The sequence below is a fragment of the Rhyacophila brunnea genome, unplaced genomic scaffold (genome assembly GCF_057557595.1).
Source record: "Rhyacophila brunnea isolate RB1 unplaced genomic scaffold, BYU_Rbru_1.0 scaffold_13, whole genome shotgun sequence".
Taxonomy (NCBI): domain Eukaryota; kingdom Metazoa; phylum Arthropoda; class Insecta; order Trichoptera; family Rhyacophilidae; genus Rhyacophila; species Rhyacophila brunnea.
In genome coordinates this window covers 15594087-15733042 of record NW_028232785.1, presented here as the reverse complement: position 1 = coordinate 15733042, position 138956 = coordinate 15594087, and the positions used below count along the sequence as shown (strand labels likewise).

The window sequence follows — 138956 nt, the reverse complement described above, 5'->3', positions numbered from 1 at the left end:
AGCAATTTCATCGTGCATGCTTCCGTCTATGGGCACCTGCTGTCCGAGATAGACGTAGCTGCTGACTTGCTCAAGTTGGGTGCTATTAATACAGATAATCGCAGGGTCCGAAAAACAGTTCCTCATCACTTTTGTCTTTGAGACGTTTATCTTTAGGCCGACCGTTTGACTGACATCCGCGTGTCTTTTTATGTAATTGTATTTTTAATTAAGTACTTAACTACTTATTTACACAAGATTTAAGAATGTAACATTCTAATTATTAAACATACATAATTTTGAAAACACTTCTGAGAAAATATTATTATAACCAATAGAAAAAATCTTTTTGAAAAGGCTAAGACACCCAGCAGGATTCGAATCTATATTTCTCGGGTTTCTTGCCCATGCACATAGACAACTATGCTATAGGCATCGTTTCACTGACAAAGTGTAGTGTGAAATATCTATGTCGAATCTTAACAGCCTACCTCCACACTACGCTACTGCTAGATAATCATATTACCCTGTATTTTTATTTAAGTAAGTTTTGTTAACACTTATTTTTTATATCATGTCGATAACGCATTGAATTTATAATTTGTCATGTTCATTATAATCTTTTCTTCCGCCCTGTCAGGATCCAGCATTGGGGCATAGGGCAAGCACAAGCTCGCGCCATTTCCTTCGGTCCATCGCCATCTCAGACCTGCAGCACGTAGGTCGCTTTTGTAGCACCGCTGCAGGGTGAGGTAGGGCCGGCCACAGCGACTAAGCCCTTGAAACTGTGCCACAAGGGTACGAAGTGTCGCACTCCTTGGCGGCATCCGGAACACGTGTCCCAGCCACGTAAAGCGTCTCTTCATGATAACCTCAATCACCGAAGGCTGCTGTGTCCGCTCACTAACTCGAGTGTTTGTAACGCGGTCCTACCAATGTGTCCATAAGATTCGATGGAGACATCGATTCTCAAAGCTCAAAATCTGAGACCTTTGAAGATTAGTAAGATGCCATGTCTCACAGCCATACAAGAGCACAAGTAGTACGCACGTGTTGAACAAACGACATTTTGGTCCTCACAGAATACAGCCTTGACCTTCACGCGACTCCAAATTGACTGAATGCAACCCGCCATACCCATGCAGATTCCAAGCACCACAATCATCGACAACTGTGGCACCTAAGTATTTGAACCTGGACACCAGCTCGACGGGTGAGAAACAGGCAAGCAATCTCGAGTGTGGAAGAATATAGAATAAAATATTTAAACACGAGTGTTAAAAATACACTTGTATTTCGTTCTGACAACTGCTCTCGTTTTATGCACTGACGCTCATTCAATATTGGTCTATTTGTAATTGCAACCACACACTATTGCACGTCTATAAACAATGTGTGGTCCATTTTCGTCGGGCACACACACATTCAAAACCCTGCGCCAAAATGGAGTAGCCTATCGGAATTATATTCTGTGCTGTCCTGAGGGTAATAATATTAAATTTTCTATATTATATAGACCATAGAGTGTCCCAAAATTAACGTAAGATCAAAAATTCACGCAAGATTTGAATTTTGCGCCATTTGTGCGGTAAAGTGTTGTCAACGAAAAAAGACAGCGTGATAGCTGACAGTTACAACAACTAGAGTTGGGTTTCGAGAATTTCCCGACGGGAATTCTCGAGAAATTTTCGAGATTGTTTTTCCCGAATCTCAAGAATTGACATTTTAACATTTCGGGAAATCGAAGATCTCGAGAATCTTTCCTCGGAATTCGGGATTTTTATTATTTTATTTTGTTTGTCTTCTTACATAAACAAAAAAAAATATATATTTTTTTGAATTTGTCTGTTTTTACACAGATTTTAGGATTTTTACAGGTTTTTTTTTTTTTAATTTCCCGATATCTTTTATATCGTATCGATATCCTTTCTGGAAATCCTTTCCGATTCCGAATTCCGATTCCTATCCGGATGCCGCCAGATAGTGCGACACTTCGTACCCTTGTGGCACAGCCTCAAGGGTTCCGTCGCCGTGGTCGATCCTCATTACACACAGCACTGAAACGCGTACCACTCGCTAATGGTGCCTGATAAGCTTGACACCAGGAAATAGTTCTGACCAAGAATAGGTCGGAAATCATCCCTCGTGAGTGCAGTCAAAAATATCTCAAAACCAGAAGTGACCTACAAGATTCAAGAGAGTGAAAAGCGAGTATGCCTTATATGAGGCTGTTAAGATCCGCCATAAATAGTGCCATGGCCCCCACAAGGGGGGGCACTAGCCTGGGGCCCGGGCTAAGGAGGGGCCCGGCGTGGCGAGTCGAACAGATATGTGAGATAAACACACATCACAAATTTGGTTTAATAGCAAAAAGAAGTCAGAAGAAAAAGAAGAAGATAATGTTATTATTTAAGATTATGTAGTTGCACGATATAATTTTTAATTGTGTATCGATACTCGACAACTTCAAATGGATGTATTAAAATCAATGACATTAATATGGACGAATCATCTGGAAAAGAAAATGACACTCACTTTATTGTCGGGTCTGCCGAATGGCATAATCTGTTCTAACGCCATTACAATAAAGGTGATATTGCTATAAATTCCTGATGCTTTTTGTTGAGTCTGCCGAATGGTTCGGTTCGAACGGGTTAGCTCAAATGAACATTGACATTAGAAACACTGCTCCAACGCCATTACAATAAAGGCCATATTGCTATAAATTCCCGATGCGTGATATCGCATAATGGAAATTGCGTGACGTCTACCTATACATATTGTGAATGCGCGAATTAACTTGCTAGCTACTGTATTGAGTGCGTCGTCCATTAATAATGTCATTGATTAAAATATACGAAAAACACTAAATATACACGTACACCATTTGGAAAACACTACTCTAGAGCGTCACACTGCCTTTATTCTTAGCGATAGGTAGGAGGGCGCCAAAGATCCTAGCCTGGGGGCAAGCCTCAGGATGTGGGGCCCATGAATAGTGCACACTACACTTTGTCAGTTATACGTATTTGTTTTTATTGAACCAAATGGGAAAGAAAAGGAAAAAAGATGGTATCGGTTAGTAATTCAAAATCAATTAAACCCTGCCTAAATCAAACCATATTAGTTTTTGTATATTTTTGGCGATAAGAGAAAATTGTGCACACTTTTTCATTCATACTATTTATTTGTTTTCATTGATTAATAATATTATATATCATTGCTGGTTCGTTTTTTTAAGTTCATTATGCCCTGCCTAAACCAGACTATAGTAGATAAAAAAAATATTATTCTGTCCATAAAATATTCAAAGTTATGTATGATTTAATTGCATAATTTTAGATATTTTGTAGATAGACCCCAATATTGTAAACACTGTATCAACAACAACTGCTTAAGTTAATACGATAATAAATTTTATTTATGAATCAAAATGATTGTTTTATATAATTCTTAATTACGTTTGTGGGCAAAAATAACATCAAAAACTTCTAATAAAAATGTTGCCAGACACGTACGTTTGTGATAAACGTGCTATTTTCCAATCGAAAGTAGCAAACAATGTCGGTTGTGCTGAATAATAATTGCTCATAATAATTAATTAGAATATTTTTCCAAGCACACAAGGGAACAGCCCATTCGCCTAATTAATTGGATCCTTGCGCTGGATCAGATATCAGCAGCGCTCGAAGATCATTACATTAATAATTATTTATATTATGTATTTAATAAAGTGGTTTTATTCTAGATGCCTTTATGGATACCTCGCATTTACTATCGAGATTTCTTACAGGACTTTGGCACGCAAACCACTCTACTTGATGCTAGTCAAATGAAAATTGTGCCGGCTGAAAAATATGCCTTATTGAAAACGATTCTTCTACCCGCATCGGGTATTGCTAATTTGAATTCGGCCCGGGCCTATGAAACCGCCTTGCAAAAACCCTGGAAAATTCTTTGTAGTGAAAGGTGGTGGTGATTCTGATGAATATTTTGTCGTATTCAGAACTGAGAACTGTGATTTATAGCCGAGTTCTTCCCGTGCTAAAAGATGTGTCGCATAGGACTGATATTCTGAGCATATACTACTTATCCTATCTTATATGACTACAGTCACTGGATCTGAAAGGCATGAATCATCATTACAAATGTCACCATTTAAAATTTTGATTATTTTTTTAAGTTAATTCAGAAATTAATCTCTTCCGGCCTCGTTTGTCATGGTTCCCGGAAGGTCTCGAATGTCCGCATCTGCCATCTGTAATAAAAAGTTCAGGTTGTGCCGCTCCTTGCTAAAGATTTGACAATCTGGGAGTAAATGTAGGACGTCCTGGTCGCTTCCGTCGTCGCATGAGAACACATTTGATTTGACCCTCTTATTTCATTTTTTCACTTTCGCTTTACAATATAGGTACTATATAAGTGAGTAGGGAATCCAATCCCGGGATCCCGAGCTATTTTCGATACCTATGAATCCCGGGATTGATAAACATAATCCCGGGATTTCGGGATTGATTTTTTTATCAATTTTTATGGAAAATATAACAGAAAAAATACTTTTAATACAAAATAACTACATTAGAAATAAACTGAGTTTGAATGAAGTTTGATGTGTAGGTTGCCGATTCATTTTATTTTTTACATAGATTATTAAAAATGAGAAAGATTGGTAAAAAAACAATGCTTCGCACTTTTAACAAAGTAATTCCACCATGATATCATACGTTTTACGGCAGTTTCATATTTGGCTGACTAATTAGATTTATGAAGCGGAAAGGCCATAAGTACACCATGATTATTTGCTTTACTATTTTAAATCTCGCTGATCTATTCATATGTCTTTACTATCAGAAATAGCAATCTCATATTAAATTCACATTATTATTTATATTACAATATTATTTACTCCATTAAACTTGTGTATTTCCAAGATTTAACGTATACAATATTAACAATAAATGTCTTAAATAGTATAAATTATACTAGATTTATTTTTGACCGATTTTATCAATGTTATTTGTAAATATAAAAATTTTATATTAACAATGGAAAAAAATCCCAATCCCGGGACCAGTCCCGGGATCCCGGGATTGTCAAATTGTAATCCCGAAATCCCGGGATCAGAATTTTGGCTCAGGATTGGATTCCCTATAAGTGAGGTATTATAAAATTAGTCTCCATATTTTCAGACAGGTTTGTAAACAACCTTTTATAGGACTGTTTTATGTAGTTTATATCTAGCGGCCGTTTTATAAAATAAGCATTTGCAAACTGCAAACCTGTGGCTACATTAATTGTGTGAAATTTTTCGCGCTTCCCAGTTTGGAAATCGCTGCAGTAGGTAGTGAGAGACAAAGAAGATTTAAATCATCAAAATTAGACATGCTTGAATTATGTCAAGAATTCAAAGGTTAAGGACAACCGCTGTAGGCGTTTATTCTATCAAATACCTACTAAATAAAATTTACGTTTTTTATGATAATATCAACTTGGAAGGTGTCCAAAATAAAAAAAAATCCAATTAAAAATATTCTGATAAATAAATTGATGAAAATGGTGAATAAGTAGACGAAAAGAAAATATTAAAATAGATTTAAAAAAATACTTACAGTATTATAAAATACACCTTATCACATTTCCGTTGATTTTATTGTTTCAAAATAACACGGATATCTCTAGAAGCAATTCCATAAACAAGGCTGTTATCTACACTCCGGTCGGCTAGAAGAACAGGCAAGCCAGGTTAAGGTTGAAGCTGAAAGTGAAGAGGCGACGTGGACCTGGCTCGGCCACGTGCTGCGTTTGCCAAAAGAGAACCTATCAAACCATAATTGATAAAAAATATTCTTCATTTATAAAATATCTAAAATTACAAATGGTATAATTTTATATATTTTATAGATAAACGAAAATTTTAGGTTATTATCTACTATGGTTTGGACTAGGCAGGGTTTAGGGGCAGGGATAACAAACACGTTTGACTGACAAAATTTAGTATGCACTATTTATGTCAAATCTTAACAGCCTACCTCCACCCTTCGCCACTGCCTCCAGGGAAGGCGAAGCAGAGCGTCTGCGCGCTGGAGGGAACAAGTGAAAGAGCTGACTGGGGGCACCATCCATTCAGCCCTGAGAGAAGCGGAAGATCGAGAAGGATGGAAAGTCTCGGTCGCTCAAAGGATGACGAAATTCAAATGTGGTCACGATCCTCAGCCACGAGTGTACGGCCAAGAAGATGATTAATAATGAACCATGTCTGTTTGCTCGGCGTAGTCACTGATATAAATTATTGTTAATGCTCGCTATCTATGATAATTATTCATGGTGTATTTTAGTATAATTGAAGCTAAAAATGAATGACAAAATAAAATTAAATGTGTCCAGCTTTCACTTTGAAAATAGAATTGGTGATGTTTCCTTTTACAATAGAAGTGGGAAGTAATATTCTTCTAACTAACTCGGGGCGTTAAATATTTGCGCCGTGACAATGTTGAAGGTTGGAAATCCATGGCATATTACCAAATATAATTTTATGAATCATTAGTCATATTAAAAATAATTATTGAACAGTATATTTGTGTTTTTTTGGCAAGTTAGAAACGTATGTATTATGTATCTAGTGTGTTTTGATTTTCGTATTTTTCTTGTTATCTTATCTGAAAGTGTTGGCGATAAAATCACAATAACTCATAATAACTAGGCGATACAGTTTTTCATATTAAAAACGTAAATGGATATCTTCATTATATTGTATTAGTAGATATTGTGTAATATTGTGTACACAGAACAGAGTAATATAGTATAATTGCGATAGGCTGTAACCCTCCAGAAGAAATCAACAAGAGAATCATGTCTGCGAATAAATCAGGGCTCGAAATGGACTGGAACGCACCGGAGCGCCGTTCCGGGTCGTAAAATCAGCAACATTGTCGTTCCATCTCATGGAAAAAATAATTTTACCATTTGAGCTAGAATGGCCATACTATAACAAAAAAATCACACACTTATTTTTTATAAAACACATAAAATTAGATAACTATGTTAATATTTTCATAAAATTACCGAGCGCTCCGGTTCGTAAAATTCTCCATTTCGAGTGCTGGAATAAATGCTACTTTGGCCTGTTACAACATTATTTTTAAGTCCCGCATACTATCTCGCCGAACTAAACGCACTCTTTACAAGACACTTGTAAAGCCAGTGCTCACCTACGCATCGGAAACATGGCCATTAACTCTGCGAAATGAACGAGCCCTGAACATATTTGAAAGAAAAATTCTCCGCCGTATATTATATGGACCGATCAGGTACGCCACCAATTGGAGGAAAAGATATAATGCTGAGCTCTACGGACTGTACGAAGATTGCAGCCCAGTTCAATCAATTAAGATTGGGAGACTGCGATGGCTAGGTCATGTGCACCGTATGAATGACAATGAACCGGCAAAGAGAGTGATGTCCAGCAATCCAATAGGGCGTAGAAAAAGAGGCAGGCCAAAGATTCGCTGGTTGGATGGAGCTGCCAGTGGCTGCCGTATTCTGGGGGTACCGAATTGGAAAGCGGCCAGACTGGATAGGGACAGGTGGAGGGAGATGTTGGAGGAGCCCAAGACCCACACCGGGTTGTCGCGCCCCTGATGATGATGATGAGGCTATACCCCCAATACACTACATTTTGCAGGATTTTGAATGTGTGAGTCTCCTACGAAAATGAACCACACATTATAGACGTGCAATATTGTGTGTTGTAACCTTCAAATACACCAATATTGAATGAGCGTCGGTGCATAAACCGAGAGCGGTTGTTTGAACGAAGGACAAGCGTATTCTTGACACGTGTTTAAGTTAATCCCATATTATTCCTCACTCGAGATCGGTTGCTTGTTACTCCACACCCGTAAGGTATTTCAATTTCCATTATGTCGTATTTATCTAATTGCAGGCAGTGTTTTGGTGTACCTATATTAAAAAATCAACAATAAAATGATCACAGAACTATGGGTAAGTACATATTTCGCATTATTAAGGGGGATTGTTCAGTAGGGTATAGAAAATAGTTTTCTTTCTTTTCTTATTATTAATAATTTCTTTGTTAAGCATCACAACAGGCCGCGAAGCCCAAATGAATGGCAACAGTGGCAAAACTTGTGGAATTTACATATTAGATAATGTAGGTAAATATATTTTAACCTCACCGAGGATCGAACCCGGAGCACCCTTATGGAAATCCAGCGCCTTACGCACTGCACCACGAGAGCTGATAAAATATGTTTAACTTAAAATCCTTTTTACTATTATCGAATCTTTAGTTTGGTACAGTCTTTTGTTGTACTTTAGAGACGTGGGCATTTAACAGATGGGGTCGACAGGACTCTAGCCTGGGGGGGGCGGCATGGTGGGTTGCCCAGTTAAGTAAGATAAACATAAGTGAAAAAGTGCTCCAATAATAAAAAAAGTCGCCTGCGGCGCTATTTCACGGACATCAAATTATAAAGCATTGATCGCGACCCTCTCTTCTAATAGGCAAGTAATATGTGACCTTTCACCATATTGGATAAGTAGACATTTTTATTAGTCAGAACAAACACTAAAAATAATTAGGTATAAAATAAAATTCTTCTCGCGACTTTTTTTTACTATTAGAGTAAATGTTTTGTAGTGTGTATCTCACTTAACTGGTCGACCCGGTACGCCGGGACCCTCTAAGGCCTCCTAAGGCCCTCAGGCTAGTTAGTTCTCCCCTTGTGAGGACTTTGGGTAGGTATATAAGGTATCCAACAAAAAAATTAGCAAACTAATATTTTCAGAAAATTATTGAGCGCTCCGGTTCATAAACTTTTCTATTTCGAGCTCTGATCAAACTACCTACATAAAAACATTTGAATTATATTTATTCGAAAGACTGGTGGGCATTGTGGACCAAACTTTGAAGTCAGCTGAAGTCATAAAACATAATATTATATAGTTAATAAAAAACACAATAATAATAATCACTTTAGGTTACATACTATTTATTTTAATTTATTTAGTAAAATCTGAATTGAATTTTATGTAGACGGCTGGTCATAAAGTTTCATAATAAATCTTAATACTTCTGAGAGATTCAATATAAATATGCCATCAGTTAGTAGGTGTATAATATACCGTAGTATCTACTTAAATTCATTAAGTGCCATACTTACTTACTAATAATTGGTAGCGACGTCCCCAGGCACAGTATCGCCCTTACGACGATACATCAGTGAAACGGCAAATAATTTTCAACTATAGGCGCGACGAAATTTTGGACTCGCTGGCAGTCTGAGAGCGAACGTCAAGGTGTGAATACGTCAATTTGTTTCGTGATGGCGACGGGGGTATTAATTCTTAAATCGTGTAAAGATGACTAAAAACATTACCCATTTACTTTAAAAAGAAAACATCTAAATGAATATTATTATTATTGTTACTAATAGAACAATAAACAGAACATTAAATGGACGCATGTTGGATTTATATGACATTATATTTCGGTCGGCATGCGTCATTTGCACCCGCGACCTGCATATAAATTAGAATGCCATCCTTATTCATTTTCAGTCTCAAATTGAATGCAACTTTGTTGGATACCAATCGATCCATATTATTTGGTTACAAGTAAATAATTGTACGTATTACATTTCACCGTAGCACAGTTCGCCGTGAGCTTTCTTATCGGAAAGAGATGACCGTATACTATACGGTCATCTCTGATTTTGGCAAAATTCATGAATTCAAGAATGAAAACCTAACCTAGCCTAACAAAAATCCAGTATATCGGGTATTTTCATTTTTTTTTATATATATCGGTTATTTTCAAAATTTGTTTGCCTTGGCTACCTGTAAACCGAAAAGAACCGTGTTTTATTTAGACATGAATTTTATCTAAGTACTATACGACCCAAATACGGTGGACGGTCAACCCATTCGCTGCGGACCTTTTAATTAATATTTAATTACCACATTTAAATAACATGCTAATTATAGCTAATGGCCACCTGATGGGGAACGTACCAGTTGCGTTGGACGCAGATTAGACCATAAATATTTCCGATACAACATTTCACAGTGAAATGTGTCACGGCGAACTGCATACGTACAAATTTCCGGACACGATATTATTTGCCATCATCCACTGAGGATTAGCGCATTTCCACGAAACACAGAGGCGTTTTTAGATATGCGTAGGTCTGAGACCCTGACAGGTTTGGAGGCCCTCCCTAAACAATTTTCCTGTACGATTAACCGCCATTGGGAATTACAATAATAGGATAAGTTAACAGGGTTTTGAATGTCTATTTGAATTATTTTTTAAACTTTTCGGCACTTTTCATCGAATCGACTGCATCGTCTTCTTCACGGAAAACCGTCACTGTTCAAAGGTTATATTATTATGTATTCGTTCTTTAGTTTTCCGCCCTTTTTAATGTACGGGTCCTAAGCAACGCATGCCCTGTCTATTCCCACGGGTCACGGGTCGTCACTGATAATAGGGAATAAACGCCATGGGTGAAAACTTATTGTGACATCCCCTAGCGGAGGTCGGCCACCATCAAGGCGATCTTATCTTTGTCGTCTGCTACCCGGAACAGTTCAGTGGAGCTGCACTCGTACCAATCACGGAGGTTCTTAAGCCACGAAATGCGGTGCCGTCCTCTGCTACACTTCCCATTGAAATTTCCTTGAATGACAAGTTGGGGAATGCTGTATTTTTGTCCTCTCATAATGTGGCCGAGGTTCTGTAGTTTCCTGGTTTTGATACTACGCAGAACTTCTCGGTCCTTCCCCATTCGATTGAGAACTTCAACATTTGTCACCCGGTCAGTCCAAGGAATTTTGAGGATGCGTCTATACAGCCAAATCTCGAAAGCTTCAAGTCTCCGTGACATCTCTTGGTTTAGCGTCTATACTTCCATACCATAAAAAAGAATTGATAGAACATAACAACGTACCATACGCAGTCTCAGACCTAGGTTAAGATCTCAATTGCTAAGGAGGCGTCTCATTTTGAGAAAGGCGTTCCTTGCGATCTCAATTCTAATTTTTATTTCCTGAGACTGGACCCATCTACCTAAATATTTATAATGGGTCACACGTTTGATTGGTTCGCTGTCAATGACTTTACATAACTCGTAAAACAAATTTTAAAAACTAGATTTTTTTCTAAGAATAATACCACACGATCCAGAAAAATACTGACATTTTATTATATCTGAAAATAGACGTTTTAGTGTCTTATGACGTAGGTATACTGCTGGATTCATTTTTTTGTTGTTATTTTAATAAAAATACTTTCATATTTTTATATTCAAACATTATCGTAAAAACCACTTTATTCGTCAGTAGACATAATATTATAACATCGACGAAATTAACCCCCCTTGGGGATTATGCCGAAACTGACTTCTGACCGTATTGTAACAAAAATACTCAACTGCAACATAGACAAAATATATTATTCATCATCATCATCATCAGCCTGAATCTATCCACCGCTGGATGAAGGCCTCTTCAAGCTGGTTCCACTTCTCTCGGTCCTGTGCATTGCGTTGCCACGTACTTCCGCAGAACTTTATCATTTAATCGATCCAGCGGCCTCTAGGTCTACCTTGCGGACGTTTTGTACTTCTCGGATACCACTGGATGACCAGATTTGTCCAACGATTGTCTCTTCTTGGAGCTAAGTGTCCAGCCCATCTCAATTTAAGGCTTTTAATAAACTCTATTACATCGCAAATCCTTGTCTGCTTCCTTGTCCACTCATTCCTCTTTTTGTCCTTTCGCGTTATGCCCAGCATGCACCTCTCCATACCACGTTGTGCTACTCCAAGTTTCTGGATCTCTCTTTTACTTAGGGTCCATTTTTCACACGCGTGATCACGGGAAGCACACACTGGTTGAACACTTTGCGCTATAGGCACAGTGGAAGGTCACTTTTGAAGACATTAAAGACATTTGCCAAAAGCACTCCAGCCTAGCTTTACTCTGCAAACAATTTCATCAAATATACATCCATATAATATAGCAGTGTTGCCAACGGTACTATAATTATAGTACAATACTTTAATAATTTTGATTCGGCCAAACATGTAAAATACTATAATTTTACGCCAAATATGCTAAAATACTATAATTTTAAGGGATTCAAGAAGAAAAATGTTCCTGTACTATATTTTTATCAGAAATACTATAATTTTTACGCCTTTGTACTATAATCAGAATAGAAAAAAAATGGCAACACTGATCTATAGACACTTGTTGTCCCAGATAGATGTAGCTTTTCACCTGTTCGAGCTGAGTGCCATTGATGAAGATCTCTTTTTGGCCCGCAAAGCAGTTTGAACATGATTTTCGTCTTTGTTACATTTATTTTCAAACCTACTTTGTTGGTTACTTCAGCGAGTTCCTGCATTCTGCTTTGGAGGTCTTATACCTATATTATTTATTAATATTATTCATATTATGGGTTATTTAAGCAGCTTTATAAATTATTGTCAAAAACTATCCATAATATTGTACCTAATCAGTGACGTCCCTAGATAAAATGCCGCCCCTAGGCAGCGTCAAAATGCCGCCTCATTTTTTTATACATTATTTTTATCATCCTTTCATGAGTCCAATATCTAAGAAATGGGTTGTATGGATACATTACTAACAAAATATCATACTAATTAATCGCAAATCTGCACGTGTCGTTTCTGGTCACCAAGGTCATCGAAAGGCAACGGAAGTAAACTAGATATCGCGAACCCGACAGAACCAGTGTGCTGAATTTTTTAATGGAAAGATATTTTCGTTATTACTAAGTTTAGGTAGCTATTTCTATATATACCAAATGATTTTATTCGATTTTCCGCCCTTCGAGTAACTGCCGCCCCCAAGCGGCGCTCAATCTGCCTACCCCCACGGGACGTCACGGTACTTAATTAACATTGTAACTGAATACTCTGCCAGTGAGCCATTTACAAAAAAAAGTCAAATCAGCGCAATTTATTCAATACTATCGTCACTTGCTTTTACCTGAGTATTATTTGTAGATAACCCTTACCAAGTGGACTGATCTATTTGAATTCTCTAAATCAATAAATTGTGTTATTACCTGTCTTGATCTTTAAAATGAACTGGTCATTTTGAAAACCCCATAACTGACACAAAATGGTAAAATGCTTTGATTGCGGATTATTGTTTATTGAGGGTAGACCAATGACATTATTAATGGACAACGCACTCAATACAGCTGCTAGCAAGTAAATTCGCGCATAGCGATATTCGCACATGGATAGGTAGACGTCACGCAATTTCCATTATGCGATATCACGCATCGGGAATTTATAGCAATATCACCTTTATTGTAATAGCGTTAGAACAGTGTTTCTAGTATCAATGTTCATTTGAGCGAACCCGTTCGAACTGAACCATTCGGCAGACCGACAAAAAGCATCGGGAATTTATAGCAATATCACCTTTATTGTAATGGCGTTAGAATAGATTATGCCATTCGGCAGACCCGACAAAAAAGTGAGTGTCATTTTTTTCCAGATGCTTCGTCCATATTAATGTCATTGGGGTAGACCTATCATTCTCTTCGAAAACAACTTAATTGTGAATATGAAACACGATTTTATTTCAAGCCAGTTCGAAAACAACATAAATGCAGTAGTTGTGTTGTTTTCGCACAGATTAGCCTTAGCTACCATACATCGACTGTAGGTATGCAAAATCTTTCACTTACGAATATTCCCGTGCATGATTTTTTTGCTTATCGCCAGCTATGGGTAAACTACACAACCTTCAGTCAAATAAGGCAGGATTTTATAGCTACTTCGAAAGACTAGCAAAAAGGGCCCAATGAAGTCTGCACATTTTTGAAGGACTGCATAGATCGATTTTTACCCTCGCAAATTAATGAACTGTACATTTTTTCAGACTGTGGTTCGATTTTTTCTTACTTTGCTCACACAATAAGATTTCAAAGTATTGTTTATGTTATACCAATGCGGGGTCACTCATTTCTTCCCTGTAATAGGGTTTTCGGTACTGCAAAACGCTTAATCCGGCGTCAAGGTAGTATCAATACTCCATATGGGGTCTAGGACGATTTGGCACCGGACAACTGGATTCGAAAATAAATATACGTTAGGTACTTATAGGTACTTAAAATATTCAATATTATTATTTATATTTAAATGATTATATTATGATTTAATAGTTGGTGAGAATGTAAATATGCAGACGCAAACAATGATTTAATCGTGCATATGTTTAAGTTCCAACGAAAAAAGAGTTTTTATTTTATATAAAGCCTTAGGCATGGTAACTCTCAATCTACGATAAAGAATACCATCGAGGGTATACTGACAGAACGCAATAACTCAGTTTTTGCTGTTTTTCTGTTTTAAATGCCAACATGTATACAATTTTACGCTTTACGTCCTGGTAAAACGCACAAAGGCATAGGATATAATGGTGAGAAAATAGAAACATTATTAAATCATATTGTTATTTTTTTATTCTGATAGAAAGCATGATAATGACCTAGTGCGTTCTGCGTATACAAAATACAGGAGTTGTAACATGTCGTATATTCTGTTTGCCATAAAGTTTAGCCTTTATAATGTAGAAAAAATGTTTTTAAATCATAAAAAAATCTACGTGGTAGAACGCTTTGAAAAAAAAATTTAAGTCCTTTTTGCGATTATCTCAGAACTTGTTTTAATGAGTTAATGCTTTCTGTCAGTATACCCTCGACATTATATTATTAAGAGTAAAATGAATTCAAACTACTAAGTAGTAGATAGAAACTGATTAAAATACCTCGTCTACGTTCTGTATACGTGTATACGACAGTGCGGCGTCCAATTATCCGGAGGTCAGTCGTCCCATTCCCTCTATATGAGTATTCTTCTCTCGTAGAAAGATCTAGTACTTACAACAAAAATTAAACGACTTAAAAAAACTTCGGCAGTATATTCCTGAAAAATATAATTATCCCTTTTTATGAAACAATTTCCCAGAGGAAAACCACAAAAACTGAAAATTGATGATTTTTTTTGGTAAACTTATTAATACTTAATTTGTATAATCTATATCAAATATTTTTTTTAAAAATTATATTGCAATGAAATTAATTAATTATAACGGTATTTCACGTGTTCATTTCGAAAATAACACAATCACAAGAAATTAAAACAGATTTTGCCATTAAATTAGCTAAAATTTCATATTTATTTAGGAACGTAAATGCTCCATATACAGGGCTCGAAATGGACCGGAATGCACCGGAGCGCCGTTCCTGTTCTTGAAATCGGTAAATTATCGCTCCGTCTCGTGGAATAAATAATTTGACCATCTGAGCTGGATAGGCCATATAATAGAAAATCTAACACACTTATTTTTATGAAAAAAAAACACATAAACTTTGATAACTTCACTATGTAAAAATCTTCAGAAAACTGTAGAGCGCTCCGGTTCGTAAATTTTTCCATTTCGGGCGATGTACATATATTATTCTATATCTTTCGAGGATTTTTTTTAATGTATGTAACTAAACAAAAAAAATACACAGTTTTTTATCTCTTCTGAAAAATTTGCTTTCTGACAGTTATGGGGTTTTCGAAATGACCAGTTCAAATATAAACCATTATCCGTCCAAGTTGTTGATTTTTGGATTCGTCAGTCACTGTCCATTATAGTAACATACATACTGCCAAAACTAAATTACAACATCAAAACCTATCAAAGTTGGTAACTAATTAAAACAGTGGTTTTAAAAATGTCAAATAATGTCTTAATAAAATACTGTCATAATAACCCACGACATTATAAGCCGACGCGGCAACCGCTCGGCCATCGTGAGCGTTTATCCTAAATACATTCTAATAAAACCAGTATACCTATTCTAAATGTTTTTCTATGTATATCAGTTTATATGACTAAGTTTAGTGTACACTATTTATGTCGGATCTGAACAGCCTACCTCCACCCTACGCCACTGCCATGCCTAAGGCTTTATATAAAATAAAAAACTCTTTTTTCGTTGGAACTTAAGCATAATATGCACGATTAAATCATTATTTACGTCTGCATATTTACATTCTCACCAACTATTGAATCATAATATAATCATTTAAATATAAATAATAATATTAAATATTTTTTTCAAAGTACCTATAAGTACCTAACGTCTATTTATTTTCGAATTCCGTGGGACTGAAAATCCTAATCACCCCTCCCCCTAACTCAAAAGTACTTTGATCAATATTAAAATATTTATGTACCTACCGAAAAGCCGTACTGTTTCAGTAAAAATGCAATACTTCTCTCATAATCACTTTGGAATTGGACTGACTAATCGTACCATTCACTGTTTTATCTTTAGTTAATGGCCATGAGTATAATGGTATATGTTGGTACATACATAATTTTCAAAATTCTCGTGATTTGAAATTATTGTGTGTAATAGAATATTGATACTTAACTGTTTGAATACGTGTCGGAGCGCCGATGTCAATCTTTATATTATGATATTGGATTTTGGCAGGTTGATGGTCACTCAGTCAACTTATTAGGTACACACTCTAGATCTAAGCACACATTGAAGAAATGGCATGACGTGTGTTTTTGACATTCTGTTACTCAGCGCTCGAAATGGAAAATTTTACAAACTGGATTGCTCAATAATTTACCAAAAATATTGACGTAGTAAAATATTGGTATTGGATTTATACACCTACATTGTAGGTATATAAACAAAATTTTTAATTTTTATCACGTTTATGTAAATTTTTTGACACTACAACAACGGGGCATAAGGTCCAATGACAATAGTGTAATGAAACAGTGCTGTGGTGGGGAGGTTATACTACAAGTGAAACAGTCACAAACACACAGAAAATCAGATAAATATGCTGTGACGGCACCGATGATCGAACCCGGAGCCCCCGGATGAATAACCAGCTGCTTATGGACTGGAGTACGAGGGCCACTTCACCATAACAACGAAACAGTGTTGTAATACTATAGTTTGTGATCGAGATTTCTCGTTTCTTGATAATTTGCGAATTCTCGAGAATCGATAATATTTTACCACGTTTTTCTTAGCTCGTATTCTTGTTTGTCCGGTGGTTGTTTATCCAGTACAAATATTGCAATCGATTTTTAACTAACTTCCCGACTAGCTAAACATTTGAAACTTTTAGAATATATCAGAACACGATGCCAGTGCATTCTTTTAATACCTTTAGCCATCTTTAAGTAGAATTGAATTCATTTTCAGTTAATTCTGTTTTGTATGAAAAGTTATTTCGGAAGAAATCCGTAATCCAATACACTATTATTGGTTGCTAAGGGGGTGGTCCTAGCAACTAAATTATTAATATATACGTGCGTTACTATGGAAATCAAAATGATATTTCAGTATTCTATATTTGTTTGTTTGTTGCAAAATAGCAAAAAAATGATTTGTTGACAGTTGCCTTATTTGTCCTAAATTATTAATATATAGAATTGTCAAGATTATAATATGATTCAACAGAAAATTTAAAAACGTGGTAAGTATAATATAAAAAGTTCTTTTTATCAGGTAATTATTTCAACTCAACAGCAATTAAATAATAAAAGAAATACGCATGTATTGCGAAAATCAAAAATCGAGCATGGAACCCGCGGTTGTCAAGCCAGTGCATTACGCATTGTAATACTAGATGATAATATGCCAATGCACTCAATCAATCTAGCGATATTTCGTTCTTCCAACACTCGTCTCTACTCTTCTTTTTCGATGGCGCTATAGCTATATATATAAGTCGAGCCCTGGCCTCCTCCACCGCCGTCCTCCAGCCGGAACGGTCCTTCGCACGTCTTTTCCAGTTCCTGATTTTTAGCAACTGGTTGGCATCTTTTGTAATGTTATCACCCCATCGTGTGCGTGGCTTTCCCACTGGCCTTTCCCCCCTGGGTTTCCTTCGAGGATCTTCTTCGGTATGCGTGACTCAGGCATGCGCTGGTCATGGCCTGTCCAGTTTAGCCTCTGGAGTTTTATGAAGGTGGAGAGTTTTGAATCTTGTATAAACGGTATAGTTCAATGTTGTACCTAATTCTCCACTCCCCACCATCATTCACGGGTCTCCACTCAGGATGTTTTAATTCAAAGAAAATAAATTAATTAAAAATGAAAATGTTGACAACGACTGGTTCGGTCGAAATATAAAAATACACAAGCGCCACACGTGTGGATTCACAAGATTCATTGGTCAATGACATTCGCTATAAATATAATATAATATTCTAAGTAAAACAAAATTTGTCGGAAGTCATAAAATGCGTAGGTATTCATATAATATTATAATTTTCTTTGAAGATTTCATGCGAAACCGAACAATTGTGTTTTGAATAAGCAGGTAGGTACCTATTAAACAAAATAATCTTGGAATTATACTGAATAATCTATTTAAAGCTTTTATTATGTAGATTATTTAAATTACTAGTTTGTTTATCCATCACAAAATTTACGTACACAGAACACAAATAATTACAAGACAAAAAGAACTATTTATAAACAACGTTTTTAAATTTTCTGTTGAATTATTATGCTCAATATGCTCAAACTTGTACTTGATATTATGAAGTAAATAAAAAACAAGCAAACAAAATAAATAGAATACTGAAATGTCATTTTGATTTCCATAGTAACGCAAGTATATATTAATAATTTAGCTGCTAGGACCACCCCCTTAGCAAACAATAATAGTCTTTTACTTTTTACGGATTTTTCTGAAATAAATTTCCATACAAAACAGAATTAATAGAAAGTGAATTCAATTCTGCTTAAAGATGGCTAACGGTATTAAAAGAATGCATTGGCATCGTGTTCTGATATAGGTATTCTAAAAAAGTTTCAAATGTCTAGCTAGTCGGGAAGTTAGTTAAAAATCGATTGCAAGATTTGTACTGGACAAACAACCACCGGACAAATAAGAATACGAGCTAAGAAAAACGTTGTAAAATGCCATTTTTTTAAATGAAAATAAGTGGGGTACCTTGGAACATTTTTAAAATTTTGAATTATTATACCGAGTGTGGTGCGGGGCGGTTGATTTCGAGGGGTCTATGTTTGTGTTGTCCAGTAGGCCATCGGGGCTTATCAAACTAATTTCTAATTGATTTTTTTTCAACAGGTAAATTTACCTGCTACTGCCACACATAACCGGACAATGTGACATCTTTTAGTATCTCTGCTTTGAGGTTTCTCCTTTCGCGCCGTTTTCGCTACACGTGACAAACTCTAACCGAAATTTTCGCGCCTTTTTTGATACCTCACTCCAAAATCAACTGAGGCGATTTACGATCTATCTCGTAACCATGGCAACCGCCTTGGCGTCAGTGATGTCATCCGCCGGCAGGAGGGGCTCAGTAGGTTTTGTGCAAGATAACAGCGTAGTCGTTTAACGATTAGTTCTGTTCGCGAGCTCGTCGAGTGCGAAGTCGTTTACCGCTAATAACGGGCAACCGGTGAGGCCTGTCCAAGTGCAAAGTGTTCCTCAAGCAGCTGCAGTTAATAAGGTGATTCATTTGGGTTTTTTTAAAAAGTAAAACCGGCGCTCGAAGTGGAAAATTAAATAAACCGGAATTGCGTCCTCCTAACTATCGCTAAGGGCAGTGTAATAATAATGACGAGTGTATAATATGTGAAGTAAAATAGCGTCAGTTGCGACTTTTTTACTATTAGATCAAATTTGGGTACCTACAAGTCGGTTATCCTGGATACAGCGGCAAACATATTTTGAAAATAGCCGATATACTGGATTATTTGTTAAGATAACCTAACCTAAACTAACAAATAATAATCCACTATATCGGCTTTTTTCAAAATGTGTTTGCCGCTGCATCCAGGATAAACGTACAGAAGCCAAATTTGTGACTACAGTATTCTCTCAGTAATCCGCCACCCCAAAAACCAGACAAGTGTCTGATTAGTGAAAGCGGCGGATTATAGTGCATACATACAAAATATAGTAAAAATTAAAACAGATAGGTATTTAGTAAAAATAGTTTTTTTTGAGAAATTTATACTGGCAAATAAGTTACGATTTTATTTATAATCAAAATCAAGTACCTACAGTCGAACTCGGTTATTACGATCTCGGACATAGCGAGATCTCGGATGTAATGAGGAAACATTCGTTGACATTTTGGTTTATGATTTTCTCTGAGCAACTTACATGTTATACCAAGCTAAAATACTGTTATTGGGATCGTTAAAAAATATTTTGACCCTAAGCAATAAAATCCGATCGGACAGGATGCCGCCGGGGTCGGATAACGTTTATGACACTAGTTAAGTGTCTAACTATCTACCTAATTGGTGTTTTCGCCAACAATAATAAAAAAGTATCCACGCATATGGATGAAAAATCCAAGGTTTGTGAAGTCCGTAGACCTACCAGCGTTCATTACAATAAACAACTTATTTTGCCATGCTTGTTTCGGGGATTTTTACGATGGTTTTCAGATTTTTTATTTTCGACTTTTTGTGTAATGTGACCGCTCATTTAAAAATACCTATTCTATGATATAACGAGTAACGCTTATAACGAGCAAATTCAGTCGGTCCCATCTTCCTCGTAATAACCAAGTTCGACTGTATTTACTAAATTATACATATTTATAAACTAAGTTTATAAACTAAATATTAAACAGTAAATCACTTGACACAAACAGTTGTTTTAGTGAAGCAGATATTCTTGAATGACTTAGAATTCCTGGCTTTCCTTATGACCAAAAGCTTCAGTTTGTGTGCTCCGGTAGCATTGGAGCACGGCATAATTGTGATGCGGTCCTTGAGCACTTTCCTCCCTGGTACATTACTTTCTTCGCGATGAACGTACGTCTTACGAAAGAGAAAGTTTCCAAAATAAACCCGAATAACTTTCCAATATAACCGAATTTGACAATTGAATACCTGAGAATTATAGAGCTTGGTTTTGTGCCTTCAACTAGTAAAAATATCGACGGATTATAGTAGTTATTGAATAATCGAGCGGCGGATTACTGATAGTGTACTGTATATCACTTAGCTAATCGACCCACCATCTCGGGTCCCCACGTTAGGGCCCTGTCAGTCTTCAACATAAATCCTTCACATTGAGGAATGCGTTAGCACCTGTAGCACACAAATATCGCGAATTAAAGTATTTTTTTGACCAATATTTTTATTCTATTTAACAGGATTAGAAACAAGGAATGGACCATCCAGCGTTCGCCAGTGCCGGTCAGAAAGAGGGGCTTGAGGAATGGAGAATAGAGGTAAGTCTTCCGTTGAATAATGTTTGGGAAACACTGCTACGATTTGTTTTGTTCACTATCAGTTCTTCAGATCTGCCTACTTTTTCTATAATAATTTTAATATCAGGGTTCGAAATTGATCGGACGTTCGTGAAATCCCCGAGATATCGCTCCGCTAAATATTGCGTTCCGGTTCGTGAATTATTTAAAAATAATGATTGAATTCATTTACTATAATATTCGGAATAGTCGGAATCATGTTAAAAATATAATATATTATGTCGTGTCGTAGATTTCTCCTGCGGCGCTGACAATATTTATGTTATTATCATTAATTTTGCATGCCATAAGTTTAAAGGCAGTAAAGTTATTCTATTAGATCGTCTGAGGTAGATATTATATAGGTACATAACGAAAAAATCTAACACATTTATTTTTATATAGAATTACCGGTTAGGTACATGTAAATTGTACGTAATACAAATTTTCACCGTAGCACAGTTCGCCGTAAGCTTTCTTATCGGAAGGAGCTGATGATCGTATACTATATGGTCTCCAATTTTATTAGATTCAATTTTCATAGTCGATTTTGGAAAAAATCATGAATAATTCAAGAATGAAAGCGTAACCTAACCTAACAAATAATCCAGCATAATATCGGCTATTTTCAAAATTTGTTTGCCGCTGGCTTCCTGTAAACCGACAAGAACCGTGTTTTATTTAGACATTTATTAATTTTATCTCAGTACTATCTATACGACCCAAAAAGGTTGGACGGTCTTTAGTATACGACCATTTTTCCGATACAACATTTCACACGCATGTACAAATTTCCAGACACGAAAATTGCTTGCGTAAACACTGTCGAACTCGGTTATTACGAGGAAGATAGGACTGACTGAATTTGCTCGTTATATCTTTATATAACATTTTTCGCGCCACATTCTATTAAGCATAGAACATAAAAAATCTGAAAACAATCGTAAAAATCCCCGAAACACGCATAGCATTCATAAACTACAAAAGAAGTTGTTTATTGTGATGAAATGCTGACTCGCCGGCGCTGGTAGGTACTGACTTCAAAAAGCTTGGATTTTTTACATGCAATTTCAACCATATGCGTGGATAGTTTTTCAATGTTGTCGGCGAAAATATCAATCAGGTACTTAGACACTTAACTAATGTCATAAACGTAATCCGCCTGGTCAGATTTTATTGCTCATGCATCAGTTACATTGAGCTACTTTACGAGCTGTTTGTTGGCGAATTTAAAAGTGGGCGATTCAGCTACTGCGATTGTGATGATGACACACAAAACTTTCCATTCGCTGAGAAGCCAACAAGCTAGAGACTATTTTGACAGAACGTAGTTCTTTTTTTACCGGGAGGTTGCTACTACGCTCTACTGCGCAGACGCAGTAGGCCCACACGCCGGCGTGTAGCGTTTAAAGTTGACCGGCTTTCAAATTTTCTCGGTAGATTGTTTACAATCTGCTTGTTAGCTTGTTTGATGATGACACTGGGCGACTTGGGCAGATTGTAAATTCGCCAACAAGCAGGTCAATGTACTTGACGCATTAGGGTCGAAAATTTTGTTTCTAAACGATCGACTCATTAACAATTTTGCTCGGTATACCCGAGAGGTAGTTATAAAAGTGAATAGATTTATGGAGAAAATCATAAACTAAAATGTCAACGAATGTTTCCTCATTATATCCGAGATCTCGCTATTTCCGTGGTCGTAATAACCAAGTTCGACTGTTATATGTTGATGTTTTTGGGAAATTATCAAGTGCTCTAGTTCGTAGAATTTTTCATATCGAGCACTGTAATACCTAATTAGTATACTGCCTGATTAATACGAGCGTATTCATGTTTTTTTATTTCGTTCTCCCGCATAAAAAACTTGTTTCTGTGTTAAATTGATTTCGCGACCTTGTAAAGTATGAAGATAATAACAACGGTTAGGTACTTTTCACTGAATACAATAGGTAGGTACTTACCTTGAATCTAGCTCGTATTTACATTATCATTCTTCTTCTTTTAATGCTGTTTTTTATTGAAGCCTGACAAAATTGGAGTACACCTTCCAACCAGTGACAGTTAACCGCATAGAGTTTGCAAGGTCAACATCTTTCTTTTCTTTTCTAAATCTTATCTAAGTTTATTGACTAGTCTCAAAACCTCCTAACTTTGTTTATGCAATAGGTAATTAAACTTTGTGTCATAATATTAAATATATTTTATAATAACTTATATTAGCGAGATCTCGGATATAACGAGGAAACATTCGTTGACATTTTAGTTTATGATTTTCTCCATACGTTTACTTACTTTTATAACGAGCTACTCATCGGGTAGGTACCTATACCGAGATAAAATATCGTCAATTTTTTTTTAAACTGAATGTGTCGATCGTTTAAAAACATTTCGACCCTAAGCAATAAAATCCGACCGGACAGGGTGCCGGTCTAAAAAGATAGTGATTAGGCGATGCGCGGATTGCAGGTCGCGGGTGCAAATGACGCGAACCGAACGAAATGTGATTTGTCATAATAATTCAACATGCAGCCTTTTTATGTTATGTTTATTATTATATTCGTAATAATAATAGTATATTCATTGACATCTTTTCTTTTTCAAGTACATGCGGAACGTTTTTAAGTCATCTTTACACGATTTAAGAATATATTCAGACGACTCCATCACAAAAGAAATTGACGTGCGAACAGGGGCCTTATGTTAGAACTTACGAGTTGTAGTCGCCCGGTGGACATGACGTCATATGACATCATTGTGACGTACTACCGGAGTGATAATAGCATTCGAGAAAATAACGCTAGTCAAAATAAATGCTGGCGTTATTCATTGTCCCCTTACACAAATAGGTGTTTCAGCGTAATAATATCTATGGTGAGCAGTGTGTGTTGGGCGGCTTGCCTCGAGCGTGTATTGGCAGACGTCACAATTACGTCATGTCGTCGGGTGACTTGATATCACTAGTTAGAACATAGGGCTGCAGGTCAACTATTCCTCTCCGAATGGCAACGCGCCTCAACGCGGCCGAAATTTCATTCCACATAGAGTTGAAAATTATTTGCTCTTTCACTTATGTACGCTCTTTACATATTTTTCCGATATTCAAAATTATAGTATTTTGGGCGTATGTCACGTTGTGGATACGTACCTATACGTAATTTGAGAGTAGGTAAATTCTCACCGATAGAAGAGGAGGCAAGAGCGATTCTCTTTCACACAAACCCCCACCCTGCGGCCGGAGCTGATACCTACTTGTACTTTGGCGGACAGGAGGGTTGTACCTTTATCGATCTCGTTCACTTTTACCCTGACTTCTCAACTGGATGGATCTTTCAACTTAACCTACTTTTTGTACATGGCCGGACGGACGCCGGCCACATAAAAATCAGTTTTTCTTTCACTTTATTGAACTTTTATTAACATTAATTTCTAAAATTCAGTGTCTACAATTTGAAGGGATGCAGAGCAGATGAGTACCCTATTATTTTTATTTATAATGTTTTTTTGTAGAATAGCATGTCTTCGCATAAAAAAGATCACCGAGTCTCCTTAATTTCAATTGTTATACTTGTCAAAATAAATTTAATGTTTTTTTTGCCTATAATAAACAACTATTGTTATCTCTAAATCTAGTGTTTTCTTTATTTACATGGTATTTAATTATGTACACACTTAGACAGCACTTGGCGCCCTTTTTATCAATTCAATTTTATCACACACTTATAAGTCTCTTTTATACGTAGTTCTCTTAGTCTATTTAAATTCCTTTTTTTATTATATTCTATAGATGCTAGTTCTCTGATAATCGCATACATTTGTCAGCGCGATCTCATGGCCCTGAATAATTCAATTATCCGATTTTACTATTTACGCTTAAATCTAATCATGCTCTACCTTTAACTTGCAATTTCTACAATTTATATTTTTATTCACACATTCTCTCCTCTATTTTATTCAATATTTATTATCAATTTTATATCGCATATTACACGTACTATACCTGTTTTATATCATACCTACATAGTACGCGAACCAAAATTATAGTACAAATACTATACTTATAGTACGGATGGCAACACTGTCGAGTATTGACGACGGATGACACGAATTGAAATGTTGAAAAAACTACAAAAAAAAAACTGTAGCAGTGATGACAACTATACTATAATTATAGTATTAGTGCTATAATGTACCGCGTACTATGTACGATATAAGTCTGAAAATACTACAATTTTGAATTTACAGGGGGAAAGTTAGCAATAGATGAAAAATGGGATCAAACATGTTTGGGAGAGCTAAAAAATCCCTCGTTAATTAGGTATTTTACACAGTGACGTCCCTATACAAAATGCCGCGCCTAGGCAGTGCTAAAATGCCACTCCATTTTTTAAACAGCATTTTTTGTCATTCTTTCATGACTCTAATATCTAAGAAATATGTTGTATGGATACATTACAAACAAAAAATATAAGTAGGTACCACTAAAACATACATAATTAAATTTAACCAAAAAATATAATATAAGTTAGACATTAGAGGTCTTGTTTGGTTGATATTTCTGACAAATTTGGTTTGTACCATTCAGCAATACACAGATTTATAATTTTCAGAGCATTTTTACTATGCTATTATGTACCTACAATGCGTAAAAAAAATAATTTTAGCTATTTCTATATACACCAAAATAATTCTCCTCGATTTGCCGCCCTTCGAGTAACTGCCGCCCCAAGCGATGCTCAATCTCGAGAGTGGAGAACTACAAGGTTCTAAGTGTTTGTCCTTGGAGAAACAAAAGTAACAATGAGGCAGCTTAGAATACTACTTCATTGTTGGGTTTGTTTTTTCAAGGACGAACACTTAGAACCTTGTAGTATTAGACTCGCGATCTGCCTACCCCCACGGGACGTCACTCCGTATGCGTGTGAAACAATATAATAATACGTTTTTTTGTTTCAGAATCTGGAACCGGTGCCAGTTTCAAAAGCAGAGTATGGAAAATTCTACACCGGAGATTCCTACATCATCTTGAATGTAAGTTATTACCTATTTACTATGACCAATTCTCTGAATGCTAATGTGACAATTTAGCGTGGTCGATTTGACATCGCCATTTTGGCGTGGTCGATTTTATTAACCATTCAAATCAAGCGTCAACACGATCGAGTTGGTAGCTGAATCGTTCCTTGTGATTGCTATTTAAAGATAACAATTGCTCACAAAGATTGTCAAATCTGGCTATTTCTACAAAGTTAAGTAATTAGACCTTATTTATATTTTTGACTTTTTAGACCGTGGGTGTGAAGAACCATTTTTTGCACAATCTTCACTTCTGGCTGGGTAAGGAGACATCCCAAGACGAGAGCTGTGCGGCTGCTCTTTTGGCTGTTGCTCTCGATGACCATTTGGGAGGTGGTCCCGTTCAGTACAGAGAGGTCCAAGGTCACGAATCGAAACTCTTCTTGGAATATTACAAATCCGGTGAGTACGTACTAGTCATGGGAACGAGTCACTCAGTAGTGACTCGGAGACTTTCGTTCAATTAGAGATAATACTTTGTTCTGACTGTTATTTTAAGTCTTTAGGTATTTGAGTCACAACATACTACTAGGCCTAATGACAATAGTGTAGTTAGTTAGTAATAATCAATGACATATTAAATGGACAACTCACTTCATATCGGCGCGCACGAGAAATTGTGCATGAAAGTCATTCACAGATGTATAGGTAGACGTCACGTGACCATATGACGTATCCATTTCCATTATGCGATACAAGCTTCGAGAATTTATAGTAATATAACCTTTATTGTAATGGCGTATTAGTGTCATTGCGTTAGAAACAGATTCTCCGTTACTTACGACTTCTCGGAGATTAGACGCAAGTGAGCCCAGCGCATCACAGGCGTCTGTCCAATGGTTTCTGTCATTCAATTGCATTGAATAAAGATTCATCAATATCTTAAAATGGCATTTTATCAATAATAAATGATACTAACACATAAAAAATGATATCCCATCTTTCTTGGAGTGTTTAGTAGATTTTTTTACAATTTTTAACTAGGCACATTGGCATTTTGGAACACAATAATAACGGCGGAGTCGAAACCTGACAGTCAGATTTTGTATGGGCAGACCCAGCGGTGTCGCCAGACCGCTTGCAAGCAGAATGTTCATTTGAGCGTAGGATACCGATATTAAAATATGAATTTCGCCATCCGGCAGACCCGACACAAAGTGATTGTCATTTTATTTTCCAGATGCTTCGTCCATATTAATGTCATTGGTAATAATACAAATAATGAAAATATCATAAATGCCCAGGCTTTGAGAAAAACATATAAGTAATGTATTGTGACCTCACATTGAATCGAATACACAGCCCCCTGAAAAAAAGCCAGCGCCTTATACCCTGGACTATCGCACCCTTTTTGGTATAATTTAGTTATGACCATTTCGAGGTGCCCTTTTAAATTTTCTGACGAATCGATTGCAACGTCAGCATCAAAGAAAATCGCTACTGCATACTATCGCCTCGTCGATGAAGAATTCTTGCTAGAATGGTAGAATTAAAATTGATGTAAGACTTCGAAAGATGCTATTATCGCCTACAGTAAAGCCAGTGAAGTCCCTAGATAATATGCCGCCACTAGGCAGCGCCAAAATGCCGCCTCATTTTTTATACTTACATCATCCTTTCGAGAGTCCAATATCTAAGAAATGTGTTGTATGGACACATTAGTAACAAAATATCAGACTAATTATTCGCAAATCTACACGTGTCATTTCTGATCACCAAGGACGCCGAAGGGTAACGGAAGTAAACTAGATATCTCAAACCCAACAAAACCAGTGAGTTGAATTTTTTAATGGAAAGATATTTTCGTTATTACTAAGTTTGGGTAGCTATTTCTATATATTTCCAATGATTTTCCTCGATTTGCCGCCCTTCGAGTAACTACCGCCCCCAAGCGATGCTTAATCTGACTACCCCCACGGGATGTCACTGGGTAAAGCGTCACTGTCACAATACAAGTGTTGGGCAGGACCTGAGTTCCCTGGGCAGCACGTATCTATTAATGCTACAGCTGGAAATTTAAAACATTCCGCATTGAGTTGAATGTGGCTTCAGCCATTTCTATTCAGATAACTGTCTTTGTGAATTTTGGCAATCCTTGTGATACGCACCCCTAACTGTTTGAAGCTGTATTAATCTTTAGGTATGATTTGAGGCAGTGGCGAGGGGTGGAGGTAGGCTGTTAAGATTCAACATGAATAGTAGACGTTAAACTTTATCAATCATACTTTTTTGTTTTCAGTGAACTAAGAATGCAATAATTTGAAAATGATACTGGTTAGTTTTTAAAATTTAATTAAACCATACCTCAACCAAACCATAATAGTTTACGTATGCTATATATCCGACAAAAATTGTGCACACTTTGTCAGTCATACTTATTTGTTTTCGTTGAGTTAAGAATACAAATTTCAGAAAGATAGTGTTGGTTAGTTTTTTAAAATTCATTAAGCCCTGCCTTAACTAAACCATAATGCATAGATAAAAAATATTCTTCTATCTATAATTAGGTATCTAAAATTATTTATGATTTAATAGCATAATTTTAGATATTTTATAGATAAATGATTATTTTTTGAATATTATCTACTATGGGCTTAGATTAGGCAGGGTTTAATTGAATTTTAAAAACTAACAAACACTATCATTGTAGTCTTATAATATTTTTAAACAAATAAGTACAACTGATAAAGTTTACTGTGCACTATTTATGTCAGATCTTAACAGCCTGCCTCCACCCTTCGCCACTAATGTGATGACACTTTTAAAATACCTTTTTTTTCACCGAAATTCCATCCAAGCAACATTTCTCGGCGATGAAGAAGGATTATAAATTATATAATAATAATCGTTGTTCTTGTATTTTTAGGAATCCGGTATTTAGACGGTGGACATGCGAGTGGATTCAACCACGTGACGACCAACGGTGGTGGACAGAAGTGCATGTTCCAGGTTAAGGGAAAGAAAAATGTTCGTGTCAAACAGGTATGGAAACAAAAATCAGTTTATTTAGTGATACATAGGGCCATCCAAAAAGAATTAATAATTTTCTTTCTATACCAAGAGACATTACGAAGATGGACACCATAAAGTGACTGGGTAGCATACTGATACCAGATGAAAGTCTCCCACAGGAGACTACCTCAAAGGGCGGACCGAACCATCAACTTTCCCAGAACACCACAGCCTACGTCCACTCTTCGCGGTTATCGCAACCCTCGGCCGAGCGAAGCCCGCCTCAACCGGAAATTCAAATTCGTTAGAATCCCGCCAAAACAGACGCGGCCTACCGACAGCGCCGCCACCGGTCAATTTGTCGGTAAAACAGGGAGGTTCGCGACCGAGAGCGGGATGACGCCGAATCTGACGGTTGAACACGCGCGAAAAGTCTTGTTCGATTGGCCGCCGGACAGCGAGCATCATCTCTGCTCGCCTCGGACGCGAAGCCAAGATACATATCCCGCCAAAAGGACCGCGTCGGCAGACTTCTTAAGCATCTCCAGGAAATAAAGGACCACATCGGCAGCACGCCAAGCCGCAAGCCCCGATCCTATCTCCCATCGGACAGCGAGCATCGCCTCGGATGCCAAGCATCAGCAGCTAGGACGCAAAGAAGCCACGCTTGCAGCCCGCCAATTACCGACCGACCGCCATGACAATAACATGTAACGACTTACAATAAACCAGCCTTGACCAAATACCCCGTGCGTTTCTGTCTCCCACCCCCGCTTTGACCTTGACGTTATCACGGCCTGCTATCTCTGCTTCACACGCGGAAGGCCGGTGATAATACGTTTATTGAGAAATTAATATAAAAAATGCACATGGTTTTTTGAAGTTAACCTTCTTTTGGAGCGTTTGGGAAATCAGATCAGAGTGTATTTTTGGCGTGTGACATGTAACACATAATTTATTTTTTCACATGAAAAAAAACACTCGGTTGGATTTGAACCACCGATTGTTCGGTTATCAGCCGAACGCACTAACTTTACGCCACAGTATGATACTGCAATCGTGACGATTATACAGTATAATATTATAGTTTAGAATTGTTCCGTTGCCTAGTCAGTGAATTTATTATTGTCGGCCATTTGCAATTCCTTACGTAAACAAACGATTAAACGTCAGACTGACAGTTGGTACTTAAAAAATAAAAACAACGAGAAACCATTATATAATTTAGTATTATAAGTTAAAGTGTATAGAAATAAACCAACGGCGTTCCAATAAGAGGTCCTTTTTTTTGAGTGTGTAATTTATTTTCAATGTGTATTTGATTTACTGTACAGACCCAAAAGATTTAGCGAATTTTTTGAATGGCCCCTCCGCACAGCATGGCTTTCAAAAGGGCCCAACGTTCGTTAAGCTATGTTATATGCCCGTATAACTGGTGTTGAGACGCATGTCCATAAATTTGTACATATCACAGTGCTTCATGAGATGCTGAATTGGAAATAGACGGCCATATAATATTGAGATTAAATTCATGTCTGAATAGAGAACAAAACTATGATTTCCTCTTTATATAACCCAATTTCCTTCGGTGATATGCATAATCTTGTTTCCTGTTGTAGGTTGCGCCAGATGTATCTTCAATGAATAACGGAGACTGCTTTATCTTGGACGTTGAAAACACAATCTACGTCTACGTTGGCCCCAAAGCCCAAGGTGCTGAAAAGATGAAGGCCATTTCAGCCGCCAATCAAATCAGGGACCAGGATCATGGTGGACGATCTAAGGTGGACATTATTGGTTAGTCAAAACATTAAAATTTTGTCAGTGTTTGTAAGGTAGACCGTGGTAGGTAACTCAAAAAAATCCTAAGACAGGACGAGGATTTATTTAGAAGTCTTCGCCACTGATAGACACTGTAGATGTGGAGAATGGAGCAACCCTGAAAATACCCAATAAAGTACTTTGTAAAAATAGTATACAGGTAAATTATAATCCAAATGGGTAAAAACTATGATAATATTGGTATTTTTTCAATATTGTTTATCTACTCAATACATACTGGTTTATTTCAGATGAATTCTCCAGCATGACGGACTATGAGGATTTCTTCACCGCTTTAGGATCTGGTTCTAAAGATACCGTTCCGGACGAGAGTTCTGGAGTAGACGACCGGGTAAGGAATAGCCCCATAATAGTATATTAAAATTCCCACTCATTTCCTCGTCAGAGACTTTGGTGAGCAATATGCATGTTTTATAACTTGGGATAGTTTCTGTGCCGCTATCCCTCAAGTAAATCCAGGTATATCTGGGGAATACAATGTTTGTTTTGATATTCCCATCCAGCATGTCTACATGATAAGACAGCGCGGACGACACAAACAGACATTAACAATCCTAATAATTATGAACATTAAACAATGTGCATTCGATAATAACTTGTGGATGGACTTAGTTATAGGTGCAGGCCAGGTGTTTATCGATATAGGTATGGGGCAAAATTCAACTTCAATTTATTTATTTTTTAACATATTGTGGACATTACAAATTATAAGTTTAAGGCGTTCACAACATGACATTTAGAAACAAAGAAATATAAAACAGTATTACATAAAAAATAGAGATAGATCAGTAGATAAATTAGATAGGTACAAGGAAGTACACCGGATGAGTTAAGCAGACCCTATTTTAAGAATTAGTAAAACAACGCTTACCTAAACTCATTCTCACGTAGGTGGAATATATCAACACCCGAAGCAATTTCGTTGAACATAGTTATCAAATGTATTAAAATGGGGAGTATCTCATTGGTGAGGGCTGGAGGTAGGCTGTTGATACACCCCTGTTACAGGCGGGCTTCTCCCGGTGTAAAATAATCATTTAGTAGCTTAAGTCGAAACGTAACCCTGACCTCTAGAAACGGCTTCATAAAACATCTAATCTGATTCCTTGCTCAACCACGTAAGTATTTCTTTTTAATTTAAAAAGTAAAAATGATGATGGATGAAAGAGATAATTTTAAGACTAAATATAAGGATTTAAATATAATAAATTTTGCCGCGCATTGTGCGTGAAATCCTCGCGCGCCGGCGCCAGGGTCAGGCTCGTGATTCGCCGAATCAAAGATCACGCGATAAAATTTGGCCAATCACGAGAGTCCTTTTTTTTGCTGGATGGCGTCGGTACGAGGAATTTAAAAAGAAAGAAAAAAGGATGTTAGTAAGCGTCCCCTTTCCGATAGGTACGGACCTGACGACTACAACTGTAAAAATCCCAAATATAATTTGTAAAACTAAAAATATAAACAATATCACGTTACGAGCACGAAGGACTGTGTTTTATTTACACTCCAACCGAATAATTTCTTTTTTTGTGAATCCGGGGTTCGATGGACACCTGAGCTAGCCGCTGGAACCCCGGGGATCTCACTGTTAAGATTCAACATAAATAGTGCACACTCCTCCTTCGCCACTGGAGTGTCTGGATATGGGGAATGTATGTGGAATAGTGTAGTGTTCGGCTGAGTAAATGCGATATAAGCAACCTGCAAGATTTTCTTAACCTCGTCTCCTTAACCATTTTTTTGTCTGTAATTAATAAAACTCTTCACGTTTAAGGCTTTCGAGAAGTCTGATGAAGAAGCTGTTTCGCTGTACAAGATTACCGATGCGTCTGGCAAAATGGAAACCATCAAAGTCGCTCAGAAGCCTTTCAAGCAAGACCAACTGGATGAAAATGTAAGAACCAATGCAATAAAACTTAGAATGATTTAAAATATATTTTTTTATATACATGTAATTAAGTGAGTCTGTTTAAGATAATATAAACGAACCTAAATGTGCTTGCTCTCACACAAGCGGAATATATCGATCTGAAGCAATTTTATTAAAAATTCATTTCATCATGTAAATGTCAAAATTGTGTTGTTATGTCAAACACAAGACATGACATACTACAGGCGGTGACACTTGGAAGCTCGAAGTTAATTCGGATATTTTCGTACTTTCTCGTACGATATGATCGTCCCTAAAAAATAGAAATTGTTCCTATTTGGTTGCGACTCCAGGGAATGACTCGAGAGTGACTTTTCACGATCGGTGGATATCGGTGCAGACAATTGGCCTGAGAATCTGCCAACGTCATTTGAGTTTATTAGTATTTTCCACTTAAAGCATGCGCAAAACTACCCTGTGGTAAAACCAGAATTAAAAACTTTAAGTGAAGTATAAACATGGTCCCCATATCCTGAAGCGGGCCCCCAGGCTAGGATGTTTGGCGGGCCCCCCTACCTATCGCTAAGGGTAAAGTCAGTGTGACGCGGTGCAGTAGCGTTATCCAAATGGTGTATTTTTGGCGATTTTTTATATTTTTAATATGTACGAGTACATCTATTTCAATGATGGAGTTGTCGAGTATCGGCACACGGTAAAAAACTGCATCGTACAACCAAATAGTTTTAAATGGTAATATTTGCTGACCGTATGATAATTATTCATTTTCTTTTCGTAATTTCCATGTGCTTTTCTCTTCCTGGCACTTTGCATTAAAATAAACTCATTAAACTCAGTCAGAGCTCACTTTGAGCATAGCAACCTAAGTTTTGGGCATCTTCTTCCAGGATACTCCCAGTCCAATTGTTTCAGATGCTTCACATCACCAATTGTAGGGTCCTGCGATATGTTCGATTAAGACTGAGTGTGGTGCGGGACGGGTTTCGGTGGAGGCCGCTTAACTTCAATATTAGAGCAAATTTGTGATCTGTGTTTATCTCACTTATGTGGTTGGCTCACCACGCCGGGCCCTTCATGAGTCGGGGCCCCCAGGTTAGAGCCCTGTCAGCCCCCCCTTGAGATAAGCACATAGGTACCACAAATTTAGTCTTATATTTAAAAAAATTCGCCTGTGGCGCCATTTGACTAATGGAATTTTATTTTATAATTATTTTTAGTGTTTTTCCAACTAATAAAAATGACTATTTATCCAATATGGCGTAGGGTCGCATGTTACATGGCCATCAAAAAATGGGGTGGCGATCAGTGCTTCATAATATGATGCGGAGAGCCGACAATTCATGTGGATTTATCAAAAATTGCTAAAAATACACAGAACACTCAACATGAAAACCTGGAGTTCTGAATATTCACTGAATATTTTAGCGATATGTTGGGGGGGCGCTGGGGCCCGCTTCAGGATGTGGAGGCCATCGCCATGAGTATAGACGTAGGTTTACGGATTCGGTCATCGTAGACGATCACGTAGTGGTGACTTGGAAAATGGCGCAAGACAAAGAGAAATGGCGTGACCCTGTGCTTGACCTATGCTCCGACGCTGGAAAGTGTTAGGGAGACATAAGATAATTTCTGATTCGTTCGTTACAGGACTGCTTCATTCTGGACACTACCACCGGAGGGATATACGCTTGGGTCGGAAAAAAATGCACCAAAAATGTAAGTGAATCTCTCAATCAAAATTAATTGTAAATGCATTGATAATACAGTCGAACTTGGTTATTACGAGGAAGATGGGACCAACTGAATTTGCTCGTTATAAGCATCACTCGTTATATCAGAGAATAAGTATTTTTAAATGAGCGGTCACATAACACAAAAATACACAATTAGAATTTTTCCCCGAAACAAGCATGGCATACATAAACTACAAAAGAAGTTGTTTATTGTAATGAACGCTGGTTGGTACCTTCTGACTTCACAAAGCTTGGATTTTTTACATGCAATTTCAACCATATGCGTGGATACTTTTTCAAAGTTGTCGGCAAAAACACCAATTAGGTACTTAGACACTTAACTAGTGTCGTAAACTCAATCCGATCCCGGCGGCATCGGTCTAGTTAATTGCCCGTTCGGATTTTATTGCTTAGGGTCGAAAATGTTGTTTTTAAACGATCGACACATTAACAGTTTTGCTCAGTGTACCCGAGAAGTAGCTCGTTATAAAAGTGAATAAATGTTTGGAGAAAATCATAAATTAAAATGTCAACGAATGTTTCCTCATTAGTGATTGTAATAATCAAGTTTCACTGTATTTGAATTAAAAAAAAAAATTTAAACTAGAAAAATTATCAGGTGGCAGTGCCACCTGTCAACAATCTTGGATGTGGCTTAGATTTGCAACATAAATTATTTTGATTAAAAGTTTTGCCGAGCACGCCATCGATGAACTTGTTAATTTGTCAATTGGCGATGCTTAGCTGATGGTTCTTCCTTATCTGTTATATTTTCTATGTTTTGATTAATAATCGTTGATAATGTATTAAGATAACATAATAGTTTCTTATCTCAGCGGCACTTTGTTGATTTTGTAACACAATATGTACTTCCATTTATCCACTCCAAACACAAATCCAACACCAAATCACTTGAAATTTGAATCGAGCATATTCTTATAGAAATTGACATTTTCAGAGATACATAATATATCATTTTCAAAATTCCTATCCGATATAATATACTTACTTGTTTATACATTATCGTCAATCTGTCATAATTTAATGTAGTATGGACCTAATATTAGGTTAAGCAAGTGGTTGACATCCATTTCTCGTAAAAAGTAAATCTGTTAATACAAACCTCCACACTGTGGAGGCCCATATTTATGATCTTATTGTCATTATCAGTGGCGATCGGTGAGTTATTTTACTGGGAGTTCACTTTTTTTTAAAGTACCTATTGAGATACCCGGGGTTCCAGCGGCTAGCTCAGGTGTCCATCGAACCCCGGATTCACAAAAAAAAAAAAGTTAAACGATTAGAGTGTAAATAAAACACGGCCTTTCGTGCTCGTAACGTGGTCTTCTTATATTTTCTTAATTTTTAGTTTTACAAATTATATTTGGGATTTTTACAGTTGTAGTCGTCAAGTCCGTAGGATTTGAAAACCAGACGCTCACTACTTTCTTTCTCTTTTTCAAATTTCGCGTACCCACGCCGTCCAGCAAAAAAGACTCTCGTGATTGGCCAAATTTTATCGTGTGATGCTTTTGATTTGACGAATCACGAGGACCACCCCGGTGCAGGCGCGTGGAAATTTGAACGTTGCCGGCAAGCGCGGCAAAATTTATTATATATGAATACTTATATTTAGTCTTAAAATTATCTCTCTCATCCATCATCATTGATACTTTTTTAAGTCAAATTAAATTTATCTTAATTACACCTCCGCCCAGTATATGATTTTCACACACCGGACGAAGGCCTTTACTTATGAATAAGAAAAAATAAAATTACGTAGTTGAGCAGGAATCAGATTAGATGTTTTATGAAGCCGTTTCTTGAGGTCAGGGTTACGTTTCGACTTATGACTACTAAATGATTATTTTACACCGGGAGAAGCCCGCCTGTAACAGGGGTGTATCACTATGTTATTGTTCATTTGTATTAGAAATCCATTCTTCTGTTTTTCATTGACACAAATTCATTCTTTTTTGGATACTGAGCATATAATATATGCTCAGTATCCAAAAAAGAATGACCCTAGAACTGAACTATATTAAGTGCCATATCCAAAATTTCTCAGTAGAGCCATTTTAAGTTTAATGAAATATATTTTTTCTTCTGTATTAAAGTTTTGGCAAAAGTTTTATAGTTATTATTTTTTTTTGAGAAGACATTTGATTATTTTATATACTTATCACAGTCTATGTGAATATTTCAGTGTTTTAACTTAGTTATATAGAAAATAAACACTTAATACTATTTAGCTTTAAGAAAAAAATATTATGTTACTTTTAGTACTGCTTCAAATAGTATTATGTGCTATTAACATTCAGTGAAGGGATATATTATGTTGACTAAAGTACCTACACTCAATATTGATTTAAAAATGTATATTTATTAATAATATTACAAAAATAATGTATGTTTTAATAATAATCTCGAATAGTGGGATTGCAAAACTGGAAATTTATTAATATGATCTCGAACATTTTGTTTAATAAATTCTGGTATTTTTGTTGATGGCGGTTGCTTTCCTCTTTCATCGTGTTCAACATTTCCTCCAACAGACTTTTTAGATAGTGCAGTAGTAATAAATGTTTGTGACATATTTAAGGTATTTAAAAAAAATACTTAGCACACTTTAATAGACTGACCATCTAATTCAAAGTAGTATTGACGTGTATGATTTCTTTTATTGACCCTTTTATCATTTGTTATTTTCTTCCTTTTTATCGGTACGGACTTTACATTTAACGCAACAAATTGCCGTTTGTGGTCAATGTTTTTTCACTTTTCCAAAATGCCTTGTGAATTTCATTTCTATGATGAGCTGAAAAATGTATGGAACATTTAAGGCGACATTCTGTCTTGCAGGGTGCAAGAACTTTTTGTGCTGGGATAGTTTGTGTTTTCGTCGTACGTTCCTCTCCTGCTGCTACTTTTTGTTTTCTAATGTTATTTTTCCAATTTAATGAATTTCTCTTTTTTTTTTTTCCCTTTCTCACATTCAGTTGTGCTTCGTCCACGATATTAGTCAAATTTTGATTATCTGTATCTGAAATTTCCGAAATTGATACATCTGATTCAGAACCATTCTCGCTTTGATGGTAATCAGGATCGTCAGCTATACAATCTTCATCGATATGTGTAGATGTTTCATGTACAATATTAATGTTATCGCATTGGAGAAGATCTGAAGTCTCGGAAGCGAGAGTGGGTTGTATTGTTTCAACCGATGTTTCCAACACTTCATAGTAAACGATGTTACCACTCTGACCAAATGCATACAGATTATCATCACACACAATATCACTATGGCTTATTTCTTGATAACCAGCCACAGTTTTGTCGACATAAATCAAGTCATCTAGGGGTGCATTTATTTGCCTTTCAATTGATGAACTCCCTGCATCTAAAACGAAAATGACCCATTATCAATCTTAAAAAATAAAAATATGAATACTGTATTTTTGTTTCACGGATCTTTTGTCAAATCAAATTAATGGATTTAATACTATGACATTCGGCTAATACAAAATTAAACAATACTATTTCCAAACTCGAATAATCGAGCTACACTATTATCTTAAATATCAGCCAGGTTTAACATATAATTTAATAACATTGTTTGATTTCATAAAACTGATTATAAATTCCTACCTTTCGTTTCTGAATCATTGTTTGACAATGCGGTACCTAGTAGTTCATCACAGTCATCAATAATATTATTGGTTTGTATTTTCACTAAGTCCAGAATACGTTTACTTCTCTCCGACATAATTGTAATTAACTCTTTTTATTTGGAATAAATTTTTCAATGCAAAACTGTTTCAAACATTCGCACAAAGGAGTTAATACAACAAAAATGTGCGGTCGTCTGTCAAGTGTCAAACATTGTTCGTACTAACTCCACAAGATAACACTGTCTTAATACTGTTTAATTGTATTGGTTGTTTTGACTGAGTGGACTTAATATCAATAAATAACAAAACACCCACAACTAAAGAGTACTAAAAGACTTTAGTATTCTTTGATTCCAAAATCAAGGTACACTTAATATTCTTTAAAACGCAATATCTCAGGAAATAATTGATACAGGAGTTAATACTGTTTACCATGGGAAAGAAGAGGCAAAATCATGAAGTTTAGTGCAATAAAGTGACTTTTGAAAATTTTGGAGTTAATACAGTTCGGTTCTAGGGTACAGAATTATATAATGCCTTCAATCTTGGTTGCGTGATGGTGTTTCTGCTAAAATACTTGATCCGTTTGAGTGTGGAAAAACATTTTTCACTTTCCACTGATGTCATCGGAATAGTGCAAATAATTAAGTTTAATAGTAAAACCGTTTTTGTAAATGTCTCAATAAGATTTTTTTCTATTATAATGTTAAATAATGCTGAGGCAATATCAGCATTATAAAAAATATCCAAGCTGTAATATGTAATTATTAATTAACAATATTAATAATATGAATCCGCTTTCGGGAGGTTTTACTGGGCGTCTTACGAGAGGCCTGAGCGGCTCGCGCAACTCAGACGTATAAACCGTGTGTGAAAATGTTCGTAGACAAAGTCTTTTTTTGGTTATACGTTTATACGGTTCGAGTATGGAACGCGCCTTGGCGACATTGAGTGGCGCTCGAAGAAGTATTGCTATCTCTCGCTATCACCTACAGACGAATATTATTGCTGTCGCACTCATTCTCATTACAAGGCATGATTGCTTGTGCGATCGAGGAACTCGCTCCCGAATAGCATTGCATTTGGCAAAGCGAAACCACACGGACGATGCTAGCGCGACGCGTGAATTATTGTATATTATATTTAAAATAGCCGGTTAAAAACACATACTTATTACAATTTGTTTTTGTATATGAATTAATGACTACGGTAATAGATCAGAACACTTTTAATAAATGAAATACTTATTTTAAAAAAAAAATCTTTTCGCATAAATTGAGTGGGTAGGTGTTCACCGCTCCAGCGTTCTCAAAGGCGCATCGCCACTGGTCATTATCATAAGGAAAGAATCTGATGATATACTGTTACTGCACTGTAAGCATCTGTCAAACTATTATGAGAGTATCATTTGTTTTCTTTCGCGACCTAATTAAAATAAACAATTTCTTTATTCATATATTTTTTAAATTCAGAATTTGTATTGACGAGTTTGCGTGAGTTAAGCGTTCTATTTAATATCACCCTGCCTCGCTCTGTTTTATCCAATTTCATGTTTTCTCTCATGCGTTACAGATAACAAAACATGGCCGTCTAGATACATAACAAACTGCATTAAGTCCATGCATATTTTATCAAATTGCCTAAAGTCCAACCGAAAATTTATCAAAGCTATTAAAGTGAGACATCCCTGTTGCAGACGGGCTTCTCCCGGTGTAAAATAGTCATTCAGTAGTTATAAGCCAAAATGTAACCCTAACCTCTAGAAACGGCTTCATAAAACATTTAATCTGATTCCTTGCTCAACTACATAAATATTTTTATTCATAGGTAAAGGCCTTCGTCCGGTGTGTGAAAATCACATACTGGGCGGAGGTGTAATTAAGATAAATTTTAAAAGTGTAAATGATGATGGATGAAAGAGATAATTTTAAGACTAAATATAATATCGTCTCTGTTCTGGCAGAACACACTAACTGGAGAATACTAGTTTTGAGTAATTTGACTTTGAAGTTGTTAAAATGTTTGAAATGGTCTATCATGTGAGTTTATTAAGTAATCGTAAAAAGGATGACTTTAAAATAAAGACTGTTTATTTATTAAGAAGATTCCAGACGGTAAAGTTTGAAATAAGGAACACTTTGGTATAACTAACTCAATATGTCATTTTTTCGTATTAGTGTCTTCTGCCAGAACAGTGACGATATATAAATAAGTATTCAAAGATTGTAAATTTTGCTGCGCATTGCGCAACGCTAAAATCTTCGCGCGCCGGCGCCAGAGTTGACCTCGTGATTCGCCGAATCCAAAGATCATCCGATCAGATTTGGCCAATCGCGAGAGCCGTTTCGTAAGTCGGCGTGGGTTCGGAGGAATTTCGAAAAAAGGGAACCCCGAGAAAAAAGTGAGTGAGCGTCTTTTGTTAAAAATAGACGGACAGACTGTAACTGTAAAAAAAAACTCAAGGGATAAACTTGTAAAACTAAAGATAAAAAAATATAATACCAAGTAACGCACAAGAAAGACCTGGTTTTATTTAAATTCTCAAATTTAAAATATCTTTTTTTTGTGAATCCGGGGTTCTATGACACCTGAGCTAGCCACTGGAACCCTGGATATCTCAAAAGTCCACCTATATTTTATCTAAGTAAACTACTTAAGTCCAAAATAAAAACATTTTTTATAAATGTTGCACCGAAGGAATAGCTTCAGGACTTTGATACACCCCTGTTACAGGCGGGCTTCTCCCGGTGTAAAATAATCATTTAGTAGCTATAAGTCGAAACGTAACCCTGACCTCTAGAAACGGCTTCATAAAACATCTAATCTGATTCCTTGCTCAACCACGTAAGTATTTTTTATTCATAGGTAAAGGCCTTCGTCCGGTGTGTGAAAATCGCATATTGGGCGGAGGTGTAATTAAGATAAATTTAATTTAATTTAAAAAGTAAAAATGATGATGGATGGAAGAGATAATTTTAAGACTAAATATAAGGATTCAAAAATAATAAATTTTGCCGCACTTGCCGGCTACGTCGAAATATCTGCGCGCCTGCGCCGAGGTGGTCCTCGTGATTCGTCAAATCAAAATCATGCGATAAAATTTGGCCAATCACGAGAGTCCTTTTTGTAGAATGGCGTGGGTACGCGAAGTTTGAAAAAGAGAAAAAAAGTTAGTAAGCGTCCCTTTTCCAATAGGATAGGACCTGCGACTATAATCATAAAAACCCAGATAAATTTGTGAAACTAAAAATCATAAGAAAATATAAGACCACGTCACGAACACGAAAGACAAAGTTTTATTTATACTCCAACCGTTTTAATTTCTTTTTTTTGTGAATCCGGGGTTCGATGGACACCTGAGCTAGCCGCTGGAACCCCGGGTATCTCAACTTCCTTGCAGCCATCGTGGGCATTAGATTCAATTATCTTACAATATCTCACATGTTGCAACCATTGTTATTACAAGATATGATAAAACTACATTTTTCTCAGTTTGACATTCATTGGACTTTACGATGTTTGATATCAGTCAACACAATTCAAGACACATATTATATTAAAGGTGACAATCAATTGATTAATAATTTATTTTAATAATATTTTGTCGTCTTGTTCTTACAGGAGAGGTCTGCGGTAATGTCGAAGGCTTTAGAATTCATGAAAACGAAGAACTACCCGTCATGGGTAAGAAAAACTCCATATTTTTTTGCAAGCCTTAAACCTTATGTAAGCCAAACAATTTTTACGCAATTTGTAGGGACTGACAGGGCTTTTAGCCTGGGAGCCCGGTGTGACGGATCGACCGGATAAATAAGATAAACACACATCACAGATTTGCTCTAATTGTAAAAAAAGTCTTCATGGATATTATCATTTTAAAATATGTGGTGTGCTGAATACCCTCAATTTCACGTCGGATACAATTTGGACAAATTACTATAAAGCATCACACTGCATTTAACTTTGGTGATAGATAGAGGACCCGCTTCAGGATGTGGGGGTCATGCATAGGAGTGACGTGTGACAAAGAGACTGACTAAAATTCATTAAGCCGGAAGGCAAACGAAGGCCTGGTCAGCATCGTACTAGATGAAGGGATTGTGTTGAATTGCTTTTTAATTCTTTGGGAGTCGAAAACATGAGAGAAGTGGCTTTAGACATAGTTGGTTGAAGTCAGATGGCAGAGGAGGCCAGGATCCCATATAATTATTGAAATATTATGAGAAAGAAGAAGAAAAAATACTTTAAAATTAATTCATGAGTCCACTCCACTGGTGTGAAAATAGACATTTTTCAATGTCATATTGTTTTGATATAGGTAGAAGAATAATATATACTATTTATTTATAACTATACAGCTAATATGTCCAGTGTGAGAGCGGGCAGGTTCAATGATTTTTATTACAACGTTTTTCTAAGGTCTTATTCTTATTTGTCCGGTACAAATCTTGCAATCGATTTTTAACTAACTTCCCGACTAGCTAGACATTTGAAACTTTTAGAATATATTAGAACACGATGCACATGCATTTTTTTAATACTTTTAGCCATCTTTAAGTAGAATTGAATTCATTTTTAGTTAATTCAGTTTTGTATGAAAAGTTATTTCGATACCATTATTGGTTGCAAGGGGGTCCTAGCAACTAAATTATTAAATAATCCTACGTGCGTTACTATGGAAATCAATATGAAATGACATTTCATTATTCAGTATTTCTATCAAGTACAAATTTTTTTGATCGTTTAAGCTAGTCAAGTCAAATTTATATGATTCAACAGAAAATTTAAAAACGTTCTATATAAAAAGTTCTTTTTATCTTGTAATTATTAAATACCAGCTAGTTACTAATTTGTTTTTTGACATTTGTTTGATCCAATCCATGTGCCCAATAATGGTTTGGGTGAATATGTAGATATATAACATTATCTACTTTCTATTTATCATCAATTGTTTTCGATCTTCTTAGCCAGTCAGTCCAGTGTGAGAGCAAACCTATAGAAGCAATATATCAGTATTGAATTACTATTATTTTCTATGCAGGTCCATGTCACCAAGGTGCCCCAGGGAGCTGAACCGGGGTGTTTCAAGCAGCACTTCTCAACGTGGGAGTCCTAGGGGTGACTAACACCAAAGTGATCGGATATCTACCAGCGGTAAAGATTTTTTTATTATTGTATGGTTTCTTCTTCTTCTTCTAACCTAGATTAATGGCCGTTTTTGAAGCTGTGATCGATCCGACATCTAGACATTAAATAGATTTTGTTTTTTCAACATGTATTTGAGTCAGTGCAAAGAGTCGATAGGTTTGATGAGTGGTTAACATTTATTCCTCGTAAAGACAGTTTGTTATCATAACCTTCACACTGTGGAGACTCAGATGCTCCATCGAGGAGTGATATTGGTAATTTACCATTCATTAATAATTAATATTCGTTGAAATTAACTTGAAATCAGAGGTTTGGAGCGGATCCTTTTTTGGGTTGCTCCACTCCGGGACCTAATACTTGCTCCACTTCTGCTCCAGGGTCTGTTCCGCTCCGGGTAGACAGATTTAATAGGTATTATATGTATACACATGTTAAAAACATAAAAATATAAGTAGTTTTGTTATAAGGTTTATTATTCATCCTTTTAATTATGAATTCTATTAAACAAAACTCCGACAGCAAATCGTCTTTCATTGTCTGCCTCTTCTGTCAAAAAAAGTGAGGTTATTTATCACTCGGCAGTGTTGTAGTATTTCAAATAATTCCAGCGTTGCAAAGTGTCAAATACATATAATATTTTCATTGGATTTTACGACGAAAATTTAACAAGAAAAAAAAAACATCCGGAGCAGTGGAGCACTACAAATTTTCGGTGCTTCGACTGCACTCCTGCTCCGGGTAAAACCCTATTGCTCCACTGCCTGTGCTCCTGCTCCGGGCTCCACTCCAACGCTATGCGTTAAATACTTTTTTCAGAAATTAAATAGGTAATATGCTGTTGGTTTTGTGATGTCACATGTTCTACAACCCCATCATTCCTCCATCACAAATCATCACATTATATCTCTACGATCAAATTAGAAGAAGTAATTCAATGTCTTTATTATTTTCAGACGAGGAAATGTATTCATCAGACACCAAAAGTGGCGAACGCTCGCTTGAAGAAGTCCGCAAAACCCAACTCATGCCCGACAGAGGGGCTCGTCGTCGTATGGGGATATTTAAACCCTGTATGGGGAACATCGAATATTTAAAAAAAATACCGCTTATAAGTTGTGTAATGACGAATAGCTTAAGACTGTATATTTTATTAATCCTCTATCAGACCAACAAGATTAGAAACATAATGATGTAATTGAAAATTTTATATTAATTTTATCAGCATGACGTGATTGTATCGATTCAATAAAAATGATATACTAATTCAAAAATCAAATAAGATTTTTATTGAACCTGCAAGTTATATTGTATTTTGTTTTTATATAAGAAAAACACAGAGAAACTATAATTTTTAAGGTCAAAGCTGATTGTAACTATTTTAACTAAGTATGGTATTGGAAAAAGTGACAATAAATATTACAATTATGTCATGGTGACAAACGCATCTATTCTATACACAAGACTGTTATCGGCGGTTACCGAGGATTGTTTATCATATTTTTATATTGAGGTAATATTTATTGTTACAATTAGTTAGCTGTCAAAACTGTCTATCTCGCTCTAAAAGTTAACACAGCCAAGGTGCTGTTAAAACATAGCACTTTTTGTAATAATTACAACTAACTTATCGTAACAATTATAATACCTCAATAGACAAATATGATAAACTACCCTCGATAGTCGCCGATAGCAGCCTTGTGTATAGAATAGATGTTCTGATTCTTATAATTTAGAGCAAGGCATTTGTATCCACTCTAGATATTAGTCTAACGCTGTGATTCCTAACCTTTGTTTGGCGGAACCCTTGAGACATTTTTTTTATAATCTTGCCGGACCCCTACTTGGTTGACACACATTGAGGTCCACATAGACAAATATTCGACCATGAGCAAACTCAAAATGCCGCTTTGTACTATTTTAGTCTCAAATGCAGTGATGTCCCGTGGGGATAGGCAGGTCATGCGTTGCATAGAGGCGGCGGATGACGGAATGGATACAAATATTACAACTTTTGAGAGGAGTGGCAGTCTTTCACGAAACAGGTGATGCGTTCGCTTCATTAGAAAGTATCGACATTTTAGTTTATAAAATAATTGAAGCATAAAAAATCCTGACAACATAGGTCAAAATTTTCCCAATGGTGCCTCCAAACCTGTCAGTGCCACAGACCTCTTCTTTTTCTTTCATACACGCACCTTAGTTGGAGCATATGGACACCACGCGTCACCTCCAAGAATCCCTGTCACTCGCCAGTCTTCTTGTATAATTTGTATTTACGTATGTAAAAAAATCCCTGTTTGACAGTAGATTTAGTGAAAATGCTCTAATTCTCTATAGATGGTTTTTATGTCAATTATAGGTAAGCCCTTCCTAAAAAAAATCAGACAATTTAAAACTAAGAATGAAAGGGGATGGTGTTCCGAGTGTGCTTAAGGGTGCTCGTATCCAAATTCATTACAGTGGCGAAGGGTGGAGGTAGTCTGTTAAGGTCCGCCATAAATAGTGCACACTAAACTTTGTCAGTCATACGCATTTGTTTTCATTGAAATAAGACTACAAGTTTATTAGTAGTTTTTAAAATTCAATTAAACTATGTGTAAACCAAGCCACAATAGATAATAGTCAAAAAATATTCGTTTATCTATAAAATAAATCTAAAATTATGTAATTAAAAATACTTAAAAAAAATACCGCTTATAAGTTGTGTAATGACGAATAGCTTAAGACTGTATATTTTATTAATCCTCTATCAGACCAACAAGATTAGAAACATAATGATGTAATTGAAAATTTTATATTAATTTTATCAGCATGACGTGATTGTATCGATTCAATAAAAATGATATACTAATTCAAAAATCAAATAAGATTTTTATTGAACCTGCAAGTTATATTGTATTTTGTTTTTATATAAGAAAAACACAGAGAAACTATAATTTTTAAGGTCAAAGCTGATTGTAACTATTTTAACTAAGTATGGTATTGGAAAAAGTGACAATAAATATTACAATTATGTCATGGTGACAAACGCATCTATTCTATACACAAGACTGTTATCGGCGGTTACCGAGGATTGTTTATCATATTTTTATATTGAGGTAATATTTATTGTTACAATTAGTTAGCTGTCAAAACTGTCTATCTCGCTCTAAAAGTTAACACAGCCAAGGTGCTGTTAAAACATAGCACTTTTTGTAATAATTACAACTAACTTATCGTAACAATTATAATACCTCAATAGACAAATATGATAAACTACCCTCGATAGTCGCCGATAGCAGCCTTGTGTATAGAATAGATGTTCTGATTCTTATAATTTAGAGCAAGGCATTTGTATCCACTCTAGATATTAGTCTAACGCTGTGATTCCTAACCTTTGTTTGGCGGAACCCTTGAGACATTTTTTTTATAATCTTGCCGGACCCCTACTTGGTTGACACACATTGAGGTCCACATAGACAAATATTCGACCATGAGCAAACTCAAAATGCCGCTTTGTACTATTTTAGTCTCAAATGCAGTGATGTCCCGTGGGGATAGGCAGGTCATGCGTTGCATAGAGGCGGCGGATGACGGAATGGATACAAATATTACAACTTTTGAGAGGAGTGGCAGTCTTTCACGAAACAGGTGATGCGTTCGCTTCATTAGAAAGTATCGACATTTTAGTTTATAAAATAATTGAAGCATAAAAAATCCTGACAACATAGGTCAAAATTTTCCCAATGGTGCCTCCAAACCTGTCAGTGCCACAGACCTCTTCTTTTTCTTTCATACACGCACCTTAGTTGGAGCATATGGACACCACGCGTCACCTCCAAGAATCCCTGTCACTCGCCAGTCTTCTTGTATAATTTGTATTTACGTATGTAAAAAAATCCCTGTTTGACAGTAGATTTAGTGAAAATGCTCTAATTCTCTATAGATGGTTTTTATGTCAATTATAGGTAAGCCCTTCCTAAAAAAAATCAGACAATTTAAAACTAAGAATGAAAGGGGATGGTGTTCCGAGTGTGCTTAAGGGTGCTCGTATCCAAATTCATTACAGTGGCGAAGGGTGGAGGTAGTCTGTTAAGGTCCGCCATAAATAGTGCACACTAAACTTTGTCAGTCATACGCATTTGTTTTCATTGAAATAAGACTACAAGTTTATTAGTAGTTTTTAAAATTCAATTAAACTATGTGTAAACCAAGCCACAATAGATAATAGTCAAAAAATATTCGTTTATCTATAAAATAAATCTAAAATTATGTAATTAAAAATACTTATTTTTTATCCATTATAATTTGGTTAGGCAGGGCTTAATAGATTTTTAAAAATCAACCTACAATATGTATAATGTGTATTCTTAATCCAATTAAAACAAATAAGTATGAATGAATAAGTATGCACAATTCTTTCAAAATATATCAAAACTATAATGGTTTGTAATTAACTATTTCTTTTATTCAAACGAATAATTCACAAGATTTAAGAATATATCATTCTGATTATTGAACATTATATAATTTTAGAAAAACACTAACTGAGAGAGTATATCACAACCAATAATAACCAATAGCTTAAATATTGTCGTCATTAGTATGTCTTCCGTAGCATAATGGTTGAATGCGACGAGTTTGGGGCGTTTACCCGTTGGCAGGGCTCGAAATAGACCGGAACGCACCGGAGCGCCGTTCCTGCTCGTGAAATTCTAAAAGATACCGTTCCGGCTCGTGGCTTCTTTGAAAATTGCGTTCCGTTTCATGTTATTGAGATAATATTGCATGTAAGTATGTAGTTTTTAAAGAACTGATTCGTGTCTATGTTATTTTTTAGTGAATAGTCCTGCAAAGTTTATAATCTAGGCTGTTTGGACTTCAGATGTGTTTACAAAAAGGGCTAAAGGGGCTACAGGTCCAGAACCTTAAATAAGTGGGTCTCCGGAACCTGAAAAAATCACAAAAGAACCTTGCAGCGAAGAAATACACAAATGTACGAGCTTCTAGAATTTTGAAGATAAGAGCCCAATTCTAAGAAAATTGCCGAAAAATAAGTAGGTACCCATTTTAAAAAAAACTACATTTTAATGTTGTATTGGGGGGAGGGGGTAATGTGTATTAGCGCAGAGCCCCTTCAGGTATAAATGAAACCCGGATTATTAGGCATGTCGACCTTATGATATCCGAAAAATATTTAACATAATTTGATATTTTTGCATGATTATTCAGCGCTCCGGTTCGTAAGATTTTCTATTTCGAGCACTGCCCGTTGGAGATGCCGGGTTCGATTCCTGACCGGTTGGCTTACTTTTTTCAAAAAAGTTTTTTCTATTGGTTGTGATATACTCTCTCAGTTAGTGTTTTTCTATAATTATATAATGTTCAATAATCAGAATGATATATTCTTAAATCTTGTGAATTATTCGTTTGAATAAAAGAAATAGTTAATTAAAAATTATTAGCAAGTACAAGAAGTTGCTTAAAAAATATTGGAGAAATTCCTAGACGTCGGTTAGTAATCATTTGTAATAGTAAAATAGCTACCTACTTTGATTTAATAAACAAAAATCGATTGCCGAAGTAACATGATTTCGAAGAGCGCTGAGTGGTAGGTATTTAATAGCCAATAGCTTAAATATTGTCGTCATTAGTATGTCTTCCGTAGCATAATGGTTGAATGCGACGAGTTTGGGGCGTTTACCCGTTGGAGATGCCGGGTTCGATTCCTGACCGGTTGGCTTACTTTTTTCAAAAAAGTTTTTTCTATTGGTTGTGATATACTCTCTCAGTTAGTGTTTTTCTAAAATTATATAATGTTCTATAATGGTTTGGTTTAGGCAGGGTTTAATTGATTTTTAAAAACTTAAACAATCTGTTGTAGTTCAATAAAAACATATGACTAACAAAGTTTAATGTGCGCTATTTATGGTGAATCTTAACAACCTACCTCCACCCTTCGGGTCTCACGTACAAACTCATCTCGATTGCGACGTGTCGAATTTGTCAATATGATTTTGTTGTCATTGACAAAATCCAATAATAAGTAACTAAAGGGAATGGGACGATTTGGCACCGCGAACTGGCCTCCGCCGATTGGCCTCCGGTAATTGGCCGCCGGTACAATCGGACGCCGGCCCAATTGGACGCCGACCCAATTCGACGCCGACCCAATTGGCCTCCGGGAGGATTGGACGCCGCACAGTTGAATTAAATGGGCAAAGGAATAGACGTACGTTACGATTTGTTGGAGTAAATAAGCAAGTCAGTTTAATATGCTTCTATCTTCTCAGTAGTTGTACCTTATATATTTCGCGCTTGACACATTTTTGATATAGATTGAGAATAAATATTATGCCTTATGATGTTTATTAAAAGAAAATAATTCTTCCCTCGCTAAAACTTAAAGATGTGCATAATCAATTAATTTATTGTCTATACATGGGTACTTATTTATATTTACAACAAAAATTAAAAATAATTTAAGATGTTAGAATAAAAATTACATTATATTTCAGCGTTTTATCGACTTAATATTATAATAAAGCTTAAACATGTATATTATTATGCATAAATGCGTATTTTAAGATAGTAAAAAATTACACACAAAATATTAAGTAAGTTATCTGCTAAGTATAAATGTTTCAGTAGTTTGATTGATAAACTACTTAGGTACTGGGTGCCGGACGAAATCCCGAAAAAAAAAATACAAACATCAATAATTGCGCAATTTTTGCAAGAGACACAAAAACCCATTTTTTGTGGAAATATAAAAAAAATGTAAAATACAAACATCAATAATTGCGCAATCGTGAATTGCGTAATTTCATACTATCTTAAAATACGCATTTATGTATAATAATATATACATGTTTAAGCTTTATTGTAATATTAAGTCGATAAAACGCTGAAATATAATGTAATTTTCATTCTAACATCTAACATTATTTTTAATATTTGTTGTAAATATAAATAAGTACCCATGTATAGAGACAATAAATTAATTGATTATGCACATCTTTAAGTTTTAACGAGGGAAAAATTATTTTCTTTTAATAAACATCATAAGGCATAATATTTATTCTCAATCTATACTAAAAATGTGTCAAGCGCGAAATGTATAAGGTACGACTACTGAGAAGATAGAAGCATATTAAACTGACTTGCTTATTTACTCCAACAAATCGTAACGTATGTCTATTCCTTTGCGCATTTAATTCAACTGTACGGCGTCCAATCCTCCCGGAGGCCAATTGGGTCGGCGTCGAATTGGGTCGGCGTCCAATTGGGCCGGCGTCCGATTGTACCGGCGGCCAATTACCGGAGGCCAATCGGCGGAGGCCAGTTCGCGGTGCCAAATCGTCCTAGATCCGTAACTAAATGTACAGCCGCACCACGCATGATTGCAATCATTTAGTTTGAATAAAAAAACAGTGGGTGTTGCATGCAACAAATGAATTCACCTGACATACGGCGCACGTATAATCCCAGAATGACGTATGTCATCATAAATGTTATTTTTTTTACTGAGCTTTGTAAAACACTGAATAAAAGTACAAAGTTAATTTATGTAATTTCTTAATAATTCTCGAACTAAAATGCAATTTTAAAATTTTCTCCATGATACGGAGCGATAGTCTTGAGGATTTTAGAACCGGAGCTGTGCTCCAGTCATTCCGAGCCCTGATTTTATGTCTTCAGGATTAGTAGGTATAGGAAATAGAATAAAACAAACTAATACTATTAATATTTAATGAAAAAAGAGAAGTAATGTACAAAGTTTATACATTTTTGTATTTTTAATAATTATATTATATATGTAAAATGGAATACATAATTTGCATCCTAATGTGGATATATCGTCTCTGTTCTGGCAGAACACACTAACTGGAGAATACTAGTTTGAAGTAATTTGACTTTGAAGTTGTTAAAATGTTTGAAATGGTCTATCATGTGAGTTAATTGAGTAATCGTAAAAAGGATGACTTTAAAATAAAGACTGTTTATTTATTAAGAAGGTTTCCAGACGGTAATGTTTGAAATAAGGAACATTTTGGTATAACTAACTCAATATGTCATTTTTTCGAATTGGTGTCTTCTGCCAGAACAGTGACGATATTATATAGTAATGAAGTTATTGTTGTTTAATAGCGCCTGTACACGTGCATGGATTTACTGGCAGCTAGCAGCATGCACTATTATATTTTAAAATATCGTGACAATAACTGTTTACACATAAAAATACTGACTGTCTCTCCAATCAACTTCAAGAGTAAGCGAGACACAATGCTGTCATTTTATGGTACTATTTGACAGGTAGTGAAAATCGGTTAACTTCAAAATGAGTATAGTTTGTTTGCCGGGAGGTTCGCCACTATTGTTCTACTGGGCAGGCGCAGATCGAAAAAATTCCTACTGTTGCATAAAAATTCAGAAGCTTCCATACTTTTTTGATTCATCCATGCATGCTTGCAACTGCAGGATAATACATGTTTACCCGTACATTTTCTTCTTATGGCTGCGATAACACTTCGATGACCCAGTATTAAACAGTGACAACTCAAAAAACGTAGTTTTGAGATAATCATGTTTTAATATTTTGAATATTTTACAATACACAAGATTTGACAAGTTTTAAAAGGATACATGTCAGAATTTATCTATTCTAAATTGAAACGCATGGTCAATAGCTAGTTTGGTACTGTTCGGTTATCAGGAATACAGTGGAAAACAAATTTTGAAAATAGCCGATAAACTGGATTATTTGTTAGTTTGGGTTAGTTTAGGGTAGGTTAGGTTGGGTTAGGTTAGGTTAGGTTTGGTAAGGTTAACCTAACAAATAATCCAGTTTATCGGCTATTTTCAAAATGTGTTTTCCGCTGTATTCCTGATAACCGAACAGTACCGCCAGTTTTAAATGGAAACAATTCGAAATCGATCTGTACAAAACTGGTTTTGTTTGAAAGTTTGTAAAATGTCATATTGTGGGTTTTTTGGATCTCAAGGTATCTAAATTATTTTTATCATATTATGTCTGTACAAAAAGTAGTGTACTAAATTCTAGAGTATTTTGATACCAATATCGCAAAATGTCGAATTTTTGACTTGTTACCGTTCAATACTGGGTCATCGACTTACTGTCAACGGTAAATTCGTGCACGTGTAAACAGGGTATTAAGCTATCAAAGATGGTTCTACAAATGAATACGTGTATTAATTAAGGCTCTAAGTACCAAAAAGTAGTATTGCCTGTAGATACAAAATACCGAGTCATTGCAGTAAAATTTCATGAAGCACACCTTTTAAAAAATGTGATTTTACAGTGTGAAGCAATCACGGCAGCTTCTATAATTTTAGGTATTAGGAACTCGCAAGTGTCAATACACCATCGTCAGCCATTTTATATTGAATGAAGTTGACCACTGTAGTGCTATTTACACCATTATAAATAAAACAGGCCAACGGACTTACAACGTCGACAGGTTTAAATATTTTGCTGTATTTTTTTGACTTGCTTGAGGCACTTAGACCATATCTGAAGTTATTGGCGTTAGTATGTAGAACACTTTTCTATAAAAATGTCAGTTTTTTTGTTTTTGGTACTTAGAGCCTTAATTAATACACGTACTTATTCAAATGATGACTTTTGTCACCATAAATCTTATGAATTATTCGTTGAATGAAAACGATTGTTTATTAAATATAAAGAGTATGTAATAAAGCAAATAATATAAGTAATTATCAATGTAGGTACTTTATTATACAATTTAAATAATATAATATAAACATGAACTGATATAAACTAGAGTGGTGATACTTGGAAGAAATCGATGATGAATCTTCTTCCAAAGCGATATCAAATTTTCGGTTAGATGTAACGGCATCTTTGTGTGGAAGAAAGGACCAACAAGCTGCATAATAATAATTATGAGTTTGTATGAACATAAGCGTCGGCCTATAGCGTCGTGGGTCCCACGTTCAAATCCTGGGTCTGGCAAGTACACATATTGTTTTTCAATTTGTGTATGAGTCAGAGTATGGACCTAATAGGTTGAGCAAGTGGCTGACAGCCATTTCTCGTAAAAACAAAATCTGTTAATACAAACCTCCACTCTGTGAAGGCCCATATGCTCTTATTATGATCACACATGGTCGGACATTAGTGCAGTATTCCCAGTGGCTATTTTTTGCTTCACTTTTAACATTTTTGGCAGAAACGGTATTTACGTAACAGGCCGTCCCCACATGATGTCACACTCAAGGAGGGTAGGGAGGTGAGAGAAAATGTGACAACATAAATTAAACAAAAAATCACAATATTGGATATCGGGGATTTAAGGATAAATGTAAAAAAAAAAATTTACGAGCATTCATAAGTGAAACCGTAAATAATGTTCAACAAGAGGTGGGACGAAATTTCGCACTCGTCCCCAATCGGAGAGCGGTAGTCGAGGTGTGACCACGTCAATTTGTTTTGTGATGGTGTCGGAGGAATATATTCTTATATAGTCTAAAGATGACTAAAAAACGTTACGCACATACTCGAAAAAGAAAACATGTCAATAAATATATTATTATTATTACTAATATAACAATAAACGTAACATTAAATGGAGGCATGTTGAATTTTTATGTCAAATTATGTTTTGTTCGGCACGCGTCATTTGCACAATCCGCGTGTTGCGTAGTCACGATCTGTAGACCATGCTTCAGCTGAGCCTTAGTCACGTAATATAGGCAGGGGGTAAGAAGGTTATGAAATGAAATGTGACAATGGGGGGCGGGGGGGGGGGGGGGCTGGGACGTTAAAATAGCCAAAATTGTATGACGTCATATGTGGACGCTAAACAAATAAAGTGATTTGACAATGACAATGACTCGATAGACAGTGTATAATTTTTGGCCTTATTTTAACTACAGCTTAATAAAAATTGGCGACAGCCAGAAATTGAACTAAAACGTAACGTAATTCTTTGGATTAAATCTATAACAGTTCAGAAAGTGGTTTGAAGAATATTTTATTTTCTTAATTGTGCCTTATGGGAGAAGCCACTTTCTTCATAAAGACATCGTTATATTATTAGAATCAATACAGTGGATCATTCTACTTCATTCTACTTCCTAATCGGCTTAGGATTAACGGTTTTATCGTTGTTCCTACGGTGGCAGTGACATATCTTATCAGGATCTGCCGTATACTCTCTCTCCCAAGCGTCCATCTTAGATTCGATTGACATATCTTCACTGGATCCTCTCTGATAATCCTCGCGACTATTATCTCTCTTACTGCGATTTCCGTGTTCACTACTTGTACTGCTGACTTCTCCTTTCTTATTAACGGCAACTGCGACAGCTTTCCCACAACCGCTTGTAACTGCGTCAGTTTTTGGTTTGTCGTTTCCGTTACTTGAACTCTTCGAAGCGCTCGTTGATTTTTTACCATTATTATTGCTTACCGCTGAACTTTCTGCTTTACCATTTCCAGTAGTATATGTATACGTCTGGGGATTCCCTGAACCGTCATCGTTTGAACTAGAATAACTTGTACTGCCGTCACTATCTGTGCTGCTGCTCCACGAAACACTGTTTCCATCACTTGGAAAATTCCTTGGTGTACACGGAGTTGGTTTATTTGGTGGTTTCTTACCAGTTGTCGATGGGTTATTCCCTTTATTGCTGATGGTGTGACTGATTTTTCCATCATTGTTCACAGCAGTGGCGCTAGCCTTTCCGTTTCCTGTCGTCTGAGCATCAGTTTTAGGATCATCATCACCATTACTGGAACTAGCAGAGAAACTAGTTGAATCTTTACCATTATCATTACTTTCGGCAAAGCTGCTAGCTTTACCATTACCAGTTGTATAAGTAAAGGTCTTTGGTTCTCCTTTACCGTCACTTACACTACTGGAAAAACTAGTTTCTCCTTTATTGTTTGTAGAACTACTCCAAGAATTGCTTTTACTGTCTCCAGTGGACGTAGAACTGCTTGTAGAACCAGGTTTCTTACAGCCACCGGATGATGACGAAGCACCGGCATTTCCGCCGTTAGACGACGACGACGACCAACTGTTGGAGCCTTTGTTACCGTTGTTCGACCAACTGTTGGAGCCTCCGGGGTTCGACCAGCTGTAGGCGGGTCCTTTTATCGGCTTGTTCAAGAACTCTGTATGGCATCCTGTCGCATCGCACCATGTTCTGATGTTGCCGGCAACGGATCCGACGGGTGGTCCCATTGGGTTTCCGTACTGCAAAAAAATATTGAACATTGTAGTTAGAATATATTTTTTATGAGGATATCGTCGGACCCTGAGCCTTGCAAAAAATACACATGTTGTTTTTGAACGTGTGTTTGGATTCAGAGTATGGACCTAATAGGTTGCAGTGCGTAAAACGCTGACCTTTTATCCGGGAGCTCCGGGTTCGATTTTCAGTGAGGACACAATATATTTATTGTATAATTCAATTCAATTTATTTTTGAACATATTGTGGACATTACAAATTATAAGTTTAAGACGTTCACAACATTACAAGAAAGAAAAAAGTAGATAATATAAGCGATAAAAATGAAAATATAAAAAGAAAACATAATATAAACATACAAAAGCAGTGAAAATCCAATTATACATTTATAGAAGTTCAAAGAAGTCCCTACACTGAGTTTGCTAAGGAGACCCTATTTTAAGAATTTATAAAATAGTATTCACCTAAACTAACCCTCACGCAAGTGGAATATATCAACATCTAAAGCAATTTAGTTGAACATAGTTATCGCCCTCCCAATTTGCATTACCAGTGGCAGGTTGGTTCTGCGCCTTGGGAGAATAAACAACTGATGCACTCTATTTCTAAGATAATTATCAGGGACACACAGGTCATCACTGGCCAGAATGGCAGAGTTCTCTTTTATACTTCATATAAGTCGATGATGTCAGTCAAACGGTCGGCCTAAAGATAAACGTCTCAAAGACAAAAGTGATGAGGAACTGTTTTTCGGACCCTGCGATTATCTGTATTTCTGGCACCCAACTCGAGCAAGTCAGCAGCTACGTCTATCTTGGACAGCAGGTGTCCATAGACGGAAGCATGCACGATGAAATTGCTCGAAGAACAAAGCTGGGATGGAGTGCTTTTGGACGTCTGAATAGTATCTTCAAGAGTGACCTACCATTGTGTCTTAAGCGTAGGGTGTTCGACCAATGTGTTCTACCCGTGCTCACGTATGGCTTGGACGTGGACCCTCAACACGAGAGATGTCCAAAGGCTAAGAGTCGCACAGCGAGGCATGGCGAGGTGTATGTTGGGCATCACGCGAAAGGACCGTAAGAGAAACGAATGGGTTAGGAATCAGACAGGAGTACGCGATGTAATAGACGTTGCCAAAAAGCTGAAATGGAGATGGGCTGGGCACATTGCTCGCCGAAAGGACGGCCGCTGGACAAATGCCGTCATCCAGTGGTACCCAAGGGGCACAAAACGGCCACAGGGTCGCCCTACAAGCCGCTGCATTGGCGAACTGGTAAAGTTCGGCGGAAATACGTGGCAGCGAACGACACAGGATCGAGAGAGTTGGAAGAAGCTTGGGGAGGCTTTCATCCAGCAGTGGATTGACCCCGGCTGATGATGAATGAATAAGTCGACAAAAATACGTAGCTAAATAAGGATCTCTTCTAAATTGCAGACTGCAGTATGTAAGCATACCTGTGAGAAAGTTAGTTGGATAAAGCCAAGGGTAGTATCCTTACAACCTCAAGTAAATATTGCCACCCTGACATGCTACGGACCCCTCAACTCCCTTCCAGCTTAGCAACCACAATGTTTAGTAATTATATATTTTTTAAATTACACAGAAATACATAATGACGTAAACATATTTTTAATTATTTGTCATCGAGGCCATGATCAAATTTTACAGGTAGGTAAGTAACTACGTATATTGGAAACAGCTGTAAAAATAATGACTACTATAACTTGTGCAATAGAATAAACATTTGCACATAATAATTTATTATTGTTTGCAAACAGAAAATGAAGTTTGTTTACAATTCAAGTCAGTTGAACAAATTATCATAATCGGCCAAGTCACCCAAAGGCTTGTTTTTGTATATTAATTTATATTCAACTACTGTGTTTTTAAACTATCATCAGGTTAATTAGTAAATTTATTCTAGGTTAAAGATGATTGTCATTGCTAAAAACTCAGATTGACTTAATTAAACAGATGGAGTGTTACTATACAGAAATATTATGACGCAGTTTGTCAAAGAAAATTAAGCCAATTACGAGAATCATATCAATTCCGACCATGTCCAATCCTAATATGATCATATTATGGGCCTCTAAAGAGTAGAGGTTTTTATTAACAGATTTTGTTTTTGCTAGAAATGGATGTCAGCCACTTGTTCAACCTATTAGGTCCATACCCTGACTCATACACAAATTGAAAAACAATATGTGTTATAGTCCAACGCTTAAGCTGCGCGGCCACCGGGGGGAGGTCAATTATTGCACAGTTAATAGGTACTAAAAACAGGGTCTAGGACGATTCGGCGCCGAGACAACTGGGCGCCACGCATTCGAATGAAATTCGAAAATAAATAGACGTTCCTGAATTTAATGTTTTTATTATAATAATATTAATTGGTGAGAATTTAAATATGCACACGTAAATAATGATTTAATTGTGCATGTGTTTAAGTTCCATGAGTTCTTTTATTTTTGTATAAAGCCTCAGGCATGATAATTCTCAATCCGCAATAAAAAATATTATGTTAATAGCAAAATGAATTAAAACTACTAAGTAGTAGATAAATTACAATCCTCGTCTACTTTCTGTATAAAATCGTAACGAATGTCTATATTTTATTTCTTTTGATAGTGCGGCGCCAAATTGTCCTGGCGCCCAGTTGTCCCATTCCCTAAAAACAATAGCTTTTGAAAAAAAAGGTCTGAAGTTGGGTTTAAAAATATTAAAAATATCAACTTTTGAGCTTTGAGCATATCTTGGTAGAGTGGCCGCCACCTAACATTGCCATTTGGAATAGATTTTTTTGAATTAAAAAGTGGGTAAACCAATCAAGTGCCTGGCTTTTACTAATACAATTATACGGTTGCGTATACACACAAATCCTTGTCACTGTGTACAATGTCAAGGTTATCTGGAGGATACTCTACACTGGTGCGACCGCGTCATAAACATTCGAGTTCGTGAGCGGACACGTCTGGTTGTTGAAGTAGTCACGAAGAGGCGTTTACGTGGCTTGGACGTGTATTGCTGTGGTCAATGCTCCCTTACTCTGTAGCGGTGCTACAAAAGTGATCTATGCGCTACAGGTTTGAAGCGAGAGATGTAGCCATGGGACCGAGGGAAGTTGCGTGAGCATGTGCTAGCTCTACGTTTCAATACTGGAGCGGAACAGGGTGAAGTAAGTTATTGACCTACTGCAAATAAATGACGTAACGTATTCTTCTCGACCATTCTCTATTACTAATAGCGGAGAAATGGCGCGCGACCAAATGGCCTGCGCCGAAGTGGCTTACGCTGAAACAGCTACCGTTCGTCACAAAACGGCCGGTGCCATATTGGCATTCATTAATTTATTTGAAATATAATATACTAAGCCAATAAGATCATTAATCAATAAATAATAAAATATCTTCAATGTGCAGGTATACCTGTTTATTGTTATGCGGATTGTGAACCCAGGCGTTTCGAAATGGGCACTCCTCATCAACCATGGGTCCCTGGATTAATGATTCTTCTTGAGTCTGATATTGGCATGCAATCTTCAGGAAAAAGATCCAGATATAGTTCTTTGAATGAATTGACAATTATGATGAAATTGATCCGGACATTTTGGCGCAAACCGTTTTGCTGCAGCCATTTTGACACAAGCCACTTTGCCGCCGCCGTTTGCCTGCCGGATTCTTTATTATTTTATTACATTTTGACGAAACGGCGAGATGGAAAAATTCTTCTCAAATATATTTTTAGATATTGAATATTGTTTTTCCCATTTTTTTACAGAAATAAATATTAATAATAAGAATATATAAATAAAATTCTTTAAATATTTTTCATCAACTTACACCGGGAGATTAAACGCGATATTGGACCCGTACTTTTACAGATTTTTGGGCAATAAAATTACTTAATCTGACAACTCAGTTGATCTAATCCGAACACATAATAAATAACCATGTCCGATCATAAAAAGATCATTATATGGACATCCACAAGGTGAGGGTTGTATAAACAGATTTTTGTTTATACAAGAGATAGATGTTAGCCACTTGTTCAACCTATTATGTTGATTCTCTGACTTCAAGCACACATTGAAAATTAATAATATGCGTATTTGTAAGACCCAGGATTCTGATCTGGGACCTGGGACCCACGGCACTATAAGCCGACGTGTTAGCCGCAACCTAACCAACCTTTGCCAAAATCAGCTATGAAAATTGAATTAATGTTCATATTGAATCTAATCAAATTGGAGACTATGTAGTATAATATGGTCATCTCTTTCCGATCGAAAGCTCACGTTAAACTGTGCCACGGTAAAATGTTTTACGAACAATTTACATGTAACCCGATACTCACACATTCAAAACCCTGCATCAAAATGAAGTGTATTGGGATAAAGCCTATCGGAATTATATTTATTAATCTGTCCATATTGAATCTAATAAAATTAGAGGTTAGAGAGCAGGAAGAGATTATACGGTCATCTCTTTCTGAAAAGAAAGCTCCCAGCGAACTGTGCCACGGTGCAATTTACATGTAACCATCCACGCACGGTGGCCGCGCGGCTTAAGGCGATAACTTCAGTGAAACGGCAAATAATTTTCAACTATAGGCGCGCCGAAATTTTGGACTCGCTGGCAGTTTGAGAGCGAACGTTGAGGTGTCAATACATAATTTTGCTTCGTGATGGCGACAGGGGTATTAATTCTTAAATCGTGTAAAGATGACTAAAAACGTTACCCATTTACTTTAAAAAGAAAACATGTCAATGAATATATTATTATTAATACTAATAGAACAATAAACAGAACATTAACTGGACGCATGTTGGATTTATATGACAAATTATATTTCGTTCGGCATGTGTCATTTGCACCCGCGACCCGCAATCCGTGCATCGCCTAGCCACGATCTTTTTAGACCGTGTCTCAACTGAGGTAGGTATAGCCTTTTAAGCGTTGGACTATCACGCCGTGGGTCCCAGGTTCGAATCCTGGGTCTGGCAAGTATACATATTGTTTTTCAATTTGTGTCTGACAGGGTATGGACCTAATAGGTTAAGCAAGTGGCTGACATCCATTTCTCGTAAAAAAAAAAAACTGTTAATAGAAACCTCCACTCTGTGAAGGCCCATATGATCCTATTAGGATCGGACATGGTCGAAATATATAAATCAAGACAAATATAATGTGATAGGTGTCTAGAGGAATTTGGCATCGTTGATCTTACGCATGGCCCCCACAAGGGGGGGCTGACAGGGCTCTAGCCTGTGGGCCCGGCGTGGCAAGTCGACCAGTTAAATGAGAAAAACACCAAAAATTTGCTCTAATAATAAAAAAGTCGCCTGCGGCGCTATTTTCCTGAATAATTATTAACATTTAAAAACATGTGACTGTGGGATATAATTTGATGTGATATTTTGATTGATGTAATTAAATGATAATTCACGCGTAGAATTTTGTTATATTATAATTATTTTGTGTGTTTTCTGGCGAATATAATATGGCGAAGGGTTCCATGTTACTTGGGTACCTACCACAAAATGAGGTCGCTATCAGTGCTTCATAAATATGCTGAGTGCGAAAACTCAATAAGTCAACTGTATTTATTTAAAAATCGGTAAAAATACACGGTATACCCTTAACCCTAGGGTTCCGTGGATACCATTTGGGGAACACTGCTGAAAAAAATCACACTGCCCTTAACTTTAGCGATAGGGAGGGGGGCCGAAATAGATCCTAGCCTGGGGGCCCGCTTTAGGATTCAATTCAATTCAATTCATTTATTTTACATATTGTGGACATTACAAATTATAAGTTTAAGACGTTCACAACATAACATTTAGAAACAACGAAATATTATTAAAACAATATTAGGTACATAACAAAAGAGATAGATCAGTATTAAGTTATTCTACAGTATAAATGTGTAAATACAAAAAAATTATATGGGTACTACACCGGATGAGTTATGCAGATCCTATTTTAATAATTTATAAAATAACGTCCACCTATACTCATCCTCACGTAGATGGAATATATCAACATCCGAAGCGATTTGGTTAAACAGAGTTATTGCCCTCCCAATCGGCATCACCAATGGCAGGTTAGTTCTGCTCCTCGGGAGAACAAACAACTGATGCTCCCGATTTCTAAGATAGTTATCAGGGACATGTGGGGGCCATGATATTACGTCACGCGGCGGTGATAGTCACGTGATCAACGGTGTTAACATGGAAGGGGAAGTTTTGAGGGATGGTAGTTTGTAGCATTTCAGTATGAAGTTGTACTTACTGTTATAAATATTTGGCATATAATGAATGCTATCATGCACCACTTCATCATTTTAGTCTTCGTTAGTTTTTAGTTAATTATGTACAGGAAATTCTGGAAAAAAAACAAACATAATATATTCTATTAAAGTCAATTAAAGTTTCATATAGCTTATTTTGAGGACCTTCCGAAAACTTATTTTTCTGACGGTTTAAAAAAAATTGAGAAACGTCTAACCAAGTGTATTGAGCTCCAAGGAGATTATGTTGAGAAATAAAAAAAAAAATACAAAAATAAAAACTGTTTTAATGCTTTTTTCTAAGGAATTATTGACCCACCCTCGTACTTACCTTGGATCTCTTGTAACTCGACATAATGATATTAAAGAAGAAATCAACAAGAGAATCATGTCTGCGAATAAATGCTACTTTGGCCTGTTAAGACATTTTAAGTCCCGCATACTATCTCGCCGAACTAAAAGCCAGTGCTCACCTACGCATCGGAAACCTAGACATTAACTCTGCGAAAAGAACGAGCCCTGAACATCTTTGAAAGAAAAATTCTCCGCCGTATAAATGAACTGATCAGGGACGGCACCAATTGGAAGAGAAGATAATATAATGCTGAGCTCTACGGGCTGTACGAAGATTGCAGCGCAGTTCAATCAATTAAGACTGGGAGACTGCGATGGCTAGGTCATGTGCACCGTATGAATGAAAATGAACCGGCAAAGAGAGTGATGTCCAGCAATCCAATAGGGCATAGAAGAAGAGGCAGGCCAAAGATTCGCTGGTTGTATGGAGCTGCCAGTGACTGCCGTATTCTGGGGGTACCGAATTGGAAAGCGGCCACACTGGATAGGGACAGGTGGAGAGAGCTGTTGGAGGAGGCCAGGACCCACACCGGGTTGTCGCGCCCCTGATGATGATGATGATGAAAGTCAATTAAATGTTTAAATTAAAATTAAAGTCAAGTCAATTAAAGTCAAAGTCAGCTAGATACGACGTCATGATTTTTTCAGTTATGTTTACTGTCGAAATAAAATTTACCCAGTCGCATTTTCAATACGTGGATATCAGAGAAACTGATAGCTTTGGGGGCATCATTCCTTAATAAAATATTGCCTATGCCAGTGATAGCGAACCTATGGCACGCGAACGTTTTATTTTGAAGAAAAAAAACCTTTAAATTCATTAAATAATATTTATAAAAATATGTAAATACACATAGATATAGTAAAGATGTACATGTATATAATATTGAAACATGTTGACGACATAGCAATGCGTGTTTTTCAGTTTTATTAATAAAAATATTCAATCAATAAAGTTAATGAAATGTATTGGCTGTCATTTAAATATATTATCTTCTGCTTATTTTTTTTTTGCCTCAAAAATAATTGCTAAAAATGAAACTTTCTTGTGCTTATCTAATTAATATTTTTTGTATTTACACTTTTCTACTGTTTAATTACTTAATACTGATCTATCTCTTTTTTTTAAAACGTAATATTGTTTTAATAATATTTATTTGTTTCTAAATGTCATGTTGTGAACGTCTTAAATTAATAATTTCTAATGTTCACTACGTCTTGTAAAAATAAATTAAATTTGAATATGATATGAAAGAAGCGTTGTTAAAATACCTACACCCACAATCTCTTCAGATGAAAATTTAATCATTTGAAAAAAATATTCAAAGAATAAAAGATTTGCTTTCGGCTAGAAACATGGTGAAAGATAAAATCTCAAGCATTCAATTGTAATTTTTAAACATTTTAATAGAATTCTTAAAAACTATATTTTTTTTCTAATATCCTATATTTCCCCACGAAAAACTGCTCAGCACGTCAGACAGTCGAAAGGTATTATTTGCGAAATTTTGGCACGCGTCCGCAAAAAGGTTCGCAACCCCTGGCCTATGCGATAGTACATAGGCACCATGGTAAACATACCAAGATTTTTCTAGGTTTGCGTTGATTGATTTTTTCCACTGTGGTACCTACTTTGTGAGGATGCAAACACGTCACATGCTTCATAAAAAATCACATCTGAATGAATGTAATGCATTTCATTGACATGTCAATAAGGAACAGTAAAACTTAAAGTGAAATTTTTATACACTCAGGTTTTACATAAAAAAAATGGTTGTTAGGAAGGGCCTGCTAAGGGATTATTTTATTAGCCACGTATTTGAGGGTTGGATGACCAGACTCGAAAAGACAAGCAAATTAAAAACTGATAGGGTATGACATATTATTACTTATATCAATGTCAATTATACAGCGAAGTCCCTAGACAAAATGCCGCCCCTAAGCAGCGCCAAAATGCCACCCCATTGTTATACAGTATTCTTTTAACATCCTTTCATGACTCCAATATCTAAGAAATTTGTTGTGTGGATTACTCACAAAATATATACCACAAAATCTAATTTAAATGCCATCTCTACTTCAATAGACAATATTGCGAGTCTACGGTTCAGATACATATAAAAATACACCTGACAATTATTTTCAGAACTCACTGGCAAAAATATTTAAATAAATTAATTAGGTAAGTGGGTATGTATGTACCTACCTATAATTCAAATATAATTCGAAAATCTGCACGTGTCATTGCTGGTTAAAGGATGTGAGGTTCAATGACAACGGAAGTAAACTAGACATCGCGAATCCGACAAAAAATACAGTCCTGTTAAACCTTTTATGTTAATTAATTATTAATACATTTTGTTTCCAAACAGTGAGCTGATTTTTTAATGGAAATTTCCGTTATTACCTACTAAGTTTAGGTACCTATTCCCAGTGACGTCTCTAGATAAAATGCCGCCCCTAGGCTACGCCAAAATGCCGCCTCATTTTTTTTCATTCTTGCATGAGTCCAATATCTAAGAAATGTGTTGTAAAGATTAAAGATACATTACTAACAAAATATCACACTAATTATTCGCAAATCTGCACGTGTCGTTTCTGGTCACCAAAGACGTCGAAGGGCAACGGAAGTAAACTAGATATCGCGAACCCGACAAAATCAGTGAGCTATTTTTTTTAATGGAAAGAAAAACGTTATTTTAAGTTTAGGTAGCTATTTATATATACCTATTCCTAATGATTTTCTTCAATTTGCCGTCCTTCGAGTAACTGCCGCCCCCAAGCGACGCTCAATCTACCTACGCCCACGGGACGTCACTGCAATAATTGGAATAAGTATTATTATTGATGATAGGCAATAATTAATTATTATTTATATATTATATTTATATATACTTCGTCTTTCTGTTTAAGAGCGTACATAAGTGAAACGGCAAATAATTTTCAACTAAAGGTGCGACGAAATTTCGGTGTGAAGGTGATATGTGTGATCACGTCAATTTGTTTTGAGATGGCGTCGGGGGAATTAATTCTTAAATCGTATAAGATAACTAAAAAACGTTACCCATTTACTTGAAAAAGAAAACATTTCAATGACTATATTATTATTATTACAAATAGAACAATAAACATAACACTAAATGGACGCATGTTGAATTTTTATGACAAATTATGTTTTGTTCTGCACGCGTCGTTTGCACATTCTTCGCGTCGCGCAGTACGATCAGTGACGTCCCGTGGGGGTAGGCAGATTGAGCGTCGCTTGGGGGCGGCAGTTACTAGAAGGGCGGCAAATCGAGAAGAATCATTTGGTATATATATATATATATATAGAAATAGCTACCTATATATATGTATATTATCTTTCCATTAAAAAAAATCAGCTCACTAGTTGGAAACAAAATGTATTAATTACCACAAAATGTATTAATTACCACAAAATGTATTAATTACCACAAAATGTATTAATTACCACAAAATGTATTAATTACCACAAAATGTATTAATTAACACAAAATGTTTAAAGCGATACATCAGTGAAACGGCAAATAATTTTCAACTGTAGGCGCGACGAAATTTTGGACTCGCTGGCATTCGGAGAACGAACGTTGAGGTGTGAATACGTCAATTTGTTTCGTGATGGCGACGGGGGTGTTAATTCTTAAATCGTGTAAAGATGACTAAAAACGTTTACCGTTTACGTTTAAGTAAAACCCATTTACTTGAAAAAGAAAACATGTCAATGAATATATTATAATTGTTACTAATAGAACAATAAACAGAACATTAAATTGATGCATGTTGGATTTATATGACAAGGTTCGCGATGTCTAGTTTAGTCTGTTTATTTAGATTTTATTAGATCCGTCATTATATCGATTTAGTTATACATAAACCTTTGCGATCTCAGACTAAAAATATCATTATAATTAATGTTGCCAAGTTTTGTGAAGAAGAAAAGCGACACGGATCTCCCTTAATTCCTCAAGATGGAGTAAATTAATGTATCGCAAAAATTACGTAATTTAAAAAGCCACTAAGTATATCACCAGCGTCAAAAAATCCCCACTTTTGGGTGGAAAAATATTATTTACTTATAAATTATTTTATTTTATGTTTTAGTGGTAGGTACCTATATATTTTGATGGTAACGTATCCATACAATACCTTTCTTAGATATTGGAGTCATGAAAGGATGATAAAAAAATGTTGTAAGCATAGACTATAAGTATAAAAATGGGGTGGTATTTTGGCGTTGCCTAGGGGCGGCATTTTGTCTGGGGACGTCACTGGTCACGATCGTTTTAGACCGTGCCCCAGCTGAAGTAAAGCCTTAAGATTTTTCACTCAGTATGTAATGACGTGATGATGATTATTGGTACAATAATATGTCAAATGTTAGCACGTGGCGCCTTCACTCAATGGACAACTCTTATATTGGAGGATCTATATCAGTCTAACTAAGATAGGCCTGAACAAAAACGATGCATAAGTGCGAGTGAGAAAGTATTCGGCACCCTTATAATCTCTGCGACACGCGCTAGAGTAATGCGTCAATTACATTGAGCTTCTTTACATTTATAATCCTCCTGTAAAGTCGCCCAGTGTAATCATCGAACAAGCTAACAATTCGATGATTACACTGGGCGACTTTACAGGCAGATTATAAATTCGCCAACAAACAGCTCGTAAAGAAGCTCAATGTAATTGACGCTTAAAATAAAAGGTTTACAGATATGTTAGATGATTTGCTGTGGTGTCGCCGCCAAATCTTAGTTTGTTGCTTAACTATGCGTCAATAACCTGCGAGCGCGTGTTACTAAAATTGCTATTTTTTGTGTTAAACATAAAGTCAGTGGTAAATATTTTTAGTTAATTAAGTAGAAAAGATGGTTCTGTGTGTTGTATTAAAATGTGGTAGCCGTACTGATAAGCAAGAAGATGGTATTACGTTTCATAGGTAGTTGATACATGTTCGTGATAATTTATTTGAATATTATTATATATTTTAATGTCAGTGACCCAGTGTTTATTTAAAATAACTTAAATTATGGATATCTTTACTTAATGGTTGCATTTTGAACGCTTAAAAATACTATATAACGTAAAAAAATAGACAATTATATTTTGATTCTGAGCACTAGCGAAATGGTCTATGGTCTCAAACATTTGTGTACGAATGCGTTCGCTCGCCCACCAAACCAAACGCACGGCACGCAGCTTCATTTAGCAATGCAACGGGTGGCGTCTAGAGGTATCTATAGTCTAACTAAGATCTATATTGATTTCTTCATATTAAATCTAAATATTCACTAGTCTTAAAGAAATTAAAGACAGTCCAATATTTCTTTTGACTTGCCTTATATTTTTGATTCACTTTCTTCCAGGGAGAACTTCAAAAAACCACAAATTAAAATAAATTATAATATCGTATGTTATTATAATTTTGTTTATTGAATTGATTATAGCGGTATGTCCCGCGAAATTTCACAAAAAATCCAAATCTATGCAATTGTTTTTTCTTTGTCTTCTGCCAGATATTAAAAAAATGTATTTTTTCTAATGCGTTTGAAGCACAACTGAAAATACAAAACAGTTGTCGCCATATTTATAAAGATGTTTTGAAATAATACTGCAATAACTATTCAAACATGCACATTTATAATTTAAAAAAAAAATGATAATTTATTTTAACTAGTGATGTTATTTGAATTACCTATCCAACTAGTGGTTCGCAGTTTAATTTTATTGATCTGGAGCATCTTGTATCAATTCCTTTAAGGCAATACCTCAGTTGAGGCATGGTCTAAAAAGATCATAGCTAGGCGATGCGCGGATTGCGGGTCGCGGGTGCAAATGACGCATGCCGAACGAAATATAATTTGTCATATAAATCCAACATGCGTCCATTTAATTATTTAATTTTTTGCGAACATTAAATGGACGCATGTTGGATTTATATGACAAATTATATTTCGTTCGGCATGCGTCATTTGCACCCGTGACCCGCAATCCGCGCATCGCCTAGCCACGATCTTTTTAGACCATGCCTCAACTGAGGTATAGCCTTAACACGTGTTTAATTTTATCCCAGATTTCTCCACACCCAAGGTTCTTTTTGATTTTGTGTTGGTTCCTGAAGTACCTACAATTTATTTTTCAGAAAAAGGGCTTAAAGTTATGTAGGTAATTATTTTTATTGATTTTTGATCCAAGTCCAAGAGTCCAAGAGTCCAATACTGACACCGTTCTGATAGCCAATCGATCGGGCCCACGTTTTTTTTGAAGACTTATTTTCATTCAAATTTTCTCGAGTGAGTCAACATTGCAATATGTTTAATAATAAAATTCATAATATTCATTTTGATGAAGTATTGTTTTACCATATTTATTCAGTGCAATTACTTTCAACACATTAAAAGTATAATTATTTGACTATTTACATTGTCAAATGGATAATGAATTATATTATTATGCATACGTCATACTATAACATTAATATCAAGACAGCTAACTGAGCTAACTACTAACTAAAAAAATAGGTACAAATTATTTTGGTACATCGGATATTACTTCTTCTTCTTCATTAGGGCTTCACGGGGATCGTGACCTCGATGATTTGGCTGTCAAACAGTCTTTTCAGCGTATTGGCTTATCTCGCCATTCTGCGACACGCAAGGCCTGTGGTCACCAAAAATGGCACTCATAAATAATTGGTGCAACTATCTAGGGACAGTGACGACCCGTGGGGGTAGGCAGATTCAGTGTCGCTTGGGGGCGGAAACTTAGTAATAACGAAAATATCTTTACATCAACAAAATCAGCTCACTGGTTTTATCGGGTTCGCGATATCTAGTTTACTTCCGTTACCTTTTGACGTACTTGGTGATCAGAAACGACACGTGCAGATTTGCGAATAATTAGTCTGATATTTTATTAGTAATGTATCCATACAATACATTTCTTAGATATTGGACTCATGAAAGGATGATAAAAATACTGTATGAAAAATGAGGCGGCTTTTTGGTGCTGCTTAGGGAATCCAATTGTTGCTTTAATACTCTGATGTGGCATGTCTAAGAGGAAAGACAGTGCGGATGACACAAACGGACACTACCGAATTCTTTCGTGTATAAAGATAAAGTGAAGATCGCTCTGACGGTGGTGGTTCACACCCGTTAGGGAATGTCGTTATAAGAATAAGCTAGGTAGGTACACACAGGCAGTGGCGCACCCAGGATTTAATATTGGGGGGGGGGGGGCAAGGAGGAGAATGTAAATTAGTCCCATAGGCTCTTTTTCTTCTTCACAGCCTAATTTCTCGTTTATCGGTCATTTGTCTATTGCACTAGGTGTACCTACACCATGGTCCCCACATCCTGAAACAGGCCCTCAGGCTAGAATATTTGGCGGGCCCCCTACCTACCGCTAAGATTAAAGGCAGTGTGAAACACTACATTAACGTTCTTCAAATTGTGTTTCAGTTCAAATTAAGGGTACTTATACAGCGAATTATTGGCGATTATTAATACATCTACATTAATAATGGAGCTGTCGAGTATCGACACATAATAATCAAAAAATATATAGCACAATTATATAAGTAATTGAAAATGTCCATGGCCATGAAGGATAATACTATTAAAGCTAGTTTATGATGTGTGTTTATCTCACTTTTCTGGTCAACCCGACACGCCGGGCCCCTCACAGCCTGGGCCCGCAGGCTAGAGCTCTGTCAGCCCTCCCCAGCCATGACCTACACCACTCCGGAATTCGGGTGGACATCGAGAATTTTTTGACAGTTCCATTAGGGATTGTGTTTCTAAAAAAACCTGACATTAGTGTTTCGAAATTTTTGTGTTAGAAATTAAAATCTAAGAAATTTTTCTAAAAAGGGTGCTGGAGAATTATTACAAATTATTTTTTTGCCGTGTTTTTATTTGTCTAAGCCCAAAGGTATAGTTTATTGGCTTTCAATTTCAATGTTTAAAATCATTCTGATAGTTTTCATTTTTGGGGGGTACCAGGGCCACTTGCCCCTCCCCTGGGTGCGCCACTGCTGACACAGGCGCATACGATTTTTTCGGGTGATTGATGAACATTGAAGTTAATCCCTCCAAACCAAAACCCGCCACGCACCACACTCGGTCTTAATCAACCGTATCACGTGCCTATACACTGGCATGTTAAGCATCTAGTTCAGTTTTAGGCTGGGAATGCCCTAGGGGAAGATACCCAAGATTAAGGTTGCTACGCTCAAAGTGAGCTCTAACTGAGTTTAAAGAAGTTACGTTCTAATGCAAAGTGCCGAGGAGAGAAGAGCACAAGGAAATTATAAAAATTAAAATGATTCTAGTGTATATATAACAAATAATTACAAGATAAAAAGAACTTTTATATACAACGTTTTTAAATTTTCTATTGAATTATTATGCTCAATATGCTCAAACTTGTACTTGATATGAAGTAAATAAAAAACAAACGATCAAACAAAAATATAGAATACTGAAATGTCATTTTGATTTCCATAGTAACGAACGTATATATTAATACTTTCGATGCTAGGACCACCCCCTTAGGAACCAATAATAGTCTTTTACTTTTTACGGATTATTCTGAAATAACTTTCCATACAAAACACAATTCACTGAAAATGAATTCAATTCTGCTTAAAGATGGCTAAAAGTATTAAAAGAATGGCATTGGCATCGTGTTCTGATATATTTTAAAAGTTTCAAATGTCTAACTAGTCGGGAAGTTAGTTAAAAATCGATTGCAAGATTTGTACCGGACAAACAAGAATATGAGCTAATAAAAACGTTGTAATACAATGAAGCTAATCATACGGACAGCAAAATTGTGTGAAGAGATCTTCACGCCCGTAAGTAAATGATTGATGAACAGCGCGATTTAGAATATTGCTGACAAATGATGTTGGACTGCTGAAGGAGAAGAATAGGTGACTGGCGTACATGAAGCCGTCGCTGGCTGAGGCGCCAATGTGACCTTTGCGGAAAAGAGTTCACCAGCCGAACATACAGGTAAATTTTGATATTTGAAAAATAAGCATATTAGTATGATTTAGTCTAACTTGTAGCTGGCGTCAAATTATCAGACCATCGAAAGCCAGTTTCGGCCTATTTCACAAATGATGGTCAATTTATTTATTTATATATTTATTCTAGTAGGCGTAGGTAAAACAAAAAATGAACAAACTTTAATATTTTCGTTTTAATATTAGTTCGTAAAAAATAAATTTCGAGAGTGCTCACTTTGAAATATTTGTTGTTAAAGTCAGATTAAAGGAACTTCTTTGATTTAAGATATCTGGAGGAAAGTAGTCTTAAAGAATACATACGATTTTTTGAAGAGAGTTAATCATCAGAGAGGGTGACGATGGGAACCTTAATCATCTGCAAACACAACTGGAAAATTTACTATGCCGTTTGCATTTTTATTCAGAACCGTAGTCGATTGATTAAAATAATATGTACTTAATAATTATTTTTTCAAGCTTATAATTATTATGTCCAGAGCAAACCGAAGCGGCAAAGTAAAGCAACGCGCCATTTTGTGAGTGAGAGCAAAACAGAAATCGAGTCGCATAGAATCATAAGTGATAACTCACATTTTGAAATTTTGTTATTTTTTAGTTAAATTTATACTGAGTGACAATAAAGGCATTAATCTAAATAAAGATAATTAAGTACAAGATAAAAAGAACTATGTGTATACTTACAACGTTGTTAAATTTTCTGTTGAATCATATAAACTTGACTAGCTTAAACGACCAAAAAAAAATTGTAAGTACTTGATAGAAATTTTTAAAGTTAAAGAATTTTTAGCAATTTTTTAACGCATCGAATTATGGAGTTGTCGAGTATCATTCAACACGTCACAATAACCATATAATATAAAAACTCCGAAGTAAAATATTTTCACAGGCGACTTTTTACTATTAGAGCAAATTTAAAATGTGTGTTGATCTCATTTATATGGTCGACCTATCACGCCGGGCCCCCCAAGAGCCCGGGCCTTGAGGCTAGAGCCCTGTCAGCCCCCCCCCTTGTGGGGGCCACGCTGTTTTGACTTTATGTCGAATGGTTCAGAAACTTTAGAACTATTTAAAAAGATTAGTTGTAGGTATTCATTTAAAGTTTTGCAATGCAAAAATGATTCACGTGAGCCCGCGATTTTTTGAGTTTCACTATCCACTTAGCCGGCTCTCACATCTAAACTCACCTTGTCTGCAACGTGTCGAACACGTCGTTGTTATTCACAAAACACACGTTGCCAAATGAATCTCCGCAGATTGGTCGAATGAGACTATCTAGTTTGAAAAAAAACATCTAGTGCTGCTATCAACAAATCGCATACTCCTCGGGCTGCGAGTCGAGGAGCCAGAATGCATGCGAATACCTACGAATTGGTCTTTCCTATACCGGCTCGCCGATCGCCGCATCCAAATTTCTATACGTTTCGAGACGTTACGTGCGACTGTCGCTAGGTAGATGTGCGCGGTCTTTATATGCAACATCGGATCAACGTTCCAAGGTTTAATTTATGAGCTGTGTGGCAGAGGAGGCGAGTTTAGATGTGAGAGCTGGCTTAAAGCTTGCCTCGTCAATTCGCTCTGAACATAATTCAACGTCAATAACCGTCAGTAAAAATATTATTGTCAAGTCTATCTTTAGAAATTTCTATGAATCTATTAAACAGCAAGAATTAATCTTATGGTTCTCAGAAAAATATACGAGATAATAAATATTATTCATTTATATATTTAAATTTATTAATTAAAAACAATTCTTAGTTAATCTATTACACTGATACAGTAATGTGCAACATTTTTTGGTGAAACAAATGCCAAGAATACCTGTTAGATTTCAAAATCAGCCAAATCCATAATAGATGAATAGGAGAAAAACAGCTTTTTGTTTTATCAAATACATAGTCACAAGGGTAAAAATTTATATTATTTCGAGTATAGAATATTTATAATTAATAAATTCCACATTTTGATAATGCAGAAATATTAGAAAGCAGTATTTCTTCAGCAATTTACAAAAAAGTCAAAAATATCTAAAGGTGGACTTGGCTGATTTTGAAATGTAACGACACAATTAATATTTTAAACGACTCCTGCAAACAATAAAAATTGGTACCCACCACAGAACAGATTAATAAATAGAATTCAGATAGGTTATACCCCCAATACACTACATTTTGACGCAGAGTTTTGAGGTTACAAATTCTGCGTAAAATATTTCACCGTGAGCTTTCTATAGGAAAGAGATGACCGTATACTATACGGTCTTCAATGTTATTGGATACAGTATGAACATTAATACAATTTTCATAGCTGATTTTAGCAAAATTCATGAATTTAAGAATGAAATAAAACCAAATAATCCGGTATAATCAGCTATTTTTACGAGTACATCGTTTTTCTTAGCTCGTATTCTTATTTGTCCGGTACAAATCTTGCAATCGATGTTTGACTAACTTCCCGACTAGCTAGACATTTGAAACTTTTAGAATATATCAGAACACGATGCCAATGCATTTTTTAATACATTTAGCCATCAATAAGTCGAATTGAATTCATTTACAGTTAATTCTGTTTTGTATGAAAAGTTATTTCGACACCATTATTGGTTGCTAGGGGTCTGGGGTCCTAGCAACTAAATTATTAATATATACGTGCGTTACTATGGAAATCAATATCACATTTCAGTATTATTTCTATCAAGTACAAATTCTTTTGATCGTTTAAGCTAGTCAAGTCAAGTCAAGTTTATATGATTCAACAGTAAATTTAAAAACGTTTATATAAAAAGTTCTTTTTATCTTGTAATTATTCAAAATTTGTTTGTAAACCGACAAGAACCGTGTTTTATTTAGACATGAATTTTATGTCAGTACTATAATACGACCCAAAGACCCATATATTTTTTTCCGATACAACATTTCACGGTGAAGTGTGACACCGCGAACTGCATGAGTACAAATTTCCAGACACAGGGTTTTGAATTATTTATTTATTCCTAATTATAGACGTTAAATAAAAAGACATAGGTGCTTGCCTAATATAATTATAGCAAATTTAATATTACCCTCACAAACACAGAACAGATTAATAAATATAAATCCGATAGGCTACTACATTTTCACACGGGGTTTTGTTGTATGTGTCAAACGAAAATTAAACAAACATTATAGACGTGCAATAGTGTGTGTTGCAACCTTCAACTACACCAATATTGAATGAGCCTCAGTGCATAGCAGTTGTCAGAATGAAGGACAAGTAATGACGTATTTTTGACACGTGTTTAAGTTTATCGCATATTCTTCCACACTCGAGATATGTTGCCTGTTACTCCATGCCCGTTAGGTATTACATTTCCCATTAATGGCTCAAATAGACTCTATGACGATCGGTCATATAAATGCCGAAAAACCCGTTTCTTATGTTGGCGTCCTGTGTCACAGGGTGTAAATCCGATGTCATAGCTGTCATACAATATGTATCTATATGTCGGAATGGCATAGATATGATCATAGACACTAAAACGCTCTTGGCACATATGTGCCCAATCGTCATATATAGTCTATTTCAGGGGGGGAGCAAACTGCGGCCCGCGGACCGCATGTGGCCCGCCGGGTATTTTTTTGCGGCTCGCCATCATTAATTGTACTTCTGATTACGAATAACTTTTTTATATATATTTTTTTAAAATGTTGACAATAGATTAAAATTTGAAGAATTTGTTGTTTCGTAAATGTATTATCTCAGTACGTCTTTTTTTCGTCTCGTCTCACACTATGTAACCACTATTTTCTACGTTGAACATCGTGACACACTTAAATACTTTTAACTCCGCGTTGCAAGGAAAAAAAATATATGCCCATGATTATGGTAAGAAGTTTGAATGGATTTCAATTAAAACTCAAGTTATTCCTTCGACAAATATCGAATAACAACGTGGATCACTCTCCAACTTTGAAGTTGCTGAATATACCAGAATATAAATTTGAAGAATATGGTAAAATTATTAAAGCTCTGAATGACGATTTTTCACAAAGATTTGGTGACTTCCGAAGAATTGAGACAAGTTTAGCAATAGTACGCGATCCATTTTCAATAGATATTGATAGTGTACCGACAGAGCTACATTTTGAGATTATCTGCAGTGTAACACTGATTTAAGAGAATTGCATCGTCGTGAAGAAATCTCCAAATTTTACAATGCCCCTAATTCAGACAAATTCTACCAACTTAAAGATTATGCAAGCAAAATGTTCGTTATTTTCGGATCAACCTATATGTGAACAAACATTTTCGATCATGAACCTCAATACAAATTCTTTACGATCAAATTTCTCCGATGCCCATTTATAAGCTGACAGATATAACACCTGAATTTTAAAAAAAGTACAACAGTTTCATTCTTCTCATTAATTTTTTTGTAATGTTTATTTTTCGTGATAATAAAAAATAGTGTATAAAATGGTATTTTACTTGCGGCCCACCGCTCATTTTCAATTCTTGAATTTGGCCCTCCATCCAAAAAGTTTTCTCCCCCCCTGGTCTATTTGAAACTTTTTCTAAACTAACCAATACCATCTGTAAATTGTAGTTTTAGTTCAATAAAAATAAATACGTATAAGTCGTATGACTAACAAAGTTTAATATGCACTATTTATGGCGGATCTTAACAGCCTACCACCACCCTTCGCTACTGATGCCAAGTCACCTGTAGCTAACTTAATCAATTTCATACATTTGGGTCTGTCTCTATAGAAGGATTTTAAACATAGATATTTGATATAAACCAGTTATGCTTGTCCAATTTTGTGCTTCTTTTCATGTTTTTTCAAATCTCTTATTGTCCTACAAGCGTAGTCGCATTCACGACATCTGAACGGTTTCTCACCAGTGTGAGTCCTGTTATGGAGTCTCAAGCTCGACGTTCTGTTGCATTTGTAATCGCAAACATCACATTCGTAAGGATTTTTACCGGTATGAATAATTTCATGCCTGTTTAACGTATTAACTCTAGCACATGTGTAGTCACATACAGAACATTTGAAAGGCTTGTCACCTGAGTGCTTCATTTTATGTTCTTTCAAATGAGAAGCCGTATCAGATTTATGTTCACACTCATCACACTGGAAATCTTTCTTGACATCCGTGTAAGTGTGTATTCTCAATTCATGCTGACGTAAATATATCTTCGTTTTACACGTAAAATCGCATACATCACATTTAAACGGCTTAATATCAATGTGTTTAATTTCATGTGCCTTTAAGTAATCCAGCCGTTTGCATTTATAGTCGCATTTACTGCACTGAAGCGGCTTTTCTTCCGTATGTGTAATTTTATGTGATTTCAACGCACTAGAATAACTACATTTATAATCGCATTCATCACATTCGAACGCTTTAACGCCAGAATGAGCAACTTTATGCATCTTCAAACTGCTCGCTACGATGCATTTATAATCACACTGATCGCATTCGAATGGTTTTATCCCAGCATGCTTCATTTGGTGTCTTATCAGATATCGTTCAGTACTGCATTTGTATTGGCACAAGTCACATTCGAATGGTTTCGAATGAGTGATTTTGTGATTATTTAGGACGCCTAGCGTATAACAAACATAGTCGCATTTATCGCATTTAAATGATTTCACTTTAGCATGTTTACGTTGGTGTCTTATCAAGTATTGTGCAGTGCTACATTTGTATTGGCACACGTTACATTCGAATGGTTTCGAATGAATGATTTTGTGATTTTTTAGCAAGCCTGGCGTGGGACATTCATAATCGCACGCATCACATTTGAAAAGATTTCCTCTAATGTTGTGTTGATTAAGAAGATGTAGCCTGAAATACTTTAGTATTAGACATTCAAAACCACACAATTTACACTTAAATGCTTTAACCAACTTATTAGATTTTTTAATGTTATTAATCGTTGGTGTTTCAAGATCTGTAACGTCATTTTTGTTTACAATTTTAATAGCATTATTTGGCAATGCTTCTTTTGTTTCCTCTGTAAAATTTAAATAATTGCAATCAATCTCGGTATTATCCATTTTAATTAATTCACTTTTGATTTCTAACTCATCGATTGTAATTTCATCATTCGTTGCATATGTCTCGTGTGCTTGTGATGAATTCGACTTATCAACATCTAAAACATCTTTACTGCAATGTCCCATGTCTTCATACATTGCTTTTGTACAGGATATTATCTGAAAAAAAAAAATAAAAACATAATAAATGCATTTGGCTCTTAGAGTAATAATATAAAGAGAGTGGGTATTGTTCGGCAAAATAAAGCCGTGTTTTTTGCGTATAACGCACAGTAGAACCTCAATTTTATTATTATTAACTTAACTATGAAACGTTATACCATCATGTTGCTTCTCAGTACGACTACCTAACAAATTTAAACACAACACAGTTAAGGCTATACTCCAGTTGAGGCATGGTCTAAAAAGATCATGCCTAGGCGATGCGCGGATTGTGCAAATGACGCGAGCCGAACGAAATATAATCTGTCATAAAAATTCAACTCGCGTCCATTTAATGTTATGTTCTTGTTATATTAGTAATAATAATAGTATATTCATTGTCATGTTTTCTTTTTCAACCAATGGGTAACGTTTTTTAGTCATCTTTACTCGATTTAAGAATATATTCTTCCGACGCCATGACAAAACAAATCGACGTGCGGACACCTCGACTATCTGTCTCCGATTGGCGACCAGTGAGAAATTTTGACGCACCTACAGTTGAAAATTATTTGCCGTTTCACTGAAGTACACTCTTAACACTTTGAAAACAATACTACCCCTGACAGGACATCAACCCGTATCCATTTGATTCGCGCCAATCCACTTTACAAAATAAGCCACGGGCGTCCTATGTAATTACGACGATATAAACCAGTAGTTTTTACATGATATTGAAATGTTTATCAGATCGAGTTAATTTTGGTTAGGTATCGGCTTTTGTGTTTTAGTTTTTCTTATAGCACTAATCCGTTATCTAACTGTCGTTTCATCACACTATTATGCCAATCAATGCAATGACGTCCCGTGGGGGTAGGCAGATTGAGCGTCGTTTTGGGGCGGCAGTTACTCGAAGGGCGGCAAATCGAGGAAAATTATTAGGAATTTATAGAAAAAGCTACCTAAACTTAGTAATAACGAAAATAGGTACTGTTCGGTTAAAGCGGATACAGCGGAAAACGCATTTTGAAAATAGCCGATAAACTGGATTATTTGTTAGTTTGGGTTAGTTTAGGTTGGGTTAGGTTAGGTTAGGTTTGGTTAGGTTAGGTTTGGTTAGGTTAACCTAACAAATAATCCAGTTTATCGGCTATTTTCAAAATGCGTTTTCCGCTGTATCCGCTTTAACCGAACAGTACCCGAAAATATCTTTCCTTTTAAAAAATTGACTCACTGGTTTTGTCGGGTTTGAGATATTTAGTTTACCTTCTTTGCCCTTCGACGTCCTTGGTGACCAGAAACGATGCGTGCAAATTTACGAATAATTAGTCTGATATTTTGTTAGTAATGATACATACAAAATATTTCTGAGATATTGGACTCATAACAGAATGATAAAAATAATGTATAAAAAAATGAGGCGACATTTTAGCGCTACGTAGGGACGGCATTTTATCTAGGGACGTCATTGAGTCAATGCAACCGGTATCGTAAACGCCGTTTTCAATTAATTAATCTATGCTCTGTACTTAGTCACAATAATAATTATTCATAATATAATTACCTTGACTTAACACCGTGTCAGTGACCTTACCACCTTCAGTCAATCTTATACTATGTTAAATGTAAAGCCTAGTACCCACGCACGTTCTTGCTCGATCGAGCATGTTGACTTGGAGGGTCTAGGACAATTTGGTGCCGGACAACTAGACGCCACGCAATTTGAAAATAAATAGATGTTAGGAACTTATAGGTACTTTTAAAACATATATTTAATACTTATTATTATTTATATTTGAATTATTATATTATGATTTAGTTGGTGAGAATTTAAATGTGCACACATAAATAATGATTTCATCATGCATATGTTTAAGTTCCAACGGAAAAGGAGTTTTTTATTTTTATATAAAGCCTTAGGCATGATAATTTTTAATCTGCAATATAAAAAACATTATGTTAAGAGTAAAATGAATTAAAACTACTAAATAGTAGATAGAAACTGATTAAAATTCCTCGTCTACGTTCTGTACATATATTTACGACATTGCGGCGTCCAATTGTCCTAGCGTCCAGTTGTCCCATTCCCGACTTGGAAGCATGCTCGTCGTTGCGTCCACACAGTCGAGCAACTCGACATAAGAACGTTTTGAGGCCACCGTCGTACCGCCACGACTTCGACCACGAGTGAGAGCGAGGCCACACTAGCCTTGCTGGTGCGTCTTCACTCCCTCACTCAAATTCCATTGCGAAAGAATTACCGATCGTCAATCTTTTTCAGATAGTGCAACTTGTTTGATGTCGAAAAAAATCCCATCGAGCCAGATGGTACACACGTTGAGACATGTTGGAATCAGCGTAAAACCATCGAGCATGAACGTGCGTGTGTACTTACTATAACCTTGCCATCTTGTATACAACCAGCGTCATCTTTAGATTAATAACTTGAGTCGGCTTTGATATAACACTAAATCAGCGCCATCTTTAGATTAATAAAGGCTGAGCATATCTTTTTGCACAAGCAACGAGTGGTCCACTGTTTAGCTGTCAAAATAAGATCCCAGATTGCGTGATATATTGATTCGCCCTTTCTCGTTTCAAATTAAATTATAAAAAAAATCTCAAATCAAATATATTATGAACTATCAGTGTTAAGTATTTATAAATAATATACATTCCTGTTATTCATCAGCTGTCAAAGTCAGACTAGTCCAATGATACTCAACCTTTTTTTTCTTCGGGCCAAATACATATATTTGTAAAGTAACGCGGGCCGCATCTGGTGTGACGAAAAATATCATGAAACCCCCACTTTTTTACAAACATTTTTGAGATTTTAAAAGTTATGCGTGTTTTGAAAATTAATCGTGCGCAATAGCAACACTCTTATAACAGATCTTATGTGGACCATAATGACAATCCTTTTCGGGCGTCACTATCTGTGCGTCAAAGTCGAAACGAATCTCAAGATATACGAAATTCCTTATAATAAATGTGTGTTCGGGCCGCACATAAAAGCTTACAGGGCCGCAGGTTGAGTATCGCTGGACTAGTCCTTTACACAAAAACCGGTGGTAATATCGATTTCTATAAAATATGTAGCATTGATCTATGCATTACATTATTGTAGAAGGTGTGTTAATGCTAGTGTATTATTTATCATGTAACTCATCTATTCAAATCAAATCATTCCCTGTGTGAACACGACAGACGCGTCGGTATGTGCACTTTATAGAACAATGACTGGTAATGACAGGTCATCCATAGACAACAACGGGAGGGGCGGAAAAAGTAGGACCAGTCGTTGTGAATGTATCGGCTTTCTACTTCAGCCGGCAATGAATCAGAATAAAACCATCGAGCAAGAACGTGCGTGTGTACTTACTATACCCTTGCCATTTTATATACAACCAGCGTCATCTTTACATCAATAACTTGAGTCGGCTTTGATACAACACTAAATACCATGCATTCAGTAAATAGAATAGAATTTGAAATATTTTAGGGAAAGATTTTTGTCATACAGTAAAAAATCATAAAAAAACATATGGCAATGTGGATTTGGTCTTGATGTGCGTTTCTGAAAATAAGTTAAGGTGATACATCAGTGAAACGGCAAATAATTTTCAACTGTGGGCGCGACGAAATTTTGGACTCGCTCGCATTCTGAGAGAGAAGGTCGAGCTGGAAACACGTCACATTGTTTCGTGATGGCGACGGACGTATTAATTCTTAAATCGTGTAAAGATGATCAAAAAAGTTACCCATTTACTTTAAAAAGAAAACATGTCAATGAATATATTATTATTGTTACTAACAGAACAATAACAGAACATAAAATGGACGTATGTTGGATTTATATAACAAATTATATTTCGAGTGGCATGCGTCATTTGCACCCGCGACCCGCAATCCGCGCATCGCCTAGCCACGATATTTTTAGACCGTGCCTCAACTGAGGTACAACCTTAATAAAATAGAGGATTCAAACATTTAAACGTCAATGACATTGAGTTACGTTACGAGATGATTGCTGCCGAATTTACAATCAGCCTGTAAAGTCGCCCAGTGTCATCATCGAACAAGCTAACAAGCAGATTGTAAACAATCTACCGAGAAAAGTTGAAAGCCGATCAACTTTACACGCTACACGCCGGCGTGTGGGCCTACTGCGTCTGCGCAGTAGATACTCCCGATAAAAATACGAACTACGTTCTGTCAAAATAGTCTTTAGCTTGTTGGCTTCTCAGCGAATGGAAAGTTTTGTGTGTCATTATCACAATCGCAGTAGGTAGCTGAATCGCCCGCTTTTAAATTCGCCAACAAACAGCTTGTAAAGTAGCTCAATGTCATTGACGCATTAAATTCAAGAAACAGTAAACATTTATTTACCCCATTGTGTTCTGTATCGTCGACAACTTCTTGTTTCACTGTTATGTCGTGAATTGGAGATTGTGAACGTTTTATTGACGCATCTGACGGCTGCAGTCCATCTGGGTTGGATACGTTGTCATCTGGTTCAAGTTTTATGTCCATCTTCCGTGATTGTTGTACAAACTAGAAACGGAGACGTAAAGTGACGTTTTCAAAAGTGACGTCATAGACAAAGACAAGATAATATGGATGATAGCTCTGTCCATAGACAAAAGAGTCTCAATTGCTGTCACGTAGCAAGTATTCTGTTTTATTGACGATTACAATAAAAAAATAGTTACCGATTGAATTGAATTAGAAACGAGAAGTTAAATATTGAAACAATATGTACCCACCTAGTGTTCTTGAATATGGGTCAATTATCTGGTGTCCTCATGAGGTTTCCTACAAGCAGTGACGTTCCTAGATAAAATGCCGCCCATAGGCAGAGCCAAAATGCCGCCTCATTTTTTATACATTATTTTTATCATCCTTTCTTGAGTCCAACATCTAAGAAATGTGTTGTATGGATACATTACTAACAAAATATCAGACTAATTATTCGCAAATCTGCCCGTGTTGTTTCTGGTCACCACAGACGTTGCAGAGCAAAAGAAGTAAACTAGATATCGCGAACCCGACAAAACTAGTGATCTGATTTTTTTTAATGGAAAGATATTTTTGTTATTACTAAGTTTAGATAGCTATTTCTAAATATTCCAAATGATTTCTTCGATTTGCCGCCCTTCGAGTAACTGCCGTCTCCAAGCATCGCTCAATCTGCCTACCCCTACGGGACGTCACTGCCTACAACGTTATTATAAAGTGCGCCCAGAAGAAATTACTTCAATGTCTTTATTTTAAGACACAAATAAAATAACTGTTAGGTAGGTAGGTACCTACTTTCCTTTTGATAATAATTACTACTTTTTTTGTTGGTGCCATTTTTCAGTATTTTTCATCGGAAGTACCTCTAGGACGTACTATGCTGTCTCAGAAATTAATCAATATAGTATTTTGGCCACCAATTCTCAAATTCAAACCAGATTACTACATCTATTTCTGTGTTTTTAAACTATTTTGATAAAATGTCTTCGTTTTTAATTGGCATTTTGTACACGTCTTAAATATATGATTTCTAAAGTTTACCGCAGTACCTATTTAAAATAAATTTAAATTAAGTAATTCACAAGGTACCTACCTATTTTAAATATATCTTATATTGTATTCTTTCACTAAATGATGTCATTGGGTTTAATTATTAAAGTAGTGTAGTGAAAGAGTAGTTTAAAATCAGTAAAATAAACTGGTCAGGGACAACCAAGTTATGAGAAAATCACATAAATGTATTGTGACGTCACTGCGGTCGAACCCGGAAACTCCGGATGTAAGTTCAGCGCATTACGCATTGCACTACGAGGCCGTTGTAATCATTAGACCTTTGGTTACCATCAAATAGATGCAAGAAAAGTACCTACTCGACGTGATTTCGTTCTAAGGGAGTGGTGTGATTGAAAAAAAAATATAAGTTTCCATGCGTAACCACAAGTTGTTTATTAATTATGAACAGTTTTTACAGTCTTACATGAAGTTTATAGAAGTTATACTTCTTTTGTAGCGTTTGGGTAATCAGATCATTGTGTATTTTTGTCGTGTGACATGTAACACATAATTTATTTTTTCACACGAAAAAAAAAACGCACTCGATTGGATTCGAATCACCGATTGTTCGGCTATCAGCCGAACGCACTACTTTTACGCCACAGTATGATACTGCAATCGTGACGATTATACAGTATAATATTATAGTTAAGTATTGTTCCGTTGCCTAGGCAGCGAATTTATTATTGTCGGCCATTTGCAATTCCTTACGTAAACAAAAGATTAAACGTCAGACTGACAGTTGGTACTTTAAAAATAAAAACGACGAGAAACCATTATATAATTTAGTAATATAAGTTAAAGTGTATAGAAATAAACTAAGGGCGTTCCAATAAGCGGTCCTTTTTCTTGAGCGTGTAATTTTACCAGACAATTAAGAGCTAGTCAAAGAATCTAGTTTATCACAAGTTTTGTTTTTGTTTTGTTACGCCAAATAAGTATAACTTCTAACGCGCGTACATAAGTACACACACCGATTTTTAATTTTTTACATATTATTATGTCACCTATTCATAAACTTAAATTATAACAGACGGGGATAAAGTAATCTTACCCATATACATAATAGCGGGGTTTACATTAGTAACAACACCTACCCCCTCTCACAACATTATATATTAAACAGGTGTTTGCTTCAACCCTATCAGACGCCGATGAGTAATTTTCTGGATGTGATAATTGAGGCGTCTAATTACAAAAAGCAAAAAGTCTACAATTCAATATTTTCTGGAAACAACGTTTTTATGTTTCAAGCTTAGATTATTCGTTTTAACGTGAGATTATTTTTTCCGTTGTATTCTATGTCGAAATTAGAACCAAAATGGCAATTTGTTTCAGCCGATAAACTCTTAAATGTAATAAATATAGGCAAAATGAAATTGGACATAGCGTTACTTGTACCTAATTTTTAATTTATGCCGCATAAGGCACATATTTCCATGGCACTGTCATGAGTTTACCAGATGCTACAGCATGAGATACGCCCTTTTCAATATTGAACGTTCCCTTATTGGTCGACTTAAACACGCGCGAAATCAACCAAGCTTTAAATAATATGAAACACGGACTTGGCGCTTTTTGTAATAAATGAGACTTAAAATATTTTTTTTCGTAGGGTTATGTCGCGTTTTTGGAATTTATAGATAAATACATATTGTGTAAAATTATACAAAGAATACGTGCGTATTTTTTTCTCGATTTTGACCAAATGTGGACTTATCGCTTTTTGGAATTAGACCCTCAATTACTAATTGCAAATGGCGGGATATTTGAGTTTTTAAAAAAATAACTAATGTCTGAAACAATCACGATAATACTGATGCATTTCTTTACGACTCTCGGAGTCGCATAATATGACGTATGATAATATGTGGCATTATATTGTGGAAAAGTATGTACAAGTAAAACAAATTAAAGAGAAGGAAAAAGGTTTTTATATAAATTGAAATAAAGCAAACACATTTTTAAAGAACTACTGCATCTGTAAAATTACGTGCTTAACCTATTTATAGAATACGCTAATCTATAATATATGGTAGATATTACAATTGTATTAATGAATCATATTATATTAATGAAATGGACCACACATCAATTTGCAAGGCACACTATTTTGCAATTTTCTGCATATAATAAAAATGAATTCACCATTTTTTAAATTGATGTTTATTAATATTATTTGCTATTAAAGGATTGACACGATATCATTATCATCATCATCAACTGGAGTCGATTTACTGGTGGATGAAGGCATACTATAGCTCCCTCTACAATTCTAGGTAACTAGTGCTCTATGTAAAACACTATATATTATGAAGGGATTTGGCAATCAGTTGTCCACTCGTCAAGCGATATGTCCAGTGAATTATAATTTAATCTGCTTGGCGACCTCTATCACATCACGTACTCTTGTTTAGATCCATATGATAATGTCGCAGAATTTTTATGTATTTTATTTAATATGACAATCAACAAGATCGATCATAAAATAATAATATAATATTCCGAATTAGAAACAAGAATAGGTGATGGTCCCAACAACAGGCGAACACAGAAAGCATAATTCAATCAAACAATAATTAATACAGTTTTGATAATTATTACATTTCAAGAGAAAAACAAATAGGTATTTAATACTTCTAAGACAATGAAGAGTAAATTATTCTAAAACCATTAAAAAATATAAATGAAGAAAATAGAGAGAATTTTGGAGCAACTTAATTTAAGAGGCAAGAAAACAAAACAGCTTTCGATCACTATGATGATTCAGAATTCTGCAAAGTAGAGCCACCGAACAATAGTAACCTAAATTAGCTCTATATGTTAGAATGTGTGAAAGTGAAAAGATGTGAGGTGATTATTTACAATAGGTATGTTAAATTTAACGCTTGATAGTAATTGTAGGCATTATGAATCATAAAAATATTGTCAGAAAAGGTACGTCATATTTCAAAAGATTACATTTTAAAATGTTATTTGGGTATAAAGGAAGTTAGGAACGTTATACCTCCCAAACATGTCATATAATGCCATTCGTAATATTTTGATTTCTCTTACATTAAGAGAATATGTGTCACATGCATGCACTGGGGGCACACATTAGATTAACACTTTACTCTTGACAAAATTTAAGTCTTTTTTAAAGTTACTATACAAGCGATTTATTATCTCATATTCAGTATTTGCGGTTCACACATTCCGAAAACCTGATGAAGATCATCGACTTGCTAGTTCTATTTACAAGAAGCGTCTGTCTTATACAATTAAAGGCCTTGTGACTATCTGCGTGTTTAAGTCTATACATCGCATTTAAATGATTTTTTCCATTATGTCTAATCTCATGTAATTTTAAATGTTGTAATCGTGTGCATGTGTATGAACATATATCGCATTAAAACGGTTTGCCGTCAATGTGCGTCTTTATATGTGATATAAAACTATGCCGATACGGGTATGAGAGCGAACATATATCGCATTTATATGGTTTTGCTCCAATATGTGTCATTTTGTGTGTTTTCATGTTTTGTGACTGTATGCATGTATAAGAACATATATTGCATTTATATGGCTTTTCACCAGTATGTGTCATTTCGTGGCTTTTCAGACTTTGTGCCTGTGCGCATGTATAAGAGCATAATTTGCATTTATAAGGTTTTTCTCCAGTATGTGTCCTTTTGTGTGATTTAAGGCTTTGTGACTGTGTGCATGTATAAGAACATACATTGCATTTATATGATTTTTCACCAGTATGTGTCATTTTGTGTGTTTTCAAATGTTGTGATTGTATGCATGTATAAGAACACACATTGCATTTATATGGTTTTTCACTAGTATGTGACATTTTGTGTCTTTTCAGGTTATGTGCCAGCCCGGATGTATACGAACACACATTGCATTTATATGGTGTTTCACTAGTATGTGACATTTTGTGTGTTTTCAGGTTATGTGCCAGCCCGGATGTATACGAACATACATTGCATTTATATGGTTTTTCACCAGTATGCGACATTTTGTGTCTTTTAAGTTTAGAAAAATATTTGTACGTAGAAGAACAAAACTCGCACTTAAATAGTCTATTGCTGGTGTCTCTTTTTTTATATATTCTAACACTATTCAAATGAGAACGGACATGCGTTTCACTATTTACAATAATATTATCATTGTGAATAGTTTTATGTCTTCTTAAAATACTAGAGGATTCTAAGATTGCATTACAGATGCTGCATATAAAATTTCGCGGAAAATGCATCACTTTTCTCAACACCAATGCAGCCACCTTCTGAGTATTGGCTGTGGAGTTTTCCTCTTTTATATTTTGTTCATCTATAGTTATTTCTGAATACTCTATCACGCACTCTCGGTCTCTATCAGCTTTGGGTTGTCGGCTACCATCCGTATTGGGACGCTCAGTAAAACATCGTTGGGTAGATATCTACAATGAGAAAAGATCTATATATTATAATATGTATATACCAAAGAGAATGAAGACTATAGAGAGAACAAGCCATTATTTACGTACGAAGCAGTAGGTCACCGCCATCTTTAGATTTAAACCCTCAGCATAACTTTTTGCACAAGCAACGAGTGGTACACTTTTCAGCTGTCAAAATCAGATCCCAGATTGGTTGAAATATTGATTCGCCCTTTCTCGTTTCAAATTAAATTATAAAAAAATCTCACATCAAATATAACTATCAGTGTTATTAATATATAATATACATTCCTGTTATTCATCAGCTATCAAAGTCAGACTAGTCCTTCACACAAAAACCAGTGGTAGTATCGATTTCCAAAAAATATGTACCATTGATCTATGCATTACACTTTTTGTGGGTGTGTTAATGCTAGTGTATTATTTATCATTTAACTCATATATCCAAATCAAACCATTCCCAATGTGAACACGACAGACGCGTCAGAATGAGCACTCTATAGAACAATGACAGGTCATCCATCGACAACAACGGGAAGAATGGAAAAAATAGGACCAGTCGTTGTGAATGTATCGGCTTTCTACTTGAATCGGCAATGAGTTGGTACGAAACGGAGAAAAGACAGTTGGAATTACTGGAACCAGTGGCGGCCGGAAATTTTTAGGATGTAATTTTTGAGGGTGCCAATGAAGCTTACTATGTTGAAAAATGAAATCAATTCCTTGTTCGTTTTATTTGACAAAACTTTATTTATAGCTTTATTAAACTGTCTTATTGATATTATTACAACATTTTTATTAGCCAGTATTTTTATTTGTCCGGTAGTTGTTTATCCAGTACAAATCTTGTAATCGATTTTTAACTAATTTCCCGACTAGCTAGACGTTTGAAACTTTTAGAATATATCAGTACACGATGTCAATGCATTCTTTTAATACTTTTAGTCATCTTTAAATAAAATTGAATTCATTTTCAGTTGATTCTGTTTTGTATAAAAAGTTATTTCGACACCATTATTGGTTGCTAGAGGTCTGGGGTCCTAGCAACTAAATTATTAATATATACGTGTGTTACTATGGAAATCAATTACATTTCAGTATTCTATATTTGTTTTTTATTTACTTCATATGAAGTACAAGTTTGAGCATATTTAGCTAATAATTAAACATGCTACGAGTTATTTAAGTGTTTCTTGATTTAGTTTTAAAAGACGATTTTTTCTCTTATAGTAGAAAAACGCCTCCCACTTTTAACGGAAACCATCCTTATCGTATATACAAATTATCTTTAACAATTTTGTAGACTGTATGAATAATGATCATTATTCTTATAAAACTGCATTTTGTGAACTGATCACTAGAATTCATGAATTAATATTTTTTATATTATAAATCACCGACATCATTTCGCGTTTAGTCAACACACATGATAATGAAATATTAATCTTCCAGAAATGCCATAGGCAGCAAATTTGTTTTTTTTTCTACCATGCCATCTTCCCTCCGAGTAAACTGATTTAAATTGTATGTATACATAGGTCAAAATATCTTAACACACCTCCATACCTACTGACATTTTATTATATTTCTTACTCATTTTCAAATTAGAAAATAATCAATTTTCTTGTTTTTTGTTTTATGGGCATTTTACATACGAGATCGCTAAATCTGATACTAAACATAATTGGAAGCGTGAAGAGTAATCTATAACACACCAATAAATCAAATCTGTAATTGCTCTGTATTCAGACCAGCGGCGGCTTCTATAATACCATGCATGTGTGCTGCACTCCTTTTTTCTAAACATCACTCAATGTGCAACAATGCTATTCATATGTACCAAAAGCATGAACCTACACTGAACAGTCATCGAAAATTATATAATATCGATCTTAGTTGGCCATTCATATTACATTGTGTAATAACAGTTCAACCCGATACGTGAAACACAAAAACAAGTCATAAACACACAAAATTTTATGGCTGTTTCGGACACAGAATGCGTTCACAAAATTCGATACTATATTTTCATAAAATATTATTTACTTACAGTACAATTCAGTATGGTTTCTGTGGCTGCGATCTATAGTCGGCTTTTTTAGGTGTTTTGTCACGTTATTTCTATAATTTTGTTCATAAAAATAAATTTTGAATGAACGATTCTAAATAATACATATACTTATTGTTTAATCAGTGATACCAAGAAGGAAGTGTAGGTGATTTAAAATGATAAATTTTGAATAAAAGATTCATAATATACATATCTATAATTATTGTTTAATCAGTGAAGTGAATGTGTTTTAAAATGATGTCGGTAAACGTAGACTTTTTTATCAAAAATAATAAGAATTCCTTCGAAGAAAGAGTCAGAATAAAAAAAGGATGGTCCGATGACATCTGTGGAAAGTGAAAGGTGTTTTTCAACCCTTTAAAGAACTAAATCGCCTTTAAGAAATACCATGAATCAGTACAGATTTAACTGTCTATCTGTGTTAAGCATCGAGAAAAAACTTTTACAAACAGTTCCAGACTTTAATGACGAGTGATTGAGGCGTTTGCTAAACAGAAACAACGCCAAATTGATATTCTTTTTAAATAAGGTAAGAAAGTTTTTAGTGCACCCCCAATGAAAGCAATTTTGGAAACCACCGGCCGCCACTGATTCAGACCAATATGACGTTATTACAATATTCAGCGACTTACGCGTGGCGAAATGATAAGCGCGGTTTAAGTTTTATTATTGGCTTTAGTTTATACTGAGCTTGGGTTCATTTCAAGTAAACTAAATATATTCCAAAAAAGTAGTTGTAAATTATGGATTGATGCAGTCGGGCGGTTGGGCTGGTTTTCATCTCAATAATCTGAACTGTGTGCGAAGCATTTTTTTGCAGAAGATTACATTAGAGGTGCACAAGTAACCCGGCTGAAAGAGTTCACATGTAAACACGATAAATAACTATTTTTGTTTTTGTAATTAACTGTATAATTATTTTTTTAACATATCTGTGTTTTGTATTTAACATTTTTATATAATTTTATATATTATGAACAATGCGTAAAAACGAGACCATATTTTTTTTATTCCATTTGTAAACATGGAAGTTTTGTTATTAACTGATTTGTGTTTAATTTTTCAAAATATGTAATTTTTGTATTGCTATTAAAAATAAAATACTTCCATTTGCATTATTCTTTCTTACCATTAATCATAATAAAGTTTTTATTGCGGGAACTTTTCATAATGAAAATACGTTTTTCATAAATTGATTGCAAGCTAAGTAGGAATTGATAAAAAATAACCTCAGTGGGACGTTTATATGTCCGAGTACGGCCTATTTGCGACAAAGTGTACCTCATTTCATTACGTTGGCACTTTGGCCTACAAAACGTGTTTCGGTCTGACATTAATTTGTGGGCAGCGTCCAATCTCTTTGGGTCATATCACATATTAACATTGCTGATTTCTCCCAACCTATAAAACTTAGACATACCATATTATTTGATATCTTGTAGATAATCATAGAGAGTATTCTGAAGATAAGTATACATAACTCAATTTGCCAAAAAAAACCAAACTTATCGTGTTTTGCCATCTTACTATAGAATTACATACAAACTACTAGGTATTATAGTTAATAAAATACATTTATTATTATTACACCCTTCTTAATTCAGTGGTGAATTATAACCGAAGATGTTTAAAGACATTATTTTATAGAAATGGAGCCTAAATGTATGAAATTTAAGCAATAAACTATTGATTGAGTAAGCTACATGTGTCTGTCATGCAGATTTATTAAATAGAATTTTACACGTCATCTGACAATGACATCCTACTATTATTTCAAATTCACATAATTAATAAATTTATTACATGCATGTTTCCATTTGCAGGTATTGCCAAAATAAGCCTCAACTTCTGAAATTCATAGCATTGGCTAGTATATTCTTCTTTTTCTTCTTTCGACCATGTCCGATCCTAAAAGGATTATATGGGCCTCCACAGAGTGGATGTTTGTATTAACAAATTTTGTTTATACGAGAAATGGATTTCAACTACTTGCTCAACCTATTGGGTCCATACTCTGACTCATACACAAATTTGAAAACAATATGTGCACTTGCCAGACCCAGGATTCGAACCTGGGACCCACAGCGCTATAGTCCGACGCTTAAGCCGCGCGGCCATCGCGGCTAGTATAATATAATTAATTATATTCGAGTTCAAATCGACATTTCACGCAAATCGCATATTGCCGTATGAACATAATTATTAAGATGGATAATCACATACAAAAACCGAGAATTTCGTATGTAGGTTATATCCCGTTTACACGTGTATTGTTTTACTTCTGACAGTAGCTAGGTACATATTATTTTGACCAAAACAAGAAAATGCACGTGTCAACACGTATTGTCGTGCAAGATTGCATCGTATGTATCAAAAAAGTTCAGAAGCTTCTGAATTTTCACTCAATAATTGGTACTTGCATGGCAGTACACATGCGCAGTAGAACGATAGTCGCGAACCTGCCGGAATGCCCATTATTTACGAACCTGTCAAATAGCACCATACGATAACAATGTGGCGTCTCGCTATCGCTTGAAGAATGAGATTGGAGAGTATACAGTGTTGTTATCGCGATAGTTTAAAATACACACTATTGATACAAGTAAATCCATCCACGCGTACAGGAGCTATTATGTAAACAGTCATCAAGTCAGAACGCGAAACATTTCTGTTTGTTTTCGGTGCTGCCAATAAAAGAAGAAAAGAATGAACATATTATTACCAATACAACCTCGATTCACATAACGTATTGCCTTCAAAATTCCTAATATGGAAAGCGCATAATATTCATTCTATCCTGGAGTCCAAATTCTTTTGTTATGTTATAACGATTATGTCATATTTATTGAAAAACACTCACTTCAACACTCTGACCGGCTTCATCACAATGTTTGTCGGAAGAATCTATGGCGTCAGAGCTGTTTGATCGCTTTATCGGAACGTCAAGCCAGACGGGACTTCGCGGCCGTCCTTCGATATTATATTCATCGTCTTCTGGTTCTTGCTTTATATCCATTTTTCGATTTAAATTAAATCGTACTGTAACGTACAGCAGAACAACGTGTCCAACATGTGCAAATATCTTCAATGCAAGTTGCCATAGACCAGTGTTGCCCTCTTTCTGTCATGGAATTCTAGCTCCAGCGGCAGCTAAATTGATAGCTTAGAGGCCAAAGCATTCACCCGTATTTTTTCTAATATGTATGTTGCTGAGGTTTGTCGAAATTCTGTTATTTCTATAATAAAGAATCTAACATCATTCTTAAAACATTATATATAATAAATATATATTCAATATAAAATAAAAAAAATATATAATATAAGCCCGTTGCCTTTTAAGCGTCAATTACATTGAGCTGCTTTACGAGCTGTTTGTTGGCGAATTTAAAAGCGAGCGATTCAGCTACTGCGATTTGATGATTACACACAAAACTTTCCATTCGCTGAGATGCCACAAGCCAGCGACTATTTTGACAGAACGAAGTTCGTTTTTTTACCGGGAGGTTGCTACTGCGCTCTACTGCGCAGACGCAGTAGGCCCACACGCCGGCGTGTAGCGTGTAAAGTCACCGGCTTTCAACTTTTCTCGGTAGAGTGTTTACAACCTGCTTGTTAGCTTGTTCGATGATTACACTGGGCGACTTTACAGGCAGATTATAAATTCGCCAACAAACAACTCGTAAAGAAGCTCAATGTAATTGACGCTTTACAAACAGATTGTTTCAAAATTTTCAATCGACTTTTATAAAAGGAGATTCTTTGTTTTGATTTAAGAAAAAATATCGAACTAATCTAAAAAGGAACAACCTGCAAAAGAATACTGTATTCTTCAAAAATACACCAATACACAATCTTTCGTAATATCTGTGATCGCCTCAATTTTCGGTAACAGACCTATAGGTACCTATAAATTAAAATAGGTAGGGACCTACCTATGTAGGTTGTAGGTAGGTACTAAATTTAATCAGGAAACCATGCCACACAGTATTAAGGAAAAAATGCATCAGTGGAAATGATGCAGAGGGATAACGCAATTTGTGTATAGAGTTGAATGAACATAACGAGTGACTTAATATTATTTTAAGAAGTTGCTTTTGTTTTCTATTGATAACAATTATTTATAGTTAGCTAGCCGATGCCAAGCCCCTGGCAAATAATTTCAAAAGAGATCCGAGTAGCCTAGAAAGGTAGATAATTATTGTTGGTGTCGAAAGAAGAAGAACGCGAGGGCGTAGGTATTTTTTCCAGTAGGAGATTAAATTGAATCCGAATAGATTTTTTTATAATATATTAATAAGAGAGGCATAAACAATTTTCACAACTACTAATATTTTTATTACTTGCAACACCATAACCGTATCGAATCGAACATGTCCACGCTGTGCACGATCTGTCACAAGGATTGACGTCTCAGTATCAAAATCATTGAGGGCTTGAGCAGACAGGGAGCGGTCGACGTTCTGCGTTCAACTGACCGTTAGCGTTCAATACGAGTTCCGACATCAGACAGGTGGCGGTCAACTATATGCGTTCCATTCGTATACAAACGTAGCAAAATGTCGTTTGACAGCTCCTCTTCTGAAGACGAAACATTGCTTTTGTGGAGCTTACTGGTGTCTCAAAAAAAACGAAAGAACTGGGTGCATCCGATAAATAGAAAATTTACAAGAATGGATGTTAAAAGGGAACCAGAAGAAATAAAGTTCGCTGCAGAATCCGTAAGGCCTTTATTTCCATGTAACATTTTGCTTATTATATTGTGAACAAAAGGTATTCCTTTAAAACCATTAGGTGACGTTGTTTATCATTAAAATTAGGTAGGTACCTATGTAGATAGGCACCCCGAAGGCGTAATGCCAAAGTGTATTTAAGCTTCAATGACATTGAACTACTTTACAAGCTGTTTGTTGGCGAATTTAAAAGCGGGCGATTCAGCTACTGCGATTGTGATAATGACACACAAAACTTTTCATTCGTTGAGAAGCCACAAACCAGCGACTATTTTGACAGAACGTAGTTCGTTTTTTTATCGGGAGGTCGCTACTACGCTCTAATGCGCAGACGCAGTAGGCCCACACGCCGGCGTGTAGCGTGGAAAGTTGACAGGCTTTCAACTTTTCTCGGTATATTGTTTATAATCTGCTTGTTAGCTTGTTCGACGATGACACACTGGGTGACTTTACAGGCAGATTGTTAATTCGCCAACAAGCAGCTCGTAAAGTAGCTCAATGTCATTGACGCATTACCTATCAGAGGAATTTTAAGACAACAATAATTAATTACACGTTGTTGTGTTATTGATATTATCAGTTTTTTATGTCAGTTATCGAGATTTTTACATTATAAACTATGGGTAAGAGTTGTTACATTTAACCTATTCCAAAATATTATGTGTGAGTAAAATTTGAAGAAGTGAAGAATCTAGCCATCCATTGGTAGCCAAGACTTAGGAAATCTTCAAATCGTAATACTGTTGAAATGCGTGGCAAAGAAACGCACAGATAGGAGAAGAGCGGAATCAAAATGGAGAGGCTTTCATTCAGCAGTACCTACATAGATATAAACAGACTCATAATAATTAACTCGAATATTATTTTCTGCCTTTTCTAGGAAGGTTCGATGGCTTTGAAGCCCATCAAAACTGAATTCGCCAACTTTAAAGCGAACCCAGATGACGGCAATACTGAAGATGTAGTTTCCAATGTAAGTTATGGAGAATCTTATTTAGAAAAAAATCCTAATTTGGGGAACGACAGAACATCTCAGGTGATTATATCGATACCATAGATCAATAGGGGAACAACTCAAAATTTAAAGGTTTTGAGTTAAGAATGCCATTCGACGTAGAAAAATCTTCTCTAATTCAAACTCTAAAAAATTCAGCAAAAATTTCTTCAATGTGTCATAAAATCGAATAACCCTATCTGAGAAGAATCAGTAATTCTATTATATAATCAAATTTATTGGTTAATTCTTTATTAAATTGTACAATTTCATTGTGCATTGATGAATTCCACTAAATTAAATATAAAAAACATACACTTTCATCAAAATCAAGGCTCTAAAATTAAAACGAGAATTTCTGCAAAAAAAAAACAAACGCCATTATCTTGAAACGAGGTTTTTTGAATTGTTCCCCTATTGAACTATGGTATCGATATATTGTTAATATAAGCAATATGTTCTGTTTGTATATCCTGAAGACTTGCATAAATGGAAGCACGGTAATTCAATTATATTACTTACATTAATCATCATCATCAGTGACATAATGTGGGACTTAGCTGACTCCAGGAAATGTGTTTGCGTGTTGAAATGTGTGTCTCCTTTTTCACCGACTGAAGAATGTTGTATAAATGTATAGCATTGTATTTTTTTCTTACAAAAAAGCATGGCAAAATGTTAACAATTTTAATAACGTTTATGTTAATAAACAAAGATTTGATGACTTAAAATACCTATTCACTGTTTTTGGAATTAATTTATCATTCCAGTCAAATTGCCTGATAAAGTCTTCGTAAAGAAAAAGACAAAGTAGTAGATAAAGTAGCTGGTTGAGCTTTTTAAGTGGACTGTAATTATTTTGTAGGGAGATGAGGTGGTCGGATCTAGAGGTGGGGGCGATGGAAAAGAATGCCAGACACTGATCCTTGTGATGATGTATGATGGCTCCGTGGTCTGGTTTCAATTTTCACTCGCGCGGTATTGTTCCCCGGTTCACCCGGTTCGTACACTCACGCACTTTGTGACACAGTTTTATGGATTATATGTGAGAGTGTATGAATGATGACGATAGATTCTGAATGAGTCTGTATCTATTGAGTCAATTTCGACGTTGACATTCGACGCGGATGATACGGCTGGCGTGTCCCCGTTAAGCGGCCGATCGATCCAATTAGCATGTTATTTAAATGCGGTAATTAAAAATTAATTAAAAGGTACGCAGCGATTGTGTTAAGAAAAGTTATGGAAAGCTATTAGAAGCCCACTCACGCCTGCTATCGAGATGCAACTGAATGTTCTTTGTAACATCATCTCTCATCCCCCCTAATTGCTTATGGTTTTTCTGGTGACAATAACACTGGGGATTAGGAGGTGGGTAAGCAGATAAGGAGTGGAATAGAAACATAAATTGCCCAACCAGTAGCTGTGAACAATTTTGATGAGATTGTATCACCTTGTGGAAAGCCTTTGCCGATGGGAAAATATAAACAACTAGAAAATGTACATTTATTTCTGTTTGAACAATGCTTGATAATTTGAAATTTGTAGGATGTTTCCCGGGACACGAAATACGTAAAAACTGAAGTTGACATCGAATGGACCAAGTCCAATGAAGATGTTACTGAAAGTAAACAGCAGATAAAATGCGAACAAGATGATAATGTTCCACAATGTTCTTATTCCGAAGATCGACATACAGCTGCTCAGGTAATTGCTGTTTCCCAAATTGAGCTCTGTTTTGACCTTCAATCACTCACCAAAAACAGTTCCCTGACTTCTCCTCCGACATTATCTATTCCAGCCAAGTCTTGGTCTTCCCTTCTCCCTTTTGAATCTATCTAATATCTTCGAAATGCGGAAGTTGGCCAACCATCGCAGGTAGTCTGTATATCGGAGCCCGATATTTTTTTTTATATCTATGTAGAGCAGTTGCGAAAGGTGGAGGTAGGCCGTTAATATCCGCCATAAATAATGCACATTAAACTTTGTTAGTCATACGTATTTCTTTTTATTCAACTAAGCTTCAATTTAAATACAGATGGTGTTAGTTAGTTCTTAAAAATCAATTAAAATCTTCCTAAAGCAAACCATAATAGTTTTGGTATATTTTGGGTGTTACCTACGACAAAATTGAGCACAGTTTTTCATTCATACTTATTTGTTTACGTTGGATTAAGAAAATATAACACACTAACTATTATTTGGAATAATATATTGTTGGTTCATTTTTTTTTTAAATTTATTTAGCCCCGTCTTAGTCAAACTATAAGATATTCTTCTATCTATAAATTATCAAAGTTATGTATGATTTAATTGCATTATAGATAGACGAGTATTTTTTGACTATTATCTATTATGGCTTGGTTTTCGCAGGGTTTAATTGATTTTCAAAAACTATCCAACACCATCTGTAAATTAGTCTTATTTCAATAAAAACAAATACGAATGACTGACAAAGTTTAATGTGCACTATTTATAATGAATTTTGATAGCCTACTTCCACTCTTCGCTACAGATGTAGAGTCATGCTATTATAGATTACACAATTCGTCATTACGCCCTACTCCAATCATATCAGTTGTAATATAAGAAACTAACTTTTGTGCGATTCTTTTTCTTAGGGTCTTCATGTTGATTATTTTTCTCCATGACTAAGGTCCGATTCACTGTGGGTCAGTGAAAATAAAAAAAAACAAACCAGTGGCATTACTTAGGTATATCTTTCTGTCCATATGGGCCTATATAGACCGAACTTTGCTCTAATCAAAATATAAATAAAGTTTATATTTTTATACGCAATAGTTAGGTACTGAATGACACAAGATTTAAGAACTTTACATTATTTATTTCAGAAAATATGTAATTTCGAAAAACTTCAAGCACACAGATTTGTATTCAGACATGAGCAGCTCATGTAATGTTTTTTCCTACATTTTATGAAGGTTTAAGAGACTCTCTCTTCTCTCATTACTGAGGATTGTGATCGCTGAAATTTCATGCACTGCCAAACATGGTTCCCACATCCTGAAGCGGGCCCCTAGGCTAAGATGTTTGGCGCCCCCCCTACCTATCGCTAAGGATAAAGGTATTTTTACTATTAGAGAGAATTTGTGATGTGTATTTATATCACTTATCTGGTAGACTCGTCACGCCGGGCCCTTCCTGAGTCCGGGCCCCCAGGCTAAAGCCCAGTCAGGCTCCCTTTGTGGGGGCCATGCTGCCAATAACTCTCCATCTAGAGCGAGCCTGCGTTAATCTTGTTTATTCGACCATTTTTAATTCAATCGCTTTATTTATCTAATTACATAGCTAAAACATAATATAAACATACAAAATTAGTATAATAGTTATGGTTTTGCTTCCGAGCCTTGTCAGTTTGACTTAGTAGAATTTTCGACTCGCTTATGTGGCGAATTGCAGGATGCCGATCACATAATCTGAGAGCGTCTCCATATGTTAGTTTATGTTTAGCATATGTTAAGAGTCTGACCCTCAATTGGCCCGATCGTTCATTGCGAGGGAAAATTTCTCAGCTTTCAAAAAGTTTGCACCATTTTCTGACGAGCGAGAAGGTCTCTAATAATTGAAGATTGACAGTACCTAATATATTCTATCAAAATAGGAATCATGGACACTCTAGTGTACGCCAACAGCGTCTTAAGTTTGTTACGCCACGGTATTTGCCTGCATAACACGTGTGTGCGGGTGATGAAGTGAAACAATCAAATTAGGTAATGTATTGTGACCTCACCGGAAATTAAACGTGGAAGTCAGTTCAGTGCCTTATCCACTGGATTGTCGCTTCACAAAACTATTCGCTTTTAATTAGTTGCCTATTAAGACAACAAATAGTAATTTTGTTGTAGTAATCTGTTTTCATTATTTTTTACAGTCTTTCGCTGACTCAAAAGATGGTTGGATGACAGACTCAGCTGCTGACATTGACAGAAACACAACAATTGAACAATCGCCTGCGATACTAACCATAACCAATTCTAAAGAAGCAACAGTTCAACGTTGGCCAATACCTATCGACAATAAAATTAGCCAAATTGATTTAAAGAAGAATTATTGTCTTACAAAAGAAGTTAATATTGTTTTAAAAAGAATCGTATTTTTTAAAACGAATTTCGTCTGCAATATTTGCTATGAAGTCTTTGAAAATTTGGAAATATTAAAAGACCACAAGGACAAAACTATTCACAAGAAACTAAAACGATTCCAGTGCGGTCTTTGCCCTTTAAAATTCGCGAAGCCAAGTGACCTTAAGAGGCATCAAATGACGCACAACGGCATAAAACCATACACATGCGATATATGCTCTCACAAATCTGCCAAACAAGACAACCTCAAACGGCATTACCTGACACACAGCGGAGAAAAACGTTTCATATGTGATATATGCTCACAAAAATGCATGACATTAGATAACTTAAAACAACACAAAATGATTCATACAGGCGAAAAACCCTATGAATGTGATTTGTGTGAATATAAAAGTATTAAGTCAAGCAGTCTTAAGCGACACAAATTAATACATACGGGGAAAAAACCGCATAGATGTGATATATGTTTAATTGAGTTTAGGTCGTTAAGTAATTTAAACTATCATAAGATAATTCATACAGGTGTAAAACAATTCAAATGTGATCTGTGCCCTCTTGAATTCGTGTTGAGTAGTTATCTGAAGCAGCATAAGAAAATTCACAGTGGCGACTATCGTCACCTGTGTGGTTTATGTGAATATAGAGCTACCAGACCAGGTCATCTTAGGCAGCATATGATATTGAATCACAGTCAAGAATGTGTGCAGATGGAAACCTTGGGTAATGAATCGAAAGAATCATAGACAAAAAATATTTATAGTATAATTATCAGTGGCAAAGGCTCCATAGTAGACGTAGACGATTATTTGAAGCCTACCTTCTAAGAAATAATTACAAGATAAAAATAACTTTTTATATACTTACAACGTTTTTAAATTTTCTGTTGAACCATATAAACTTGACTTGACTAGCTTAAACGATCAAAAAATTTGTGCTTAACATGTCATATTGATTTCCATAGTAACGCATGTATTAATAATTATGTTGCTAGAACCCCAGACCCCTAAAAATCAATAATGATGTCGAAATAACTTTTCATACAAAACAGAATTAACTCTAAATGAATTTAATTCTACTTAAAGATGGCTAAAAGTATTAAAAAAAATGCATTAACATCGTGTTCTGATATATTCTAAAAGTTTCAAATGTCTAGCTAGTTGGAAGGTTAGTTAAAAATCGATTGCAAGATTTGTACCGGACAAATAATAATACGAGTTAAGAAAAACGTTGTAAAATAGATAGGAAGTATTTAAATTTAATAAAAAAATGTGCGGGAACCAATTGAATATATCGTCAGAATAATATTTAATATTAAAATTATACAAAAATGAGAGCCATCTATCGTCAGCATTAATGTGGAATGAATAAATAGTAAGTGAAAAATCAGCGCCTCTAGCGAGTATTGAATTAATATCGATTCACTTGAGCATAATTTACTGAGCCTTACTGTATGGCTGGGTCTTACATATATATATATATATAGGCTTACAACTCAAAGCTTATATATTTAGTGTCGAGGACTGTCGCTTTGGTGCTTTATTCAAATAATAATTAATATGTAATGCAATTATTAAAAAAAAATAATTTCTATTTGTTCAATCACGTCATATAAAGATGACTGAATTTGACGATGGACATGATCCTCAGCCACGAGGGAACGGCCAAAAAGAAGAAAACATTATTTATGTACAATTTACAATCGCATATTTCATTTTTATGTTGATTTTCTCAATTTGGTTATGTATGTACCTAATAAAATTAGATTATTTTATTTCATAGTTTAGGATATTTAGACAGTAAAAATGTATAAAAGTTATAATCTTTTTTGTTACCTATAAATATTTGAAACCTCTGTACACCTGTAGCTGCGCATCGTGAATCTCAAAACATCCCTAGTTTATTTAAGTAATACCTACATAGCATTAAGTTGAACCTACAATGTAAACTATATCATGTATATAGGTACCCTTTGTCAAAATCATGTTTGAACACGTACGCCAGCAAAGTCACCTTTAGTTTCTCGACTTCCAGACAAAGTGACATTTTTTGATTCAGTCGCAAGCCTGCAATATTTTTTTTATCAAATCGCTTAATTCGCGAGTTCTTGTTACATTGTAATACGGAACAAATCAAATTGCACGTTTGTAAGCGAATTCTTTCGGAAGAAAGAGAGACAAATGACCGCTACACAAGCACGTTCAAGAAAGCACTGACCTCATCCCTATCTTAACGCCTTTCCATTGTATTCAAACAATATAAAACGGAGGTACTTTTACCTACCAAAATACATTCAATTCAAATCTCTTGCAACGCAATAAAGTCCGTCGAGCCGTTATTTATCTCAGCCACGATCTTCGTAATCAGTAACATTAAATACTAGTCGTCCTGTAAATTTGTAATCAATTTTAATAGTAGCGAGTAAAAAATTGGGGAGTATATTTCACACGCCAACCTGTTTATTCATCGGAGTCAAGCGACCATACCTCTCCTCACACACTCTCCCAGCAATACACCTGCTAAACAGTATTTATACTGCGGATTAAAAATGCCAAGAGAAAGTAGCACATATACATCACAATTTGTAGGCATTGAACCACATAAAATAATAAAAAAACATTACCTACTTTGAAATGTGCAATACATAAAATATTATTTAATTCGCTGCCTCCAGGATGAGTAAACAATAGCCAGCATTGTTTAAATATGAAATAAAATCTAATAATGGAATAGCCGGAACAAGAACACTTCAAAGTTTTCCCGATTCTGTGTTCACAATATTTAAATTGGAGTTCCGGTTGTTCAGGGTTCAGGTTGGCAGTTTTATTAAAACACAGAATACAATACTATACTTTTATTGAAGATTTAATATACAAGTAGGTACTATAGTGTAAAGCATTTTTTTCAGTGTATTATTATAACCTAACCTAACCTAACCTAACTTAAACCATCATAAACAAAAATCAATAAAGTGATTGGGATTCTAACACACATTAATTATTTGTCTCCGATACATAGAGGCGAGTACTTTGACTTTTAAGCTACTGACGTAGATAATTTTCGATGACACATTTCCGAACACATGATTTTGAAACATTCTAAGCCAGGGGTTCACAAACCTTTTCGTCAAAGGGACAATTTTGAAATCAAAAATATTTGGCGGGCCGGGCCTTGTAAACTTATATTTTTAACTAAACGTACATTCTGTATACCAGATATAAACTCCAAAAATCGTGAAATGGAGTAATTATTGTTATATTGTTACTTCATTACTTATCCTGCATACGTGGTAAACAGCTGTAACTCATATTACTGTTATTATAAAAGTTTAAAACTAAAAATGTCATTGTAACTCCATAACTATTAGAGGTAAACAATAGCAAGAAAACATACAATTCTTTTGATGAAACTTATAACCGAACTAAAGCGGTAAACAAACAAAAAGGTTTTGATAAATAGATAAATTTTATCATTTTCCATTCACGAATGCCACAAGTTGAAAGTTCCAAAAATCACAAATTCGTCTCTCCTGTGAAGTTGTCATTTTGGATTTACCGTAGTTTACCTCTGGTATTCAGCATTGTTATTATGTAATAATACCCGGAAGAATAGAGAGGAATGATGGAACTCACATGTATGCCGGTAGTGGAATCTTCTTCAGTATTATTTTTGATTGGGGTGTGTGTGACATCACGGGGTTTAATTACTTATATAAAACACATCTTTTTGATTTAACAATTTCCCTGCGCAGGGACGTTTAATTACATTAACTTTTCATACATTGGTTGGATTACATCATTAATTACACTTGCACAGGAGTCTTAGATTTAGCTACCGCACAGTCATTATATGGGAACGCGTGTTTAAACACATTAGCCGAATCGGCGCGAAGGCGTTTTATCGAGGACGCGACACATGGTTTTGAGGTGGTTATAGGGATTATTATAGGGCATATTAAAGGAATTCACTGATTTATAATAATGAAACGAGCGCGACCTTACAGTTTACATCGTAAAGACTCCGGGCCACACCGAAGGTGCAACCCTGGATATCAGCTTCCACTTTGGCGGGAGAATGAGTACTGTCCGCCCTTATCTGCAACGACCCTATCGGTGGTGAGACAGCGGGGAGGGGTGTCACTCTTTCTAAGATATGATAACTTTTGATTGATTATTTTTAACGCGAGGTTCCTAACTGAAACACGTCTTACAGGTGTCCGCCTCGCCGCGGGCGGACGGGGGAATGCTTTTGTCAGCTTCACTGCTGAATCGGAACTGAACCTGACTTCAAAAAAATATCGAAAAAAAAATTAACGGCGAGGGGTACTCGATACCCCAGGGGTGCGGGCGGGTTGTTTGTCACAGCTTTGAACTGTAAATTTTTGGGCGCGCATCGGCTGGAGAGGCCCTTCTTAGAAGTTATCGGTCAAGCCGGGACACTATCCCGCACGGCAGAAGAACCAAACTTTCGGTCGGGGTCCTCCTGACTTTGATTAAATTGCGGATTTGGAATTTGAAACTGTCGTGCCGGGTTCTTTTCTTTTTTGTCTGGTAACAGTAAGTACTCTTATTAATATAATAAAAAATATTTAAATTTTTTCACCATGTGATTTCTGCAATTGTTTGTTGAAACTAAATCCTGTAATCTAGGTTCAAATTGTGTTGTGAATACGAAAAACAGATGCGATATGGTTGTCTGTTAATTTTGATCATAAGTTTGATTTATTAATGCTCATTGTAGAAAATATAGGTAGGTACTTCCAAATAAAGAAGCCATTTTATAAGCATGTTTCACTATATTTGGACATACCTCAAAAGTCGGTAAATACAATCTACAGTATATACGGCGGAGCTACGGGATGCTGGATTGACCTGGAACGAAGCAAGAAGACTGGCGAGCGACAGGGATTCTTGGAGGTGCCGCGTGGTGTTTATATGCTCCAGTTAAGGGACGGATATGGCAAAAGAAGAAGAAAAGTCCTTTGTGGAATTCAATTAAATTCTAATCAAGATAACATACTTTTGCTTCCACGTTCCCTTTCAAAATTTGATATTTAGATTTAATCTATTAAAAAACTGCATATTTACGTGAACAGCATCTGGGTTACAATCATGAAAAGGGACCTTGAAAAATATTAAAATTAATACAGATTTAACATAAATCTCGCGGGACACATCATTCTTTTAGAGCGTGTTCAGAAAAAAATTCTTCGTCATCTCTATTTTAAGGTTTATAATTATTTTCCATTTGACACCTTCTCAAACGAATCTTTTCCGACTTACTTTCTTCAAGGCATGCTCGCCTTTCATTCTCTTGAAGCTCGTTGGTCACTTCTGCTCTTAAAGCATTTTTCCCTGCTCTCATGTGGTATCATTTTCAATCCCGATATTCTAGAAAATTTAAATTTTTACGCACCCGTCAATAACATGCGTGGTCGCAGCCATGACCTATTTTGGGTGAAAGCTGTTTCCTCATGTCAGGCTCACCAGGCACCAATAGCGAGGGCTGTGCGGCTGGTCAATGCACTCCCTAGAGATGTAGATATTTTTGGCGATCCATTATATATTCTGTTTTTGAAATTCTATTTTATTGTTTAATTTGTATTTTTTTCCTCCACCATGTTTTTTATGATTTTCTGAACTGATTACTTATAATTTTTGTTCTAAATGTCATGTTGTGAACGTCCTGAATTAATAATTTGTTATGTACTCAACGTGTCTTTTTCAAATAAATAAATGAATAAAAATAAAGTCACGCGGGACATAATTGGCCCGCAGGACCAATGACATTAATATGGACGAAGCATCTGGAAAATAAAATGACACTCACTTTGTGTCGGGTCTGCCGGATGGCGAAATTCATATTTTAATATCGGTATCCTACGCTCAAAGGAACATTCTGCTTGCAAGCGATCTGGCGACACCGCTGGGTCTGCCCATACAAAATTTCCGACTGTCAGGTTTTGACTCCGCCGTTATTATTGTGTTACAAAATGCCAATGTGCCTAGTTAAAATTATAAAAAAAAATCTATTAAACACTCCAAGAAAGATGGGATATCACTTTTCATGTGTTAATATTATTTATTACTAATAAAATGCCATTTTAAGATATTGATGAATGTTTATTCACTGCAATTGAATGACAGAAACCATTGGACGTCTGCCTGTGATGGCTGGGCTCACTTGCGTCTAATCTCCAAGAAGTCGTAAGTAACGAGAATCTGTTTCTAACGCAATGACACTAATACGCCATTACAATAAAGGTTATATTACTATAAATTCTCGAAGCTTGTATCGCATAATGGCAATGGATACGTCTATGGTCACGTGACGTCTACCTATACATCTGTGAATTACTTTCATATTTCTCGTGCGCGCCGATATGAAGTGAGTTGTCCATTTAATATGTCATTGCGCAGGACACACTTTGTGAACCCCTGTTCTAAGCTATCGCACGTGTTCAATGAGTGTTGTAACAATCACCATAATGGTACGGAAGGCTCATTTCTCTGAATATAATGTAGGAGTTTTAGGGTTGATTTTTTCTTATATTCATACATATTTTAAAGTTTGTTTTTATAAATATATATTATTATGTATTTTAATTTTCATTTTTTCCTGTTAAGACATTCAATGCAGTGCGCGAGTAGCTCTTTTTATGGAAGGCGCCAAAAAATGACACATATTATAATATGCAGTAGTATTTAAATTCCTCGCAGACTGCGCCATACGCATCCTACATTTTTTGCTCCAGACATCGCTTTTAGGATCTCTTCTCCTTCTTGGTCGTGCACTCATGGCTGAGGATCGTGACCACATTTAAATTTCGTCATCTTTTCATCCTTCTCGATCTTCCGCTTCTCTCAGGGCAGAATGGATGGTGCCCCCCCAGTCAGCTCTTTTACTTGGTCGCTCCATCGTGCAGACGCTTTTCCTCTGCTTCGCCTTCCCTGGAGGCTACCCAAAACTACCAGTCTCTCCAGGTTGTCCGGTCCGCGCCTGACAATATGTCCAAAAAACTGCAGAATTCTTTTCAGACATATCGTCGAGAGCCGTTCCTATATCTTTAGTCTCTGGATGATTGACTGGTTCGTCCTGTGCTCCGTCCAAGAAATGCGAAGCGTTCGGCGCCAACACCACATCTCAAAGGCATCAATTGCCTTCCGCTCCCTTGCCTTCAGGGTCCACGACTCGACTCCGTATAGGAATATCGAGAACACTAATGTTTGCACAAGCATCATTTTTGTGGCAATCGAGATTCCCCGATCCTTCCATATAGAGTGGTAAGGCGTGTCATCGCATTTTTTGCAATCTGTTTAGGATCATTCGGTCGAAAATCAGAATACCGTTGTCAGACTCGTTGATGATCCAACAATTCGATACTTATGTGAAGACAAGCTTCAGTAGTGTCAGTCTAACGAATTGTTTCATATATTCCACTTACGTGAGCCCAAAATTATGTATATGTAAATATTGTTTTCTATTTTTTAGATGGTACATTTTCATGAACTTATATATATATATATTATATTTAAATTAAACTATTTTCACTGCCTTACTTATTTTTTTCATGTTTTAAGCCACATTGTGAACGTTTTAAAGATAAATAAATTTTAGGAGTTGAATACCTGCTATCAACCGAGGGTACTTGATGGAGTTTGAATTTTAATTCTAATCGATTTGAGTTTTATATTACTTCATTAGTCATTTTTTGAGACCCGGGTTTCGCCTTTCGGCATCTTCAGGCAGTATGCGCACTCAACAATAAAAAATACACACTGACAACTAAACAGTTAATTCTAGTTTATATATTAATTTTAATACATTAAAACAAGGTAAAAAATTATTTAGTTACCAAGTAAAGGTTCAGATATAAAAACATTTTATTATTTTGAATATTGAAAAGGTGTGTAAAAACCTGTAGTAAATACCTTCGATCAGGGCTTGAAATGGACCGGAGCGCCGTTTCTGTTCGTGAAATCGGTAAAGTTATCGTTCCGTCTCGTGGAAAAAATAATTTGACCGTCTATGTTTAGATATGACATATAATAAAAATTTAATACACTTATTTATATAAAATACACATAAAATTTGATAACTATGTTAATATCTTCATAAAATTGTCAAGCGCTCCGGTTTGTAAACTTTTCCATTTCGAGCGCTGCCTTAGATACAGTTAAAAGATCATTACTTGTAGGCAATGGAACTAGGTAACGTGTCGGGAATTCAATTAAAATTTTAATTTAAATCAATAAAAATATTAATTTAGCGAAATTTCAGATGGTGGCATTTGTAGGTTTTTCAATCTTTTTTTACCAGAATGAGTTTTCTTATGCCTTCTTAAGTCACCCGGTTCTCTACATTTATACTCACACTCCTCACATTTCAAGGGTTTCAGATCCGTATGCGTCATTTTATGTGATTTAAGCCTACTGGAAGTGTTACATCTGTAATCACACAAATCACATCCGAAGGGCTTTTCGCCCGTATGAGTCCGTTCGTGCACTTTCAAACTGCTAGCTGTCGTGGAACTAAACTTACATCGACCGCATTTAAAAGGCTTATCACCCGCGTGCAACATCTGATGTCTTTTTAAACTGGCAAGCCTACTAAATTTTCGATCGCATTCTCCACACTCAAAATTTCTCTCTCCACTATGAATAAGTATATGCCGCTGAAGATAGCGTGATTCTATACACGTATAATCGCAATCATTACACTTTAAAGGTTTATCACCAGCGTGTATTTTTTTATGTTGTGTCAAGTCGCTGGATGACCTAGTTTTGTGACCACACTCACCACACGTATAGAGTTTCTGACGAGTATGAGTTAAAATATGTTGTTTTAACTGAGTAAATTTTGTACTTTTATATGTGCATTTGGCGCACTTAAACATTTTTGGCGTTTCGAGCTCGGATTCGCATTCGATGTCATATTGAAATAGTTTATCTCGACGATGAATCAATTTGTGTACTTTTAAATTACTCAACTTGTTAGTTTGATGGGCACACTCATCACAAATGAATCGTTTCTCACGATTATGCGCGATTTTATCTACATTAATTTCAATAAAATTTTTAATTTGAGTTTCATTTGAGTGTTGTTTAGTTTCTTTCAAAGTTTCATCTAAATCACAACCTCGACTACAACCCGCTACAACATTTTTATCGATCGCATTTGTTTCCTCAGATACTACATCTTTTTTGATATCTTCTTCTTCCTTTATAATAAAACCTTCAGAAGGCTGTGTTCCTTGGAAAGACACCATGTCAGATTCTTCATAACCTTTACTATAATCAGCTACAACTTGATAATTATTTTTAATTTCACATTCCACGAATTCAATTTTAACTGATCTCTGACTTGTCACCGTGGAATTATCTTGTGGCATGTATTGTGTTGGAGATGGAGATTTTTGATGTTGATTGATTTCCTTCTCAATCTTTATTTTATTTATACTCGATACCTAAAAGTATAATATAACATACGATATCAGAATAGGAATTTTAAATATAATATACCTAGAAAGAAAATTGTTAGAAACATTGTTTACGTATCGTGGGTTGTTGACAAAAGTGTGTAAGTCGATAATTAATGTATTTAGAGTAAACAACTGATTATATGTCCATATTATAGAAATATGTATGCTGGACAAAATTCAAGGTCAAAAGAAATATAAAATATGCTCATAAGGCACAAAGAAATAAGCAGTGTTGCCAACCGTACTATAATTATAGTATTTGTACTATAATTTTGGTCCGCGTACTATGTATGATATAAAACAGGTATAGTACGCCCAAAATACTACAATTTTGAATATCGGAAAAAATATGTAAAAAGTACTAAAATTTCGATATTTTCGTTCGATAAATTGGTGCAAAGTACTATAATTTCGCAAAATATAAGAAGATTTAGAGAACTTGGAAAAAAAATCTCGAAAAACGGAAAAAAAATCCCTTGACTTTGGTTTAAAATGAAATTTCTTGAATTCTTCGGTAAGCATTTTTGGTCGGAAGAGGTACCTAAATAAAAATGGGACTCGGGAGTTTCTCAAATTTTCCGTTACTTTTTTTCTTCTGAGAAACAAAAAACCTATACATTTTCAACAGATGACAACGCGTACTATATTTTTCCCCTAAATACTATAACTTTGGAGGCTCTGTACTACAATTCCACTTTGAAAAGATTGCAACACTGGAAATAAGCATTTTTTTTGTCTTAGTTAGATTAGATTAGAGGGCATGTCAAACTTAAAATTGAAATTACTCCATAACATGATTAAAGAGACTTACCAACTTTTGGTGGTAACCACACGAATTATAATAACCTGTGTAAATGATATAAGCAACAATCTAGAACAGTTTAATATACAATTTATTTTATTCAACGAATAATTCACAAGATTTCGGAATGTACCAAACATTCTATAAGAATAAATATATATATTTTTTTTTCGACCATATCCGATCCTAATATGATCATATGGCCCTCCGCAGAGTAGTTGTATTAACAGATTTTGTTTTTTACGAGAAATGGATGTCAGCCACCTGCTCAACCTATTAGGTCCATACCCTGACTCACACACAAATTGAAAAACAATATGTGTACTTGCCAGACCCAGGATTCGAACCTGAGACCCACGGCGTGATAGTCCAACGCTTATGCCGCGCGGCGACAGTGGGTGATTGTTCATAGCGTACCTAAAATACTTTTTACAACGTTTTTCTTAGTTCGTATTCTTATTTGTCCGGTACAAATCTTGCAATCGATTTTTAACTTCCCGACTAGCTAGACATTTGAAACCTTTAGAATATATCAGAACACGATGCCAATGCATTTTTTTAATACTTTTAGCAATCTTTAAGTAGAATTGGATTCATTTTCAGTTAATTCTGTTTTGTATGAAATGTTATTTCGACACCATTAATGGTTGCTAGGGGTCTCGGGTCCTAGCAACTAAATTATTAATATATACGTGCGTTCCTACTATGGAAATCAATATGACATGTCAAAATGACATTTCAGTATTATTTCTATCAAGTACAATTTTTTTTGATCGTTCGAGTCAAGTCAAGTTTATATGATTCAACAGAAAATTTAAAAACGTTGTACTTATAAAAAGTTCTTTTTATCTTGTAATTATTATACTGTGATGAGCTTAGCTCTAAATTCGAACACGTGGGTGTTTCCAAATTACGTCTTATGCGTTAATGACATTGAGCTACTTTACGAGCTGCTTTTTGGCGAATTTACAATCGCCCAGTGTCATCATCGAACAAGCACATTGTAAAGAATCTACCGAGAAAAGTTGAAAGCCGGTCAACTTTACACGCTACACGCCGGCGTGTGGGCCTACTGCGTCTGCGCAGTAGAGCGTAGTAGCGACCTCCCGGTAAAAAACGAACCACGTTCTGTCAAAATAGTCGCTAGCTTGTTGGCTTCTCATCGAATGGAAAGTGTTGTGTGTAATCATCACAATCGCAGTAGCTGAATCGCCCGCTTTTAAATTCGCCAACAAACAGCTCGTAAAGTAGCTTAATATTGACGCATTATACTTGGTTTTTATCTAGGTTATTAAAAATGAACAATAATATTTACCTGTCCTTTATGGCTACCTGTAGAGTGCAAAGTTGCTCCGACATGATTTTCTTCTGATTTTATATTTGATAACATATTTTCGTCAATTTTGGTATCGCAATTTGTCCATTCTACGAAGAACTCAGTTTTAACGTCATTTAAGTCCACGGATACGCCCTAGAAAAGGGATATAACAACACTTTAAAACGTGTGCGCACAGTCACTAACTCCAGTTTTGACGAAATTGTGAAATTAATGTCATTATATAGAAAATGTAATGCTGCTTGACTGGCATAAGTCACGATTGAAGATTATTGGACATATAAAAAAATGAGAGCAGCTTGTTAGTTTAAATTGGAAGTGCGGTTAAAATGGGCGGAGCATGTTACTTCACAGTTTTAACACGTAGCCAAGAAGATATTTTCGCAGTATATGTACCTTAACTTAGTAACAACGAAAAAATCTTTCCATTAAAAAAACCAGCTCACTGGTTTTGTCGTGGTCGTGATATCTAGTTTACTTCCATTGCCTTTCGACGTCCTTGGTGACCAGAAACGACACATGCAGATTTGCGAATAATAAAATTAGTCTGATATTTGGTTAGTAATGTATCCATACAACACATTTCTTAGATATTGGACTCATGAAAGGATGATAAAAATAATGTAACAAATGGCAATTTTGGCATTGCCCAGGGGCGACATTTTATCTAGGGACGTCACTGCATACATTTTATGAATGTGTTAGCCTGACGTACTAACTAATTTTGACACTCCACAATGGTAAAAAAATCACAAATCACATCCATTGACCAAACTTAGCATGGGTGGCGTGTTGGTGGTCGACTTCAAAAGGACATGATGCAACTACAATGTTCTACATAGGTAACAATATAACCCATCTGATCTGAATCATTTATGTCACTTTACGACGTATAAGAAAGACTACTCACTGCTAACGTCATGACAAATATATGTTTGGCGATTACTTACGAATTTCGTGTCAGGTGTCACCTCTGCTGGTTCTTTTTTAATGTCCATTATATGCCTTATAACTATAGTAACTTCTAAAATAGAAAATATATCTGTGTATTTTAAAATCGGCGCAGTGAAACGTCAAAGAGAAACATTACGCAAATAATAGTGGTGTTGCTGCTATAGAAATATTACATAATTTGACATAAGCACCGTAAAACGAGGCAAGATTGATCCATCCATTTGAAACAAAACCTATTATTGATACGTTTTTATTTTCAATCATTTTTAACTATACTCTCTCTTACCTACTAACTGTTAATAATTATTATAATATTTCTTCGACAGATTTATTTACAGTCATTTTCTTTGTTTATCATTGTACTATTATAATAGATAAGTACTTATAACACAATAAGAATATATTTTTAATTTAATAGGTAGGTATTAAAATACATCAGTAGCTACCTATTTACCTATTATGTAGAGATGGAGCATCCGAGTATCAAGAAGGTCTCCAATCTATTCTGGTCTGCCACAAGCTTACAGCTCACTACCATAACATTAGGGTTGCCGTACTTACCTCTTTCTACACATTCCAAACAGATCAGAGTAATAATAATATGTGTCTGGAACTTCCTGTTCCTTCTGCTCTATTTAACTAGACAAGGTATGACAAACTTAATAGAATCGTTAAACTTTTACAGTGGGATCACTGTGTATTATATATTTTTAACGTTCCGGCTCATGCAGTCCATGACAGTAGGTAGGTACCCAATATTTCTATAAGCAATTAAATACACTAATCCGCTGTCATTTTAACAGACTCTAAAAGCGCTTTACAACATCTTGCCGCAGCAACTCGCTCACATAACAGTAAAACCATAGCATACCACATCCTTGACCAGATCGACGCCAAGAAAAATAGAGGAGGAGATCTATGCCTTCAATGGATCCCATCGCACATGGGCATTGAGGGAAATGAAAGGGCAGATGAGCTGGCAAAGGTAGCCGGCCATTCAGGGGTACCATATCAGTGGATACCAGAAAACCTGGACTGGAATGAGGCTATAAAGAAAATGTGCCATAGTATGTGGATAGATTTTCACCATAGGGCATCATTAGAAAAGGGGAAATGGAGTAAGTCGATTCTACCAACACCACGAGAGGTGCCCTGGTTTGTAGAGTCTTCTTTGACGAGGAATGAGCTTAAGTTAATACTGAGGCTAAGAACAGGGCACACCATGGGCAAAAGATTTGATGTCCTCATGGGAAGAAGCGAATCGCAGCTCTGCGATGAATGTCATGTTTTAGAGGACATTGTACATATAGCACTGCAATGCCCCAAATATGAAGTTCACAGAGTACAGCTGCGAATTGCAGATATCTATGAGAATGTCGACGAATTGAAGGGTGTCCTGGCGGTGGGTAAGACGGAAGAGTTAGGCAAAATTGTAAAGTTATTTAACAGAATAGGAGTGAGGACCTGATCGACGGATCCCCTTCTAGAAGAGAAGAGGCGATATGACAGCGAGTCGCAGTCAAAGCCTCGGTAAAATCACAAAAAAAAAAAAAAAAAATTCTATCTGTAGGACAGTGGGAGAATTTTTAGTTTTTATTTTATAAGAGTCTGAAGAAGGGTACTACCTATCTACTTTTATCAAATTCTTAGTCATTGATCTAACGACCAGCCATTGCGTTGAGTTGCAGGAACTGGCGGTCAATAGACGCATAAGGGATTGACGCAAGTTACCGCGTCTCGCCTTACGTGCAATCAGTGACGTCCCGTGGGGGTAGGCAGATTGAGCGTCGCTTGGGGGCGGCAGTTACTCAAGCTCACTGGTTGGAACCAAAATATATCTATTAATTACATAAGTAGGTACTATACAATTTTCAACAGGAATTTATTTTTTTGTTGGGTTCGCGACGTCTAGTTTACTTCCGTTGCCCTTGGACGTCACGTTCTTCACAGTCTCTCGCGAGTTATGGAAGTTGTCAGGTGTATTTTTAAATGTAGGTACCTATCTGAAACCGTAGACTCGCAATATTGTTTATTGAAGCAGAGATGGCATTTAAGTTTGATTTGATGAACACAATTCTTTGACGTTGGAGTGATGAAATATTTTGCTACTGCCTGACGTGCCAAGCAGTTTTTCATGCGAAAAAATGAAAAATATGGTTTTTAAGAATTCTAGAGATCGTGGTCAAACATTTCGGATCACCAATTTTGAAACTGTACTGCTGCTTAACTAACTACACCAAGTCTTTGTTTCTTATTCGGTATATACCTACAGTCATGTTTGTGGGTAGAAATGACATTGTATTAAGTACTAAGTTTGGTTTTTACGCACAAATTCTTTCTTTTAACCATGTCCGATCCTAATAGGATCATATGGGCCTCCACAGAGTAGAGGTTTGTATTGACAGATTTTGTTTTTACGAGAAATGGATGTCAGCCACTTAAGCCTTAATGGGTTAGCCAGCTCAACCCATTAGGTCCATACCCTGACACCCACAAATTGGAAAACAATATGTGTACTTGGCAGACCCAGGATTCGAACCTGGGACCCACGGCGTTATGGTCCAACGCTGGGCATTTATTATTTTAATATACCTAGGCCTTCCGCACAAATTGACACCAGAATTGCTACGATCAGATGTTGAATTCTCTCATTAGGTACAGTGGTCACAAGCATTATAAATCGATTAAAATCAGAGGTTCGCCTCACAGCTTCTCCCGCCGCCCAATCAAGTAAATTGCGATAATAATATATATGACGCATATTCGACGTTTCGCATTTAGACGCTATTCATTGGACTGCTATTTTTATACAATGCCGTTAGCGCATCGCTAGGTAAAAATAATGTTAAAAAACCTTAGAAAATACGAATTATATAATATACCTACTTACTTGTTTTTATTTGTAAAACTTTAAAACATTAAAATATTTTTTCAATTATTCTTATCTTCAAAATAAAACATTCACGTGTCACGCAAAATCATCTCGCGTGCCACTAGCGGCACGCGTACCATAGGTTCGCCATCACTGTCTTAGAGCTTGTTCAGATGTCCTCGTCGCGAATGCATGTCTACGGCTCAATAAGATCACCAGAGTATCTCGAAAGCGCGCGTGTTAAATCACGCCATTTTGGAGAGGTTTTAGTGCGAGATTTTAAAAGAGCTCTATTTTTCATATGCAAAACAACTGTTTGCAACTTGTGTGTCGCAATCCTCAAAGCAAGGGATCATCAGAGATTAAGTGGGACTGTAATATACCTACCGGATTTTAAGGATATTAAGAAAAAAAACACCAATCATAAGCTGCTTACTAATAAAAAGCATTTATTATATTTTAAAAATAAAATCTTAACAATACTTATATTATATAGAATTGAATTTTTTCTTTATCTCTTAAATATTTTGGGTTCGTTGCAGAGGCCATTCTAAAGTTGAAATGTACTCTTGAATTGATGTGACATTGAATCTGGCTCAGTCACGTGCTCTCAGTGTAGCCTGGCTTTTTTCAAACCAATGGGGTTGGGCGTCCTGGAAGACAACTAAATACCATCTACAATGATTCTATTGTGTATATACGGAGGAGCTACGAGATGCTGGCATGACATAGGAACATCTAAAAAGACTGGCCAACTACTGGGAAACTTGAAGACGACGTGTGTACTATATTTAAAAAGCCAACATGGTGAAAGAAAAGATGAATAATAACAAGATAAAAAGAACTTTTTATATACAACGTTTTTAAATTTTCTGATGAATTATTATGCTCAATATGCTCAAACTTGTTCTTGATATAAAGTAAATAAAAAACAAACAAACAAAAAATATAGAATACCTACTGAAATGTCATTTTGATTTCCATAATAACGCACGTATATATTAATAATTTAGTTGCTAGGACCACCCACTTAGTAACCAATAATAGTGGATTTGATTACGGATTTCTTCCGAAATAACTTTTCATACAAAACAGAATTAACTGAAAATGAATTCAATTCTACTTAAAGATGGTTAAAAGTATTAAAAGAATGCATTAGCATCGTGTTCTGATATATTCTAAAAGTTTAAAATGTCTAGCTAGTCGGGAAGTTAATTAAAAATTGATTGCAAGATTTGTAGCGGACAAACAACCATCGGACAAATAAGAATACGAGCTAATAAAAACGTTGTAAAAAGTAGTGAGGCACTAAATAAAATAAGAGAAAGTTTTGTTTCTTAAACTATGTTCAACACAAGTAATCTACAAATTAATAGTTAGGTACCAAGTAAGAATAATACTCGTATTATTAACTATTTATAACTAAGTATACTTTTCATGTACAACAGCCCGGTATTAGCGTTGACAACTTAAAGACACTTTTATTGTCAGATCTAGCATTTATGAATAGACGTCAGCTAGCTTGCAAAATACGCATCTGGCGTATGGCGTTAACTCTAGCTTTTTTGATAACGCAAAAAGCTTTAATTTTGTTCACAAAAAAACTTCATTATTACAATAATTTGCTTGAAAATCAAGGTGCTGGCCTCTTGTACTTTATAATAACTTACTGATAAATTAAATGTAAATTTCGTACATACCTACAAACTTATCTGAAGAATGAGATGGGGGAGCCACTGTCAAAAACTACCCAATCAAGACACATAGGTAACTGGTCAAAATCTGACACTCGAATGAAATTTTCAAAATGGCGTCCCATGGTAGTTCGTAGTTTTATTTTTGGCCATTCTACAGATAAGTCTGTAGGTCTGTACGGATTATTTTTTTAGTTAGGTTACCGTTAGGTTAGGTTAGGTAGTAAGTAATGTGTTGCAAAACAATTATTCATCTATATATTTTGTCCTCGCAAAATATTGTTTAAAAAGATGACTTATTTTTTAAAGTGCTGGTTTATAGACATTTTTATATATTACCTATAAGAAAATTTTGCATTTTTTCTCGAAGTAGATTTTTGGGTTTCCACCGTGTGTCCTTCTTCCGGCACTATCAGCAAAATCCAATATTCGAGCCGGTATCCCTGGTCGTAACGATTGACAGATTACACTGAGCAACATTTGCTGTTAGCTAATCGGATTCCTTTTGAAATTCTTAGAGCAACGTTTACATTCACATACCTACACATTTTCATCATAAAACATATCATCTCTTGATAATGGCCTCTGCAACGAGCCCGAAACGTCGAGTAAAAAAGGTGGAAACCCAAAAATCTACTACGATAAAAAACAACCGTGAAAGCCTCAAACATTATATAGCATTTTTCTGTCAACTAGTTTATTTTCGTACACTACCCATCTGGCATATTTCTGTCAATCGCAATTGGCAATACTGCCAGGAATATGGATCTTTGCTAGAAGCGTTATATCGAAAGAAAAAGAATCAGAGTACCTATCAGTCAAAAAGTTCGATACCCTAATCTTGTCTGTCTCAAGCAGATCCATCCACAATGCCATGTCTTCCGGTTCCTTATGCAGTTAGTCTGTTTAAAGACCACCAAAATCGAAGTCTCCCACACTCCGTTTTTGAAGACCATTAAACGTAAAAGGTTTTGTTGGTGCTCGGTGTCAGGCTCTCATCAAAGAGATTGTAAAAATATCATAAATATAGCAACGTCACCAGATGCCATCCTTATAAATCAGACCAAAGGTCTTTCACAAGATTCTACGATCAAACACATATGGCTTCTGTGATCAACAACAGTTAAAATCCACGTCTCCGATCAATGGCAAAATACTGATATCAAACATGTTTTATTTCGACAGAATTTAGAGTTTCTTGATATTTTAAAGAATTTACGGTGCCATTCCAGAACCTGTTGGCGCTTATGATTCTCGTGATTTTATCAATAATATTATTATTTTTAATTAACTATTTCTTATGCGTCAATTACATTGAGCTACTTTACGAGCTGCTTATTGGCGAATTTATAATCTGCCTGTAAAGTCGCTCAGTGGCATCATTGAAAAAGCTAACAAGTAGATTGTAAACAATCTACCGAGAAAAGTTGAAAGCCGGTCAACTTTACACGCTACACGCCGTCACACAGTCTTCGCAACCTTCTAGCAACCTCCCGGTAAAAAAACGAACTACGTTCTGTCAAAATAGTAGCTGGCTTGTGGCTTCTCAGCGAATGGAAAGTTTTGTGTGTCATCATCACAACCGCAGTAGCTGAATCGCCCGCTATTAAATTCGCCAACAAACAGCTCGTAAAGTAGCTCAATGTAATTGACGCTTTATATTCAACGAATAATTCACAAGATTTAAGAATGTAACATTCTTATTATTGAGCATACGTAATTCTGAAAACACTCGTGAGAAAATAACCAATAGAAAGTAAGTTACAACAGAAAATATTGGAGTGATTCGTGACGTCGGTTAGTAATTAAAAGGAATAAATACTTTAATTTAGAATACACAAATCGAACCGTAACTTAATTTATAGAGCGCTTATGAGCAATACTTCAAATTTGTCGCAATTAAGCATCGCTTCGTAGCATAGTGGTAATGCACAGGGCGCGAAACTCAACAGACGCAGTTTCGATTCCTACCGGGTGTCTTACTTTTTTTGAAAAAGATTTTTTCCATTGGCTATATTTTCTCATGAGTATTTTCAGAATTATGTATGTTCATTATTCTTATTGGTTGTGATCCAAAGTAGACAGACTTATCAACTGTCGTATTCATCTATTCATAGTTTAGTAAGAGGTGGCCATGTAGTTGTGTTGTTTTGGTGAATTCCATAAATTTGCTCTTTCGTATACATATATAGTTATAATCTATCTGCTACCTGGCACGCACCAACGAAAGTCTCAATGGCTGAGGAAAATGTCATTCACGATATCCAGCCATACAGATTTTGTAAATATAAACATACGCGTCATCTTTTGGTGCTGTCTTCTAACGAAGGTTGGCGACAAACAAACAGCTCCTCTTAAAATCTTCTTTTTGGTAATGTGATCATCCCAGCATATCTTCATGGTACGCCAATATAGCCACATCTCGAAAGCCTCTTCTTTCGCCAGTATAGGTAAAATGTAGAACCTACTCTATATCGAGTGCTCAGAGCTTTGTCTCGATTATATAAGAGATGTGTTATATTTTGACATCAATTAATATGGACAAGTGCTTCGTTTAAACAGATTTTGACAGATTTGTTCCATTTTATGTTGGTTTAAAGGACTTTGCCATTGGCTGTACTTGTACGGTTTATTTACACATTTATTTTTACTATATTCTCGGCCACAAAATTGTGGTATTATTTTTTACTTGTACAAAGATTCGCAGCTGTTATCTTGGTGAGTGAGCTCATGTTGCTTCAAACTAAATGACGTTCTGCATTTGTACTCGCATTCATCGCACGCAAATGGTTTTTCGCCAGTATGAATCATTCGGTGTTGCTTAAAGCTGAATGGTTTCACGCACGAGAAATCGCAGTCACTGCATTTAAATGCTTTTTATCACTATGGCTTATTTTATGCCGCGAAGACGATTAGAACTATAATTACTTTAATCGCACTTATGCGGTTTTGTTCCTTGGTTTCTTACACGATTAATAGATGGAAATTGGTGAATTATTATTTCATGTTTGTTCAGAAGCTATGCAGCAGGGAAAATTTACGAACAACCTTCACAAATGTAACGTTTTCCAGTATTGGACAATACTGGGTTTGGCTTATCAGCTATATTCTCTCTATTATGGATAATTTGATGGACTTTCACGTTCGATAACTTCCCACTTTTGTATTCACAATAATCGCACTTAAAAGGTTTTTCGCATGGCATGTAAAATTGCTGCGCTTATACGGTTTTTCACCACTATGTCCCATTTTGTTTGACTCGACGAGAGAACGGTTGGAGGTAACCGTGAATAGGCTCGCCGCGAACTCGAAACGTGTGGGTCTTCATCTGAATGCGGCTAAGACCAAATCCATGTGCAGTGCTGCATGCATCGACGCCGACACTCCTCTGCAAGTTTCCGGTCTGCCCGTCGAGCTGGTGTCCAGGTTCAAATACTTGGGTGCCACGGTTGCCGATGATGGTGCTATTTCTAGTGAGCTTGGAATCCGCATGGGTGTGGTGGGCTCTGCGTTCAACCAACTTGGAGTCGCATAGAGGTCAAGGCTGTATTGTCAGGACGAAATGTCGTTTGTTTAACGCGTGCGTGCTACGTGTGCTCCTGTATGGCTGTGAGACATGGCATCTTACTAAGCTTCAAGAGTCTCGGCTTTTAAGCTTTGAGAATCGATGTCTCCGCCGAATCTTAGGGGTACATTGGTACGACCGCGTTACAAACACCCGAGTTCGTGAGCAGATACAGCAGCCTTCGGTGATTAAGGTTATCACGAAGAGACGCTTTACGTGGCTGGGACGCGTGTTTCGGATGCCGCCAAAGAGTGCGACACTTTGGTTCCGGCGCCGTGGCCGGCCCTACCTTACCCTGCAGCGGTGCTACAAGAGCGACCTACGCGCTGCAGGTCTGACATGGCGGGAGGCGCAAGAGTTGGCGATGGACAGAGGGAAGTGGCACCAACTTGTGCTTTCCCTATGCCCCAATGGTGGGACGTGACAGAGTGGAAGAAGAAGATGATGTCCCATTTTATGTAACTTTAACTCGCGTAAACAATTCAATTTATAGTCACATTGGTCGCAATTGTAATATTTTATTTCTTGATTTGTTACACGCTTTTTATGCATCAATTTACGTATAATAATTTTGTTCGGACTGTCAGGGGGTCTTTTTTTGTTATGAATACTTTCGTGTAATTTCAAGTTAGATAGATTTCTGCATTTGTATTCGCATACATTACATTTGTAAGGCTTTTCTCCAGAATGAATCATTCGATGATACTTAAGGCATTACCTCAGTTGAGGTAGGTCTAAAAAGATCGTGGGTGCAAATGAAGCATGTCAAACGAAATATAATTGGACATATAAATCTAACATGCATCCATTTAATGTTCTGTTTATTGTTCTATAAGTAACAATAATAATATATTCATTGATATGTCTTCTTTTTCAAGTAAATGGGTAATGTTTTTAGTCATCTTTACAATATTTAAGAATTAATATACCCGTCGCCGTCACAAAACAAATTGACATGTTCCCAGGTCGACGTTCTCTCTCCGAATGTTAGCGAGTCCAAAATTTCGTCGCGCCTATAGTTGAAAATTATTTGCCGTTTCACTAATGTATCGTATTAAAATTATAATTTTGATTGCATGTATAATCGCTTTCACTGCATTTAAACTGTTTTTCGATACTGTGTTTTAATTTATGTAATGTTAATCCATTTAAGTGATTTGACCGGAAAGGTCATTGATCACACACTAGCGGTTCTGTTTCTTCGACATTTAAATGATTATTAACAATTGAGCCGTGATTTACTGTTTTGTGCTTGCTCAGAAGGTAAGCGGCTGGGAAATTATCCGAGCAAACATCACATACGTAATGTTTCTTATTATCAGACATTCTATTGCGACTAACTATGTCGTCTTTATTCAGTAAATTGCCAGTTGTACTATTGTAATGGATAACTTCATGCAGCTTCAAGTTAGATGACGTCCTGCATTTGTATTCGCAAAACTTACACTGAAAAGGTTTTTCTCCAGTATGTCTCATTCGATGCTGTTTAAAGTTGTATAATTTTACACATGCATAGTCACACTCACTACATTTATATGACTTCTCACCGCTATGTTTTGTTTTATGCAACTTCAACTCGTGTAAACGGTTAGAACTGTAGTTACACTGATCGCACACGTGCAGTTTTGTTTGTTGATTTACAACACTACTGGACATAGACTCAGGAATAATTAATAATTTACGCTTATTCAAATCAATAGGTAAATTTTGATTGGTATGGATAATTTTGTGCACTTTCAAGTTGGATATATTTATGCATTTGTATTCACATATATTACAACTGAAGGGTTTTTCGCCAGTATGGGTCATTCGGTGTTGTTTAAAGTTGTACGATTTAAGGCATGCGAAATCACAATCGGCGCACTTAAATCGTTTTTCACCAGTATGTACCATTTTATGTATTTTTAATCGGTCTAACCGTTTGGATATGTAGTTACATTGATCACACGTATACGGTTTTGTTTCTAAATTATTTTCACCGCAATCAGACAGAGAACTGTGAGTTACTTTTTCCTTTTTCAGACTATTAGCAGTTGTTTTTTTACCATTATGTATGACTTCATGCCGCTTCAAAGAAGACAACTTCCTGCATTTATATTCGCAGACACTACATGCAAAGGGTTTTTCGCCAGTATGAATCATTCTATGCAGCTTAAAACTATACGCCCTTACACATGCGAAATTACAATCTGTGCATTTATATGACATCTCACCGCTGTGACCCATTTTATGTAACTTCAACTCGTTTAACCGATTCGATCCGTAGTCACATTGATCGCACTTATGTGGTTTTGTCTCTTGTTTCTTAACCACAGATTTGCGTATAACTATTGTGCTCTTAAGATTATAAGCGTTTTTATTGTGATGAATATTTTTGTGTACCTTTAAGTTAGAAAAATTTCTGCATTTATATTCGCAGACGTCACATGCGAAGGGTTTTTCGCCTGTATGTATCGTACGATGCTGCTTAAAACTGAATGCCCTCGCACACGCAAAATCACAATCATTGCACTTGTACAATTTCTCACCGCTATGTACCATTTTATGTAACTTCAAATCGTGCAAACGATTTGACCTGAAAGCACATTGATCGCAAGCATGAGGCTTTGTTCCTTCTTTCTTTATACGTTTATTAGGCATAGATTTATGGATAAGTATTTTACGCTTCTTTTGATTATCAGAGGAGTTCTCATTGTGACGAAGACTTTTGTGTACCTTTAAGTTAGATAAATTTCTACATTTATATTCACAATAACTACACTTATACGGTTTTTCTTTAGTGTGAATCATTTTATGTTGTTTAAAATTATATATTTTTACACAAGTGTAATCGCATACATTGCATTTAAATCGTGTTGTACCATTATGTCGCATTTTATGTAACTTTAACTCATATACACGATTGGAACTGTATTCACATTGGTTGCACTTGTACGATTTTGTACCAACATTCTTTTTATTAAAATCAGACGCCATGTTCTTAAATACTATTTTCCTCTTGTTCCGAATATTAGTAGCTGGTTTTTCACTATTATGTACGATTTCGTGACGCTTTAAGTACGATAACTTCCTGAATTTATAGTCGCATAGATTACATTCAAAAGGTTTTTCACCTGTATGGATCATCTGATGTTGCTTTAATCCGCACGCTCTGACGCATGCAAAATCACATTCGTCACACTTAAACAACTTCTCACCGCTATGCCCCATTTTATGCAACTTCAACTCGCGCAGACGGTTAGACCTGTAATCACATTGATCGCACTTGTAAGGTTTTAATCCTTGCTTCTTTACACGACTTTTAGGTATTGGAGTTTCAATAACTATTTGAACATTGTTTATATATTCTCCGTTATGTACAATTTCGTGTACCTTTAAGTAAGATAAATGTCTACATCTATATTCACAATAATTACACTTATAGGGTTTCTCTCCAGTATGAGTCATTCGATGGTGCTTAAAATTGTACGATTTTACGCAAGAGTAATCGCAATCATTGCATTGGTAACGTTTTTCGCCGCTATGGCCCATTTTATGTAACTTCAACTCGTGCTTTCGTTTGGACTTGTAGTCACATTGATCACACATGTGCTGTTTTGTCCGTTGATTGTCTATTATAATCTTGAAATCCATAGACGGATGAGATAATTTATGCTTATTTAAAAGATAAGACGATCGAAAAATATGAAAGCAAACTTTACAAACAAAATTGCGCTCGAAAAATAAAGATTTTTCTAAACAAATGAGTGCCTCTTTTTTATCATTTTTATCCAATATTTCTTTTTTTACGTCTTTAATACATATATCCAGCTCAGAAGATTCATGAATCACGTTCAATGGAAAGTCTCGTTCAGTAGTATCTGTCTCATCATTCGTAGATTTGACCTGCAAATAGATACTATTTCAATTTTTTTTTTTTTAACATATTGTGGACATTACAAATTATAAGTTTAAGACGGTCACAACATGACGTTTAGAAACAAAAATAAATATAACAGTATTACATAAAAAAGAGATCAGTAGATAAATTAGATAGGTACAAGGAAGTACACCGGATGAGTTAAGCAGACCCTATTTTAAGAATTTATAAAACAACGTCTACCTAAACTCATTCTCATGTAGGTGGAATATATCAACACCGGAAGCAATTTCGTTAAACATAGTTATCGCCCTCCCAATTGGCATTACCAGTGGCAGGTTGGTTGCTGCTTATTGTTAATCCACAAATAATAATAATAATAATAACAAATTCTTGGCAATCAAAGCGAAGTTTCATATCCATATGTGAGGATTGGAAGTATACATACATTAAACTACCTGTGTTTGAGGCATAATACGAGATCGCTTTTGAAAATGACATTCAGTCATTCCAAGATATTTAATATATATTTACATAATATTTGTAATATCCAACATGTTTTGTTTTCTTAAATAAAAAAGTAAATAAATAAATGGCGATGGATTTGCCGGAACTACGCATAGAATTCCTACTATTTATAGTGCTCGAGAAGCTTTTAGTTTTATAAGTATTTTTAAAATTACCTGTTTTACTGTATTGTATTGAGAATAGGAGCATCCGGCTTCTTCATCATCATATTGTGATGGAGGCAGTGAATCTTTATCAAAGCTGTCATTGCAAACGTTTGGCTTGATGTCCACTTCAAGCTTTATATTTGTGATGTCCGATTCGTTGTTCTAAAAAAATACAAATAAACATAGGTACCGTAGAAAGAACCCACTGCGATGGCCGCGCTGCTTAAGACGATACATCAGTGATACGGTACGATACAACTATAGATATACGGAATTTTGGACTCGCTGGCACTCGGAGACCGAACGTCTACGTGTGAATACGTCAATTTGTTTCGTGATGGCGACGGGGGTATTAATTTTTAAATCGTGTAAAGATGACTAAAAACGTTGCCCATTTACTTCAACAAGAAAAGATGTCAATGAATATATTATTATTGTTACTAATATAACAATAAGCAGAACATTAAATGGACGCATGTTGGATTTATATGACAAATTGTATTTTGTTCGGCATGTGTCATTTGCACCCGCGACCCGCAATCCGCGGATCGCCTAGCCACGATCTTTTTAGACCATGCCTCAACTGAGGTATAGCCTTAAGGGTCGGCCTATAACGCCGTGGGTCCCAGGTTCGAATCCTGGGTCCGGTAAGTACACAAATTGTTTTTCAATTTGTGTATTAGTCAGAGTATGGACCTAATAGGTTGAGAATGCGGCTGACATCCATTTCTCGTAAAAACAAAATCTGTGAATACAAACCTCCACTCTGTGGAGGACTAAGTATATTATGATCTTATTAGCACTGGACATGGCAGAAAAAAAAAGAAAGTTCTCGTCAATCAATATAATATGTTGATTTCATCCATTTTCAGGCGTAAACAACTTCTGATTCTTCATATCAAACGTAGGGCCTCGTGATACACTCGATTAAGACAGAGTGTGGTGCGGGGCGGGTTGATTTGGAGGGTCCATGTTTGTGTTGGTCGCTCAGAAGACAACTGAATTTAAATTTGGTCACGATCTTCAGCCATGAGGTAACGACCAAGAGATGGAGGGAGAGAGTGAGACATACACACAGTTATGTAGAATTTACAATCGCATTTTTAATTTTAAAGTCGATTTAATCAACCTGGTCAGCTAACTGTGCATTTGTATTACTTCAACCATATGAAACTCAATAATCATTGTTGATATTTATTAGTAGGTACTACTATAAAAGGTGTGTTTATTGCCTGGAATTGACATTACAGGAAAGAACAACAATCACATTTTTTTAAAAGATTTCTATATCAAACGTATTGTATTAAGTAACATTAATTATTATCAGGTGCTGTAAAAAACTAACCTCAAAACTGCAATCAGCATCGTCGAAATTCTCTTGTTTCGGATTAATATTGTCGTCAGGAAAGTTTGAACATTCAATTGGCACATCATAAAAGCGTTGTCCTTCTGAATCAGATTTGTCCTCGCTTGGTTCGCGCTTTATATCCATTGTTAGTTAGTTAATAATAATCAAATATTATCGAATAACTAAGCAACTGTCATTATTACGAAATAACGGGCGTATAGCGTAAAAATTAACAGGGAGCCATGACAGCACAGCATGACGTCTACATTAAAATTAGTGTTGCCATCATTTTGTCAGGTCCATTCGGTAAAAAATATTGTACGCGAAGAAAATCTCTAGTAGGGACCTATCATCTTTTGACAATAGGGTTTTTGGTTTCTCCTAAAAATATAATGGAGAATTTGAGAATTCACTAGGCCCGGTTTTATTGAGGCACACCTTCCGAGTCTAAAAATGCCTACTTACCTATCAAAGTCAAGGGTTTTTTCAACGATATTTAACAAGAAGAATGTGGCCAGTGAGATAAAAATAAGGGAATATATTATTAAATAGAGAAAATGAGTCAACAAGAATAATGATAGGTTTATTACATCAAAGTCAAGGGTTCTTTTACCTTTTCCGACCAAATTTTTTCTCGGCTCGCCAAATTTTCGCCGACGAAATTATAGTAGGTACCTACTTTGCACCAATTTTACGATACCTACGGAAATATCTAATTTTCAATCCTTTTTGGCGTATTTTGTATTTATAATACAAATACATTTTATTGATGTAAAAAAAATGTAATTCGTTCGAACTAGGTAAGTATGTATAAGTACCTACCACCATAACAATTACCCAACTGTCATAACACATAGTAGGTAGTATATTTATAGGTAGAGGTTAGAGCTTGAATTCGATGATAAAAAGAGGGCAACACTGGATATGGCAATTGTCATACACGTTTTGACACGTTGTCCTGCTGTCCGGAATAATACGATTAAGTCGAAAAATGGATATAAAGCAGGAACCAGAAGACGATGAATGTGATATCGAAGGACGACTGCGAAGTCCCGTCTGGTTTGACGTTCCGATAAAACGATCAAACAGTTCGGACGCCATATATTCTTCGAACAAACATTGTGATGAAGCCGTTCAGAGTTTTGAGGTTAGTGTTTTTCAATAAATAATATGACATAATCGTTATAACACAATAAATGAATTTGGACTCAAGATAGAATGCATAATATTATATATGCATTCATATACAAATCTATGTTGTATTGGTAATCATATGTTTTTATTATTATTTTCTTCTTTTATTGGCAGCGCCGAAAACACACAGATGTTTCGCGTTATGACTTGATGACTGTTAACATAATAGAGCCTGTACACGTGGATGGATTTTCTCGCATCAATAGTGTGTATTTTAAACTATCGCGATAACAACACTGTCACTCTCCAATGTCATTCTTCATGCGATGGCGAGACGCCACGTTGTTATCCTATTGTGCTATTTGACAGATTCAGACAGGTTCGTAAATAATCGGTAGACGTCAAAATATTCTATGCGGTGTAGGTCATATTTCTTCCGGCAGGTTCGCCACTATCGTTCTACTGCGACCGTTTACCGCCATACAAGTACCTACCAATTGCGTGAAAATTCAGAAGTTTCTGAACTTTTTTGATACATTCGATGCAATCTTGCACGACAATGCATTTTCTTGTTATGGTCACAATAATAATATGTAGGTACTGTCAGCAGTAAATCCATGCACGTATAAACGGAGTATAACCTACGTATGTACGCAATTCTCGGTTTTTTAGGTGATTATCCATAATAATAATTGTGCTCATCATATTTCTTTGATAGTTACGGCAATATGCGATTTGCGTGAAATGTCGATTTGAACTCGAATTTAATTAATTATATTATCATCGCGGCTTAAGCGTCGGACTATAGCGTCGTGGGTCCCAGGTTCGAATCCTGGGTCTGGCAAGTACACATATTGTTTTTCAATTTGTGTATGTGTCAGAGTATGGACCCGGAGGCTGACATCCATTTCTCGTAAACACAAAATCTGTTAATACAAACCTCCACTCTGTGGAGGCCCATACGATCCTATTAGGATCCGACGTGGTCGAAAGAAGAAAAAAAGAATATACTAGCCAAAGCTATGAATGTAAGTATTCAAGGCTTATTTTGGCAAGCAAAATAATCTATACTTACTCCTTATTCTATGGAAACTATGGTCGGCTATGATTACATCATTGCGCGAGACGTCATGTTTCCGATCTGTCAAATAATAAAGTATGATATAAAATAGAATTGACGTTTTAATAGCCCCATATCAAAAAAACTAGAATAAAGGAGGGCCGCTTATTGGAGTGCCGCTGGTTTATTTCTAGACACTTTAACATATATCGCTAAATAAATTATTTAATAAAATTATTTCTCGTTGTTTTTATTTTATTTTGGCCAACGATAATAAATTCGTTTCCTAGGTAAAGAAGGCAGTGCGTTCGGCTGATAACCGAACAATCGTGGTTCGAATCCAATCGAGTGCGATTTTTTTCGTGTGAAAAAATAAATTATGCGTTACATATATGTCACACGCCAAAAATACACTCTGGTCTGATTTTTCAAACGCACCTAAAGAAGAATAACTTCAAAAATACATATTCTGATATATTAAACATAAATCAGTTAACAAAACATCCATGTTTACAAATGGGTTAATCTTGGAATACACAAAATATGGTCTCATTTTTACGCATTGTTCATAATAAATAAAATTTTATTTATATAAAATTGTTAAATACAAAAAACTGATATGTTTTCAAAATTATGGATGTTCAATAATTAGAAAGGTTCATTCTTAAATCTTGTGAATTATTCGTTGAATAAAAGAAATAGTTAATTATAAATTATTAGCAAATTCAAGTAAGTTAAGTACATCATAAAAAATATTGGAGAAATCCACGACGTCGGTTAGTAATTTAAGTAATAGGTTTTTAATTAAATAAACAAAAACCTACCTTAATTACCACAGTAGCTCGATTTAGAAGAACGCTGATGAGTGGGTATTAAAAAGGCCAATAGTTAAAATTTGTCGCAATTAGTACGTCGCCTTGTAGCATATAGGTAATGCACGGACGGGGCCAGTAAACCCAGGAGATGTAGGGTTCGATTCCCTGCCGGGGTGGCTTACTTTTTTCCAATAGATTTTTTCTATTGGTTATAATATATTTTCTCAGAAAGTGTTTATCGAAATTATGCATGTTCAATTATACAGTTAATCACAATAACAAAAACCGTAGTATTTACATGTGAACTTTTTCACTTTTTTTTTTTTTGTGAACCCTAGCATTAACAATTTTTATTTTGAAATTTTGCCTCAAAGTATTATTATGGGTACGGACCTGTACCGCGATTTCCTAACTATCGACTCGTGTGGCACCAGACGACATGACGTAATTGTGACGTCAGCCAATACACGCTCGAGGCATGCCGCCCAGCCCACAGTGCTCACCGTAGATATTATTACGATGAAACATCTATATGTGTATGGTGACAATGAATAGCGCCGCTGTCTGAGTAGCGTTATTTTCTCGAATGCTATTATCACTCCGGTAGTACGTCACAATGATATCATATGACGTCATGTCGACCGGGCAGCTGGCACTCGCAAGTTCTAGCATAGGGCCCCTGGCGTATGACATGTTGGACTGTAAACAAACAATATTGACGTTTGACATAATTGGTAGTGTCGCTGATTTTTTAGAGAAAACCATCAATGATTAATTATTAATAGTATGCATATATTGTTCCGAGATGTGTTACTCTTTTGTATTCTTCCATTAATAAACATTTTTTTAACCGAATAACGTGTGGAATACAATACAACACTCATTTGTCACTAAAAATAAAGAAAAGTGTAATATCATTATTATAAATACATATAAAAATATTCGGCATTCCCCTGCACTGCAAGAAACCATGATTTCTACTTAAAACATGGAACAAATCACACCTCTTTGAAAATCAGCCATGTTTTTTTACGACGTAAACGCACACGAATGTGAAGCTAGTAGCATCCAGTATTACCAACTGTCTCTTGTCCGTTCCGTACTCATTCGTACGTAAATGATGGCATGTTCTCTCTATAGCCTTCATTCTCTTTGGTCTACATAAATATAGATCTTATCTTGTTGTAGGTATCTACCCAACGATTTTTTACTGAGCATCCTAATACGGAAGGTAGCCGACAACCCACAACTGATGGAAACCAAAATGGGGTGATGGAGTATTCAGAAATAACTATTGATGAACAAAATCTAAAAGAGGAAATTTCCGCAGCCTATACTCCTAAAATGGCTACAATCTTAGAATCATCTAGTAATTTAAAAAGACACATAACTATTCACAATGATATTTATGAAAATAGTGAAAGGAATGGCAGTTTCCATTTGAATAGTGTTAAAATATATAAAAAAACAGACACCATCAATAGACTATTTAAGTGCGATATTTGTTCTTATACATGTAAACTGTCTCATCACCTAAAATCACACAAAACGACACATACTGGTGAAAAACCATATAAATGCAATGTATGTTCGTATACGTGCACACGGCCACATAGTTTAAAATTACATAAGATGACACATACTGGTGAAAAACCACATAAATGCAATGTCTGTGCTTATACATGCACACAAACACATCACCTGATAATTCACAAAATGTCGCATACTGGTGAAAAACCATATAAATGCAATGTGTGTTCGTATACATGCAGACAGGCACAATACTTGAATAGACACAAATTGTCGCATACTGGTGAAAAACCATATAAATGCAATGTATGTTCTTATACATGCACACAGTCACATAGCCTTAAATCACACAAAAGGACACATACAATTGAAAAACTATATAAATGTATTATATGTTCTTATACTTGCAAACAGCCACAAAGCCTAAAATCACACCAGACAAAACATACTGGTGAAAAACCATATAAATGCAATGTATGTTCTTATACGTGCACACGGGCGCCACACTTGAAAACACACAAATTATCACATACTGGTGAAAAATCATATAAATGCAATGAGTGTTCTTTTACATGCAAACAGTCACAAATCCTAAAATCACACCAGACGACACATAGTGGTTAAAAACCATAAAGAAATGTATTTTCTTATGCATGCAAACGGTTGCAAAGCCTAAAATCACACCAGACGACACACACTGGTGAAAAACCTTATAAATGCAATGTTTGCTTACATGCAAGCAGGCACAACACCTGAAAAGACCCAAGATGTAGAACACTGGTGAAAAACCACATGAAGGCAATGTTTGTACTTATACATGCACACAGCCACAAAGTCTAAAATCACACCAGACGACACATAGTGGTGAAATACCATATAAATGCACTGCATGTTCTTATATATGCAAACGGTCACAGAGCCTTGAATTACACCAAATGATACATACTGAAAAACCTTATAAATGCGATATACGTTCTTATACATGCAGACAGTCATGAAACCTTAAATCATACAACATGTCTCATATTACAGACGTCTTTTGTAAATAAAACTCAAATTAACAATTCCGCCATATTCCTCTTGTTACAATGTTCCAACCATGAATACTGAAAATGAGATGGACGACTATTTTGTATCGTATTTTTAAGTCAATATTCTCTTCATATATAAAATATATATAATATGTTTTTTTAGAATAATTTACTCTTCATTCTCCTGGAAGTATTATATTATACATATGTGTTCCAATTATTTCAGTTCTGTATTAATTATTGTTTGATTTTATTATGCTTTCTGTGTTTGCCTGTTGTTAGGACCATCGCTTATTCTTGTATCGAATTCCGAAAATTATATATTCCTTTGTGATCATGTAATTTTACAGATTCAGTTGTTATTAAAAAATATTTTTGATTCATTTAAATTTATATAAATAAGTACATTTTTGCTTTTTTTAATTGTAAATATTGTAAATTCTATGTTTTACTTGTACATATTACTTTTCCACATAATGCCAACATCATAAATATGGCGACGTCGATAGTCGTAAAGTAATGCATCATTATGGTCGTGATTGTTTCAAACATTAGTTATTTTAAAAAAGTCAAATATCCCGCCATTAGCAATTAGAACTTATCACCTGCAGAAAATTAGAGGAGAGTGGGTCACAGTGGATCACTTTTTTTCTCATCACTTTTGCAGTTCCAAATTTTATGGCCAAATAATTAACCTCTGAAATTAAATCATAATATGAGTATCTAATCTTCAGAGAAAAGGGCATTTATTGGCGAGTATAATCTAAACTTACAAGTAAAAACCACTTTCTAAAAAATGACCGACGAATGGGTCACTTTTGATCAATACATGGGCGATAGTGAATCCACTGGAGCACACTGGATCCATAAAAAAAATACAGTAAAAGACAACAATTTCCATATTATTACTCATTTATTTGTACTCTTAGACAGTCTTTTATTATATATTAAAACAGTCATATAATTAAAAAAAATAATGTTAAGGTTTAATTTGCGATCAAAAATGAAATTAACGTAAATTTGTGATTCACTGTGACCCACTCTCCCCTACTCCGGGGCGTCTTATACGGTGAAACAAACACCTGTTTGCTATATAATGTTAGGTAGGTATTATTTAATGTAAAATCCCGCTATTGTGTATAATATTAGTTATATTCATTTATCCACGCCTGTTATAATTACCTATATAAGTTAATGTAAAAAATAAAATACATGTAATAACTGTGAATAAATAAAATAACTTGTGACATGTGGGAATTTATAATTTTTTCAAACACCACTCCCTTTGAACGAAATCCCTACGAGTATTTTTCTAGCATCTATTTGATAGTCACCAGAGGTATAACGATTACAGCATAGACCAGGGCATAAGGCGCTGGCCTTTCGGCCGGGGTCTCCGAGTTCGACACGTTGACGTCACAATACATTTATGTGATTTTCTCCTTACTTGGTTGTCTGATTTATTCTCGTATATTACTGATTACATTACTGCTCCACTCCACTACTGTCATTAAGTCTTATGACATGATGTACTTGTGTTAGTGTTGAAAAAGATAACTACCTATATATATTTTATATAAAATAATGCCTACCTTATGTAAACATAATTAAAATATTTCAAATTTATTAATTTTAAATATTATGCTGAATTTTACGAATTTAAAATTTAAGACATTTGTAACAAGATTTTTAAAACAAAAAAATAGTATTATAGGTAGATAAAAAAAAGACAGATATAGATGCGGTACATATTTGAAAAAAAGTAAATACAAAAATTATAGAGTACAGACATGGAAGTACACCGAATGAGCTATGTAGACCTTATTTTAAAGGATAATAATTCAGTGGTTAACTTTCAAAACTGGATATGTCCATATATGCCGAAAATGAGTTATTATCGGAATATCATTCTATAACCTAATAAACACTTTGTTGACTTTCAAAAATAGCTACAATACACCAATTTCATATTGAAAAGAGGTGTCAAAAAGTAGGTCGACATTCAGATAGGGACACGTCCAACGTTGTTGACATTCGAAATGAGACATGACGCCACTTTCAGCTAATCGCGGGACTGTATTGAGTCACGTGACCAAGTATGTTGTCATACAATCAGACAGTTTGGTTTTTGTCGCGTGCGTGTTTTCGCTGGGTGTTTTTATTTGAAAAGTTCATTTATCTCTGAGGAGTGAATAGTGGAAATGTCCAGTTTTAAAAAATAACCACTGAATTTATAAAACAACGCCCACCTATCGTATATACATCGTATAGGTAATATATCATCTTCACGTAATATCCAAACCCCCACGAAGACCGAGCGGTTACCGTGCCGACTCTTAATAATATCGTGAATCCCGGATTGGCACATTCACATTTTATTTTTCAATATGTGTTGCACAAGTATATGGACCGAATACGTTGAACATGTTTCTAACATTTAATATGTTTAGAGATAGGTACGTACCTATTAGTAAAGATTTTGTTATTAAAATTCTGCGTTTTTTGAACAGTCGCAAAAATATAATAATATACTTACTGACGTGTTTGTGGACGCGATCGACGTTAAAATTATGCAATATTAAAATGTATTGGTTGTACGCCCAAAACACAGCAATTTTAAATAACTATAAACAATAATAAAATTGTCTTGTTACCTATATATTTAAAGATTTAATTTTGACAATAAAAATACGCCGAAAGTAGGTATACAGGTACTTACCTTATATAATTTTTGTAATAGAATGAAATTTGACTAACCCTGAAAAAAAATTGCTTTAAGGGGGGACATGCTCGTCGAAGGTCAAAATTGAGTTTTTATTGTATTTTCAAACCATGATCCTGGACACTCCTTAAACGTTGTAGATAATCTATTTATATAATTTTGAAGCCTTATTATCCTTTATAGTTATTTTAAACATTTGATGACTGCATGAAGTATTTTTGTTACATAAAATAGTATTCTTTTAAACCTCTCGCTCTAATGTTTTAGAATATAGTCATATTTCGGTACAGAACTGTGCAGTGGTGTTAAGATTTTTTACATTTATTAATTTTTAAACGCATTTATAAAACCATTAGTATAATTTATTACGAGATAATTTTTGTAAAATATTCACGATAAAAAATTATTTTGATAATCTCTGTGATCCCAAATTTGACAAGAATTAGGCATTTTATTATTCAAAAAATCGGCAAGATTAACACATTTGAAGATGATTCTAAAGATATTTATTATAAGCTATGTCTTTGACCATTCAAGTGTGATAAAAATCTTATGAATAATGATTGCTTTATAATAATTATTGACCTAAGAATAAGGTAGTGTTTTTTTGAAATACGCCATTTCTTTTGTCTTTCCCTAGTAGTTAAGCTACAACATACGGCCGTAGCCATAAAATGACAAACTATAATTAAAGTAGGGAGTAAAATTATGTTAACGCGCGTGTTTGAACATGTACCTAACCGAATTTTTTTTTATTTTTTTTTAACGGTACATGTTCAAACACGCGCGTCAATATCATTTTACTCCCTACTTCAAGTATAGTTTGTCAATTTATGGCTACGGCCGTATGTTGTAGCTTAACCACTAGGGAATGACAAAAGAAATGGCATATTTCAAAAAAACACTACCTTATTCTTAGGTCAATAATTATTATAAAGCAATCATTATTCATAAGATGTTTATCACACTTGAATGGTCAAAGACATAGCTTATAATGAGTATCTTTAGAATCATCTTGAAATGTGTTAATCTTGCCGATTTTTTGAATAATAAAATGCCTAATTCTTGTCAAATTTGGGATCACAGAGATTATCAATATAATTTTTTATCGTGAATATTTTACAAAAATTATCTCGTAATAAATTATGCTAATGGTTTTATAAATGCGTTTAAAAATTAATAAATGTAAAAAATCTTAACACCACTGCACAGTTATGTACCGAAATATGACTATATTCTAAAACATTAGAGCGAGAGGTTTAAAAGAATACTATTTTATGTAACAAAAATACTTCATGCAGTCATCAAATGTTTAAAATAACTATAAAGGATAATAAGGCTTCAAAATTATATAAATAGATCATCTACAACGTTTAAGGAGTGTCCAGGATCATGGTTTGAATATACAATAAAAACTCAATTTTGACCTTCGACGAGCATGTCCCCCCTTAAAGAAGTAAAAAAAGCCTTGGATTTTAATTGAAAACAGAATTTTTCGAATTCGTAGGTACCTACCTAAATAAAAAAAGGCATTGGAGTTTTTCAAATTCTACGTTTTTTGTGAGAATTGGTTGCCGAAAAACTATATTTTTATTATTTTCTGAGACCGCATACCTACCTACCCGCTAGAGCTAGAATTCGATATTCTTTGACAAAAAGAGGGCAGCACTGGTCTATGGCAACTGTCATAAATGTTTGAGACGTTGTCCTGCTGTCCGGAATAATACGATTTAAGTAGAAAAATGGATATAAAGGAGGAACCAGAAGACGATGAATATAATAATGAAGGACGGCCGCGAAGTCCCGTCTGGTTTGACGTTCCGATAAAACGATCAAACAGTTCGGACGCCATAGATTCTTCGAATAAACATTGTGATGAAGCCGTTCAGAGTTTTGAGGTTAGTGTTTTTCAATAAATAATATTATGACATAATCGTTATAACACAACAAAAGAATTTGGACTCTAGATATAATGAATATTATATGCATTCCGTACGTATTAGGAATTTAGAATCGAGGTTGTATTGGTAATAATATGTTCATTATTTTCTTCTTTTATCGGCAGTGCCGAAAACAAACAGATATTTCGCGTTCTGACTGTTTACATAATAGCGCCTGTACACGTGGATGGATTTACTATCTCGATAATAACACCGTTTACTTGCTTTGGGTCCTAGTAACTAAATTATTATTATATACGTGCGTTACTATGGAAATCAATATCACATGTCAAAATGACATTTCAGTATTATTTCTATCAAGTACAGCTTTTTTTGATCGTTTAAGCTAGTCTAGTTTATATGATTCAACAGAAAATTTAAAAACGTTGTACAAAAAAAGTTCTTTTTATCTTGTAATTATTATTGTTTATAATTACTAATAATCTATTAGATTTGACGATTTTATACGCTTATTGATTGTATTTTTATTGATAAGGTATGGAGTTTTTTACAAACACTTTTTTACAACTATTCGTAGGTAATTTTTTTTGTTATATATTATTTTTGTTGGATCCCTGACTTAATAGATACTTATTATATTTAGTGTTCTGTCTATATATATATATATATATATAATGTAGATCTCTTGTTGTAGATTTTTACCCAGCAATCTGTCATTGAGCGACCCAATACGGATGGTAACCGACAACCCACAACTGATGGAAACCAAGATGAGGTGATAGAGTATTCAAAAATAACTATTGATGAACGAAATATAAAAGAGGAAATTTCCGCATCCAATACTCCGAAGGTGGCTGCAATAGTGTTGAGAAGAGTGGTGCATTTTCCGCGAAATTTTATATGCAGTATCTGTAATGCAATCTTTGAATCCTCAAGTATTTTAAAACGACACAGAACTATTCACAATGAAACTAATGAAAATAGTGAAACGCGAGGCCGTTCCCATTTAAATAGTTTTAAAATATATAAAAAAACAGACACAATCGATAAATTATTTAAGTGCGAGATTTGTTTTTCTACGTACAAACATTATCGAACCTTAAAAGCACATAAAATGTCACATACAGGTGAAAAACCATATAAATGCGATGTATGTCCGTATACATGCAGACGGTCACTTCATCTGAAATCACATAAAATGACACATACTGGTGAAAAACCATATAAATGCAATGTGTGTTCCTTTACATTCAGACGATCACTTCATCTGAAATCACATGAAATGACACATACTGATGAAAAACCATATAAATGTAATGTATGTTCTTATACATGCACACAGGCACAACACCTGAAACGACACAAAATGTCACATACAGGTGAAAAACCATATAAATGCAATGTTTGCTCTTATACATGCATACGATCAGACATCCTGAAATTACACAAAATGTCACATACTGGCGAAAAACCATATAAATGCAATGTGTGTTCTTATACATGCAAAGAGTCAAAACGTCTTAAAGCACACAAAATGACACATACCGGTGAAAAACCATATAAATGCAATGTATGTTCCTACACATCAACACAAGCACAATACCTGAAACGGCACAAAATGCTACACACTGGTGAAAAACCATATCAATGTAATGTGTGCTCTTATACATGCACAAATGCACAACAGCTGAAACGACACAAAATGTCACATACTGGTGAAAAACCATATAAATGCAATGTATGTTCTTATACATGCACACAGGCACAATATCTGAAACGGCACAAAATGAAACACACTGGAGGATAACCATATAAATGCGATGTTTGTTCACGCGCATACGCGTATCGGCATAGTTTTAAAATACATAAAATGACGCACGCTGGTGACAAACCGTTTAAATGCTTTGTATGTTCATACACATGCACACGATTGCAACAGTTGAAATCACATAAGATTACACATCCACGAAAAAATCATTTAAATGCGATGTATAAACTTATACACGCAGACAGCCACGAATCCTTTAATCGCATAATACAGATGCTTCTTGTAAATATAACTAACAAATCGAAAATCTTCATCAAGTTGTCGGAATCTGTAAACCGTAAATACTGAATATGAAATAATAAATCGCTTGAATCTCTCTCTCTCGACCATGTCCGATCCTAATAAAATAATATGGGCCTCCACAGAGTGGAAAATTGTTCATTCCTCCTCCTGTTGGGACCATCACTTATGATACTTTTTGTGATTGAACTTGTGTGTGAAAAATACTGTGATATTGACTTAAAAGAATTCGTTAGATAAGAATATAAACAAGAGTACGTGATGTATTTCGCCAAGCAGAATAAATAATAATTTGCTGGACATGTTCGGCGAGTGGTCAACTGATGGGTAAATGCCGTCATATATGTTGTGGTTTCCATAGGACGCTCTAAAACCTGTTGGATAGATAAAGCTTAATATGTTCGGTAGATATCGATGAAATAGGTAAGTAAGTAGAAGAGTGGTAGGAGATAAGGGAAGCCTTCAT

General features: G+C 35.5%; 4 protein-coding genes and 1 long non-coding RNA gene across 8 annotated transcripts; 2 read left to right on the top strand and 3 right to left on the bottom strand.

The window, feature by feature from the left end:
* Positions 1 to 19448: 19448 nt before the first annotated feature.
* On the top strand, positions 19449 to 44907 carry LOC147076644 (gelsolin-like). The gene is made up of 12 exons (XM_085940385.1): positions 19449 to 19557; positions 21223 to 21300; positions 26275 to 26349; positions 26607 to 26796; positions 29261 to 29376; positions 30966 to 31143; positions 31419 to 31519; positions 32963 to 33082; positions 34724 to 34792; positions 42102 to 42164; positions 43522 to 43634; positions 44582 to 44907. The coding sequence occupies exons 2-11, from the start codon at positions 21238 to 21240 to the stop codon at positions 43594 to 43596; spliced, it is 1050 nt and encodes a 349-aa protein (XP_085796511.1). The 5' UTR covers positions 19449 to 19557; positions 21223 to 21237; the 3' UTR covers positions 43597 to 43634; positions 44582 to 44907.
* An 8438-nt stretch (positions 44908 to 53345) lies between these two features.
* Positions 53346 to 71924, bottom strand: LOC147076643 (uncharacterized). 4 transcript variants are annotated; one of them, XM_085940382.1, is made up of 4 exons: positions 71856 to 71924; positions 62146 to 62238; positions 59281 to 59391; positions 53346 to 55852 (listed from the first exon to the last, which is right to left on the bottom strand). In XM_085940382.1, the coding sequence occupies exons 2-4, from the start codon at positions 62194 to 62196 to the stop codon at positions 54722 to 54724; spliced, it is 1293 nt and encodes a 430-aa protein (XP_085796508.1). In that variant the 5' UTR covers positions 62197 to 62238; positions 71856 to 71924; the 3' UTR covers positions 53346 to 54721. The 4 variants fall into 4 exon arrangements, with proteins under 4 accessions (XP_085796508.1, XP_085796507.1, XP_085796510.1 ...); XM_085940381.1 differs by lacking the exon at positions 71856 to 71924 and adding an exon at positions 67857 to 68078; XM_085940384.1 differs by lacking the exon at positions 59281 to 59391.
* Positions 71925 to 75984: 4060 nt separating this feature from the next.
* LOC147076642 (uncharacterized) lies at positions 75985 to 82351 on the bottom strand. Its single transcript, XR_015069344.1, has 3 exons — positions 82133 to 82351; positions 76122 to 77758; positions 75985 to 76058 (listed from the first exon to the last, which is right to left on the bottom strand). It is a non-coding gene; the product is annotated as an uncharacterized LOC147076642 (long non-coding RNA).
* Positions 82352 to 94193: 11842 nt separating this feature from the next.
* Positions 94194 to 102096, top strand: LOC147076641 (uncharacterized). The gene is made up of 4 exons (XM_085940380.1): positions 94194 to 94535; positions 95428 to 95520; positions 97090 to 97248; positions 99434 to 102096. The coding sequence occupies exons 1-4, from the start codon at positions 94374 to 94376 to the stop codon at positions 100388 to 100390; spliced, it is 1371 nt and encodes a 456-aa protein (XP_085796506.1). The 5' UTR covers positions 94194 to 94373; the 3' UTR covers positions 100391 to 102096.
* A 5808-nt stretch (positions 102097 to 107904) lies between these two features.
* Positions 107905 to 112365, bottom strand: LOC147076640 (uncharacterized). Its single transcript, XM_085940908.1, has 3 exons — positions 112214 to 112365; positions 111243 to 111398; positions 107905 to 109110 (listed from the first exon to the last, which is right to left on the bottom strand). The coding sequence occupies exons 1-3, from the start codon at positions 112259 to 112261 to the stop codon at positions 107905 to 107907; spliced, it is 1410 nt and encodes a 469-aa protein (XP_085797034.1). The 5' UTR covers positions 112262 to 112365.
* Between the last annotated feature and the right edge of the window lie 26591 nt (positions 112366 to 138956).

Bases quoted from the DNA above. Each gene is read 5' to 3' on its own strand.
- LOC147076640 (XM_085940908.1), bottom strand. From the start codon at position 112,261: ATGGACATTAAAAAAGAACCAGCAGAGGTGACACCTGACACGAAATTC. The intron at 111,399-112,213 runs GTAAGTAATCGC...TCCCTTTTCTAG, and splicing joins TGACACCTGACACGAAATTC to GGCGTATCCGTGGACTTAAA. The intron at 109,111-111,242 runs GTAAATATTATT...TTATACTTTTAG, and splicing joins CAGGTAGCCATAAAGGACAG to GTATCGAGTATAAATAAAAT.
- LOC147076641 (XM_085940380.1), top strand. From the start codon at position 94,374: ATGTCGTTTGACAGCTCCTCTTCTGAAGACGAAACATTGCTTTTGTGG. The intron at 95,521-97,089 runs GTAAGTTATGGA...TGAAATTTGTAG, and splicing joins CTGAAGATGTAGTTTCCAAT to GATGTTTCCCGGGACACGAA. The intron at 97,249-99,433 runs GTAATTGCTGTT...TATTTTTTACAG, and splicing joins ATCGACATACAGCTGCTCAG to TCTTTCGCTGACTCAAAAGA.
- LOC147076643 (XM_085940382.1), bottom strand. From the start codon at position 62,196: ATGATGAAGTGGTGCATGATAGCATTCATTATATGCCAAATATTTATA. The intron at 59,392-62,145 runs GTAAGTACAACT...TTTTTCCTGAAG, and splicing joins TATGCCAAATATTTATAACA to ATTGCATGCCAATATCAGAC. The intron at 55,853-59,280 runs GTATACCTGCAC...ATTTTTTTGCAG, and splicing joins ATCCGCATAACAATAAACAG to TACGGAAACCCAATGGGACC.
- LOC147076644 (XM_085940385.1), top strand. From the start codon at position 21,238: ATGGACCATCCAGCGTTCGCCAGTGCCGGTCAGAAAGAGGGGCTTGAG. The intron at 21,301-26,274 runs GTAAGTCTTCCG...TTTTTGTTTCAG, and splicing joins TTGAGGAATGGAGAATAGAG to AATCTGGAACCGGTGCCAGT. The intron at 26,350-26,606 runs GTAAGTTATTAC...TTGACTTTTTAG, and splicing joins ATTCCTACATCATCTTGAAT to ACCGTGGGTGTGAAGAACCA.